General features: G+C 49.2%; 1 protein-coding gene and 1 long non-coding RNA gene across 2 annotated transcripts; both read right to left on the minus strand.

The window, feature by feature from the left end:
* Nucleotides 1-30,236: 30,236 nt before the first annotated feature.
* BMP7 (bone morphogenetic protein 7) lies at nt 30,237-115,467 on the minus strand. The gene is made up of 7 exons (XM_006049008.3): nt 114,484-115,467; nt 82,250-82,442; nt 58,356-58,504; nt 39,946-40,143; nt 34,545-34,621; nt 32,590-32,700; nt 30,237-30,871 (listed from the first exon to the last, which is right to left on the minus strand). Exons 1-7 carry the CDS (start codon nt 114,899-114,901, stop codon nt 30,722-30,724), a joined length of 1,296 nt encoding a protein of 431 aa, XP_006049070.1. The 5' UTR covers nt 114,902-115,467; the 3' UTR covers nt 30,237-30,721.
* On the minus strand, nt 50,085-55,267 carry LOC123329189. Its single transcript, XR_006544485.1, has 2 exons — nt 52,351-55,267; nt 50,085-50,318 (listed from the first exon to the last, which is right to left on the minus strand). It is a non-coding gene; the product is annotated as an uncharacterized LOC123329189 (long non-coding RNA).
* Nucleotides 115,468-144,179: the final 28,712 nt, after the last annotated feature.

The following is a 144,179-nucleotide window of genomic DNA, read 5'->3' on the forward strand; positions in this document are numbered from 1 at the left end:
TTAGGGGGCAGAGATCACATCCTATAAAATGCTGGGCCATGGAGTAGATAGAGCTGCTGGACAGGGGCTACTCACTAGAGAGACTGTGCTGTGTCCTCCTCATGGAGGCCGAGGGTCATACCTGGATAGTTTGCTTGGCCGCCCTGGACGTGGGACAGAGAAATGCCATCTGTGTATTTTCTCTATTGTTCCCCAAACAAATTCACGCCAACTGAACGATGACAACAACATCAGTTCCTGCTGATAAGCTGCTGTTCTTCAGCAGGTTAGGTGTCAGGCAGGCGCTGGTCCTCCACTCAGGTCTCAAAGGCCGAAATCCAGGCAGCAGCTGGGTGGGGCTGAGCGTTGTCCTAGAGGCTCTGGGGGAGAATCTGCTTCCGGCTCATCAGGTTGTTGCCCAGATTCAGCTCCTGGTGGCTGTCAGGCTGCAGTCCCCACTCCTACGTGGCTGACAGTAGGGGGCAGGGGTTTTCTCCTCAAGGCTCCTCATGTTCCTTCTCGTGCTTTCTAGGTGGCCCCTCCAGCAGCAGTGGGTCAAGTTCCTCTCCTGCCTCAAATCTTTGGCTTCCCACCTGCCACACCTCTGACTCTGGCCAGAGAAAGTTCTCTGCTTTTAAGGGCTCATGGGATTAGAGTGAGCCTCCCAGAGAAGCCAGCATAATCCTCTGTCTTAACATTTGTAAGCTTGTCATGGAGCATACCACCCTCACAGGTTCTGGGGCATTGGCATCTCTGGGACGTTGGCATCCACAATGCTCTATCACAAACAAATGCTGATACAATTCCTGGTCTCCTCTCTCATCTCAAATGGTTCTTTACTCACAGACTTTGTAACTGTAAACCTGAGACAAAGGGCCTCAGGGGGCAGGGGAGTCAGGGCTGCTTGGAACTGAGAGCAAAGGTGAAACTTTCTGATAAAAGCAAGGTGCACGGGAAAAGAGCTTGCCTTGTTCTCCTGCTCAGAATGCCATCATGCTAGGATGCTTGACTTGGAAGCTCAGCAGCCATTTTGCCACCATGAGACAGCACCAAGCATGGGGATTGCAGGCCAGATGGAGGCCAGGCTGAGGCTGTTGCTGAAGAAAAGGAATCAAACCAATCTTGGAAGCTTCTATCTCCACACAATTGGTGGGGTTACTAAATCTTTTATTTAAGGTACATTGAGGTGTGTTCTAGTCTTTGCTGATAAAAACATTTCTAACAGATATGAGTGATGGTTGCGATCATTTGGAGTATTGCTCAGCATCAATCACTCCTCTCTCCTGCACTCTAGGGGCAGAGTATCCCTCCTAACTTGGTTGACCATGGACCTGGCCATGTAATTTGCTTTGGCCAACGAACATTTGTGCATGTGACATAAGCAGTGGCCTCCAAAATGTGTGCAGGCTTTGGCTAGCACTTGTGCTCCAGTGACCCACCTGGAGAAGACTAACCTCAGGATCAGCTGCTGCCCCTTCAGTTTGAGCCTCAGAGCAAACATACATGGAGCTGAGTGAGCCCAGTTTGAGATCTGCAACCCAGCCCAGCAGACCCCCAGACTGAAGCAGACCCCAACAGAGCCCAGCCAAGGTCAGCTGAGCTATATTCAACCCATCTTTGTGCTGCAACCCACTGAGTTTAGGGATTGTGTGTTACACAGCATTGTGGCATCAATAGCTGACTAACACAAAGGGCTGTCCCCTCCCCTTCCCTAGGACTCCCAATATTAGGTAGAGGTGAGTGATAGAACCTCCTTTTACTTTGAGGATCTGAGAACACAGAAAAACCTATGCCAATCATTTGTAGAAGAGGATTCAGGGAACAGCCAGCTCCTGGCATCCTGAGACACACAAGGGGAAGCTGCCTCAGCAACCTCTGTTTGGTGTGCACGGGAGCTTCACAGAGTTCCTTTAGCTCCAAACCCCACAGCATCCAAAGAAAGCTTGCTGTGGGTCCTCGGGCTGCTCTGCTGATGTGGCCCAGGGACCCAGGACCCTGGAGAGGCTTTGCTCTCAAGATGCAGACTGCACAGGTGTGGCCATTGAGAGCAGAGCCCAGGGCGGAGGGGAAGGGGGCAGGCTCAGCAAGTGCCCAGGACAAGCAGGATCAGATCCTACTCACTCACTTGGGGCTAGATGGTCCCCCTCAGCTCTGCTCCAGGGAAAGGAGGAGCCCAAACCCCTCAAGTTAGGTTTCTGCTCCCTGGAACAGGGGGCTTAAAAGAGAAATTAACTTCAACCAGAGTTATCGTCCTTGCACATCATAGACAGTAGACTCAAATTCACATTCATTATAGACAGAGAGGGGCTCCAAAACCACTGCAGATGGTGATTGCAGCCATGAAATTAAAAGATACTTGCTCCTTGGGAGAAAAGCTATAACAACCTAGACAGCATATTAAAAAGCAGAGACATTATTTTGCCAACAAAGGTCCATCTAGTCAAAGCTATGGTTTTTCCAGTAGTCATGTATGGATGTGAGAGTTGAACTATAAAGAAAGCTGAGTGCCGAAGAATTGATGCTTTTGAACTGTGGTGTTGGAGAAGACTCTTGAGAGTCCCTTGGACTGCAAGGAGATCCAACCAGTCAATCCTAAAGGAAATCAATCCTGAATATTAATTGGAAGGACTGATGCTAAAGCTGAAGCTCCAATACTTTGGCCACCTGATACAGAGAACTTAATCATTAGAAAATATCCTGATGCTGGGAAAGATTGAAGACAGGAGGAGAAGGAGATGACAGGAGAAGGATGAATGAGATGGTTGGATGGCATCACCAACTCAATGGACATGAGTTTGAGCAAGCTCTGGGAGTTGATGATAGACAGGGAAGCCCAGTGTGCTGCAGTCCATGGGATCGCAAAGAGTTGGACACTACTGAGCAACTGAAATGAACCGACTGATAGAGAATTTACTTAGTCCCTGGGTGAAGAGGTCAGCTTGCTTCAATTTGTGCATCTCAGTTCCTATTGGGCTAAACCAGGCTTGGCAAACTAGGGCTTGTGGGCCAACTCCACCCTGTCACCCGCTTTTGTAAATAAAGTTTTATTGGAACAGCATTACCCATTTATTTACATATTTTCCAGGGCTGCAAAAGCAGGTTGAGTAAATGCAAGATGGGCTGGCCTGCGAAGCTGGAAATGCTTATTATCTGGTACTTTGCAGAAAAAGCTTGTCCACCCCTGAACCAAACTGTCCCAGACTATCTTGCCAGCTCCAAATTCTAAATCCTCACCAACTGAACTTTGCTTCCATTAAAGTAATTCAACAGTGCACACAGCATTAACAGGAATAAAACTGGCTTTATGAAAGGAAACCAAACCCTTGAGTGGGCCAGGGAGCTATTTCCCACATACCACAAAATTCTGCAGACTTCCCCCTCCAATTAGCCGACGGGATGTGTCAGGGGCCTGCCTGGATCGCACGGCAGTGGGACCCCACTCCTATCCAAGAAAAATGACTTTTCCTCTTACAGTTCACATCCCCTCCCGTCCAGCACTTCTTTGATCCTCCCTCGGCCCCGGGTTCTGCAGGAGAGGCCAAAAGAAGAGGAGAAGTCTCTTTCTTGAGTTCCACACGGAAAGCTGCTCTGGCCAGACCCCACCCAGCGCTGCGGAGGCCAGCAGAAATCCGATGTTTGTGTCTATTAATCATAGGCAGAATCTGCAACTCGAGCCCGTGTACCAGAAATGAATGGAAAAAGTGCAACCTGACCACAAAAGTATTATTTTATAAATAAGGCCCTTCAGTAGTGGTTAATTGGACACACGTTTTGCAAGATTTGGGGAACGTTAAAACTATCATACTCACATTGACAGTCTGGGTTCGTGTTACAGCGGTGGCCATTTTCTGGGCCCTGGCAGGCCCCAGGTTGCAAATTCCAGCTCCAAGACTTATTTTCCCTGAAGGATGTCACTTCTCCACCCCCACCCTTAAGCAAAAAAAAAAAAAAAAAAAAAAGATCAAGATGGACTGAGTGTATGTTTAACAGCTCTGTAAATCACTTAACATACTTGAATCTCATCAAAATTCTGCCAGAAATGATTTTCATGAAAGCAGATGGCCTGATTCGGAAACTCATTTGGTACGCTTTATTTTCCACCAGATTTCGATGAGTTCCTACTGTGTGTCAGCCCACGCCATGCACTGGGAGTAAGTGAGGGAGTTGTGTCTAATACCTGGATCTACAGCCAAGAGAAAGAGAAAACTGCAGGGGTGGGAAATAGGAGAGAATGTCCAGGAATACAGAAAACCAGCTGCAAAGATCATGAGATGCAGATCAGGCCCCTGTGTGTTCTGGGGCCATTTAAAATTCACAAAAATCTCATGGAGACAGAAGATTGAATTCAAGACAAGTTCTGAGTACTGTCTCCCACTTTCCTCATGTTCTGTGGCTGATGTGGGAACAGTGCAGGGACTTGGCCACACTAGAGGGACAGCTAGAAGGTAGGATGACAGGTTGAGAGGCCAGAAACTTCATACACTTTATCACTGATTCCTCAAATGACTCCAAAAGGCAAGATCAATTATTATACCCAGTTGTCAGATGAGCAAACCAAGTCTCCTGAGTTTCTCAGTGCTGCCATCAAAATGTTCTTGGGTGGAGAAGAAAATGGCAACCCCCTCCAGTACTCTTGCCTGGAAAATTCCATGGATGGAAGAGTCTGGTGGGCTATAGTCCATGGGGTCGCAAAGATTTGGACATGACTGAGCAACTTCAGTAGTTCCCTGGTAGAAGAAAATAGCACGTAAGTTGGGGACTTGGAAGGTCTTTCCATATCCACCTGCTGCAAAAGCAAAATTGCTTTGAAACCTGAGTTTTTTACAGAAGAATTTTATTTATTTATTTTTAGCTGTGCTGAGTCTTCGTTTCCGTGCTCAGACTTTTTCTAATTGCAGTGAGTGAGGGCGGCTCTCTAGCTGTGATGTGGGGGCTTCTCATTGCAGTGGCTTATCTTGTTGCCGAGCACAAGCTCTAGGGCGTGAGGGCTTTAGTAGTTGTAGTACACGGGCTCAGTAGTTATAGTTCCTGGGCTCTAGAGCACAGTAGTTGTGCTCAGTTAGTTGTAGCACACAGGCTTAGGTGCTCCTTGGCATGTGGGATCTTCCAGGACCAGGAATCGAACCCATTGTCTCCTGCATTGGCCAGGCGGATTCTTTACCACTGAGCCACCAGGGAAGCTCTGAAGTCTGATTTTTAGTGAGTTGTTTTTTTGTATTCTTCTCTATAGTGTTCTTGCCTGGAGAATCCCAGGGACAGGGGAGCCTGGTGGGCTGCCGTTCATGGGGTCACACAGAGTCGGACAGGACTGAAGTGACTTAGCAGCAGCTGTAACATTTCTCAGTCTGTTTTTGCATAAAAACAATGTTTTAATGGTCTATCAGTAATTCCAGAAATTTCCCCTGAAGCAAAATTTTAATAAAATTAACTTTCCCAGAGGACGTGCCTCATTTCTTCAGGGGCTTTTCCAAATCCTTCACTGCTGACTTAATCTGGAGAGCAAACATGCTCCCCCCTAAGAAGCTTGGTTAGAGAGCAGGACTTGTAAACCAATGGCCACTGGCCCTCTAGTTTTGTTTGGCTTGTGTGGTAGTTTTAAGTTTTCACACACATATACATGCACATCCAGATTTCCAGGGGCTCTTGAAAAATAGCTCTTATGTGTCTCTGAGTAGTGGCAGTCCCTTCGGGCTGGGCATGAGTTCTGCAGTTTACCCAGTCCCCACCGCTCCCTTAGTGTCCTGTACCCAGACAACGTCACTGACTTATATACTTGTTTGGACTCTGGAGACATTGGATACAGGTTCTTGTCTTGGAACTATTGGCATTTAGGGTTCAAAGAGCTAAAGAGCCACTAGGTCCTCCTTGGAAGGAAGAAAGAAAAGTCCATCACAAAAGAGCCCTGTAGGGCCATGCCAGGCAACATGGAGGAAGGAAAATAGCCTCCGTGATGCTCAAAGAAGTCGTTTTATTTTCCACTCTACTTCTGATGCTGCTCGGGGTGATGGATTAGAGAAGCTCGTTTCCTTTGGTTGGGGGGAAAAAAAAAACCAGAATGCAAAAGAAAAAGCCAGTGTTCGATAAAACGTGGCAGCATGACGCAATAGTGTTTGGAACCCGTGGAGTGGAGCTGTTAATTGCTTCCTTCCCAGGGACGGGATGCTGGTTTGCCCCCTCTCATGCACTGGGATGTGTTTGTCAAAGAAAGTATCAGCCTCCCATAACTCTCTGAAATGATACAATACATCACTTGAAAGTAAGCTAGGATCAACACGTTGTTAACCATTTGATCTCGCAAGTCAGAATTAATGATAGGTATTTTGCACAAAGAGAATAAAATGAATGTTAAAAGCCTATTTATGTTAAGTAAAGACATTCCTGCTGCATCAGGGTTGAGTTGGAGGCGATTTCCTGCGGCACAGCTGTTCCACGTTTGTTAGTCTGCGGGTGGGTGGCAGCAGCCAGTAATCAGAGACAGACTGAGGGTGCGGGAGCTGGTCTGATGAGGGGACAGGAATCTTCCAGTAGAAGATCCCAGGGACCGCCTGGGAAAGGGGGGCCCCCAGGCCGTGCAGAACAAACTCCTTCAGAGCTTTGGGAAGAGTCGGGGATCAGTTTCTTCATCTGCAAAATGGACTTCATTCGTTCATTCTAAAAATACTCAGAAAGCCTGGGCTGGGCATGCGCGTTCTAGTGGGGAACAGAACCAGGTTCCTACCTTTATGGATCTTACATTCTGAGCAAATCTATTTTAACAGGTAGAGAAACAAGAAGATTTAGAAATAATAATAATTTTAAAACTTCTAGGGGCAGGAGAGAGAAATTGGGAGATTGGGATTGACATATATGCGCTTTTTTGTTTTAGTCGCTGAGTCGTGTCTGACTCTTTGCAACCCCATGGACTGTAGCCCTCGAGGCTCCTCTGTCCATAGAATTTCACAGGCAAGCATACTGGAATGGATTGCCATTTCCTTCTCCAGAGGATCTTCCTGACCCAGGGACTGAACCCATGTCTCCTGTATTGACAGGCAGGCTCTTTACCACTGAGCCACCAGGGAAGCCCATATATAAAACAGATAACTAGTAAGAACCTATTGTACAATAGGAACTCTACTCAATACTCTGTAATGACCTATATGAGAATAGAATCTAAAGGAGAGTGGAGATATATATATATATATATATATATATATATATATGTTTATGTGTCACTAATTTTGCTGTACTGCAGAAACTAACACAATATAAATCAACTATACTCCAATAAAAATTAATTTAAAAAAACCCTCTAGGTCATGATGATGCTAATAAGAGAACAAACGGAATGAGATATTCCCTAAAAGAACCAAGATTGGTGGTCAGGGACTGAGGAGGTGATGCTGGAGTTGAGCCCTTAATTCGTGTAGGTAGAGTAGCCAGGCAAACACTCAGCGGCAGAATGTTCCATCCGCTACTGAAGCCCATGCAAAGGCCCTGAGGCAGGACAGGGCTTGGGGATGTTCAAGCTACAGCAAGATGCTGGAAGGTGCTGGAAGCAAGGAAGGGAACAGAGTGGAGGGAGAAGATGCTGGAGAAGCAGGGACAGTAATGTGGAAGGCTCTGGACACCAAGAGCCTGGCTGCTGTGTCAAGTGCTGTGGAGACTCCACTAGAAGAATTTCAATGGGAGCATAAGGAGATTTGATTTTCATTTAAAAAGTTCTTTGACCCTGGTTGGAGACAGGGCGGGCAGTGGAATCAGGAGAGCAGGTTCAGGTTATTGGCAGGGACACTCCAAATAACTGTTTTTTTGTTTGTTTGTTTGTTTGTTTTTGCAACAGCATTCAGTGCTTCTAGGGAGTTAGAGGTTAGGATTTAGGAAATGTTTAGAAAAATCCCATAGCATGGGGGCGAAGGCTCACACAGGAGAGGCTCAGTACACACAGAGTTGACTTCCTGCACAAGCAAGCCTGCTTCTTGAGCTCCTTTCTCCCTCTGACCACGACAGACCTTGCACGGAGACCCTTTAATTTCTCAGATTCATCAATTTGCTGTAACTGCCCAGACAAATGAGAGGTTTTCTGGAGAGGATCAGGGACCATCAGGGAGGGCTTCAAATCTGGCTCAGCTCCTCTGCATGGACTGAGTTTCTTGTCCATTGGACAGCTCCTGGGGTGTGAAGGCCAGGGAAGGGGAATCACTGAGGTCCTAGACAGACACCCCATCAGAGATCCATCCCCTAGTGGGAGCAAGGAATGGCCACCGAGCAGCAAAGAAAGCAACTGGTCTCATTTCAAATGTTCCAAGTTAGTTTTTTCATCAAATATCGATTTGAATTAAGTTCTATTTTCCATTAAAAATAAGATCTTTATATTGCAAAGAATTTTCACCTGTTCAAGTGAATCCTGAATCCATATTCAACGAACGCTGTTCTGAACACACCTGCTGGTGAGAACGTTTTAGGTAGGGCACAGACCTTTCAGATTTTTTGTGTTTACTTTTAACTGTATTGGAGAAAATATAACAAGCACATCAAACACATGACTTAAAATTGCTTATGTGTGTGTGTTAAGTCACTTCAGTTGTGTCCGACTCTGTGCAACCATATGGACTGTAGCCCACCAGACTCCTCTGTCCATGGGATTCTTCAGGCAAGAATACTGGAGTGGATTGCCATGCCCTCCTCCAGGGGATCTTCTTAACCCAGGGATCAAACCTGAATCTCATGCATTGGCAGGTGGGTTCTTTACCACTAGCGCCACCTGGGAAGCCCTGGAATTGCTAAAGTCAAGGCTAAAGTGGGTATTTAAGTGAGGAAAAAGAAAGCAGGGTTACAGTTGATTTATATAAAATGCCGAATAATAATTTGGTTATTTTATGGGTACAAGTAAAAATCATGGAGTGACTGAGCCTGGGGAACTCTTGCTCAGCAGATGGTTGCAAATCTAGAGAACACACTTGACACGTGCTATTGTCCCCAGGTGATAGGTGACAAAACAGGTGATAAATACATATCTCAAGTCATATATCTGGTTACATGCCAGGGACCAGATGATAGATTTTTTTTTAACCCTTGGTTCAAGGGTTAAGCCTCTACTGGGCTAAGAAGTCACCTGTTACAACATGTGATTTTTGCAAACTCACCCCAATATAGCATTTCTCAAGATGGTGACTGCAGCCATGAAATTAAAAGACGCTTATTCCTTGGAAGGAAAGTTATGACCAACCTAGATAGCATATTCAAAAGCAGAGATATTACTTTGCCAACAAAGGTTCGTCTAGTCAAGGCTATGGTTTTTCCTGTGGTCATGTATGGATGTGAGAGTTGGACTGTGAAGAAGGCTGAGTGCCGAAGAATTGATGCTTTTGAACTGTGGTGTTGGAGAAGACTCTTGAGAGTCCCTTGGCTTGCAAGGAGATCCAACCAGTCCATTGTGAAGATCAGCCCCGGGATTTCTTTGGAAGGAATGATGCTGAAGCTGAAACTCCAGTACTTTGGCTACCTCATGCGAAGAGTTGACTCATTGGAAAAGACTCTGATGCTGGGAGGGATTGGAGGCAGGAGGAGAAGGGGACGACAGAGGATGAGATGGCTGGATGGCATCACTGACTCAATGGACGTGAGTCTCAGTGAACTCCGGGAGTTGGTGATGGACAGGGAGGCCTGGCGTGCTGTGATTCATGGGGTTGCAAAGAGTCGGACATGACTGAGCGACTGATCTGATCTGATCTGAAGGCTTCTCTAGAAGCAGAGAAAAACATGATAAAATGTGATAAATACCACTTTGTTCTTATTTTGCCTTCAATAGCAAGTGACTCTCAACCAAGGGTGACTTAGCTTCCAGGGGACGTGACAATGTCTGGAGACGTTTTGGGGTCACAGACGGGGGTGAGGATGCGGTGGATGGAGGCCAAAGTGATGTTTACCATCCTCCCAGGCCCAACTCAGCCCCCATGGCAAGGAAGGAGTCACTCCAAATGTTAGTCATGTTCAGGCTGAGAAACACTCTAGGTCCTAATGAGGACCCATCTTACTTATTTCATGAAATCAAATCTCAGACTGAAGGACTGGAAATTCATCTCTCTATTGCATTACTAACAATTACCCAGAAATTAACATTTTGTTGGCTAAAACATGGGGACTGTTTTCTCATGAATAGCTCTCATATAATAATATGACTAATAAGAGCAAATGTTTATAGAGTCTTCATGTCATACCAGACATGGGCCTGAGGACTTTGCATGTAATCATCACCACCATCCAATCAGGCACGGATAGAAGAGGACTCTGAGGCACAGAGAGGTCAAGCCACTTGCCTGAGTCTCCATAGCTTCTGCCTCAGAGGCAGGATTTGACCTCAGTCATTATGGTTCCCAAAAATGGCGTGACTATGCTGTTGTTCAAAACAGTATTGAACATATAGCCTAGCATGTTAGAGTAAGTATTTTCTATGGGATGTACTTTTAAAATGTTGATTATTAGATGGGGGGAAGTGCCACACAGAAGACTTCTGTTTTTCCTGAGTTGGTCTTCATGAAGGAGAACGCACCGCTATTCCAAGTTATTCCCTTCTATTGTAGTTGCTGTTGTTCAGTCCTTAAGTTGTGTCCAACTTATTGTGACCCCTTGGACTGCAGCTCACCAGGCTTCCCTGTCCTTCACCATCTCCTGGAGCTTGCTCAAACTCATATGCATTGATTTGGTGATGCCATCCAATCATCTTGTCCTCTGTTGCCCCCTTCTCCTCCTGCCTTCAATCTTTCTCAACATCAGGGTGTTTTCCAATGAGTCAGCAATTGCCCTGTTTGGCCTTCATTCCTTTGGGTCCTCAGGTGCCATGTAAACTGAATGGGAGTGGTTCATGGAGACGGCTTTTGTTCAGCTTCCCAGACCCAGGACAGATCATCAGTTTGCTTGAGTGGGATATTCAGGCTGGATGGTGAGCGTAGAAGATTCTGGAACTGTGCAAGTCTTATCATTTCCTTCCAGGGAGCTAAGTTCATCTAGTTCTGGTTCTATTCCAGGCACTATGCAAATGCTTCCTGGCTGCTATTTCATCCCAGTCCCAGCTCTTTGGGGGTAAATATTGTTCATTTTTGTTTTTTTATTGGGTAGAGTACACTTAACAAAATTCAGAACTTTAACCATTTGAAAGCATGCAGTTCAGTGGCTTTTCATGCATTCACAATTTTGTGCAGCCATCACCACTGTCTAAAGCCAGACATCTTCATCTCTCTAAAAAGAGACCTCATACTCATGAAGAAGTCATTCCTTATTCCCCATCCCCCAGGCTTGACAACCACTAGTCTACTTTCTGCCTGTGTGGATTTGCCAGTTTTGGACAATTTCTATAAATAGGGTCATACAATATGTGACTTTTTGTGTCTAGGTTCTTTCAATTGGCATCTTGGCTCCAAGATTCATCCGTGTTGTAGCAGGTGTCAATGCTTCACTCATTCTCATCACTGAATAATATTCCACAGTATGGATATAGTGGAGTAGGCAATGGCACCCCACTCCAGTACTCTTGCCTGGAAAATCCCATGGATGGAGGGAGGAGCCTGGAAGCCTGCAGTCCATGAGGTCACTGAGGGTCAGACATGACTGAGCGACTTCACTTTCATTTTTCACTTTTATGCATTGGAGAAGGAAATGGCAACCCCCTCCAGTGTTCTTGCCTGGAGAATCCCAGGGACGGGGGAGCCCGGTGGGCTGCCATCTATGGGGTCGCACAGAGTCGGACACGACTGAAGCGACTTCGCAGCAGCAGTATGGATACAGCACATTTTGTTCATCCATTCATCAGTTGATGAATGTTTGGGTAGTTTCCCCTTTTTGGCTCTTGTGAATAATGCTTCTATGAATACTCATGTACAAGTTTTTGTTTGAACACCTGCTTTCAATTCTCTTGGGTATGAAATTGAGGAGTGAAATTTCTGGGTCCTGTGCTAATACTATGCTAGATAAAGTCTTAAGCTCACTTGACAAATGGAAAATCTCATGGTGTAAACTTGCCCAAGATCACTCAGTAATAAGCATTAGGGTTGGGATTTGAATGCAGGCCATGAGGCCATAGCCACTGGGCTCCCCTGCCTGTCATAAAGGAGGCTTGGAAGAAATTGCACACAGATCAAATGACACAAATGCTCATTTATTTCTGTTAACTTTTATATCCTTTTGGTTTAATTTTATTTCATTATAAAAGTAATCTTTGCTCTTTGTGGCATGACAAATGATTTTTAAAAGCAAGTATATATTTTTAAAAGTCCACATGATTAATGGCCCATATGCTTTAACCCTTTAAGGTTATTTTTAACATAAGTAAACACAGTGATGGCATGATACCCTAACAGAGTGGTGCTCAGCTTTAATCAGTTTAACCCTGGGAGGGAAGGTTGAGCCTCAGTGGCCCTGGGCTGTGCCATCCCAGGAACCCGAGTGATGGGGACTCTGTGGGCCTCAGCTGAGCCATCCCAGGAAGCTGAGGACTGATGGCCAGTGACGGTGGCCCTGAACCAATAGCATCAGGAGCTGGGTAGTGCAGCACCGTCTGACTTACGTTCGTCCTCAGATAAGATGCTATCTTCTCTCACACTTTTTTCTTTTCTTCTTCCAAATGCCTATTTGAAAACTACTGGAGAATGTCCTCTCCCCAAAATGAGGTAGAGAACATTTGAATCAAATAAATACATACATGGGGTCCAAGAGTCAGAAGATTCAATACAAGACAGAATCAGAAAGAATCCTGAGGACACAGGGGACCCAGGCCAAGAGAACACTGAACCCATCTTGTCAGAGAAGTCTTCAGGAGTAATTTCTTCAAGAAGACAAGCTTAACAGAACACCCAATGTCCCTGAAGATTTTGAAAAGAGACTTAAATAAATAAGTGTTTGGATTCGAATTACTGTTATGTATATAGAAAATTCAACCAACATAAAACATTGAAAAATCATTTCAGTCCAGGAAAAACAAGATACACTGGAAAAGACAAAGTAATCATAATATACTACCTTTGAATATGGTTTACCTTTGAATAGACAGCATGCTCTTGTTTAGTTGATAAGTCATGTCTGACTCTTCACAATCCCTCGGACTATAGCCTACCAAGCTGCTCTGTCTGTGGGATTTTCCAGGCAAGAATGCTGGAGTGGGTTGCCCTGTCCTTCTCCATCCTTCATATTTTTTTTGATAAGGAAAGTGAGGCTCGGACAGGTGGGCTGACTTGGTGTAGGGAATTGGCTGGTCTGGGAGCCAATCCAGCTCTTTCTGACTATAAAGCCAGGGAGGTTTATTTATTATTTACTCTCTGCCTTTATATTCATCATTGCACTTGATTCACAGCAAACCTGTGAGTAGGTACTTTCATCATTTCGATTCCTGGTCAGGGAGCTAAGATCTCACATGCCTCATGGCAAATATATATGTGTATATATATATAAAGCAGAAGTAGTCTTGTAACAAATTGAATTAGGACTAAAAAATGGCCCACATCAAAACAAAACAAATCTAAAACCACAACAAAAAAGGAGGTCACACATAAGCACAGATACCTCTGTTTATTTTAAATTGGTATGTAATACTATGGTTTTTGAGCACTGATTCTATACTGAGTGCTAACAGAATATACTGTTTAGTTTAATCTTTCAAGCACCCCTGAGAGGAGAGTACTACCCATGAGCAGATTTAGATGCAAAATTGAAGACTTGGGGTTCTGTCACCAGCTATGGCCACACAGTCCTGAGAGTAGGAACTGGATTCAAACCCAGGCACCCACACCCAGAAGGCACCCACATGGAGGCGCTCCCTGGTCGATGGCCACAGAGCTCTAACTCCTCTACCACGGCCTGTGGCTGGTGGCTGGGGTCTGTGGGTGCATGGCGTGGCCCTGTATTGTCCCTAGAGACTCATGCCCTGCACCAGCACACCACCTCCACCTTTAAATGTTTTTCAAAATATTTAGCAACACACAGCCTGAGTGTGGTACTGGCTGTCCCATGGGCGAACGCTGTCCCTTTAGACGCTGGGCTGGGGGAAGTGCAAGAGGCACATTCAAATGGCTCCTTGCCAACTTGCAACTTTTGGCTGCAGCCAAAGTGAAGACCAGCTCAATTCTTCTTCTTCAAGAGCAGGCAGGTGCCAGGATTTCCTGTGTCTCCCCAGGTGCTGCCTGCAAGCCCTGACTCCCAAGCCTCTTCAAATGCAGAGCCCCAGGCGGGAGGACAGAATCTGGAAGATACTGGGATTGTGAACAGCTTTGGAGAAGTAGCCAAGGGGATATGGGTTGGGATGGGAGTAGGGGGTAGGCTCTGATGCCTGGCCCTCCATGTGCAGGGCAGATGCAGGACGGGAAACAGGAACCACATCAAAGTGGTGGGAGCCCAGGCCAGAGTGGGTGGGAGCTGAGGAAGTGTACAGCACGCTGATAAAAACTCAAGCCCCACAGAGCCACCTCCATCTGCAGGCATGGAGCCTGGACCAGAGGCGTGAGCAGCAGTGATGTCGGCAGGTCCAAGATGGCACTGAGAACTCAGGCTTGTTGGTCAGGGGGTCACCATTACCAGTAAAGGAGCCCGAGGGAGCATGTCCTGCAGGGGTTAGGATCACAGGCTGTGGATCCAGAGGGCCTGAGCGCAAACCATAGCTCAACCAATTGCTAGGATTGTGGTGATGATTGCAAAACTCTGTGAATATACTCAAAATATTGACTTGTGTGCTTTAAGTGGGTGAGTTGTATGGATGTTATGTTTAAAAGCATTAGTCACTCAGTCATGTCCGACTCTTTGTGACCCCATGGACTGTAGCCTGTCATGGTCCTCTGTCCATGGGATTCTCCAGGCAAGAATGGTGGAGTGGTTTGCCATTTCCTACTCCAGGAAATATTTAATTATACTTAAAAGGTGCTTTTTAAATTCCAAAGTGCTGGACAGTGGCTGTTATGATGATGATCACAGCACAGCACTCACATGCATGTGCTCACAAACTCACATTCACATCGGCACACACAGTCCTGGCTGCCTGAGTGCCAGATCTGTGCCACTCCCCTGCTGGATTCTCCCTGTTTATTCTTCATCTTTAGGAAAACACATCTGCTGCCAAGCCCTCCAGGGAGAAGCCCTGAATAAATACACCAACTAGGAGGAATCCTTCCTGCTGCAGAATTCATCCTGTGATCTGCAGCAGAAACTGGTCATCAGGAGTCTGGTGGGACACATGATACAGACACTCCAAACTCTCCCCAGGGCAGGGACAGCTTGCTGACCTTATCAGGAGGTGCCCAGCTTTCTTGCCTTGGTTCAGGCTGCAGATGACTGCTGGCTGAGGAGACTGGTGCCCAGATACGGGGCTCCCCAGAGGAGTCAACATTCAATTATGTTGTGGAGACTCAGTTGGGGGCATCTCTTCTTGTCCTCTCTCTTTCTCCCTCTTACCCCTCTCTCTTCCTTCAGTTTTTGTGTGTGTCCATCTCTGACCCTCGGATTCTCTTCCTATCTTTTCCCATTTCTCCTCTCATTAGCATGTTTGTAGCTACTTTCATAGCTACAAAATGGCTGCTGTACCTCCAGACATCACACCCACGTTCCAGGCAGGAAGAAAAGGCAAAAGGAACATTAAGCAATGCCTCAAAATATTTTGCAGGTATTTATGACAGAGACACAAATCAGTAAATGTTTGAATGCTCCTTCTTTTACCTAAGCACCCCAGAACCACCACCACTAAAGAAGATTTTTAAATTTCACTTGCTCAATATTTTCCTTCTTCTTTCCTGCTCTATAAAGTGCTCAGCCTATTCCGAGGCTTCTGTGAAATAGAAATGGGAGAATAGATAGAAGCAGAGGAACTGGCAAAGCAGGAGGCACAGGAGGGGGAGAGGGAGGGACTGACCCGGCTTGGGAAGTCTTGGCAGATGTGAGAGTTCTGGCACTTAAGCCCTGTGGGCTTCCACCAAGCCTGCACTTACCCCACCCACAACCGGCATTTTAGCTCATTCATTCATTCTTTCTTTCTCTCAATCCCCCATCGATCTCTCCCTTACTTCAACAAGAACTAAGGGGTTCCTCTCTCAGACGGTGATGTGATAACCTTGGACTTGTGAGCCTCCCCCAGAAGACTGTCGGCTCTTTTGGTTCCTTTGAGACTGGGAGTCCAGCATGCTGTCTGTTAGACAAATGAAGGAATGCAGGGATGTGCCACAATGCTTCTCAGAGAAGGACCCTGGGTGGAAAAAAAAAAAAAGCTCAAATAGTCAGAAATTTTCTCCATGTCCCCTTGATGTTGGAATCTTGCTGTGATACTCTGGTCTGGTTCTCCTCTATGGTCAGGACCCAGGAAGCCTGATGGGACCATCTTATAGCACCTGTTCTGTTACAAAGCCTGGAGCATCACCTTGAGGGGATGGAGGCAGGTAGACATGCCTCCACACTGGCCAGCCTCTTCCCTCCCACAGGACCTGCGGGGCAAGTCCTTGCTTGGTCCTCATTTGTTACTGGGTGTCAACGTGTCAGTGCTGGGGGAACCAGGATTCCAATTAACTGTGGTCTCACTTGGCTGAAGGTTGGCTAAAGACCTGCTCTTTCCTGTACCTCCCGTCTCAGGTGGTGGCAATCTACACCAGGGTGGGGATAATTTCCACCTTGAGCAGGTGGGTCCTCGAAGAATGATAAGCCTAATAACTGTAATAACAGCAATAATAACACCAGTCATCGTGTACTTATGATGTTCCATACTCCAATGTGCCAAGTGCATGATATTGATTTTTCTTTTTAATTTTCACACCAGCTCTATGATTATAATTATATCCATTTTGCAGATAAGGAAACTGAGGCTCGGGGAAGCCAGATAACACAGCCAATAAGTGGGTGGCGGTGGGACTTAATCGGAGGGGTATCCACCATCAAGGCACACATTTTGGTCCATGCTCCCCACCAGCCACCCTTCTGCCTGCCCTCTACCGACTGCCTGGTGTTGCACTTTCCTTGCTCTTCATGGGAGTTAACGTACTCTAAAGCTAAGCTCAGCTCATACAAATATTTACTTTTTAATTTTAAATGCTAGTTTATCCAAATGCATGTGTAGTTGGTAGAGTAGAGGGTGTGTACGTGTGTGGTCAGTCACTTCAATAATGTCGGACCCCTTATGACCCTGTAGCCTGCCAGGCTCTTCTGTCCATGGAACTCTCCAGGCAAGAATACTGGAGTGGGTTGCCATGCCCCTCTCCAGGGGATCTTCCCCACCCAGGGATTTAACCTATATCTCCTCATCTCCTGCATGGCAGGTGGATTCTTTATTGCTGAGCCACCAGGGAAGAAGCAACTTACAGAGTAGCAGTGACCAGGCAAAAAGTCACCTTCCCTGTGTCTGTGTCCAGGGATGAGACTGGGGTACAGAGGAAGACCTGCTGACTCCCCTTCCATCTACACAGGCTGTTGCTCTAGAGACAGTGAGAACATCACTTCCGGCTCTGCTAGGTTGTGAGTAAGCCCTTCCAAGCTCTTCCATGGAGACTGTTCATCTCTAGCCCTAATGACCAGCCTGCTCTCTGCATTTCCAGGTCTTGTTTGGACTGGAACAATTTAAAATGCTCTCTCGTAATTACAGAGGTTGTGCAGGCGGGGGCTGAGCCTCCGGGAGGCCACTGGACCTGCACGTCTCCGCCACAGCCAGCAATTTCAGTAATGATAGTCATGCCTGCCGTTTATCTTTGGGGTTTCCAGAAATACAGGGACTTCTCCAGACACTTGTGACTGTCTGTGATATGAGTGATTCAGTCTGCGTCATCCTCTGAGGCCGTGAAGACCACCGTCTGGACAAGCCAGAGCACTTTCAGTGGCCGTTCAGGGAACATCAAACTTAGATGAATTCAGACAATTGACAGGGTGAATAAGACTTCAAAGCTGCAGCTGGAGAAAGACAGTTTTTCCAGGATTCAGGGATTTCCTGGGATGTACAACTTCCAGTTTTAAAACCAAGAAAGTCCTGGCCAAAGCAGAATGATTTTGTCACCCTATTCCTGGTGAACCCAGGGAACTGAACATACATTTTTCTTTGCTCCGTCCATAAACTGTGTTAAAAAGGTAAAAATAAGTTTTAAATAAAGATATGACTCAGATGGTAAAAAATCTGCTTGTAATGTAGGAGACCCAGGTTTGAGCTCTGGGTTGGGAAGATCCCCTGGAGAAGGGAACGGCAACCCACTCCAGTTTTCTTGCCTGAGAATTCCATGGACAGAGAGAGGAGCCTTGGTGGGCTACAGTCCATGGGGTCGCAAAGAGTCAGACACAACTGAGTGACTGACACTTTCATTTTCACTTTCATATATGAGAAGAAAGAGCTGAAAGAGTAAAAAGAAAGAGTAGTTTCTTCTAGAAGGCACTAATGTCCAGATTTAAGGTGCCCATGTCCCCATAACAATAAAATTCAACGTGATGAGTATTCAATTCATCTGTATCCCCACTGCAGGTAAGAGCCAGTGCTGAAGAGGTGGGTAGGTCACAGCTGATCTTTATTATAAATCTGGTATTATAGTTTAGCTCTTTATTTACCTCTGCACAAACAGAAGCTAAATTTAATAAGTAATAAAAGGAGAGTTTTCTATGGGTAAGAAAAGGAAGAAAAGGAATTAATTTTGTATACATCTGCAAAACAGGGGGTGGTGGCGGGGTGGTCTACTTTCGAGCACAGCTGGATTCCGCAGCTCAAGTGATGTCACCAAGGGCTAGGATGGCTATGCAACACAATTTGGGACGTTTGCAGTTTTAGCCCAGAAGTATCCACACTCCAGGGAAAGCTGTCTGTCCCAGGCATGCTGGGCTGGTTGGTCACCCCTGCAAGAGCCCAGGTTTTTTGTCTCTCTGCCCTGTCCTCCTTGGGGTCAGCATCTCGCTCAGATCCCACAAGGCGGCCCCTCAAACGTTTGTGTCAGCCCATGCCGGGTGTCTGCCTCTGTTAATGTCACTACCTTTTTTTTTTAATATTAAAAAAACCCTCTTACTCCAATTTTATTTTAAATCTTCCTATTTTTTGTGCATTTAAGTTTTTTGTTAAGCTTCCCAGCAAACCTTTTTTTGGGAAGCAGTCCATCTATAAATCCTGTCAATAAATACATCACTCTCCTTCCCACAGCTGTCCTGGTGGAACCAGTGTTCACAACAGACCCGCCAGGATTCCCAATGGGATGGGACCCACTGAGCAAAGTGAACTCTAGCCTGAATGATTGCATTTGCTCCTTTAGAGCAGTCCGTGAGCAGGACATTAGATACTTGTGTGTGATTGTGAATCCCTCTCAAAAAAATTAATTAAAATTAATTTTGAATTAAATATTAGTTCAAATTAATTTTAAATTCATTCAAAATTAATTCAAAATACCAAATTCAAAATTCAATAGAATAGCTCATCAGCATATGTAAAAGGAAAAAAAAAGATATATCAAATATTGGTGAGGGTGTCCAAAAAATGGGCTTCTTACCCATTGGTGGGGAGAACGTAGCTTCAGTCACCTGGCAGAATCAGCCAGAGCAGAGGATTCACAGATCCCGTGACCCAGCTCTGCTAGTTTGTTCCTAGTGGGAGACCCACCAGAGTTAAGAGTGTTCACAGCAGCATTTTCTAATTAAACAGAAACTGGAAACTACCAAATGCCCATCAACAGTAGGATGGATGGTCACACAATTCAATATTATATAGCCACGAAAATGAAACAAACTGCTACTAAGCACAGCAAGATGGGTCATAATGTTGAGAAAAAGAGGCCAGTGTTGTGAAACAAGTATTATACTATTTTGTTTGAATAACTTTCCAAAACTGGCAAAACCAACCCATAGAGTGAGCATTTCAGGCAATGATTACTCTGCGAGGTGGGGTGATGATGTGAAGGGCGCCTCTAAGGATCATGATCCCATTGTTTGATTGATTTCGGGTGCAGAGACTCACTTTTGGTTCATATTGTGAATATCCTGCATAGCTATCATACTTTGGTAGAAAACTGAAAATAACTACATGTGCATAATCTTGATCATGTTTCCCTTGTTCAAGGGTTGTGGGGACCAGGCTGAGAGTGACCCCCCCCATTATCCCGTCTCAACTGAAATGTCACCATTCACAGCCCCATGAATTCTCTATGGACCCCGTCACTATCTCTCTGGGGGGTGCTTTCTCTGGCTGGTGGGTTGTCACTCGCTTGTCTGTTTCCATTGGTTATTGTGTTGTCACTGCTTTGCCTCCTCGCCTGTTGAGCATGGGAGAAGAGGAGGCTGTCTGTCTTCCTCCTGCTCTGGGCTCTGTTTCCAGAACAGTGTCTGGTGCAGAGGCAGAACTGAAGCTGAAGCAGTCCTTGTAAGGGCTGGATGTTGAAAGAACTGGTCAGGCATCTGTCCACAGAACAGAGGTATGGAAGTGTGTGCAGTGTTCACATCCAGGGAGAGAAGAGCATGGAATAGGTGGGTGATGTTTTACCTTTTCCCGTATGCAGTTCTTTATTTTCAAATCTGGGATCAGGAATAATCACTGTTAACCAAAGGAGCATTCTGAGGATGAGTCGTAGGCAGCCAGAGAAAGGCTTAAGGAATGACATTGATGGCGAGCACCCCATTACCAATGGTAGGGACGGGAGGTCACAGCTGAGCAAAGGCTGGGAAGAAATGCCACCTAGGTGAGTCCACCCTGCGTCCCTGGCACTCACAGGCCCTGTCTGGTTGAGGATATCTGGGCAGAAGCTGTGGCAGGTCTCTATACACATGTGACTCTCTGTGGGTGTCACAGACCAGGCACGACAGACTCTGCCGATGTCATGCCTGCACACGCAGGCCTCCAGCCTGCCGGACTATTTATACCCCTGGAATGTCACTGGGCCCCCAGGAAACAAAGACCCCATCAAGGTCACGGCCGCTGCCCTGTCTCGGCCCTGGGCATCCGAGAAGCCCCACTCAGGGTTATCACCAGGCCCCTCAAGATAAGGAGACTCCGCTTGGCCCCACTAATGGTATTATTTTAGGGACCACTCAGAAGGACAGGCTGGGATGGAGGCCCGGGTCATCTGTCATCCTTGCCTTCATCAACATGCAGAACAAGAATGGAACAAAGACCAGTGCTTGTTTGAAGGGCTGGAGAGGCTCCGCTGAGCTGGAAAGTCATTCTACCCAAAGACACTTGGGAAAGGCATTTGCTTAGAACAACTCTCCATCTGCCCCGGATGGCCCCAACCCCTACCCACAGGCCAAGTGGGTTGCCAGGTGGAGGGGCAAAGTCATTGCTTCCAAACTCAGGGCTGGACAAAAGGCCTAAGATGATTTTTGCTAAAACATCCTAAAGTTGATCAGATCTGGATTCAGTTAGAAGGGTCAGAGCTCAGATATGTAGTTTCTCTGTTGGCTTTAGCTATCCAAACCATTTTTATTCAGCATTTCTATAACTTCAATAAGTTGGACATGCACACGGAAGCGTCAAGGACAAGGACATGGGCCTCTGAGCAAGTTGTGACAACATCTCAACCCCACCTTCACCCCCCACTATCCCTCACTCCCACCCCACACACAGGCACAAGCTTTTCTTGGAAATTATTTAGTCTGTTAGTCAGCTCATGGCATTAAATAATGATGTGAGTTTGGAAGAAGACGGATCTGAGGTCAGAGTCATCCTTCTTAATCTCCCCCAGTCCCTTCCTTTCCCAGAGCAGGAAGAGAGGAAGAAACTTGAAAATCAGAGGGTCACTTTCAACGCTCCATTAACACATGCTCCTGGGTACTCCTGAGAAAACATCTCACAGATGATCCCAAATTGTGACCCAAACACCAAAGAGGACAATCAGGTAGAGCTGACAGACAGCCCCAAATCTAATCTTGATCTGAACTGCCAGGCCCCAGGGGCCAGGGTTAAAGCCCTCGCCTACCAGGAACAGAACCCAAGTCTCCTGATTCCCAGCCTGTTAACAACATTAAAGACATTTATTCACCAAACCACATCAAGGAAGCTCTGCTGTGTGTCAAACCTTGGGTTGGGCATGGGGGACACCGCAGCAACCTAGAGACCAAGATGGATAACAGCCACATAAATAAGGGAAGCATTCAGTTCGTCAGGTGGCAATGAGCTTTACAGAGAGAAAGCAAGCAGGAAAAAAGAGAGGGAGGGCCAGGGCAGAGACTGCAAGTCACCCACAGGCATGAAAGGAGGCTAGTAGGCAAGTTGATTTGGGACAAAGACCTGAAGGAGCTTAGGCAACCACCTGCAGCTGTCTGGAGGAACAGCTTTCATGGCTGGGTGGTGGGGTGGGGTCGGGGGTGGGTGGTGGGGAGCAGGCACAGCCAGTGCAAAGGCCCCGAGGCGGGAGTGCACACTTGGCATGTGGAGACTGGCAAGTGGGGTGGTGCAACTGCAGTGGAGTGTGTGAGGGGAGGGGCAGTTAGCAGGGGTTACAGGAGGCTGATGATACCCCCCAAAGACGGCCAGGCCCTAAGCCCTGGAAGCCGCAAATATATCACCTTACAGAAGGTGTGACATATGTTGGTTTGTATCAACTACTTTCCCTCACAATACTTCTGACACCAAATGTATGGAGGGCTGGGGTGGTTTCTCTCCACATCAACCAGTTCTCCAAATCTCTTGTTGTTCAGTCACTGTCATGTCCAACTCTTTGTGACCCCATGGACTGCAGCATGCCAGGCTTCCCTGTCCTTCACCATCTCCCGGAGTTTGCTCAAATTCATGTCCATTGAGCCAGTGATGCCATCCAACCATCTCATCCTCTGTTATCTCCCTCTCCTCCTGCCCTCAATCTTTCCCAGCATCAGTCTTTTCCAATGAGCTGGCTCTTCGCAACAGGTGGCCAAAATGTTGGAGCTTCAGTTTCAGCATCAGTCCTTCCAATGAATATTCAGGGTTGATTTCCTTTAGGATTGACTGATTTGATCTTCTTGCTCTCTAATTGTCTCTTGAGTCTTCTCCAGCACCACAATTCAAAAGCATCAATTCTTCAGCGCTCAGGCTTCTTTATTGTCCAAATCTCTGGATATCAACAATTCAATCCAATTCCAATACTATCTCCCCAGAGAGAGCACAGACCCCAGAGTTTAAAGATTCAGGCACCAGTTGGAAACTCCAGGTTGTCACCTGCACTTCTATAAACCAGGGGTTTCCACAGCCCCTCTTTGGGTTCAATAATTTGCTGGAATAGCTTTTGCAGGGGTCCCCAGTCTCTGGCCCACAGACTGGTACCTCCTGTCAGATCAGCGGCAGCATTAGATTAGAAATAAAGTCACAATAAATGTAATGTGGTCAAATCATCCTGAAACATCACACACCTCAGTCCATGGAAAAACTGTCTTCCATGAAGCTGGTCCCTAGCGCCAAAAAGTTTCGGGACCGCTGGGCTACAGCACTCAGCAAAGTGCTTTACTTACTATTACCAATTTATTATAAAGGATACAGCTCAGGGTCAGCCACTGGAAAGAGATGCTCAGGACAAGGAGATGGCGGGGAAGGAGCACGTGGCCCCCAGGCCTCCTGAGTTGCCACCTTTCCAGCACCCCCATGCACTCACTCACCTGAAAGCTCTCCAGCTCCTCCTCCAGGTCAGGGCCGGGGCTGAGAGTTCCAACCCCCCAATCCCAGGGTCCTTTCCTGTGCTCAGTCTAACTAGCTCATTTGCATAAACTCAGGTAGGGCTGAAAGGAGCCAGTTATGAAAAACCTAAACTTCCTATTCTTCCCATCACTCAGGAAATTCCAAGCCTCTTACAAGCTGTGTGCCAGGAACCAGAGACCAAATCCAAATATTTATCTTTTATTATGTCCTGCCTTGCAAAGGATTGAGGATGTTGAGATGGGGAGATTTCCTAGGTTGTGTGGGTGAGCCCCGACGTCACCACAGGGTCCCTGGAAGAGGGAAGGAGGGGGGCTGGAGAGAGTTGTCAAGAGATGCATAGATGTCCCAAACGTCTTCGTTGAACAATGACAGTGGCAGAGGGTGAATCAGACCCTGGGTAGTACTCCTAAGGTCTCGTTCCGTCCACTGGACGCAGGGCCAGCTATGGAAGCCTGGGGACCCCGAGCAACATGGAAGCACTCAGAGGCCGGGCTGCCACCCGGGCCACATGCCCTCCCTGGGGGCAGCTGATCGAGTCTTACAGCACTGGCCATAGGACATGACCGTGGCCACGCTGCCATTCTCGCAGCCCTGAGGCAGGGCCAGCCCCGGGCCCGCATGCCATGGAGTGGGGGGCTTGAGACCTGGCTCCACTCAGCTACCTCCTCTGCCACCAGAGAGCCGTGGCCAAGATGGGGCGGGTGGAAGGACCCAGCGCCAGGGAATAAGGCACTGCCCGCCTGGCCCAGGTGCACTTCGCCTCTGTCCAAACAGCTGTCATGACTCCAGAGACTTTGGAGAGCTCTGTGTTTTTCCCCTTCTATTTTTATTTCCTCAAATCTAAGCCCAAGAGAGGCCGGTGCCAGAATCCTGGAGGGATGTGAGCCAGGAGGACCCGATCCACAGGCAGAGGACACCGTGTCTGGAAGAGGTCACTGTGAACATCCCTGGAAAAGATGGATGGCCTCCAATCTGGGGCTCCGAGAAGGCCTGGGTCCTGGGAGAGGGCAGGGGAGGTTGCCCGAGGGGGAAGACCCTGCAGCTGATTAAATAAGGGAGCTGGACTTTGAGCTGGCGCTGACTCCAGGCCCCTCTGCCCAGCACACACGCCCTCTGTGTAATGAGAATTCACCCCTTCTCAAATAAACATTGGTAAGAAGGCAGCCAAGGTCTTCTCCCAGGGGTGGTGAGAGAGCCTGTTCTCAGCTGCCTCTGTGTGTCACCTTGACCAGGTGCTACTTCCATCTCAAAAGTAAGATAGAGAGGTCTGAGTGCTCACCCCACTTCCACCTCTGCATATGAGGAGCAGAAGAGGCTCACCTGGGGCAGGAAAGATTCAAATGCCACTTTCTCCTGGAAGCCCTCCTGTATTGCTTCATCCAAGCCCCTGCCCCGGTCTTCCTATTGCGTCCTCTCTTGCTCTCAGCACGTTTCATGACCCTGTCGCAAGGCCTGTTTGCAGCTTGATCTTGCTGCCTTCATTGCTGCCTGACACTCTGCTCTGGCTTCCTGGCTGTTCCTCTAGCCTGGCAAACAAGTCTTTCCTCAGGACATTTGCACAGGTTAATTCTTCAGGCAAAAATGCTCTTCCCCATGGTGACCCCATCGCCTTTCCCTGACCACCCTTTCCGAGAGCCTGGCCGCCGACACCACCCTCCCTTCCCTTGCTCATCATTGTTGATTTTAGTTGCTGAGTCCTGTCTGACTCTTTGTGACCCCATGGACTGCAGCCCGCCAGGCTCCTCTGTCCATAGGATTTCCCAGGCAAGAATACTGGAGTGGTTTGCCATTTCCTTCTCCAGGGGATCTTCCCGACTCAGGGATCGAACATGCATCTCCTGCATTGCAGGCGGGCTCTTTACCACTGAGCCACCAGGAAGCTGCTGCTCATTATTACTCACCACTAAATGGGAGGCACACCAGACACTATGCTCGCTACCCACGGTACTCTTAGGAGCCTACAAAAATATTTTAATACTTTTTTAAGGAGAAGATAAAAATATGATGCAGCCTGATTTATATTCATCTTGATACCAACACAGTCATGACGGAAAACCTGTGTTATTTTGTTTGGAGGAAGAAGCCCAGGTGGCCACGCTGCGGTGCCAGACACTATTGGTTTCCTGTGCCCCGGGAGGACACATGCTTCCCTAAGCAGAGGCTGTGCTTTGCTCTTGTAACTCCAGAGGACACACAAGAAACTAGTGAGTGAGTAAATGAAGGCTTCTGGCCAAAAAGGATGCCTGTGCTGACCTCAGAGACACCTTTGTGCCTGCAAAGGGAACTGTGGTGTGGCCATTTTTGTTTATAGTCTTCCCTCCGCTCCACAGCTGACCAGCCTTTCCCCTGTGCTGCATCTGGGTCCAGCATGCCTTGGTGAAGGCTTGGAATGGGTGGGGGAAGCTGGGCTGGGCTCCGACAACCCCCTTCCAGTTGTGGGGCAAGGAACGAGCTGCAGGGCTCACACAGCAGCACTCACGGCAGCTGGGGGCACAGTGAGGACCACGGAGGTTGGCCAGGATGCCCAAATTCTGCAGCAGGAAAGCAGGTCAAGGTCTCAGGAGAGGGACAGGCAGCTTCATGATGAGGGCTGAATGGTGGTCCCCTCAAAAGACACATCTGCATCCCAATCCCTAGGATGTTGGAATGTGACCTGACTTGGAAGAAAGGTCTTTGCAGACGTAACTAAGGATCTCAAGGCGAGATCATCCTGGATTATGTGGGTGAATCCTAAACCCAGTGACGTGTCCTTCTAAGAGACACACAGAGGAAGGAAGGACACAGAAACTTGGAGAAGCCATGTGAAGACAGTGGCAGAGACTGGAGAGGTGCAGCCATGAGCCGAGGATGTCAGCAGCCACCGAAGCTGCAAGAAACACAGCAGGTGCCTTCCCTGAAGCATCTGCAGGGAGTGCGGCCCTGCTGACACCTGGCTGACACTTACAACCTTTCAGAACAGTGAGGACACATTTCAGAACGGTGAGGACACATCTCTATCATCCTTTGTGACGGCAGCCTTGGGAAACGGATACATTCAACTTCTCCAAAAGACACGAACAGAGGGAAGGACTCAACATGTACAAGTGAGAATTTTCTGAGCACATGGCCCCACAACCACTGCTAACCCTCCCAGCCTCCCAGCGAGGTCCACACATTGTCATCATCAGGTAACAAAGTAGAAATCAGGTCAGGTAAGCTATACTGTATAGCAGGTGGGGCTATTGGGCCCAGCCAGGGGGGAAGCTAAAGGTTCATCATCATATTCACAGATGAAGTCCCTCAAACCACTTGGAAGTGAAAAGGAGACGCAAAACCTGAGCTTGTGGTCCAGGAACTCAGCGTGCATTCAGGGACAGATGCAGGGAACGGGGGAACGTCATTTGGAGAGTCAGGGCTGGGGGCCAGGCTTCCCCACATTTCACAAACAGACCTAGGAGGCTCTAAGATAAACATAGGGTCGAGCCTAAGTGTTGGGTCCCAGGTCCAGCAATTATTAGCTGGTGACATTGAGTAAACACCTTCACCTCTTTGTGCCCTCTTAGAATGGACACTGACAACATCACGCCAAGTGGTGGTAGCCGTGGTCCCTGACACAGGTGCTCAGTGAGTGGGACGAGGAGATGAGGCTTCAAGGTGACAAAGAGCAAGAGAGGTGGGAACCAGGAGGGAGTAAGGTGCAGGCCAAAGATGATGTCACCTGCGGCGCTTCAGCCAGACACACCTGCCTGTAGGGATCCAACTGGCAGTCTATGGGGAAAGTGAGCCAGAGAGGAGCAAAGGCTTGTCCTCTTCCCCGTGAAGTGTGGCTCATTCAGTCCAGCTTTTTAAAAAATTACTTATTGATTTAATTTCGGCTGCACTGAGTCTTTCTTGCTGCGCAGGCTTTCTCTAGTTGCAGCAAGTGAGGGCTACTCTCCAGTTGCAGTGCGAGGGCTTCTCACTGAGGTGGCTTCATTTGCAAAGCAGGGGCTCCAGGGTGCACGGGCTTCAGTAGTTGTGGCCCAAAGTCTTAGTAGTTGCAGTACCTGGGTTGTGGGGCACGGGCTTAGTTGCCCCATGACATATGGAATCTTCTTGGACAGGGGATCAAATCGATGTCCTCAGCATTGGCAGGCAGATTCTTAACCACTGGACCATCAGAGAAGCCCTCAGTCCAGCTTTTACTTTCCTACTCTTAATAGAGACATGGGCACACATCAACAGATAACGTACACTTTTAAAAACAGCAGCTGACATTTGCACCTTCCTGAGCTAGACAACAGGGAGCAGTGAAGACTGCGGCTATAACTGCACTTGGGCTCCAGCCGGAGCCGCCACGCAAGAACGGGGCCTGGGAGAGGCCAGGTCTGCCAACTGCTCAGGAGAAGCCAGAATTTGAGATTTTTTTTCACCCCAGCCTTCTGATTTTCAAAAACGTGTTGGCAACAAATTCACTTTTTAAAAATGTATAAACACCATGCACGCAGGAGGAATAAGACACGTCTGCAGGCCGCATCTGGCCCTCTGGTGTGCGGCTCTGGTCTCCAGCCTGGAAGCAGAACAAAAGCTGGATCATGCATCGGGACAATGACAAGAGGGTTTGGAAACCAGGGGCTGGAACTTGTTAGGAGCGGCTGCTTCATTTGAGGCAACAGGGAAAGAGCAGGCAGCCGGGCCAGGGAATGAGCCCAGATTCTAACATCCATCAGGTGACCTCAACATGCACTTCAAAGCGGAAAGGGACCCGAGCGACTGCTCCACACTGCATGGCTGCGGGCTGCTGCGTGCGCAGCAGGCCCCTGGCTGCCTTCGCCAGGCCCGTTGGGGGCCATCCATGGCTCAAGCCGGGAGCCAACAGCAGCCCCCAAACCGCTGAAATAATTTGCACTGGACAGTGCTGGGCTCTGGGGCCTGCGCCGCTTTAAAGTTTTGGGTGTACACTCCCCCTACCCCCATTACTAGTTCTTTTTCTTTCTTGTGCCTCTGTTTTATTGGGATGACTAAATCTTTCAACTATGTTAGCAGTAAACACAGCTAATTTACCCCCTGCCTCTTTGAAACAGCTGCTGACAGCTGCACTGTACTTCAATCAAGGACCTTTGTAGCCAAGCCTACCAAGTTCTCATTCGTTGTTTGGTTCCATCTCTCCCGCCCGGAGCCCCGCACAGCTGTACCGAATACTGATGAGCGTCCCTTTCTCCCCCAGGCCTGGATGATACACAGCGTGTTAATGGTGGAGGCTAAGGCAAAGAGTTCTCAGCAGACCAAGAGAACTCCAATATCCAGGCATTCAAAGAAAAAACAACACAGACATACACAGGCCCAAAACCAGAACCAAATGTCTCCTTTTATTGCAAAGTCAAAACCCTTTTTATTTTGTCTATATACAGCATTTTCTCTGAGGACTGCTCTATGCAATGGCTGAAGGTACATCAGTCTGACCATTTAATAAATAGTCTTAAATAAGAAAATAAACAGGTTGGAGGAAAGCAAGCTTGTTGTCCTGAACAAGGGATTGGAGAGGGTCTAAAATGAGCTTCAGATGACATAAATAATTTCTTTGTTTTGTAACAGCTATTTACAGGTTTCAGTGTACAAATGATGCTAGGGGTGTACGTGGTGTGAAAGCTTGCAGCAAGAGGGAATCTCACCAAATCCCCAGATCTGTCAACAGACAAAACAAAATGTAACAAAAACAGCGACTCTTCCCCATTGACCAGGCAGAGTGAAGGCTGCAGCCCAAGCTACTGAAGAAGAAAAAATAAAAGAAAATTAAAACAGGGCCCCGTGTTTCCAGGAACTAACTTAATCAACATGGAGAGACAGTTCTGCACTAGACCAGATCCAAGGGGCTGCAGCTGTCACCTGGATAACCCTGGTTTTTGTTCACAGACAGCCTGGTGGTCTCCAGGGCCCATGGTGCAGCTGGAGGCTGGGGACCTTCTGGCCAAGGTGAGGGAGGCATGTGCCAAGGGCCATGTCAGAAACGGTACCTTCCAGTCAGGACACTCTCAAGACAGCTTCCTCAGCCTTCCATTTGAGATGCATATCTGCACATCCTGCTCCCAGCAGACCTCCCACTGTGTCACCTTTCCCTTGCTTCCAGGGGCTGATTCTTTTGCAGGGTCCTCCCGTAGGGGTCTGCGAATGAAAATCGGTGACTACAGAGGCCCTCATCAGAGCCCAGACTCTAGGATGCTGCTATCAACAGCCAATAGAGGAGTCTGCTTGGGGGATGGATGACCCTCCTGCCCATCCACCCCTGTTAAGAGCTAGTGTGCTTCTTAAAATAGGGCTATGGTGGCCCTAACTCAGGATTGAGCTGCAAGTTTTGTCCTGACTGCTTTTCTCCTCCAACTGCCACCTCTCACTGACTTCCTACTGGGGGGAGAGCTGGAAAACCAATTCCAAGTGTCTGCCAGTACTCTACACACTTATCTTAATTTCTGCCACCAGGCACCTGGCTGAACGATGGAACCTATTTATCCTTCAAGTTCAACACACTCCCAACTCCAAGGATAAATTTTCCCTCTCCTTCACTGGACAAATCTTGGCATTGGGGTGAGTCTACATAAACAGTGGGCCTGGGCAAGCCTCAGAATGAAACTGGAATGGCACAGAAAGGGGGCCTCCACTCCCTCTGCCAGCTACAGCTTCTGTTTATGAAATCAGAGTAAACCAAGAAATGGGGATAAATTGTTTAGGAAAATATATCTGTACCATCCTAACCATTTTCATTCATTCGTTTTATTGTGACATTTATTACAGGGACTTCTGCATTCATCTTCCTCTCACATAAACAAGAGCGTGCCCACCCTTGGCCACACCCCCTTCCTCCCGCTGCTGGTGGCTGGGCTGAAGGGTGTCGTAATTACCCCTGGGAACGAGTTGGTGCACGGCTGAGACTTCACAGCCAGTGATCGGGGCCCAGCAATTTTTCTTGATATATATATATTTTTCCTGTTAGGTTTTGCCTGCAGCAGCTTGTAGGATCTTGTCTGTAGGATGCTGATGAAAATCGGATCAAAAGCCATCTGCCTCTCAAATTCCTTAACACTCCTACAGCATTATAGTTGGGGAGAGGGAATGGGAAGGCCTCACAAAATGCAGATGGTCTGCTGGCTCCTCGCCGAGGAGGTGGGAGGTGCTGGACGGTGAGAGACCCAGGATCCAGAAAAACGTGTCTCGAAAGCGTGTGACTTCCGGGAAGCGCTAGTGGCAGCCACAAGCCCGGACAACCATGTTTCTGTATTTCTTCAGGATGACGTTGGAGCTGTCATCGAAGTAGAGCACAGAGATGGCATTGAGCTGAGTCGGAGCACAGCAAGGCTTGGGCACTGTTTCCGGGTTGATGAAGTGCACCTGAAACACACCCCAAAACGGTGGTTGTGGTGAGACCTGGAGAGTCACTCCTCCCTGGCCTCCATATTCCTGTAAGGAACAGGTACTGCTTGGACAGAATCCCCACTGCTGACACTCACTGGGCACTCCTAGTTCTAAGCACTTGATGGCTAACTAACTCAGTTCTGGGGTTATCCTGGACTTACAGATGAGAGAACCAGAGCATACTGGGTCACATGGCATACAGCTAGGAAGATACTGGGGGCCGGGTCATTCTCCCTCATGAGGCTGTCCTCTTTGACATTCCAGGATGTTTGACAGCATCCCTGGGCTCCACTTCTAGAAGTCAAAGGCACTCCACCCCCACCCCTCAACTGTGACAACTAAAAATGTCTCTGGACTTGCATGCCAAGTCGCTTCAGTCGCCTCTGACTCTTTGCGACCCTTGGACTGTAGCCCACCAGGCTCTTCTGTCCATGGGATTCTCCAGGCATGAATACTGGAGTGGGTTGCTGTGCCCTCCTGCAGGGGATCTTCCTGACCCAAGGATCAAACCCATGTCTCCTGCAGCTCTTGCATTGCAGGTGGATTCTTTACTGCTGAGCCACAGAGGAAGCCAGACATTGTCAAATATTCCCTGGGAGGCAAAACTGCCCCAAGTTGAGAACCCCTGGGCCAGACAAGGGTCGGCCTGCAGGTCAAACCCTGCTCTGCCACATGTTTTTATAAATAAAGTTTTGTTGGCACGCAGCCACACCCATTCATCGCACAGCGTTTGTGGCTGCTTCTGCATTATAACAGCAGAGGTGAATAGCTGCAACAGAAACTTATGACTCTTAAAGTTAAAAATATTTACTATCTGGCTGTTTTCAGAAAAAGATTGCTGGCCTCTGGATCAGGCCTGTCCTGTCCAAGAAAAACAAATGCAAATCACAAGTGTAATTTAAAATGTTCTAGTAGCTATACTCTACAAAATGAAAAAGAAACAAGTGAAATAAATTTAAATAATATACTTTAACCCTGCATTTCAAAGCTATTATCACTTCAATATATACTTAACATAAGTCATGAATGAGATATTTTACATTTTTTTATACTAAGGCTTCAAAACTCAGTGTGTATTTTATAGTTGCAAAACATCTCAGTTGAGATTGGCCACATTCAAGTATTCAAGAGCCACATATAAAAGTGGGTACCATATTGGATGGTCCGAGTCTAGGCTATATTAGATGATTCTGCCTCAATAAACACCCTTGAATGGCTGAGCCACGAAATCAAGGCTAGGAGGCAAAGATGTGAACTCTAGGAAGGGACCAACTCTCAAGGCCGCCTCACCTGTAGGAAGCCCAGACATCGTGGAGTAGGGGATGGGGGAAGCCTAAAGAGGTGGATGCTGACTACCAGGAACAACGCAGACTGAGGCAAGGCCAGGACAACTGCCCTTAGGCACAGTGATGTTTATTTATGATACTTTTAGGAACTGTTCTAGCTGCTTTTAAAACTAGGAGAAATAAATGCACTTCAGGGTTGAAGATCATACACAATGATTATACTTATATGCTGTTAAACATACTTTTTATGGAGGAAGGGCCCAGGAAAGCAATAGGGCCCAGGGCTCCAGAAACTCATGACATGTTAGAGACCTGCTGTGGCCCCAGCTTGGAGGGACATGAGGCTGGATCTGGTGGCCCTGCTGCAGCAGCGGGCCACACCCCGGACGGTACGCAGGCCACACTCACCAGCGTCTGCACGATGGCGTGGTTGGTGGCGTTCATGTAGGAATTCAGAGGGAAGGCGCACTCCCCCTCACAGTAGTAGGCGGCATAGCCTTCGGGTGCGATGATCCAGTCCTGCGGGGAGAGATCAGAGAGCGTGAAGGGGCGTGGTCAGGTGAGGGGCGTGGTTAGAACAAAGTGAGAACTGCAGGGTCCCACCCTCCAGGCCGAAACCCTCCTCCTGTGGGCCAGATTCCGAAGCTCCCAGAGGTCAAAGGCATAGCCCACCTCCTTCTGGGCGGCTGGGGCTCCTGCAGAGGCAGAAGAGACAGGAGGCAGCCTTTCTTGGTCCAGTGCGTGAGCGCTCAATCGCTTCAGACTCTGAGACACTATGGACTGCAGCCCGCCAGGCTCCTCTGTCTATGGGACTCTCCAGACAAGAATACTGGAGTGGGTTTCCCTGCCCTCCTCCAGGGGACCTTCCCAACCTGGGGATCGAACCCGCGTCTCCTGCATCTCCTGCACTGCAGGCAGATTCTTTACCTACCCACTGAGCCAGCTGTGAAGCCCTTGTCCCAACAGACAGTAAAAATAAGGGAAAAACCAGGGGGCTGGGCTGAGCCCAGAATGGACACTGGGTCTTCACTGGAAGGTGGCACAGACAGAGGTGACCGAGGGTATCAGTCTTACCCCTGCTATGTGGTAGCACATGGGCGGTCTGTTAACAAAGCCTTCAGACCTCTCTTCACCCAGCACAGTGCCTGATACATTGTGCGACTCAACAAAGGATGCTTTGTGGTCAGGTCAACACAGAAATGGCACTCTAGCAATAACTACACCCCTCAGGGACTCAAGTGCACCTGGGGGCTCCATTCCACACTAGAACGTGAGCAACCCCTTAGACTGTGGATGGTATCCTAAGACTGAAGACAGAATCCCAGGAGGGTTCCAAGCTGTCTGTGTGCACAAGAGCCCTGAGAGCGTATCTGGGAACACTATCCTCTGGGAAGAATCTGGACCCTCCTACGGAAATACAGGCTCTGTGAGGGGAGAACAACAAAACCAATGGCCCTGGTAATTTCATGACAACACCCTTTCCAGGGATATTTGGGCTTCATGAAGGCAGGCACCTTGCTATGCCCAAAGCTGCATCTCCAATGCCTAGAAAAGGGCCCAGGAGGTCATAGAAACTCATCAACAGTTGAGATACTCTTTTTCTAGAATTCATCCCTTGCCCTTTGCCCTGCTTCAGCTAAATGGTTCCAGAGGGGGTCAGCCATGGTCCTAGGACATGATCCCAGTCCTACAATACCTGATTGGTTCAGGAACAAGCACCTAGCCTAAGCTGGGCCAATCAGCCCCTTCCCTGGGAATCTGAAGCACAGATGGGGGAAGGAGGGGCAGACAGATACCACAGAGGGTGGGGGCCCGCCCTCCAGGTGGCTGGATTCCAGCACATGGACTTGGCCATATCTGAGGGAAGCAGCCAGTGCAGGGTGCCAATGGGGTTCACGTGGAGAATGAGGTTCACAGTCCACAGTGTTTGGGCTTCTGGTTCTAGCCTGAGTCTCTAGCAGAAACCAGGTTTCTGCTCCTGGGTTTCATGAGGCATCCCTGCAGCCTCTAGTTAGGACATGAGGCTTCCCAGGTGGCTCAGTGGTAAAGAATCAACCTGTCAATGCAGGAGACGCAGGTTCGATCCCTGGTCAGGAAGATCCCCTGGAGGAGGAAATGGCAACCCACTCCAGTATTCTTGCGTGGGAAATCCCATGGACAGAGGAGCCTGAAGGGCTACAATTCCATGGGGGTTCAAAAGAGTTGGACACGACTTAACCACTAAACAGCTGGAATCTCAAGAGATGAGAACCACGGCTCACTGCACATAGGGGACCCAGTCCCACCGCCATGGTGGGGAGCACAGGGAAGCCCATCCCAGAGGTTCCCGACACCGAGGCAGACCCAGCCACCCTCCCCCTTACCTGCCAGCCCAGGTCCCGGAAGCTGACGTATAGCTCGTGCTTCTTACATGCCTGCCTCTGGTCGCTGCTGCTGTTTTCTGCAGTGATGGGGAGCAGAGGTGAAGTACCATGGGGAGGAAGAGGAAACACACACATTAATGCTTCCTCAGTCTAAGGCAATGGCACCCCACTCCGGTACTCTTGCCTGGAAAATCTCACAGATGGAGGAGCCTGGTAGGCTGCAGTCCATGGGGTTGCTAAGAGTCGGACACGACTGAGTAACTTCACTTTCACTTTTCACTTTCATGCATTGGAGAAGGAAATGGCAACCCACTCCAGTGTTCTTGCCTGGAGAATCCCAGGGATGGGGGAACCTGATGGGCTGCTGTCTATTGGGTTGCACAGAGTCAGACACGACTGAAGCGATTTAGCAGCAGCAGCAGCAGTCTAAGGCAGTGGTGTGACCCCAAGCAAACTTTGGGAGCTGGACACAAAAGGTCATTCAAGCATCTGTAGCCTCAAAACTCATTTCTACCCCCTGAAAATGGCCTCCATAGCCTCCATCTCTCACACAGTCTTAGTTCACAGCTATCCCTGGATCCTCCTGTGCACGCTGTTTTCTCTGGTTTGGTTGCTGATGTCTGCCCAGATTCCATGTGGGAATCCATGTCCATCTGCATCCCGTCATGCCTGAATGGGGGCATCATGCCTGAATGGGGGTGTCATGCCTGAATGGGGGCGGGGTAGGGGGTGTGCTGCTTCCGCTCAGCCTCACCTTGAGATGCTCAGCCCCATGGAGGGAGGCAGGAGGAGGCACAGACAGGGCCCGGGACAAAGCCCCCATCACCGAGAAGACATGAGAGGGCAAAAAGTCAAGTCCCATTGACCTTTCAGAAAAACACAACACTGAGGTTTCTCTGCGGAACGAAAATTATGCACTGGGGTTTTCCAGAAGTATGTAGAGTTGGTAGGAATTTGGGGTTTGGAACTGAGCACTTGTAAACATGCAGGAATATCTGTTTCTCTGTCTCTCTCCTTTTGTCTATCTCTTTCTCTGTCTCCCTTTCTCTCTGACACAAACACACACTCTGCTGCCGCTGCACAATCTTCCCTGTACCCAGGAGCAAGAGGGATTCATTTTTTTTTTCTTAACCACAATCTCTCTCTCTTCCATCTAAAATTTCCCATGGGCTTTCTATTGGCTTTTTTGAATATTCCTAATTTTACACACACCTTTATATCTAGGGTTGAGAGAAGACATTTTCAAAAATGTACAAACCAGTGAGGAAATGACAATTGATTATGACAGAATGGCCTATAAGTTTCTAGGAGGGAGGGATCCTGGTCCCTAGGAAACACTCAGAACCAGCGAGATGATCCCAATGAGGGGGGCAGGGAGCACCGGCCTTCGGGTGTCTCAGGCCCTTATTACTTGGTGCCCAGTATGTCATTCATTCATTCATTTGTTTGTTTGTTCATTCACACAAATTGTTACCGAGCATCTATGGGTTTGCAGATACTGGTTTGGGCACTGGAGCTTCAAGTGTGAATGAAGCATCGAGGGGCTTATCTTCCAGCAAGGGAGGCAGACGATAACCAAATGAGTAAACACCGATTACGTTGCATCTAGACGAGCATCAAGGAGGAACTAAGGGAGGAGAGGAGGACAGGAGCAATGTGCCGGGGGCTCTGTGCTGTGGGTGCTAACCAAGGGCCTTCAGAGAAAGTGGTGCTTGTGTAAGAACCAAAGGAAGTGAGATGGTGGGCCGGGTAGGAATTCCAGGATAAGGACAGGGTGGGATGGAGAGGAGGGTTAGAAGTCAGCAATAACCAGGACAGAAGTGGTGGTGGGCAGAAGGACGGGAATGAGGCGGCGATGCTGGGGTCGGTGGTTGGCGGCGAGGAGGGGAAAGGTCTGCACTGAGCTCCATCGCTGGGGGTGAGGGAGGTTAGGGAGGATGGAGCAGGAATGGGAGTCCTGGGCTCCTCTTCCTCACCTCAGGACCTAACCTGAGGGCTGAAAGAGAGTGAGAACACCAGCTATGAGGGTAGCAGGGCTGCTGAGGGCCTGGTGGTCATTCATATGCAAAGATCAAGGCCAAGGGACCCCTCAGAGGGGAACCGAGCAACCTCCTGGACCATTCGCACTGTGCCATCTGGAAGGCACAGACACAGTGGAAATCCAGGAAGGCCTCCATCACTGTGACCACGCCTGTAACCCCAGGCAGCAACTTCACAAGGCTTCTTCCCCTCCTTCCCTGTAGACAGGTGGAAGGGAGAGGGGAGAGACAGGAGCAACCTCAGCTGTGATGCTGTGTGAAGGAGCCTGAACAAGACAAAGGTCTGAGCACGTTAGCCTGGGCCAGGGGTGTGGCAAAGAAGCTGTGTGTTGAGAACTAACATTGCTGGTTGTTTGGTGCCCTGAGTAAAGAAGAATCTGAAGGTACGTGCAGGCTCACTGAGAAGAAAGTGCCTTAATTGATTAGCAATGTCTAATCAATTACGAGTAGGGGCCTCAGTGCCAGTTTCCCCAACCCTGAAAACAAGGCAATGATATTTGGCTTAATGTTGAAGCCCAAGGCCCCACACGCCAAGGCCAAGAGCAGCTCCTGAAGCTAGCTGTGGGCATGTCAGTATGGGCTGGGCCCTGACTCTGCCCTCAGGGACCCCAGACACCTGGCTCCTCCAGGCTCCCCTGGAACACAGCTGCCCTGGGAGGAAGTGGTCAGAGCTATTTCACTCTGACCTCTTCTTAACAGAAAGACAAGGAAAAGGAGAAGAGATGCTCAAAAAGTGGACTCCCAGCTGGCCTGCCCTCCTGCCCTGCCCCACCCGCCCCCAGCAGAAGCGGGCAGGCAAGCAGGAGCTGCTTCATCCACCTCCGCAAGCCCCGCCTGAGCAGCTGCCTGGACTCAGCTCCCACCCCCACGGGTCATCTGGTGAAGATGGCTAATGACCAGGGGAGGGTCCAAATGGGGGTGGGAGAAGGAAGCGGAAGGGAAGTGAGGATCCCAGCTTCTCACCCCAAACCACACAGTCTGAAGAGCAGTTGAAGGCCTTTGGGGGGCAAGGCATGTCGGCAGAACATGTCCAGTCCCTCCAGCACACACAGGGCTCCCATGGGAGAGAGGCTTCTACTCGTGTGCCCCTGCGGCAGGATTCTTAGCCCATCACGGGAGGTGTGTGTGTGCTCAGGTGGTCGGTCGTGTCTGACTCTTTGTGATCCCATGGACGCAGGCCCACCATGCTCCTCTGTCCATGGGAATTTTCCAGGCAAGAATACTGGAAGGGGTTGTCATTTCCTCCTCCAGGGGATCTTCCTGACCCAGGGATTGAACCCATGTCTCCTGCATTGGCAGGCAGATTCCTTACCACTGTACCATCTGGGAAGCCATTATGGGAGGAGGTAAAGCACTTTCAATGGGCATGTGCAGGCAAACACGCCCTCTGAGATTCTGGTTTTTTAAGACTGTGGTGGGGCCCAGGCTTTGGTATTTTTTTTTTTTTAATTAAACTTCCAGGCAGGATTTAAGTGAACTTCAAACAGGACCAGGAAGTAGAACTCTAGAGCAAGAAAGCAGATCCTAGCCAAGGTAGAAAAGCTGTCATGTGTGGTAGTGAGGGCCCCGTCCTGGGGGTTATGTAAGTGGAGACGATGGCGGTTTGGTAAGGATGTGGTGGGGGAAGCTGGGTGTGCAATTCTAAGACTTTGAGGGCAGTCCCTCCCCTTTCATTGCGTTGGTTAGACCATTACACCTGTACATGGGAGACATGGGAGATTTTGCAAGGCTGACATTTGCCAGCACTTCCTGCCTGCCTGACATGGAAAAGCCTCTAACAAGTCTCCCTACGCTGATCCTCCCCAAGTGCCCCACCCTGCTCCCCACCATTCTCAGAGCAGCCAGAATGAGCTGCTTATCAACCCCACCCCACATCACAGCTTGAAACCCTGCAAAGGCCTCCAAATTTGCTTTGGATGAAATTCAAACTCACGATGTGGCTCCCAAGAGGACACTTGACTCTGCTTACTCCCCAGCCGCACCCTCCCTGTCCCAGCCACGTGGCCTGCCCTCCACTGCCCGCCAAAGCTGTCATGAAATCTCCCTTCACTTGTGCGTCCCACTGTCTGGAGTGCTGGTCTCCAGCCCACCCAGCCTCACCTTGGGGGCACCAGCTTGCCCCTGAAGAAGTCTCCTCTGAACCATCCCCTAAAGGGTCCCTCGTCACCATCTCCTGGCTCCCAGGGCTGTGATCAGTATGCCTGTAAGTGACAGCCCCCTTTTGCCCACCTTGCATGAACTGTGGGCCATGGCTGGGCTTTCGCTGTTGAACCCCAACCCCCAAGAACCTGGCATAGAGCATGCTTAAAATACAAATGAAGAGATTTTGTTGCTTTTTTAATTTGGGGGATCAGATTTCACTTGAGCAGCCTAAAAAAGAGTGGATGCACCTGCCAGAAAAGAATTCTTACAAAATCTCTGCACACAAACTCTGGAACCACACAAACTCACTGGAGTCCATCTGGCAGGGCGCCCTGCTCTTAAAAAACATCACCAATCACAGTAACTGTATTTTTGCTTTTCCCTGAAAAGGAAAATGAACAGCAATTTCAAAATTCTGGAAATGACCTTCCAGGTAAGGCAGAAGAAGCTATTGACAATATATGTGGATCTGAGGGTGGGGGCTGCTCTGCCACAGCCCCTCACCCTTCTAAACACCCCCACGCTCCTTTCCACATTTCCTCCCACCAACCCCAGGCCTTTTCCAGCTCATGATGAATCCAGAGCTGGGAAGGCTCTACAAGAAAATCTTACCACCCATGTTCTGCTGCTGCTGCTAAGTCGCTTCAGTCGTGTCCGACTCTGTGCGACCCCATAGACTAGCAGCCCACGAGGCTCCCCCGTCCCTGGGATTCTCTAGGCAAGAACACTGGAGTGGGTTGCCATTTCCTTCTCCAATGCACAAACCCATGTTCAGCAAGTGTTAAAGTTTGCCATGAGTTTCAAATGCATTTCACTTGAAGAAATAAAATGAAAGATACAGCAACTTCCCTTCACTTTTTCTCCCTGCCTTCCTCAGGACAATGGGGTGAAGTCTTCCCTCTGTGTATGTTTTCATAGTTCTCCTTTATTTATTTGTAGCTCTTGTTTTGTTTGTTTAGAAATTTCACATGATTTGGCATCCTGTGATACTCATGTTCTGCTACTTGCATTTGAAATGAATTTATGAGACAATTTACACAATGAAGATGGTGAGCTCTGGACAGGAAGGGATTCTGTGGGTGGTGCTTCCTGCTGCATGGGTTCCAGAACCATCTGTGGAGCACATGCATGGATGTTGAGCCACCCCCAGCTGAAGTCCTGCAGGGGGCTCCCTGTGGGCTCTTGGGGGTCCGTGGAGTAAATCCCCCACCCCGGTGTACCTGCGACATTGGCCACCCGCAGGGCTTCCTGGTTCTTGGGCGTCTTGGAGCGATTCTGGCTGCGCTGCTTGCCCCCCGTGGAGCGGGTGCTGCGGAGGTGGACTTCGGTGGCCTTGAAGAAGGCCACCATGAAGGGCTGCTTGTTCTGGGGCCCCTGCCGCCCGATCAGGCCCGCCAACTTGGGGTTGATGCTCTGTCCTATATGGGAAGCAGTCAAATGCACAGAACAGGTGGTTAGTGGGAAGGGCTGAACAGATATCACGTTAGCGAACCTCACAATGTCCATCCATGTACTTGCCACTCCTCCATCACCAGCATGGCCTCAGCTCTGACTCTACACCGGGTTGTCCTAGGAACTTGGAACACAGTGGGAACACACAGAGAGAACTCCCTGGCCTCTGGGCGTGCAAACTGGTGGGGAAGGCAGACAGGAATCATGCAGGGCAGGGAGCCTGTGGTGATGTGTGCGCGGAGACAAACGGAGCCGGGAGGGGTGTGACACAGTGTGACTCAGCGGCTCCTGACTGAAACCCCCACCTGACGCCCAAGGGAAGAGGGGAGGGGTAGGTGGGCAGGCAGTGGAACCTCTGAGTCCTAGTCTGACACCCCATCCCTCTTCACCTGGGCCCAGCCACATCTGGAATCAACTTCACCAGCAGGACAGACAGCCTTGGAGGCAGGACAGGCTCTGGCCCTAGGCCTACCTTCCTGGGTTCACATTCGGCATCTGCCATTCGACACACAGATGCTCCCAGCAGACCTCTGCACACTGGAAGTGCTCATTAGATTAGATGCTAGCTCAGGACAGTGGTCTAGGAGATCAGACAAGCGACATGAGGGCAGAGCCCAGGGGCCCTGTCTCCATCTGAGAGGTCTGGGGAATGCAACAGAGGCTGTGCACAAGCACTGCTCGGTGGCAAAGAATCTGAAGGAAGCCAGAACAAGAGGAAGAGGGATGCCAAGAGAATTGGCAACCCCGGATACTGGGTGAGAAGGCGGGTGAGGCAGTCAGGGTGTTCTGTGCTCTGAGGGTGGGTCCAGTGTGATGGGGGCTAAGAACAGGCTACCAGCTGCAGCAACAATGAAGACATTGGTCAATACATATTTAACTCATTATTGAGACGTATTAAAACGTGTTGTTACTCCAATGTTAACTGATCAGAGACATCTCAGTATTCACTTACATAACAAATTGCCAGTCACAAGTGTTAATTTCTGCAGAAGTTTCCCCCGGTCAATAACTACTACCATGCCCAGTGGTGATAAGTATTCCAAAGGAAGATAAAACAAGAAGACAAAACAGCTCAGAGAGGCTGAAAACTTGCCCAAGGACAATGAGCTTAGAAGTGAGGGAGCTGAATTTGAAACCAGGGCAGGCTGCTTAATCATGACAGATATGGTCCCTGCAAGTTTGGTGAAAGGGGTTGGAGGCCAGTGAAGGCACTGGGCCCAGTCACTCTGGAATCAACGTTCCTTGGTGCTCTCCAGACAGGCCAGATGTCCACAAACCCAGACGCCCAAGGACCAGCTCAGCATCAGGGGCATTTGCTTTAGCTGTATTACAGCAAATGTTCAAAACAGCTCCCCCACCCACCACTACTTCACCTTAGTCCCTCTTAACGCCAGCTTTCCTGCATTCTTTAGCAGGGTTTCCTCGAGTTCACGCATCTATAATTTGAATGATTCTATAAAAGAAACCATTAAAGTCGAGCCCCTAGGAACTGTGCACCACCCCCCTCCCCCTGGAAGGCTGTTAGGGCAAAATAAAAATGCCTCCCTGAAAACCTGATGCTGTTTCAGATCCACTAAATGCAGCCACTGTACCTCTGAGGGAGGGTGTCTGGCTCGCTTTGGCCACTGGCAGTACAGCCAGGTCCAGGGTCCCACAGCCTCAGCTGAGAAATGGGCAGACAGAGGGAAGACGGTCTCCAGGTGGCTGAAACCTACATCTGCTGGTGACCAGCCCATGAGGAAGCTGCATGCTGGGGCCTCTATTTCCTCATCTGTGAAACAGGGGCAATGCCAATTGTCTCATCCATGCCCTCTCTCCCCACCCCATTTCTTGCTACTCAACTCAATTTTTATTTAGGCAGCTGTGCCTTAAACTCACTCCAGCCTGGCCATAGCGGGCGGGGCCTGTATTCTAATACTCAGCAACCAACCCTCCAACTATAGTGATTGATTCAAGTGAACCCATTGAGCCAATGAATGGAAGTTTCCAAGTGTAGGGTTCAGAGCAACCTTCTCTGTCCCTGGACAGCATTGAGGGAGGAAGGAGAGCCCAGAAACAGCCACCATCTGGCAACCATAGGTGGACTACATCACCAAATGGGGCTGGGCTGGTGGAAGGAAGAGCAGAGAGAACAACAGACACGTGATTTCTGGTGCTATCACTGAGCCACTGGATCAAACCAGTTTTAAAGCTGGCCGGATTCTTGCCCCAATCACCCAAATGAATAAACCTCTTTGTTTAGTCCGAGTTGCCATCTTAGGGTTTTTCTTAGCCCCTTTACTTAGAGGCTTGGGAACTAGAGAATGGGGTAGCAAGTTATCTTGGGCCTGGCGGACCACAGGCACTCAGAGGGTGGGTATGGACTATTCCCCTTCTGTCACCAAATATGAGAAAAGATTAAGGCTTGAAAGGTAGAAACTGTGTCACCACAAAAGACATTCAGCTTTAAAAGCAGGAGTATGGAAAACCACAGTGAAATGTCACTTTGCTCCCACTAAGATGGCTAAATAAAGGCAGACAAAAAACAAATACTGGTGAGGATGTGGAGAGAGTAGAACCTTCCTATGCTGCTGTTGGGGTTATAAAAATGTTGCAGGTATTTCTGAAAAACAGTTTGGCAGTTCCTCAAAAAGTTATACACAGAGTTCTCATATAACCCAGCAATTCCACCCCTAAGTATACACCCAAGAGAACTAAAGACATAGGTTCACAAGTGTTCACAGCAGCATTATTCATAACAGCCAGAATGTGGAAACAACCCAAATGTCCATTAGCTAATGAATGGATAAATAAAAGGTGGTGTATCCATACAAAGGAATATTATTCTCCATTAAAAAAAATGAAGTACGGATCCATGTTACAGCATGGATGACCTTTGAAAACGCTGTGCTACATGAAAGAAACCAGTCACTAAACATCACATACTATATGGTTTCATTCATATGAAACGTCCAGAATAGGTAAATCCATAGAAACAGAAAGTAAATTTATGGTTTCCAGGAGCCTGGGGAAGGAAGGGCATGCAGTGAGTGCTAATGGACAGGAAGTCACTTCTGGGGAAGACCACCAGACAGCAATGACTATACGAGAAGGTGAGTGTACTAAAAACCACTAGATGGTGAATTCCACGTTCTGTGAGTTATAAGTTAGTTTTTTAAAGTACAAAAAAGAAAAAAAAAGGACAAGGACTTCCCTGGTGGTCCAGTGGTAAAGAACCCGCCTGCCAATGCAGGGGAAACTGGTTTGATCCTTGGTCCGGGAATATCTCACACCCCTCAGAGCAGCTAAGCCCATGTCACAACTACCGAAGCCACCTTGCTCTATAGCCCGTGCTCTGCAACAAGAAAAGCCACTGCAATGAGAAGCCCCGGCACCAAAACGAACAGTAGCCCCCACTTGCCACAACTCGAGAAAGCCTGCACGCAGCAGGTCAAAAATAAAGAATACATAAATTAATTCTTTAATTTAAAAAAAAAAACAGGGGTAGGAATGATCCATCCACTGAATGCTGGGAGACAGTTTTTGTTAATAAATAGTATAAGGATGCCTATCACAGTGCCTGACACTCATGGATTTAATGACCATTTATTAAATGAACAAATAAATGCCTTCCATGCCAACAGCGGATGGAGCACTCAGAGTCCATCCAACCCTCTACTTGGGCCCACAGAACAGATACCATGATGTCACTTTATAAAGAGAAGAAAGGTTACACTATGAAGGCCTTGCAACAGGTCAGTGGTGGAGTCAGGATTTGAACCCTGTTCTGTTGGAGCCAAAGGTCAAGTTCTCAGCTGTGACATCAGCATGTCAAATACAGAGCTGCAGATACCCCAGTCTCCCTCCCGGGCTGCCCTGTGTGCTAAAAAGACGTCAAGGTTCCCTAACACAGGGTGGAGGCTGACGTGAGCTTAGAGGCCCCCTTCACTCAGGGCCACACCTCAAAGAGCCACCCAGGGGTGGGGGAGGAGACAGCTCTCTCCCAGACTCGTCTTCTCCCTGGTGTTCCTTGAAACATCAACTATGTGACCCTGGTAATTGGGAAGAATGTGGAATGAAGGACTCCGAACTGGGTCCGTCCCCTGGCTTCCTCTTGGGGTTGTCGTTGTTCAGTCGCTAAGTCAATGTCTGACTCTTTGTGACCCCATGGTCTGCAGCATGCCAGACTCCCCTGTCCTTCACTATCTTTTGGAGTTTGATCTATCTATTGAGTCAGTGATGCTGCCTAACCATCTTATTCTCTGTCACACCCTTCTGGTTTTGCCTTCAATCTTTCCCAGCATCAGGGTCTTTTCCAATGAGTCAGCTCTTCACCTCAGGTAGCCAAAGTATTGGAGCTTCAGTATCTGGCCTTCCAATAAATATTCAGGGTTGATTTCCTTTAGGAGTGACTGTTTTGATCTCTTTCTTGTTTAAGCAACTCTCAAGAGTCTTCTCCAGCACTGTGGTTCAAAAGTACCAATTCTTCAGCACTCAGCCTTCTTTATGGTCCAACTCTCACACTGGGACATGATTACTAGAAAAACCGAACATTTGACTATATGGATCTTTGTCGTCAAAGTGGTGTCTCTGCTTCTTAATATGCTGTCTAGGTTTGTCATAGCTTTTCTTCCTGTTAGGGTGGGAGGTTATGAAAACACTACCTAGTGATATGCTGTCCTTGCTGTTTCACAAAAAAACTGGTTTGGGGGCAACGTACTGTGGACATCTTTCCTTGTAAATGAAATGCATGTTGACCTCATCTCTTGTGGCTGCTGAGGGGTCCTGCATCTGCAAATCCCTTTGCCTTGTCCTCTTCTGTCCCAGGTTTGAACAAACAACTTGCTTATTCATTTAGTGGTTCAATCAACGATTCATGGAGCCCCCACTGTGTGCCAGGTACTGTGCTGTGCTGATGCTGGGCATAGCACCAAGCAAGGTGGCAGCCCCCACGAGCTGAGCAGAGAGGGAAATGCGCTCAGGGACGAGCGGGGACTGGTCAGCGGTGAGTCACATGAGGTCTTAGTGGGGGCTTGGGATCATGTTCTAGGTGTGACAGCAGCCCCAGAGGATGTGGCAGGGCCAGAGTTCTGGGGCAAGAGGCCCACTGGGGCTGGTGTGTGGGGAGCAGATAGAGTGGGGAGAGGGGAAGCCAAGTGGGGGTCCAGAAACAAGCCCCCACCCACCATGCCCTCCCCTGGACCCCCATAGTGCTCAGGGAAGCCTCTCTGGGCCCTGAACACAGATTGTCCTCCTACAAATAATCAATAACTCAGGGCAGGGATGGTCCTCTGCACCCACTGTTCCCACACAGGCCAGAGCTCTCAGACAGGACCCAAAGCACGTTTCACCAAAACTCTGGCCCACAGGCAGGAGAGATCAGAGGCAGGACTGGTCACCAGCCCTCAGGCTGCCTGTCTGCAGGCAGCTAGATCCTGACCAGTAGGCCACCTGTGGTGGTGTCATACTTAAGCACGTCGTACTGAGCCCACCCAGCATTTACATGTTGAAACTTTTACCTTTTACTGCATTTTACAGTGTGTGAAAAAACCCTAGTCCAGTTAAAGGGATTTTCCAAAATTCATACCCCAAAGTTTGCTAAGTCTGTAATTCCGTAAATAGTTTGAGCCTTTCCTTCTAGTCTTTTCTCTTGTTACCCATGCACATATTTGATAAAGTTGGAATCATACTTTGGGGGAAAAAAAGCATGTTCACCAAGAAGGTGATCACAAATACAGCCGCCTCTCTATCCAGCACTGGGCATTTGGGCTGATGGTTCTCTGGGGCACTGTGGTGGGCATTGTAGGCTGTGTTAGCAGCATACTTGGCTGTTCCCAAAATGCATCCCCGACATGTTTGCAGACCTGGCCACGTGTCCCCTGGGAGGCAAAATGTCCCAGATTGAGAGCCAGCAGTTATGTATACCCTCCCAAAAGTAAGTCAGGCAACACAGACATGCCAGAGGGAAGTCACTGTGGTCAAATTTTTTGATGTGAAACCCAGAGACGATGTGATGCTTTGTTAAAGCAGGACAACTGGATGAGGGGGTACAGCAAGGAGTGCCAACCAGCCACCTAAACAATCCACTCATCTATTTACAAATATCCCTGGCGCCCACATGTCCCGAGCCCAGCACGGCTCTGTGCCCGGGGGTGGAGGGGTGTTCCGACAGGGACAAGACAGGTCTAGGCTCTCATGAGGCCGACAGAAGGAAGGGCTGCCAAGTGACAGGCAGAACATGATACGGTGTGATTCCACAAGGGAGCAAAGAAAGTTAAAGCATATACCAACATATGTGGATATGTACATACATAAAGTTTATTTTTGTTTTAATATCCCCACAAAGGGCAGAGAAAGGTTATATTGGGGGAGAGGACGCGTGGGTTGGCTGGGAGAGGAATTCCTTTTCATTTTATGATGTTACAATATATGGGCTTCACTTAGCACTTGCAAGTATTTGTTTTATTTGTCTCTAAATATCCAGGGCAAACCACACTGAATAGAGAGCCAAGCCAAACGTATTAGGCAGAGGGATTGAGCTGGGTGACATTCATCTAGGCAAAAGAGACACGTCTGATTTTAACATAGGTCTGTATCTTTGGGAAAGATGAAAAGGATTTATATTCTAGACAAGTGTTAGTGCTCGTGCTCCATCACACAGGGGTGTCCAACTCTTTGGACCCCAGAGACTGTAGCCTGCCAGGCTCTTCTGCCCATGGGATTTTTCAGGCAAGAATACTGGACTGGGTTGCCACTTCCTCCTCCAGAGGATCTTCCCGACCCAGGGATCAAATCTATGTTTGCTGCATCGACAGGTGAATTCTTTACTACTGAGCCACCTAGTAAGCCCTAGATAAGAGTTAATAGGTTTAAAAAAAAAAAAAAATCCTGAAGATTTGCCCAAGGATGGGGGTTATCAGATTTTGCAAATAAAAGTACAAGATGCTCAGTTAAATTTGAATTTCAGATAAATGAATAATGTTTGCAATACATGGGACATACTTATATTATGCAGTGATTTGTTGTTTATCTGAAATTCACATTCAACCAGGCCATTCACATTGAACAACCATCTGTGTTTTATCCGCCAAGACATGCTCCTTTAGTCAAGATAGAAAGCCTTTCCCGGCATGTGATAGTGACTGACTCCGCCACAGACTATAACAACCACAGTGGGGAGGCCTCCCACCCACCCAACAGGTAGGTAACAACTCTGCCGATTGCTGATTTCTTCATCCTTAGAAGAATTCATGGCTTGCCTGTCTATGGGGTATTCTGTTTCTCCCTCTTGACTTTTCTTAAATTTTTGTTTTCAAATTAATGTATAGGCTCCAACATTTTGGCCACCTGATGTGAAGAGCCAACTCATTGGAAAAGACCCTGATGCTGGGAAAGGTTGAGGGCAGGAGGAGAAGGGGGCAACAGAGGGTGAGATAGTTGGATGGCATCACCGACTCAATGGACATGAGTTTGAGCAAATGCTGGGAGATGGTAAAGGACAGGGAAGGCTGATGTACTACAGTCCATGGGGTTGCAAAGAGTCGGACGTGACTGAGTGACTGAACAACAAAAATCGACCTTCTTTTGGTAAACAGATCTGTTTTAATGTGTGTATGGGTTCATCTCAGCATCACTTCTATCAGGATACAGGGCACTGCCCACACCCCAAAGAATCCCCTTGTGCTGCTTAATCTCAGGGCATCCAACCAGGGTTGAGCCTGCCCCGTCCAGGGGACAGTGGCAGTTCTTACAACTTGGGGCAAAGGATGCTGCTGGCATGGAGTGGGTGGAGGCCAGAGATGCTGCTAAACATCCGACAGCACAGAGGACAGCCCCACCCCAAAAAACACACAGAAAATGCCAACAGTGCCAAGGAGGAGAAAGCCTGCTTTCTTGTCACTCCCTTCCCTGACTCCCAGACTCTAGCGATGACTGACCTTTTTGCATCCTTACAGGTTTGCACTTTCTAGACATTTCATATACAGGCACACCTAGTTTTCTGTGTCAGCTTATTTCAACCCACGTGTCTCTGAGATGCTCTCATGGTGCCATGAGTTTCACGGTCCATAGTGTGGATGTATGAAGTCTGGTGATGCATCAGCAGCTGAAGGACACGTAGGCTGTTTCCAGCGTGGGCGAGCATAAGCGTCATGAGATGTTTCCGGACAGGTTTTGTGTGGACCTACATTTTCATTTCTGTGATGTGAAGCAGAGGTGCAATCCTTCGTGTTGCCCATTCCCCACACTCTTTGCACACTCTCAGAGTCCATCAGGGCTGGCATCATCCCGCCTGCCATCTGGAGAGGCCAGGGAGGCTACAGAGCGGCTCTGCTTCCCTGGCAGGGCTGGGTCCACTGCTAACACTAACCAGGGATGGCCAACTAAAGTCCATGGGCCAAATCCAGCCCTCTGCATCTTTTTGCAAATACAGTTTTGTTGGAACAAAGCCTTGCACATCCATGCACACATTTACCATCTGCTTTAGTGCATATATTTACTACCACTCTAATGACCAAGTTGAGGAACCTCACAGAGAGCGTCTGACCCACAAAACCAAAACATTTATCATCTGGCACTTTACAGAAAGAGTTTGCTGATCTCTGGACTAAATGACCCAGATCCATATAATTCTAGACTTGAAAAGAAAACCATAAAATGTCCCCATGAGATAAGATGCCTTTACTGTCTATTATCTGCCAAGGAAAGGGTTCCTGGAAGAGTGGGCTCTACCCATTGCTGGTTCACAGCAGATTATTGAGTATGTGCTTCATGCCAGGCACCGTGTGGAGCCCATTCTGTGTACAGCTCCTCAGGCAGGACTACTGACTACTGTGCTATGTGCTGTGCTCAGTCGCTCAGTTGTGTCCGACTCTTTTCAATCCCATGGACCGTAGCCTGCCAGGCTCCTCTGTCCATGGGGATTCTCCAGGCAAGAATACTGGAGTGGGTTGCCATACTAGGGGATCTTCCCAACCCAGGGATTGAACCTGGGTCTCCCGCATTGCAGGCTGATTCTTTACTGTCTGAGCCAACAGGGAAGCTCACTGACTACTAGCTATTCCATTTACAGATGGAGAAAGATGACTGGAGGCTACAGACTTGACCACTGAGCCTTCGCTGAGCGCAAGTGGCTGGAAAAGCAGAAAGGAGAGATTGCCCAGGCACGGACACAGACCACTTCTGGGGCCTCCAGGAGTTGGAGGGATCCATGGAGGCTCGAAGGGGAGATCCTTACAAGAGGTGGGCCAGGTGGGCAAGGGTGTGGATGTTGGACTCTGGGAAGTGATTTGAGGACCAGGGATGAGCCAGTGCATCAGGCCACGGCTGGCAGGTCCCAGTGGCCTGAGCAGAAATGGCATGCCCAGCCCAGAAGAGCCCAGGAGCAGACAAGAAGCACAAGATGGGCCTCCCAGGAGAGGAGGGAGCACAGCTCAACTGCAGAGAGTGGTGGCATTTTGGTTTTCTTGTGGCTTCTTTGTTTTCCAGGCCTATAGCTATTGGGTGCCCTTCAGAGTCCCAGAGCATTAAGAATGCTCCTCCTTCATTGTGCAAAACACATTAATTCCAGCCACTCCTCTTGATGGACCAAGGCCTAAGTGACCAGTGAGAACACAGTTAATGTTTGTGACATCTCCTTACCCCAATTTCCCAAGGCCACCCCAGCTGCCATTGCCCACCAGCCCTGGAAGGACCCACCCCAGCCTCCCAGTCATCAAGGCCTCTTCCTTGGTTCTCTCGCTCTGGCTTCTGAACAAACAGGATGTGAAGCAATCGCAAGGACAAAGGCACCTGGGAGCCAGCTGTGCCTCGGGTGGACTGCTCGCCAACCTCAGCTTGACGGGGCTTAGTCTCCTCGGCCTCCGTGGGCGATTGGCTCACTCCTGGGGCTGTCCCCAGCTGCTGCGGCCGGCGCCACACTTGCACAGCATATGCCCTCAATCAATCCTTTAAGTGCCTCGCAATCCCATTTGATCCCATCTGGGATGATCAAGAATAGGGATATGTACTCTTGCGGCCCTGGAGAGAAGCCCGAGGCCCTTTATGTACATAGAAGTCCAGCACGAGCCCGAGTCTGCCTCCAGAAGGCAGAGGTGGGTGGGTGGGTGAAGAAGGGGCCCTTCTGGTCTTGGAGCTCTGGGGCGGTCAGGAAGCTGGAGGTCCCCTACGAGAGAGTATGAGAGGGGAACTGAGACCCTCAGATTATATTCTTGGGTCAGGGATCCAGGGCTGAACAGTGCTGCCCTCCCGAGCTGTCAGTGATTTCTTAAGCAGACAAGGGAAAGAAGGAGGATCCTGTAAGTAAGGACAAGAGGTTGGAACAGATGTCTTGGGAACAAGAGTAGGTGCTTCTGTGTCTGCAAAGATGTAAAAGTCTCCAGCCCAAATCAGTATTCACTTCGCCGTTGCTTGGCGATGGGAGGCAGTATCAGGAATGCCATGTGCAGGAACCCCCCCGAGCTGTCCTCAGGATGGGAGAAGCCTTGTCTTGTTCAAGCTGGAGCAGAGTCTGCAATAGCCCCCTGGCCCATCAGAGCTCTACACAGATGTTTGTTGAGTGAATAAATGTGCTTTCAACGTAGGCCAAAAGGCCCTTGATGGTAGGAAGCTGGTTCTCACCACCAGGTGCTGGGGCTCAGAGGGTTCATCATCACTCCCAGGCTGGCATGCAGGCCCAGGGCTGACTTGACCATCAGGCCCTGTGGTCAGGCCCATGGTATTTTTAGGGGCCCAGGAAAACATCCTAACGTCTCTTAAAATCAGAACACAAAACATGGGGTTTTTAGGGCTGGACACAATGTTTTCATTTTTAATCCAGCTAGGATATATTCATCGTTATACCCAGATGGTTATAAACATAATTTTTAATATTTTTGCATGGAGGGAGGAGCCCTGGCCACTTCAGTGACGCTGGCTCCTCTAGTTAGTCCTGTGGGAAACCCACTGTCTTCTGGGTCCTTTTTCAAACTCTCTTCTCAGGAAAGGGGATTTGGAGAGAACAGCCAGGCAGAAACCAAGACGCTTTAGGGTCCTGGGTTCTGTCTGGATGGCCAGCTGTGCATCCAGCAGGAGCTTGTTAATGACACACTGCCCCCAGGTGTGGCTGCTGGTGACGTCATTCCATGGACAGGGTGCTGGCCCAGGGCTCAGCATTTTACATGAATTCACTCTTTTCTTCCTCCTAGCCATAATCATGCCCAAGGAACAAGGGACATGGATGGCATCAGGAGGTTGGACTGAACTCCCAAAATCACATGAGGCCTCCCTGTGGAGCACCAGGCTCCTGGGCCCTGGAGTGAATGTAGGAGCCGCAGGCCTAAACCCGCTCTGTTCCTGCATGAGATCCCCTGGTCCAGGCAGGCTGTGAGGGTTCAGCTCTCAGCAGCACCTCCTGGATAGCCCCCTTGCCAGCTGGCAGGCCCTCCACTCTAGTGTCAGGGTCTCTTCTGCTCAGGGGGCCTCTTCTCCCCTCTCCCACCACCCCTGGGGGGTGGGGGACCTGCCCAGCCTTTGTGGCTGTGGTGGGGGAGGGGCTTCCTGTCCTCGTCTGTGCAAGGAGGGACAGCAGACACCAGCCCTCCTTCCTGCAGCATCCCATCCTCAGAGATGAGATGAGGCTCCCCACTTGGTTCCTGATGAGCCCCAGGTGCCCGAGGGGTTTATGGGCTTCTCCCACAGGGGCTTGCTGGCTGGCGGAGGCCCCAGCTGTGCACACTCTCCGACAGGAGGGCTGCAGCTGGAGGAAGAGGAAACAGATACACGCTTCCTGGGTGGTCTCAGGCGGCATTTGGAGACCCGGGCTCACCTCACCTCGCACCAAACATCAGGAAAGGAGGTCTGTAATCCCTGTACTTCACAAGGATGAAAGTGAGCTCGCCGTAAGACGCTGCACGCCTAGCTCAGGGCCCCATCCCCTCTCCTCCCAGATGGGGCACTGGGAGTTGGGCACGGGTGCCACGCCCTGGAACTCATCCCCTCCAGGTGCTGTCCAAGGCAGCGACCCTCACTGAGTTCATGTTACAGCTAGTGGTCCCAGGGCAGGGACCAGGCTGTTTCCACAGGCCATGCAGGGCTGGCACACCTTATTTGCCCACTAATCTGCCCATCACGTGGACCCCAGCATTCATGGACTCCCCAGCAGGCCCCGCTGATCTTTCACCTGTGTAGGCATCCAACATGAAAAGGTTTGAACTCACGTTTAGATGTGGCCAGCCTGAGCACCATCTTATAAACAGCGTACCCCAAAACACAGGGCATGACTTCACCAGAATCTTATCACTGGGCCAGATTCCAAGTTACTGAGGAGCTTGTGAGAAAAGGCAGATTCCTGGGCCCATCTTCGGGGACTCGCCATCAGAGGGTCTGGGGATGGAGCCTGGGAATCTGTATGTTCAATGTGCCTGCCACCCTGAGGATTCTGATACAGAAGGAACCCCGTGGAGGAAAAGTTTCCCAGCCAGGAGCCTGTGGTCTCAGAAATGCTGGGCTCTCTCGCTTCTTATCTCATCCCCCCTTCAAAGATCCAAAAACTCACATGCCCAGCTGCCCACTGAATATTCTGCCCCTCCCAGATGGTGTGGGTGGGTGGGCCTTCTCTGACTCGGGCAACCAGACCAAACTTGCTGCCTCAGTGTGCACAGCACCTGGACAAGTCAGGTCCCAGGGCGGCAGCATCCATGCCCGGCCCCAGGGCCCCATTAGGAGGGGAGGAGGTGAGGCGCCAAGTCAGGGGCCCGGCATCAGACCCTTACCCTAACTCTAGACAGCATCTTGCGGCCACTAGGCTATACTCCTCCTGCATGGAGGCAGCTGATGGAATATAGAGACTCAACACCCCTCAGGGGCCTCAGTTCCCTCGCCTGTCCCATGGAGATGTTAATAATAGCATCCACCCAACTGGTAATGGTGAGGATTATAGGAGACAATGGCAGAAAGCACTTACTTTGTGCTTAGCAGCTACCACATGTTAAGCAATTAAGCTTTTCACTGGCATGAGCTCATCTAATCCTTCACAACCACCCTGAGAGGTGGAAGCTATTATTAACCCCATTTTCCAGATGAGGGACATTAAGTGACTCACCCTGTGTCATGTGGCTAGAAACAGCAGAGCTGGGACTCAAACCTGAGGAGTTAGCCAGCTCCTGAGCCCAGGCTCTAACCATCGGGCTATGACACCTCAATAAATGCCAAGCCTCAGCAAAAGGTGGGGGACAAAGACCCTGGGTGTGGGGGAGAAAGGGGTTGGCAGGCTTGACACTGGGTTGAGTGTCCCTTAAGAGAAAAACCAAACCTAAGCCATCCTGAGCCAGAAGGGTAGGCAGGACAGAGGAGCACCAGACCCACTGAGGTCAAATTAGCAGGTCAAACCCGTATCCACAAGTTCAGGGAAAAGGTCACTCTGAAGAAAGCAATCAAGTCTCCCTCAGCCTCATTTGTGCCCCATACCCAATATGTTCCACAGGGACTTTTAAGAACAAAGAAGACCTGAATGAACCTATTGCCAAATAAGTTTGGAATTCATCTACGCTGTTGACCCTATCAGGAGATTCACAATGGGCATTGGCAAAATAAAGGCTCTGATAAGTCCTGCAGTGAAACCTGCTTAGTTCATCCAGCCTAGCCTTTCTTGCACGTAACTGGTCATGATTCCTCACAGAACACGGTTTGAGAAATTCTGGTAGTGGCAAACTCCTTCTATAAACAGCATTTCTGCAAATAGTATTTCCAGATTTCTGGGCCACAGCGTCACTGTGTTGTTACAGCACGAAAGCAGGCTCGGGTGATGGCATAAACCAGTTAGTATGACTGTGGAATACTAAAACTTTATTTATGGACACCAAAATGTAGATCTCATATACTTTTATGTCACAAAATAGTCTTTAAAAATTTTTTCTCAGCCATTTAAAAATTTGAAAACTATTCTTAGCTCACAGGCACCCCAAAACAGCTTGGAGGCTGAATTTGGTCCACCATGCATAGCTTGCCAATCAGGTATAGAACAACAGGAAACTACAGTACCTTCTAGGACCCCACTATAAAGTGTTAGGGGCACGGAAAGGGGAAGGAAAGTTTAGGGTGGGAGGGAAGCTTGGGAAAACCGTCAGTAGGAAGAAGACTAGACTGGAAAGAAGACAGGCGTGGCCCTAAACTCTGTGACCATTCCCATATAGCATGTGGCCATAGATAATTCTGGAGAAAAAATGATAAAATGTATCTATGCTGTCTAAATCTACTTGGCAAAACCCAGCATTAACCACAGTAAAAGAAAAAGTAAAAACTGGAACAATATTTACAGCTCAATCACAAAGGACCAAATGTCCCTAAAATGTAAAGCAGAAAAAGCCCAACACCCTCTGCAAGCAATGGACAGAGGAGACAGACAAGGAGGAAATGGCAAATTTAGAGGAAGGGCTCAGCCTCACTCAGAGGAGAGAAAAGCAAAGCAAAACTATGAGATCCCATGTGTCATCTATCGGATTAGCCAAGACAGGTAGGTTTGAAAGCTGATGAAGAATACGCCTGCCGCTGCGGAGGATGCATGTTTGATCCCTGGGTCAGGAAGATCCCCTGGAGGAGGAAACACCACACCAGTATTCTTGCCTGTAAAATTCCAAGGGCAGAGGAGCCTGGCAGGCTACAGTCCATGGGGCCACACAGAGTTGGATACGACTGAACAACTGAGCATCTTCCTTCCAACAAAGAAGGGGCACCGGTGCCCTTGTACAAATGGAATGACCTCTCAGGAGGGCAAATTGACAATACTGATCAAAACTACAAACAGACAATGTCACTTTTAGGAACTGTTTCTAGAGTTACACTCACTCAAGGGTCCAAGGACATATGCACTGCAGCCCTGTTTGTAAGAGTGAAAGACGGGAAACTCTAGACATTCATCACAGGGGGACTGGATGAGTCACTTTTGGTGGTAGTAACAACTTCTAGGACATGTGTATTACGAGTCGAGTCCTCTTCTCAGCCCTTGCTACTCAAAGCACAGTCTGGGGACCAGCAGCTTCTGCATCACTTGGGGGGGCTGGTGTTTGGACCACAGCCTCCTTTTGCCCCAGACCTGCTGAATCAGGACCTGCATTTTCACAAGAAGCCCAAGGGATTCCTGTGTACCTCAGGACATGATTTTTATTTATTTTTTTCTCTGGTATTTTCTTTTTTTTAATATAAATTTATTTATTTTAATTGGAGGTTAATTACTTTACAATATTGTATTGGTTTTGCCATACATCAACATGAATCTGCCACGGGTGTACATGTGTTCCCCATCCTGAACTCCCCTCCCACCTCCCGCCCCGCACCATCCCTCTGGGTCATCCCAGTGCTCCAGCCCCAAGCATCCAGTATCATGCATCTAACCTGGACTGGAGATTCGTTTCATATATGATATTATACATGTTTTAATGCCATTCTCCCAAATCATCCCACCCTCTCCCTCTCCCACAGAGTCCAAAAGACTGTTCTATACATCTGTGTCTCTTCCTGTCTCACATACAAGGTTATCGTTACCATCTTTCTAAATTCCATATATAAGCGTTATTATACTGTATTGGTGTTTTTCTTTCTGGCTTACTTCACTCTGTATAATAGGCTCCAGTTTCATCCACCTCATTAGAACTGATTCAAATGTTTTCTTTTTAATGGCTGAGTAATACTCCATTGTGTATATGTACAACAGCTTTCTTATCCATTCATCTGCTGATGGACATCTAGGTTGCTTCCATGTCCTGGCTATTATAAACAGTGCTGCGATGAACACTGGGCTACACGTGTCTCTTTCAATTCTGGTTTCCTTGGTATGTATGCCCAGCAGTGGGATTTCTGGGTCATAAGGCAGTTCTATATCCAGTTTTTTAAGGAATCTCCACACTGTTCTCCATAGTGGCTGTACTAGTTTGCATGGGACCTAATTAAAATTAAAAGCTTCTGCACAACAAAGGAAACTATAAGCAAGGTGAAAAGACAGGCTTCAGAATGGGAGAAAATAATAGCAAATGAAGCAACTGACAAACAACTAATCTCAAAAATATACAAGCAACTCCTGCAGCTCAATTCCAGAAAAATAAATGACCCAATCAAAAAATGGGCCAAAGAACTAAATAGACATTTCTCCAAAGAAGACATACAGATGGCTATCAAACACATGAAAAGATGCTCAACATCACTCATTATCAGAGAAGTGCAAATCAAAACCACAATGAGGTACCATTTCACGCCAGTCAGAATGGCTGCGATCCAAAAGTCTACAAGCAGTAAATGCTGGAGAGGGTGTGGAGAAAAGGGAACCCTCTTACACTGTTGGTGGGAATGCAAACTAGTACAGGACATGATTTTTAAAAGTCTTCTGTATTAACTCACTCAACCTCAGAACAACCCAATGGCCCAGGCCCTCTCATTACCTGAGTGCTGGAGATGAGGAACGGAGGCTCTGGGACATGAGGGAAATTGTCCAGTCACACAGTGAGAGAGCAGTAGGGCTGCATTCACTCCACATGCACACAGACACACAAGAGCCTTTAAAGAACGGGAAGCACTTTAACGGCAGAAAAAGACCAGCCTCCGAGATACATTGTCAGGTGAAAAAAGCAAGGTGAAGGACACTGTGTAGACTATGCCAGTATTGTGGGGGGAGGAAAAAGCAGACTCTATACATTTAATAGCTTAGATGCCCAGAAGGCATCCTTGAAGTGAAAGTAGCTCAGTCGTGTCCAACTCCTTGCGACCCCATGGACTATACAGTCCCTGGAATTCTCCAGGCCAGAATACTGGAGTGGGTAGCCTTTCCTTTCTCCAGGGGATCTTCCCAACCCAGGGATCGAACCCAGGTCTCCCGCATTGCAGCTGAGTCACAAGGGAAGTACCCAATAACTCGGACATAGCTGCCTCTGGGGGGCGGAACGCAGCAGCTGGAGGAAGGATGTCAGAGGGAAACTATTCAGTGTTGCACACATCTGGAACTTAAATTTTGAGCCTAGAACATGTATTGTTAATACCTATACTAAAATATGGGCTTCCCCTAGTGATGCTCGCACATGCAACATCTGAGCCGTGCTGACGCAGGCCCCTCAAACTCAGGACACAGGACATCCTGGGGTGTCTCGGGCTTTGTAGGATGTTTCATGGTATCCCTGGCCTCTGGGGGGCGGAACACAGCAGCTGGAGGAAGGATGTCAGAGGGATGTCAGTAAAGAATCCTCCTGCAATGCAGGAGACCCAGGTTCGATTCCTGGATTGGGAAGATCCCCTGGAGAAGGAAATGGCAACCTACTCCAGCATTCTTGCCTGGAGAATCCCATGGACAGAGGAGCCTGGTGGGCTACAGTCCATGGGGGTCATAAAAGAGTTGGACACAACTGAGTAACTAACACAACATAACACACTAAAATATAAATTTTTTAAAACTGGTATAAGAAAGATGTTGCACATCCTAAAACCACCCCCACTTCATAAGAAATAGACTTTGTGGAAGGAAAAACTGGCACAGCCAGGGCCACCCTACTGCTCCACTTGCCTTCTTGTCTGCCCTTCTCAGAAAACACGGCCATGGCATGTGGGAGAGATGCTGGGGGAGGGCAAACAGTAGCTTCTCCAAGTATTCGGGAGTCAGCACTACATTCAGTCTCTTGGAAGGGGGTTCATGCCTCACACCTGTGCAATGTCCTTCACTGGGGTGATTTTGCCCTGCAGCGGACATCTGACAATGTCTAGAGACATTTTTGGTGTCACAAGTGGGAGAGGCTATTGGCTTCAAGTGGGGAGAGGCCAGGGATACCATGAAACATCCTACAAAGCCCAAGACACCCCAGGATGTCCTGTGTCCTGAGTTTGAGGGGCCTGCGTCAGCACGGCTCAGATGTTGCATGTGCGAGCATCACTAGGGGCTCAGCTGCAGTGCAGGTCAGATAGGGCAGGCCTGGGATGGGCCAGAGAGTCTGCATTTCTAACGGTGGGGCCACCTGTGCTGCTTTGGAACCACACTTGGAGCAATGAGGCCTTACCAACCCAGCTTTGGCCAACAGTATAAATGCCATATGAAAAAGGGCTTTCATTTGGATTAGAATGCTCGATAGGAAGTGCTGATGGGGTAGGGAGCAGAGGAAACCTGGTCCTAATAGACATGAGTTGAGGTCCCCCCGGGGTCTACAGTTGCGGGCTGCATCAGCACGAGCTGGGGTGCTGGCCGGGGACTTACCATCCAGAGTCTCCACCGACAACTGCAGGCCCAGGTTGTGCCGCGGGTTGACCACCCAGTGGTTGCTGGTGGCTGTGATATCAAAAACGAGCCAGCCCTCCTCTGAGGCCCAGAGGGTGCGGCTGTCGAGCAGGAACAGGTCGGACTCCCTGCAAGAGAGGAGAGAGACGCAGGCTCCAGGTCAGCAGGTTGTGGCTCGGTCACCCCGGTCAGCCAGTCAGCCACTGGTGCATGGGAGGACTTTGTGAGTGGGGGAGCTGGCAGGAGGTCCGCCAGCCCCTCCCCCAACAAAGTGCATTCATCAGACCAAGATCCAGCCATGGAGACCCCTGATGGGAGACAGAGTGCAGAACGGGGCTAAAGAGATACACACAGGAGACAAGGAGCTGCTATGAGACAGACGTGCCCTTCAGATTTGTTGGGGGTGACAAAGGATGCGATGGTTGGATGGCATCACTGACTCAATGGACGTGGGTTTGAGCAAGCTCCGGGAGATGGTGAAAGACAGGGAAGCCTGGTGTGCTGCAGTCCATGGGGTTGCAGAGAGTCAGACACGACTGAGTGAATGAACAACAACAATGTTGAGGGGATACTAGTGGGACAGAGCACAGGAAGGCAGGAATCCCACCATCTTCATGAGGCTAGAAGTCTCAGGGAACAGAAGTTCACCCTTGTTCACTTATACACCACTTGCCAGGCACTGTCCCAAGAGCTCTACACATGTTGTCTCATTCAGTTCTTACAACACTAAATTGTGGGGGTATTACCATCTCTGATGGATCCACGATAAAACCATGACTTGCCCAAGGTCACTTAGCCAGGAAGATGCTAGACTGGGGCTTCAGCCTGGCATCTGAGCACCAGTGCAGAGATGCTCCTTATTTCCACACTATATAATTTCTTCATGGGGCCACCAAGCATTAGGAAGTGGACCCCCAGCAAACATCATTATAAGGATGGAGGGTGAATGGATGAAGATGGATGGATGGATGGACGGATGGATGGATGGAAGACGGATGGAAGGATGGATGGATGGTGAATGATAGATGAATGGAAGAAAGATGGATGGATGGATGAATGAATTTTTACACTCCTAGATAGTAGAATTCTAGTATATAAGATATCATAATGTCCCTTTTGCAACTTTTAATTATAAGAATTCAAAACAAAAATTTTGAGTCCTTTGATAGCCAGTTAATATATTTGAGCTTCTATACTGTACCAGGCAGTGGGTACAGTGATGAACAGCATCCAACCAGTTCCTGCTCCAAGGTACTGACAATCTTTTTCATGTTGGGGGGAATCTAATTTTCCTGGGAAATTACATGGCTCAGTCAGTAAAGAATCTGCCTGCAATGGAGGAGACCCAGGTTCAATCCCTGGGTCAGGAAGATTCCCCGGAGAATGAAATGGCAACCCACTCCAGTATTCTTGCCTGGGAAATGCCACGGACAGAGGAGCCTGGCAGGCTACCATCCATGGGGTCGCAAAGAGTCATACACGACTGAGCACTAAACCACCACCACCATGCACGTGATTGAGATACGACTTCTGAGCTTACGGACAACAAGCGGAGCCACAATACAAGACAGTGACTTGTCTCTTAGCCAACCAAACCACAGTCTCTTGTGACTGTAGGACACTCACTGCCTCTGTAATACAGAGAGATCAGACTAGCAAGCAAGACTTTTTAGAGCCACAGAACATTTTGAGGATGCTGTTCAACTTTCACGGCCAAACCGAATTAAGATAAGGAAACAATCTTCCGTGACCCATTTACTTCTATTTTTTCTCGGGGCCCTTTCAGATGTAGCTTCAAAAAACTGACTTGCAGAAGGATGTTCACCCAGATCCCAAATGAGAATTTCCACTCTCTTCATCTCCAATTTGCCTTGATGGCTTTCCTAGCTATGGAGAGTTACCAAGACTGTCAACGAACCAGCCTGCTGCTCTCAACAATTAACAGATGAGAGAAGAAACACACTCCGAAACAATCCCCTCACTCGCTCAGGCTCCCAGGGCCCCAGCAGGAAACCGCCACACTGCAGCACAGAAGTCATCAACCTGGGTGGCGACTCTGCCAGAAAATTGTTATTTGCAGGAAAATGTGACCAGATATCCGGATAGGCCCTGATGGACAGTAAAACAATGAATAGTAACTCAGGGAACAGAATCAGGCCTTTGGAGAGAGAACGCTTTGCCAAACGATACTAAACATTCTCTTATTACAGCCGGGACATCGAGGGCCAGATGTTACAGGCGAGCGTTGACTCATTGTGAATCAACGTGCATGCGAGCGCAGTCTCCCTCCCCTGAGTCCTGGTTCGCAGTGTGTTCCAGCCTTGCTGAGAAGAGCCAAGCCTTAGTGGAAGGCATTGGAACAGGACAGCCCTGTAGAGGTGGGGGAGTGGGATGCTCACACAGGCTCCGCTTTGAGACGGAGGGCTCAGCCCCAGGTTGGCCCCATGAACGGGACAGGCGAGAAATTACTCAGCAGCCACATCCAGACAGATGGCTGGGAAAGTGCGAATTTCTCGACACCACCTGGAGCATCTCATTAGAAATCAATGGCTCTTACACCAGGAGGAATGAACAAGCCCTTTATGACATGTGTATTCACCACGAACACACCGACCTTCCTGACTCAGCCCAGGTGACAGCAGAAGCTGGACATGTCAGGGTGGGGACCCCGTGTGTGCCAAGTCACTTCAGTCATGTCCGACACTTTGCGACCCTGTAGATGGTAGCCCATCAGGCTCCTCTGTCCATGGAATTCTCCAAGCAAGAATACTGGAGTGGGTTGCCATGCCCTTCTCCAAGAGATCTTCCCTGCACAAGGGCTGAATCCATGTCTTTCACAGCTCCTCAACTGGCAGATTCTTTGCCGCTAATGTCACCTGGGCTTCAGGGAACCTAAATGCCCTCTCTCCCCTTTGCCACTGCTGACAATCTAGGTGCTTTCTGTGTACCAGCTCCCTGATCTCCAACAATCAGGTTACTGTTCCCATTTTATACACAAGTAGAGTGAGGTTTCGGAGAAGGTAATGGTACCCTACTCCAGTACTCTTGCCTGGAAAATCCCATGGACAGAGGAGTCTGGTAGGCTGCAGTCCATGGGGTCACTAAGAGTCGGACATGACTAAACAACTTCCCTTTCACTTTTCACTTTCATGCATTGGAGCAGGAAATGGCAGCCCACTCCAGTGTTCTTGCCTGGAGAATCCCAGGGACAGGGGAGCCTGGTGGGCTTCCGTCTATGGGGTCGCAGAGTCGGACACGACTGAAGCGACTTAGCAGCAGCAGCAGAGTGAGGTTTAGAGAGGGGAGGACAAAAGTCCACATTGATAAACCTTGAAAGTGAGAGAACCAGGACACAGTGCTGGAAGCGTGACCTGAGGACTTGGGCACTTGAGCCTCGTCACCTCCTTAACGCACCCTCTCACCAAGGGGCAAGAGATCAGGAGCGTGTTCAGTCCTGCATGATGCATGTTATTGTCACAACATTGTGGGGAGCAGAGAAAATATTAAAGAAGGGGCGTGGGATCAAATCCAGGCAGCAGGGAAGGAAGGAAGCAAATAGGGCAAGCCAGCTGATTGCAGAGCCTCAGTTTCCTTCTCTGTAAAATGGCCAGAATGTCCTCTCCTGCAGCAGGTGAGGGAGCTGAGGGAAGACTACTCTAAGGATAAACTCCCAAGGCTCTTGGAGCATTTCTATAGTTACTCCAAGTCATGCCAGTGTTGGTGCACAGTCCCTGCTAGACAGCAAGAAATTCTAGGATGGGGACTTTATCCTGGTTCCAGTCCTTATGTGATTTCCTAAGATCCTCAGAACAATAGACCACATGTCCACTCAAACAACGTTCACCTTTGACACCAACATTCATCAAAGTGTATCAGGATGTTCACAGTCATGCATTGTCTGCAAACGTGACATCAACAATTCCTCCTCTCCCTCCCTATGCGCAGCACTCTCATAAATCAGGAAGTCTGCTCACACCTCTCACATCTGCAGTGACCATCTGACTTGCTGCGGACCAGTGGGAAGGAGGCCCTGCCATGTCCAGGGCAAGAACGCAACAGGCTTCTCGGATCTGCTCTGCTGCCCACTGGACTGGCAACCCTGACTCATCTACTGGAGAGAAGGCACGGAAGGGGAACAGGGCAGCAGCTGTGGAGGAGGAGGGTCTATGAGGGGAGAAAGAGACAGAAACCAAATCAGCCCTCACGGGAGGTGCATCTAGGGTGTTCTGGCCCCAGCCAAGCTCCCAGCTTCATTGGGGACTACAACAGACACTACCAATAGAAGAAAAACTGCCCGGCTGAGCCCTGCCCAAATTCCTGAGCAATTAAACGATTGTTGTTCTAGCCACCGCATTGTGGGTGGCTTGTTCACCACAGAGATAGAACCCAAACAACAGTCACACTGTTCAGAACAGAAAAATGGACAACTAACCTTAATCTATTGAGAGGGACAGACGAGTGAAAACAGAGAGCACACCCCACTGCTTCACAGCTCCATCAAAGCATGTACTTGTTGACAATGGGGATATATGGTATTAAGTAAGAAGGTGTCATAAACAGGATGTGTAATTTGCAAATTTCTGGGAAAATATAATATGCTAACATTGGTTAAGAAAAAAGAAATAGAAAATTTGAGTCAAGTTACTAAATATGTACTAGTGAATTGAAATAGGAGTAAAACACCTTCCCCAATCCACACCCAGGTGCTTTGATACTGTATTTTTACCAAGTTCACCAAATTATTAAGAGAAAATTGCTTCTTATAAAAACTGGTCAAGAAAACACAAGAGGCAAATTGAGAAGCTATACTGTAAAGCTAGCATGATTCCAAAGGTGGAGAAGGCCAATTTGAACAGACATTTCTTTAAAGAGACACAAATGGCCAGGGAACACACAGACAGAGGGTCAACATCATTAGCCATTGCTGCTGTTGTTTAGTCGCTAAGTCCTGTCCAGCTCTTTGCAACCCCATGGGCTGTAGCCCGCCAGGTTCCTCTGTCCAAGAATTCTGCAGGCAAGAACACTGGAGTGGGTTGCCATTTCCTACTCCGGGGAATCTTCCTGACCCAGGGATCGAACTAGCGTCACCTGTGTCTCCGGCATTGGCAGGTGAATTCTTTATTACTGAACCACCAGGAAAGCCCCTTAAACAGCACAACTCTGAATATACTAAAAACTAATGAATAGTACGTTTTACAAGGTTGACTGGATGATGGTATGTGAATTATATCTCAGTGAAGCCATATTTTAAAAAGTGAATAAAGCCAACCTAAGTTCAAAATATAGAGCACAGTGTCACAATGCTAACAGCTTTTTCTAAGCTGGCACACCTATACGCGGGGAACCTAAACACAAATACTCCGGAGCTGCAGCAACAGTTCCTTCTGAAGGGTGTTTCTCTCCTCTACACACACATCAACGTTGGCTCAAGTCAGCAAGCACCATCTGTTTCTGAAAGAAGTGAGACAGTACGAGTTTGAATATTTCCATGTTTTACTGGGTCAGCGGAGCAAACCCCGGCACGGTGGCTGGCCTGGCTTCACCTCCTCTTCGGTGTGGGGACAGTTCTGCCCACTCCTCCAGGCTCATAGAGGCAGCCGGGCTGGTGAACAAACTTAACCTTCCAATGAAAGAAACACCAGAAGACCCCAAAAGCAGATTTCTCCCCTCCCGAAACCCAGGCTCCCCCAAATCCTTGTTCTGTGTGAGGCACAAACCACCAGTGATCCCAACTCTGTGGCAGGGAGGGGTGTCAATATTTAACCACTGGCCTGGGGACAGAGTGGGCTTCCCTGGTGGCTCAGATGGCAAAGAGTCTGCTTGTCATACAGGAGATCTGAGTTCGATTCCTGGGTCAGGTAGATCCCCTGGAGAAGAGAATGGCAATCCACTCCAGTATTCTTGCCTGGAGAATTCCATGGACAGAGGAGCCTGGTGGGCTATGGTCCCTGGGGTCATAAAGAGTCTGAAACAACTGCGTACCTAACACTTTCACTTTTCACTGGGGTCAGAGTACTGCTGGGGCTTGCAGGCTCCCCCTCCCAGGGACACCCAGGAGAGCACCTGAAATCTAGCCCACAGTGGGAAGCAGGAGGAAGCCCATGCCATCACCTGACCCAGTTTCCAGCATCTCAACCCACCTCCCTCTGGAAAGTCCTACTATGACAGAAAAGTGGATATTTTAAAATCTCCAGCGTAGGAAGGTGGAAAGTCCTTTCCTTTCCGCCCCTTCCCTGCCTTTTTTTTTTTTTTTTTTTTTTCCGGCCCTGTGGTTCCTTAGAGACTATTTAGAGACTGTGATCTCAAGGAGGGCCTTTGCCCACAACCCATTCCTGGGGCAGTGGAGCCCCACGCAGGATGCAAGATGCCAACCACTCCACCCAGGGCCTCGGAGAAATCATTAACACTTTGCGCACACTTAGCTCCTGGGAACACAAGCCTGAAAGTGGCAGGATGGGAAGCCTGAGGATTCCTCTGGCCCCTGGGCTCTGCAGGGAGGAGAGAGAGCTATGGTCCAGGGGCTGTGAGTGCATCTCACCTGAGGACAAGTAAACCCTGAGGAAGGACCCTCAGGGTGAGCAAGACAAAGGAAAGCATCAGATTCGAGGGGTGAGGCTGTCCAGGGAGGTCATTCCTTGAAAAGTGTCTCCTGAGGGAGGCCAGAAAGGTGAGCAGGGCTGATGAAGCTCAGGGAAGGAAGCGTGTTCCAACAGAGGGAACAGAATGTGCAAAATCTCATGAGAGAGGCAACCGTGGAGGGGCTGTGGGAGCTCGGTGAGCACAAGGGCGGGTGGTGGCACGAACCTGCAGGGCAGCCTCCAACCACGGGAAGGTTCCGATGCTGGGAGAGCTGGGTGGCTGGCAAGTTTTAAGCAGGGAATGGAAATAATTGGCTTTGGGTAGACTCTCCGTAGGGCTTCCCAGGTGGCTCAGTGGTAAAGAATCCACCTGCCGATGCAGGAAACTCAGGTTTGATCCCTGGGTTGGGAAGATCCCCACTCCAGTATTCTTGTCTGGAGAACCCCAAGGACAGAGGAGCCTGGCAGGCTACAGTCCATAGGGTTCACAAAGAGTCAGACACGGCTGAGCAACTAAGCACAGCACACAGACTCTCCCTCAGCCCTGTTCTGACCCTCACCCTCACCCTATGGCTCTTTGGGAAACTGCAGGGCTGGACATTTTACTTTTAAAACCCTACATGTTGTAAACGGTTTCTGGGCCTCGCGAACACTCCTCAGAAGGCAGTAAGCGATGGAGAGGCCAGAGCTTTCCCAGACTAATTCGATGTCACGGAGGGGGAGCAGGCGATGGCGCTGCTAAGGATGAGTCAGGCTGGGAAGGCAGCAGCCCCGCCACCATGCACCTGGAGTCGGCCCAGCCGGCAAACATCAGCCCTGCAGGGAAGCGGGGAAGGAGATCAAAGAAGCCCACAGAGGAAGTGGGGCGTGGCTGCCCTGAGGCTCTCGGTCCTGGGAGTGCCCCTCTGGGCAGGGGAGGACCCAGCCCAGATCCCAGCACCCCACTGGGCTTCAGGGAATGCCCCATCTCTCTTCCAAGTCACCCAGACAGTCCCTGGTGACCCCAGGACGGGAATATGAAGTCAGGGAGGTCCAAGGCTTTTTTTAAACATTTTTTTTTCTTAAGGCTGTGCCTATCCAGGAAGCCTAAAATTAAGTCATTTGGGGGAGAAAGGTGGAAAAATACACACACTAAAGCACAATATCCTCCCGCAGCCAGAGCACGAGTCACCAGCCCACAGCTTCCTCACCGCCAGGACTGTCTGTCTATCTGTCTCTGTCTGTCTCCCTCTTCTCTTCCCTTCCCCATCCACCTACCAGGGCATTCACAGGAGGGTCAAGGACACTCCTTCCCAGAGCCCACGAGGCCTATGTTATCAAAGTCAGGACACAGATCAGCAGCCATTAAGGTCTGGGTCTCTGTTGCCCCGTTTGCAAGAGGAAGGGTTGCAGTTTGCCAAGCTCTTAGAAACAGTCTCCCACAAATAAAGTATTAAGAGAGGAAAATGAACAGGTTGAAGACCACAAAGTTCTGTATTCAAATAAGACCAGAAAGCACCAAGAGCAAGCACCAGAAGGCACTAAGAGATTTCACGATGCACATCAGCTCTTGAGAGGCTCTGAGAGATCCTGGACTATAAAGAAACTGTATATAGTTCTTTGGACTATAAAGAAAGCTGATCACTGAAGAATTGATGGTTTTGAACTGTGGTGTTGGAGGAGACTCTTGAGAGTCCCTTGGACTGCAAGGAGATCAAACCAGTCCATCCTAAAGGAAACCAGTCCTGAACATTCATTGGAAGGACTGATGCTGAAGCTGAAACTCCAATACTTTGGCAACCTGATGGGAAGAACTGAGTCATTGGAAAAGACCCTGATGCTGGGAAAGATTGAAGGCGGGAGGAGAAGGGGATGACAGAGGATGAGACGGTTGGATGGCATCATCGACTCAATGAACATGAGTTTGAAAAAGCTCTGGGATTTGGTGATGGACAGGGAAGCCTGGCACACTACAGTCCATGGGGTGGCAAAGAGTTGGACATGACTGAGCGACTGAACTGAGAGATCCTGCTGCAAAGCACTGTCTCCTCTGGCCATGAAGAGTGATTACAGAGGCTCTGAACTTAGGTACACATGCAGATCATGGGGGCCGGCAGTGGAGAGCGATGAGGACTGGAACTAAAAATGGGATGCAGCTACCAGCTGGAGAAAACAGCCAGGAGGTCTAAGTGGAGCTCAAGATTCCCCCCAGGGTAGATCATACTCTGAGGAGGTCAGGGATGTAGGATTGTGAAGTAGGGCTTTGGATCCTAGGAAAGTTGAAATCAAATCATAGCAGAGTGATCCTGGGAAGGCTCTTTTGTTTGTAAAGTGGGGATAGCAATGAGCACTATTCTAAGGATGCATTAACTGAGTACAGTTGAGATGCCTGCATGGAGCTGAAGGCTCAAGGCTCCAGGATACAGCAGAGCTCACTCACAACCACATCGTTCTGCCCCTCCGAGAGGCAGCAGTCTTAGAACAGGCCTGGCATGGAAACGGCCCATTGAACCCCATGATACCTAAGAGGCAAGTCCTGTTGTCCCTTTCACAGGAAGGAGAGTGAGGCTCAGGGGAGCTTACAGAGCTCCTGGGGTGGAGGGAGAGCAGCCACCTAGAGGAAGCTCAGCATCTTCTTTCCACCCTTCTGGCCCCTCCCTGATTCCATCCCCAGCAGCCCTGCTGGGCCTTCAGAACCTCCATTCTGAACAGATCACCGCCCTGCTCTAAGCCCTTTATTAGCTCTTAGAATAAGAAAGCCAAATTCCCCAGTGTTTCATGAAAAAGGAGAAGCTGTAACTGCTGGTCCAAACTGGAAACACTGGGGAGAAAAAGGAGGCACTGTTGACTCCAGGGGGGCATTCTGTCACCCTTCCTATAGGCTCTGGGGGGGTCTGGTCCCCCTCCCTCTCCAACACCTTCTGCCACCCCACTGTTCTTCTGTCTGCCCCCCCAGGGCTCCAGCCACCCCAGCCTCCTTTCAAACTTTCATCTGGGCCAGATTCCGCCCACTCCAGGCCATGGTCCATGCTGTTCCCACTGCCTGGAACACTGTTCCCTGTCCTTTTTCCCCTGTCACACCTGGACACCCTGCAACCCCCCAGGGAAGCCCCTGCCTGATGGGCGCATCCTCTTCCAGCCTCACGGCCTCTCCTTTGCAGCACTCAGGTTGGAGCTGAAATGTGCTCGTATGGTTCTCAGGTTTTCCTCTCACTCCAACACACTGTAAGCTCCTCGGCGGCAGGAACCAGTCCTGCTTTGCTCACCTCTGTTGGAGTCCCAGGATCTAGCAACCAACACAGCACACAGTAGGTTTCAAAGACCTTTGAATGAAGGTGCTGCTAACTGGAGTTTCGTTTCAGGCAGGGAGGTTTTCTGGTGTCACTTTCTGTAGTTTTATGTTACTCAAAAAAAGGAAGAGTGAGTGTTGTTTCTAATGATTCAAGTGCCTCTGGGCTTCTCTGGTGGCAAAGAGGTAAAGAATCCGCCTGCAGTGAAGGAGACATGGGTTTGATTCCTGGGTCGGGAAGATCCCCTGAAGGAGGAAATGGCAACTCACTCCAGTATTCTTGTGTCGGAAATTCCATGGACAGAGGAGCCTGGTGGGCTATAGTCCATGGGGTCGCAAAGAGTCAGACACGACTGAGCAACCGAGCGCACACCCACACAGGTGTCTCCAGAGATGGATTTACCTCCACCTCCCTGGGCCTCAGGCCACCATCCACTCCATACCCACCGGGAGTCTTCTTCCAGCTCAGGGGCACCAGGCTGCCTGGTAACACAGGCTGGTCCATGCCCAGGCACCTCCACGTCCCCCACCTTGCACAGGGCCTGCCTGGGTAGTCACAGGGTGGCCAAACCGCCCCCAGCCCATCCCAGTTGGAGGCTGCCTGGCCGCCTAGGCTTCACCTCCTCCACTTCTGTGTCCTCAGCCCTCAGTCAAGATTAGCTCCTTGATCTGCATGGTGTCAGGAGAAAGCCAGAGGACACAGACGGGCAGGGGACCTCGACTAGGAAGAAAGTCAACCTCCAGTTTATTTTGGGACCCAACTCTTGTTCCTGCTTACTTAAGATTCCAGGGTTTGGGCCACAGAATTCCCAGAAAACTGGTGGTCTGGAATTCTGTTCACCCTGGGTATGATCCCTACAGAAACCAAACACTGAGAAGTGAGCCATGCTGGGGATTTCAGAGCTCAGAGGTGAGATATAAAGGCCCCTGGGTGCTCCCAGAACAACCAGGCCTTGTGGGGCACGTTGTGGAGCTCTGAGACGGGAAATCCCACGCGCCAGGCAGCTGCCTGCGTCTGGCATCCTGGGGGCGGGTGGGCGAGACGCCGAGCATGGGAGACTCATCTTTCGAGACTTTCCCCAGTTGCTCCATTTCCTCCAGCCTCCAGTTCCAGCCCGAAATAGCACAAGGTAAATTCAGCCTCCTTCACGCACACACTCAAGGAATAAACAAACACACTCATGTTGGGTCATCTTTCCTACCTTTTTTTTTTTCCCAAAAAAAAAAAAGAACCACAGGCTGTTTTAAGATTCCAAACCCAGACGCAAAAAAAGTTAAGTGAAGCTGGGAAAAAGGAAATGAACTCAGCAATGGAGTTTGCAGACAGAGCAAGTGCTGTGAGGACCACAGTCCAGGTTTTCAAAAACAAAGACCAGATCGCGATGCAGAGCAGGGAGGGGTGCTAAGAGGTGACAGGGAGCGGGCAGGCTGAGGACACACCCCTGTGCCAGGCATCACACGTGCCTTATGCCACTGTACCCCTGCCAGCCCTACCAGGTGGGCACACTTGTCCTCTGTTACATTTTGTCCCTCCCCTAGGAGAAGATAAACGGTAAAGTATCTGCCTGCAATGGGGGAGATTCAGGTTCGATCCCTGGGTTGGGAAGATCCCTTGGAGAAGGAAATGGCAACCCACTCCAGTATGCTTGTCTGGAAAATCCCATGGACAGAGGAGCCTGGTAGGCTATAATCCTTGGGGTCACAAAGAGTCAGACACGACAGAGCAACTTCACTTTCTTTCTTTCAGGAGAAGATCCTGAGTCAAAGGCTTGAATGCAAGTGGTTTCTCTGAGAAGTGACCCCAGGAACCACCAGGAAGGGGGCGGGAAGTGAGGCAGGGATGGAAAGAGGTCAAAACATGGAACTGTGGGCATCTGGGGCTCACACCTGCCAGGCGCCCCCGGACACTGTCTGAACACAGCTCTGCATGGTACTTCCTGGGGCATGAGGAGGCTGGAGTTAACATCCACTTGCCCTTGCCCACCTGCGGCGGAAGGATGCTCCGAGGGCTTGACTCTGCAGTGGGTAGCCTGCATCCTGGGGTCAGAGAAAGCCCCGGGGCAGGAGAGGGCAGTGCCGAGCAGAAGCATCTAGACTGCGGCTCCAGCCAGCCATCACAGGGAGGAGGCCTTGTCCCAGGTCACAGCTGGCGAGGTCAACACAGCAGGAGTGCCCATCCTGGGCAGCCAGGGACTCCGTCCCCGTGATGATCTATAGCGGGCACCTGTGGGCACGGGACCTTGGAGAGAAGACCCAGGGATGAAGGGGAAGCTGGTGGGCGGTCCCTCTTACAGGAATCAAGACTACAGACCTCATGGATTCTTCTCCTAGGAAGAAGGAGGGATGTGCCCCGAGCCCTGCACGTGTGAAAGTCACTCAGTCGTGTCCGACTCTTTGTGACCCCATGGACTGTACAGTCCATGAAATTCTCCAGGCCAGAATACTGCAGTGGGTAGCCTTTCCCTTCTCCAAGGTATCTTCCCAACCCAGGGATCGAACCCAGGTCCTCCCGCATTGCAGACAGATTCTTTACCAGCTGCGCTACAAGGGGAAGCCCAAGAATACTGGAGTGGGTAGCCTTTCCCTTCTCCAGGGGATCTTCCCAACCCAGGAATTGCACCGAGGTCTCCTGCATGGCAGGTGGATTCTTTACCAGCTGAGCTGTGAGGGAAGCCCGCCCTGCATGTGTAATGCTGGGAGACGTTTTCCAGGGGCTCTGCTGGAAGACGCTCTCCAAGGAGACACCCCATTCTTCTTCCTTCGACAAGGACTGGCTTCTCTGGGAGCTGCTCCTTCGAACGCTTGTCCCACCTGAAAACCTGACTCACAAACCACCCCGCACCCCTATTCCCCTGGCCTGTGGACCCAACCCTGGAGGCAAAGGTTGAGCCCAAATCCCTCACCCACAGCATCAAGGGGAAATGAGACATCTGCTTTTGGACCCAAGTGTCATCTTTAAAAGTCCCTAACTAGGCTCTGAGGAAGAGCCGACAAAATTTAAAATCCTACCCCCTTTTAGGCTCTCATCATCTAGTTTTCACTCAAGAAGAGTAACCACAGGATGTGTGTCAGGCACCAGGGGTGCAATGGTCGAAGGCCCCAGAGGCCACAGGCTGAGGACCCGGCGATCTTGACCACCTGCGTGCAGATTTGGAGGATGTGGGTGTCAAGTTGGATTTTGAAAGAGGTCAGGTTGAGACAGATGAGCAACAGTAGCAGAGGATTATGACTAAGTGCTCTGTCTAAAGCTGGTTGATTGTCAAGGTCACCAGGAAAAAGCAAGGCATAAGAAACCCACAGGCAAGAGGTGCCCAAGGAGACGTGACGACCAAATGTCACGTGATGTCGTAGAGCAGAAGACGACACTGAGAAAAAAACAGGAAAACCTGGGTCAATTATTGACTTCAGTTCATAATAATAATGCGTCAACATTGGTTCCTTAAATATAGCAAATGCACCAAACTCATGAATGTCATTGGGCTTCCCAGGTGGCACAGTGGTGAAGAATCCATCTGCCAGTGCAGGAGACACAGGAGACACAGGAGCAGTCCTTGATGGGGAAGATCCCCTGAAGGGGGACATGGCAACCCACTCCAGTATCCTTGACTGGGAAATTCAGGACAAAGGAGCCTGTCAGGCTGCAGTCCCCCGGGTCACAAAGAGTCACACATGACTGAAGCAACTTAGCACACATGCATACACATGGGGGATCTTAGCTCCCTGACCAGGGATCGAACCATACCCCTGCAGTGGAGGGCAAAGTCTTAACCACTGGACCACCAGGGAAGATCCACTCCTCCACTTGCCTCCAAATGCCCAAAGCCCTGGGCACTATCGAGGGCAAAGAAGAAAATGGTGCTGTTGTAGGCTGGCAATTGGAAGACAAAGGAGGAGCCAATGTTTGGAAGCATGCTGAGCATTTACCCAAGTGCCAACTTCCACCCTGAACTTGAAATAACCAAGGGCTTCCTTAGTCACGGTTGACTCCTTTAAAACATCCCCTTCCTGGTGAGCCTGCATTTCCCATCCTTACTGAGTTCACATCTGAACAGGCACTTTTCTTCCCAGCTACAGATGACCGCTCATGACCAAATTGAAAAATATTAATTCTCTCTGTCTCCTGCCAAAAAGGCTAAAGCAATTACAGGCCCTGATATGAAACACAGATGTTAATACATTTGGAAAAACAGACTCCTATGGACGAGCAGAGGTCCAAGTATGAAGTGCTTTTGGAATTAAAGCGCCGGGATCAAGTTATACAGCCAGCCCCCAATACTGAAGCCCATTCTTCCAAAATTCATTCCAGCATAGGGAACCCGGGGCCAGGGCATACAGGCTGACATGTCCCCTAGTTGCAAACAAGAACCAACCCACCCTTGGGTACCCACTGGCACACAAACTCAAAATAATATAATTATAATCATCAGAGGGAAACTTCCCTGGGATCGAAAAGTATTATAATTATGGGCAATTTTCACTTTTTGGAAATTGGGCTCAGATGCTGAAGAAAGATTGCAAGAGAGGTGTTCTCAGGTTTCAGTTCTGGAAGAAAGAACACATTGGAAGGTTTGCGAGGATGGACGGGCCCAAGGCTGGATGCTCGGGAAGCGAGAGAGGGGCACCAGCAGGTACCTGTTTCACATAGCCTTGTGCCAGCCGCTGCGCCTGGTGCTAAGACTCCTCGTGAAAGACGCTGCTACCGTCAGTCCATTCAGGAAGCCCACGGCTAGGAGGCTAGATCCCTCTAGCTCCATTCATGCTTATGTGTGTTGCTGAGCACCTACTGTATGCCAGGTTCCAGGCACACAAGATGGAACAGTGAGCAAAGCACACCAGACGCCTGTCCTCATGGAGAGTTCGTCCCTGGCTCTGCTTCTGGGTCACCGTGATGGTCTCCACACTCCCACTCAGATCTTCGCTGATGAGGCTCATGGGGGCTCACGAGCCGCCCGAGTCCATGCGGATCCCAAACCCTTGGTCTTTACTGACTGTCCCCACAGCATTTCTGAGACAAGCAGGGCAGCTCTTCTGTCCTCTCAACCTCAGTTCCCTTGTGCAGAAAATGTTACTCTCCCATTACCCAATTCCTAGGACTGCCATGAAGAGAAAGGGGTGTGTGTATCCACCAGCCGAGGAGGAAAAACAGATATGATTGGGGACAGATACAAACGTCCTTTCCTTAACCCCTGACCCACTACTGTGCCTCCGTTCCCTTGCCTGCAAAATGGGGTGAATGGTGGTACCCCCCTCGGGGGCTTGGGATGGGAAGGACAGTGACACTGCACTGTGTGCTCTGAGCAGTCAGCTTTGTCATCGTCACCGTTGGGCAAAGACAGACAACTCTTCCCTCAGTTCGGAGAGGCGTTACCCAAACCGGAGCGTGTAGATTACATCGCGAATTCGGAAGACATCGGCCAAACGAACAAGATGTAAAGAAGTGGCCCTTTCTATGAGGTGGGTCTGCAAGGGGCTGCCTCATGGGACACTTGATCACCTTGACCTTCGCATTCATTAAGCATTCAATCCATGCAGTGACAGGAACAGGGCAGAGAAGCAACTCCTTATAAAGGCTCCTCAGCATCTCTATTTGGAATCTCCTCTCCCAGAAAGGTGTCTCAGCTGCCACCTGCTCACTCTGGGGAATCCGACACCAGCAAAGCATTGTCCAGGGAGAGGAGGCAGGGCAGAAGTCTCCACCCTCACTGAATGGATGACAGGGCTCCCACAAGGTCCCTCAGATCCTCAAAGAAGCAGGAAAGAACAAGGACCAAGTCCACTCTGGGGATACTCAGACTTGTTACATCAGAATTCTGAGGGGGGTGGAGGGCGTTGGGGGAAGGAGGTGGACCCAGCACGTGAAATTTTACTTGATGCCTGGTTTTGAATTCCACCTTTAATGTGTGGCCTCAGGAAGGTCATCTGACCTCTCTGTGCCCCAGTGACCCCATCCACAAAATGGGAAAATAAGACATCCTGAGGATGTCATGAGGACTTAGAGAGGGCAACTTGGAAGCACTCGACGCAGAGAATTTGCCACCACTGACTTGTGTCTTGCCCTGTGAAGCCAGTTTGGGGATGAGTTACAAAAGGAAATGGAAGGCACAAAGGCTTTAAAAGGCACCAAGGCCCACACTGGCCCTGGTCCACAGGACAGGGGGCCAACAGACAAGTGGTCCTGGGCTGCAGAGCAAGGCAGGCCAACTGCGACTTGACCAGCACAACTTGAGCCAGACACAGCTTGTTCCACTCAGTGGGGGGACCGCTGGATGCAGGTTTTTTTCCAGTGCGATCCCTTTGGGCACGTGAGTAGACCCCAAGAGCCCCTGAGTCCTGCTGAAGCTGCTCTGAGCTGGGATTCGGAGGAGGCCCTGGAGGAAGGTGGCCAGGAGTGCCTGGGTGCCCTGGACCAGGCTGCTGTCCCCTGACTTTCTAGGACATTTCAGCCATGCCTGGATAGCCAGTGCTCCCTCTTTGCCGTCTGGGAAGCTGAACCAGCAACTCCCAAGAAAACAGCTCAAAAACCAGAGCTCACACCCTGGGGCGGAGGTGCTGTGGTGCGAGGTGAAAGCCAGGAGACGCAGAACCAGGCACGTAGGCCCTCTGTGGGGGCAAGAAAACTTCAGGAGCTCCCGGAAACCTCTACAAGCAGCGCCCGGCAGGACCTCTCCATTCAGTCTGCCCCTGCCCCTGTGCCACGGAGCAGTCAGTCAGTCAGGGCCTGGGCCACACTTGGGCTCAGTCCTCTGGGAAGGAGACAGTCTTCTCTGAGAGACCGAGCCAAGAGGAGTCCAGGGGCCTGGGCTAGAGGAAATCTCTCCCCCTTGCTCTCCTGGGCGTGTGTGGCGGCCCACAGAGGAGGGAGAAGAGAGAGCTCAGACAACTGTTCTCAGTTTGGGCTACACAGTGAATCACCTGGGAGTTTAAAAAATCCTAATGCCCAGCCGTATCCCAAACCTCAATCGTGTACTGAGTATGTACATACTTTGCGACCCCTTGGACAGGGCTCCTCTGTTCATGGAATTTTCCAGGCAAAAATACTGGATTGAGTTGCCATTTCCTCCTCCAGGGGATCTTCCTCACCCAGGGATTGAACCTGCGTCTCCTGCATCGGCAGGCGGATTCTTTACCATTGAGCCGCCTGGGAGGCCTGGTTATAAAGGTGATTCTAATGAACAGCCAAGGGTCAGGACCACAGCCGGGAACTGGGAGTCACCCTGTTTGAGCCTCTTTCCTCCAAGGTGCTGCTGTGACCAAGAACGCAAGCCCTGGAATCCAAGAGGCCTGAGGCTGAGTCCCAGCTCTGCCCTGTTGGAACTGTGGGGTCTCAGGTAAATAACCTCCCCTCTCTAAGCCAGTCGCTACACCTGGGAAATGGGGATATCAAGTCTCTGCAGGGTCATCTCCAAGGTCCTCAATGAAGGTGAAGTGCCCTGCGATGCGACCATGTCCCTCTGTCCACTGCTCACAGTGACTGAAGTCAGATAAGAAGATAATGAGCAGTCTCATTACCAAGTCCTGACACGACAGACTTGGGAAGGGTCTGATGACCCACTGCCCTAGGGCTGCCCCAGGGCATGGAGACTGCAGTGCTCTGCCCACAACACCCCCCGCCCCCAGCTCCCCATAGTAGGACGTCCTCTCCCCCAGCAGTTCCTCTCCCAGTTCTGTGCATCGCTTCCCCGGGAGCTTGTCAGACACACAGAAGCTCAGGCCGCACTCCAGCCATCTGACTTGGAACCTGCATTTTCACCGTGTCCCTCTGAGGTCACCCTCCCGGCAGCCAAAGTCCCTGAGACACACTGAGGGACATTTTTTATCCTGCTGCCAGCTTCATCTTGACTTTGGCAGTGATGGAGTCCCCACGAGGGGGTTCTGCTGGCCGGCTGCCGCCAGGGTGTCTCACTGACCAGCTGCATCTCCTACAGGTGGGGCAGGTCTGCAGGGACAAAGCGTGGACCCACAAGGAGAGGGGAGGGGAAGGGGGAGGCTGGAAAATGTCCAAGTTCCACAAATGAAACCCATGAGCTTTCGGGACCAACACCTTCACCCTGAGTTGGAACCAAAGCTAGAGCCAAAAGGGACAGAAGTGGCACCAGCTCCTGAAAGCCGAGCCCTACTGCCCAGCCCCTGGTCCAGGGTTCAGAAAAGGAGGGCAAGACTAATCCCTTAGCACCTCCCGCCACACCTCTTCCCCAGCAAGGCCACTGAAGCCAAGGCCACCTTCCCCAGACCTGCTTCTCAGCCCCCACTCCCCCTACAGCAGGCCAAGGGCGGCCCCAACACGCTTCTCCAGCTGCAAGCTGAGCCCGAGGGCCATGGAAGGCCTCCAACTCGGCTCATTATCGGAATTTAATCTGGATTCCAAGAGATCAAGAGGACTCTGTGGAAAGTGGCTGCCACAGGGGGAGAGACGCTGAGGCCGACCCAAAGCCGGCTAATCCCCAGCACCCCAAGGGCTTTCCTGGAGCTCAGGCAGAGCCTCGCCAGATGTCCCAGCTCCAAGCTCCGCGCAGCTGGGCGGTCGGTGTCGGGGAGGCCACGACTCCCTTAGCAGAGGGAGCAGACAGCTACACAGCGAGGCGGTGGGGGTGGGAAGAGGGCTTCTCTCAGGGTCAGATCAGCCAAAGGCCTTCAGCTTGAAGAGGATGCATGACCCAGGCTGGGGAAATGCAAACTAGGGCTCCACCTCCAAGCAAGCTCAGGCCTACATCCCTATCAGATACTGCAGAATTAAGGGATTTAGCATAGATGGTAAAGGCAGTCCCACCCCCAAAACCCAGAGTCCTTCATTTTCCAAAGCAGGTCTCTGCATTCCCGGCGATGAAGGTGAGGATGGTAGTGGTGATGGTGAGGATGGTGATGGTGGTGAGGATGGTGATGGTGGTGAGGATGGTAGAGGTGATGGTGAGGACGGTGATGGTGGTGAGGATGGTGATGGTGGTGAGGATGGTGATGGTGGTGAGGATGGTAGAGGTGATGGTGAGGATGGTGATGGTGGTGAGGATGGTGATGTGGTGAGGATGGTGATGTGGTGAGGATGGTAGAGGCGATGGTGAGGATGGTGATGGTGGTGAGGATGGTGATGTGGTGAGGATGGTAGAGGCGATGGTGAGGATGGTGATGGTGGTGAGGACGGTGATGGTGATGCTTCTAATATCTGCTAAACCTTCACTGAGCACTTACTGTGTTCAAAGTAAATTTGTCAACTCCCTTTATCCTCACCACAAGCCTGGGAGGTAGGTTCAGTTATTATCCCCACTGTACAGAGGAGGAGGCTGAGCCTCTGAGGGGTTACTGCTTCCCAAGGCCACACTGGTACAGAGTGTCGGGATTTGAATCTATACTCTGGTTGTTTTTTTTTCTTTGTTTGGCCATGCCTTGCAGCATGCAGGATCTTAGTTCCCCAATCAGGGCTGGAACCCACGCTGCACAGTGGGTGTGGAAGCACAGACTGTGTGGAAGCACAGTCTTAACCACTGGACTGCCAGGGAAGTCCCCAAATCTACACTTTAAAGAGCTGGACTGTCCTAGCTGAGGAATTTATGTCATAGGATCATTTTGATTCTGGATTCAAAAACAAAACCCACCCAGAAAAAAAGAATCAATAATTTTTTGAAAAAATTGTTTAACCTTTTAACTTTTGAAGAATGAGGGCCTTGCTTCTTTCTTTCAAGTACTATGGATAAGAAGTTTGGAAGTCTAAAGCAAGCAGCCCCTCCTGCCCACTGGCTGCCTCTGTCCACTCCCTGCTCTACATTATGCTTTGCACCTGCTGTATCATCCTATGTCGCCTCCTCTGTCTGAATCTCACCTCCTCGAGGGGCAGGGACTGGGGTCCGGTCACATCCACCACTACCCAACACACAGCAGGTGCTCAAACGCCTGCTGATGGAGAACTCGGTCTCCCAGCAAAGCCCTGAGGCCCCTGAGGCAGGAACGCAGAGCTGGGCTGAGTGTCCCCAGAGATGGCCTATGGCTAAGCTGCTCATCAAGACGACCTGCCACGCTGGCCACAGAGCCACTGACAGCTGTCCTGCCCATTCCTCTGCCAACCACAGTGACTCAGGCCTTCTCTCTTTCCTGGGCCTCCGGATTCACCCCACGGATCTCAGGCAGGCGTGAGGAGGTGGCCATTTCAAACTACGACGGAAACAGGTGCCCACGAAGACAGCAGGTTGACACAGGCAGAAAGACGAGGAGCTGCCGGCAACCACCGCAGAAGCCAGAGGCTGGTGTTTCATCTAAGCGAGGACCTGGCGGCCCGCCCCACCCCGGCATCACTGCCTCCCTTGTGTCCTTCCAACACCCCATGCTTGCTAGTCTCTACCTCAAGACAGTGGCTCCTACAGTTCCCTGAGACACCCTCTCCTCACCCCATTTCAGATCCTTCTAGTCATTCAAACATCCCCAGCTCAGCAAGCCGTCTAGGAACACCAATCGCCTTATCAGGCCAGTGGGTCTACTTATTTGCTAAGTTGTTGACTGCCCATCTTCTTCACCCTATTATGGATGGAACTGTATCTCCTACAAACATACACTCCAGTCCTACTGCGGGCACCTCTGATTGGGACCTTCTTTGGAACTAGGGTCTTTACGAATGTAATTAGGTAAGTAATGAAGTCGTGCTGGAGCAGGGCAGCCCCTAAGCCAAGATGACTAGTCTCTTTATCAGAGGAGGAGAGGCATGCAGAGAGCACACAGAGCTGTGTGACAACAGAGGCAGAGACCAGAGCAGTGCGACTGAGAGCCAGGGATGCAGTCAAGGGCCAGCCTCTTCCAGAAGCTGGAAGAGAAAGGAAGGATCCGTTCCTGCATATGTTAGAGGAAGCACGGCCCTGCTGCCACCCGGATTTCAGACTTCCGGCCCCCAGCTCTGTGAGAGAGCACATTTCTATTGTTCCCAGCCACCCCATGTGTGGCGCTTTGGGAGGGCATTTAAAAATGCCCGATGGGAACTTCCCTGGTGGTCCAGTGGCTAAGACTTCGCCTTCCAACGCAGAGGGTGACAGTTCAGTCCCTGCTCTGGGAGTTAAGATCCCACATGACTCATAGCCAAAACAAAACAAAGCATACAACAGAATTAATATTGTAACAAGTTCAATAAAGACTTAAAAAAATCATCCACATCAAAAAAAGAATTGAAAATAAAAAATTGCCCAGCTTTGAGACAAGGTCCCTGCCCCCATGAGCTGGGCTGGTTTATCCTAGTGGTTTAACAGAGGTGGTTGAATAAGTGAATGGCTGGACTCCCATGGATCTCTCCAAACGCATTGGCCTCTGTGTCCTGTGGGGGAAGCTCGTGCCCACCAGCCCCCTCTTGCCATCACTGAGTCTCTGCTGCTCTTCCCAGCACATGGACGGGAGGGAGAAAGCCCCGCAGGTGCTTGGGGCACTAGTTGGGGTGCTCCTCACATCAGGGGCAGTGCCTGAGGACGCTCCAGTCCTGAAACAAGCTCCACCCACATCAGCAGCATCCCAGCTGACCCCAACGACCCGGCCAGGGAGGGGGAGCACATTCCTGCCTGGAGATCTTGGAGGAAGAGCCACCCAGGCGACACCAATCAACCATCTCAGCCCCGCTCAGCCAAACCCAGTTGGGGCAGCCACATTCCTGAGGTTAAACCTCTTGATGGAGGTTTCTGAGGCAGGTTTGGGGAGCCTGCCAGAAAGCCCAGAGCGTGAGCTGGGCTCGAAGTTTGCACAAGTGGACCAATCAAGTGCCATTAACCAATAGCCTCTGGGTACCTGCCTCACCCCCAGTATATCAGCCTTCACTAAAAAAAAAGTCAAACATATGCTCTTGTTCAAGAGCCCCAGGAGCTTTGTGAGAGTATGGAGCAGACATATGTCACCCTTGGGGAAAGAACTCAATGTTTCTTGTTGTAATTGGGTCTGGGAGCCAGGGTCCAGCCTGCCAGGGTTAACTGGGGCTTCTGAGGGCCTTCAGCAAGATTTCGAGGTGAATGACAAGGCTGTCACTGCCTGCCCAGAACCACACCCACATTCCCTCCCCGCCAGAAGGGTCTGTCATCGTCTCCAGCAGGGGGGCAGTATAGGAAAGTGCAGACAAGTGGGGACCCTAAAATGCAGATATAGTCCACACTGAGCTGCCATTTGTCACCCATCAGACAGAGTGACAAAGATCAGAACGGTTTGATAAGACCACGTTCGGGAGCCCATAAGGGCCATAGGCTTCCTCTATGCGGCTGGTGGGAGTATAAACTGACATAACCTCCAAAGAGAACAGTTCAGCCAAATCTATCAGAGTTACTGACGTGTGGGCCCTCAACCCCACAATTCTGTTTCTAGAACTGTATCTGACTGATAGGCAAGTGTTGGCCGCACAGCCCATGCTGTTTATAATTCATAAAAATTGAGAGCTCAGCGTGTGCACACAGACAATTGGCTAAATACCTTCCAGCACAGCCCGCACGATGGGAGATGCATGGTGATGAGAAGAACAAGGATACCCCCGGGTAGTGATGTGAAAGGATTGACAAGGTTCACTGTCAAGATCATCAAGGTTTAGCAACAGACGTAGGTGCAGGAGACACTGCATGATGAGATACCATTTGTAAAAATATTTAAATGCACAAATATACTTGCTGATTTGAAAGAACTCAAGAAACTGGGGGCAGAGACAGTTAACTAAGGCAAAACACTGGAAACACTCAAGAAAAACTTGGTTTTCTAGTATTTAAGATGACCCCACCAAGTGACAGGGCTTGCCAAGCCAAATGTGCTAACAGGTTCCCTTTCCCACTGAAGAGGCCAGGACAGTCCAGCAGAAAGGAGGCACCCACACTGTCTTCCTTCCATTTATTACGATGAGTGGTAGGGAGGGGGAGGTCTGACATCCCAAGATGTCCAACACTCAGCCACTGGGTAGCACGACCTAGGTCGCGTCTACCTCCGGACTTCAGAATGTCCCTGTTAGGGAAATGTTCCAGCTCATTCTCTTAACCTTCTCACCCCTTGGAGGACTTTGAAACAAAACTAAAAGGTCTCAAGAAATTAAAGTCTTTCAACAGAAGCTTCCGGTCCCTGACCTCAAGATTCTTGGAAGGCTAAGAGTTCTCTGTCTGTTTATTTTTCATTTGTGGATTTTTATCCCCTAAACATTTCATTACAAACAGCCACTTTCATTGGTGGCGTTACATCACATGTTGGGTTTCAGTGATGTGTGGGAGATAGGCAGACTGTCAAAAATGCTTCTTCCTCCTCTTCATCCCCCTAAAGACACACTGACCCAGACAGACGACCCATAAATATCCATAGGGGGCCACGCAACCACAGGCTATTCCTAACCCAACCTGCTGATGGTGATAGTTTTAAGAAATAGCGACATACACCATTGTTGTTGTTTAGGCACTAAGTTGTGTCTGATTCTTTGTAATCCCATGGACTGTAGCCTGCCAGGCTCCTCTGTCCATGGGATTTCCCAGGAAAGAACACTGGAGTGGGTTGCCATTTCCTTCTCCAGGGGATCTTCCTGACCCAGGGACTGAACCCACATCTCCTGCATTGGCAGGTGGATTCTTTACCACTGAGCCACCAGGGATGCCCAACCTACACCATACACTTTCTCTAAAAAAGATAAACAGCCTGGCATGTGGTTGGTGCTCCCCCAGTCAATCCAAAAGGAAATCAATCCTGAATATCCCTTGGAAGAACTGATGCTGAAGCTCTAATACTTTGGCCACCTGATGTGAAGAGTTGACGCATTAGAAAAGACCTTGATGGTGGGGAAGATCAAGGGCAGGAGGAGAAGGGGGCAAGAGAGGACAAGATGGTTGGATGGCATCACGGACTCAACGGATATGAGTCTGAGCAATCTCCAAGAGATAGTAAAGGGCAGAGAAGCCTGATGTGCTGCAGGCCATGGAGTCACAAAGAGTCAGACACGACTGAGTGACTGAATAACAATAACATGGGAAGTAGCCACGACAGACCGTGCCTCATCCTCTGCCGCTGCCTCCTCTCAGGAGGAGCTCAGGACCCCGCCCAGGCCCCGGGATGGTACCCACCTGCCCAGGTGCTCTTGCAACACCTGGTAGACACTGATCCGGAATGTCTCATTGTGGAAGTGTTCCCGGATGTAGTCCTTGTAAATGCGGAACTCAGCTGCAGTCACAGCCTCCCCTTCTGGGATCTTGGAGAGATCAAACCGGAACTCCCGGTGGTGGTAGCGCGGGTGGAAGAACTCTTTGTCATGTTCCACTGGGAAGGGAAGGAAACACACATGGGTACCAAGAGCTCATTAGTGACTGGGTTTCACTCTCCAGCTCAGAGTCCAAGCATCATGCCTATGCTTGATAGAGACCTGCCCATAACTGGCAACCCCTGGTGATGACTGCCTGTTCCAGGCCAGGCCAAGCCGAGAGTGGGGGTGTGGACCCCCAGTTTACAAATGAAGACAGCTAAAGAACCCAGAAGTACAAAAATGTATGTTTGCCCATCGTGTGCTCTGTGATGGGTCTCACACTGAGCACTCTTGGCCATCACGTGATAGAACATGAAGGTAGGATCTAGCCCCATTTTACAGATGAGGAAACTGAGGCTCAAGGAGGCCAGGTAACTTGCCCAAGATCACAAGTTAGGTGAGTGGCTGAACTCTGAAACCCACACTCTTAACCTTTATACTCCCAGGAGCCAGGTGGCCTGAGACTAAGTATCAGTTGTGCCAGTTGAGGTCTTAGCCAAGTTACTTGACCAGTGTGTGTACCCCTTCCTCCAGGGTTAACACTGGCCTTTTCTCATAGGGAAGATCACAGGAGGCGGCATTTAGGACAGAGCCAGCCAAATGGAAAATAACTGCATTTGTCATAGTTACAGAGCCTCTCAAATGAGCGCTGAGAGAAACAATCACATAAGAGAAATAAACTGTGCATGCAAGTATTTACATAGTTCAGCTACGATAGCATTATTTGAAAAAAATTACAATAGATCAAATGGAAAAGAAATGTTTGAATAAGCATGATATTAACACAGGTACAATCACTTAAATCACAGGCAATGAAGAAAGAAACATAGACATATAATCACAAATACAGTTTGCTGCAACAGGTGTATATACAACTTTTTTAATGTGCAAAATAAAACGTATTTTAACTGCTAAGACAGTTAAGATATCAGGGTTGTAAGACTTCTTTTTTAAAAAGATAAATGAATAAATTGTCCAACTAAACTTCTTTAGGATCCTTGGGATGACTTTCTAAGTGAATTTTTTTCATTAATTATTTTAAGACAATGAGAGGCATGAACCATGACATTATTCTGTTCTTCCTGAAACCCATAGAATCTGGTGATTTATCAAAGTCAGAATAGTCATTTCTTAAAAGAAGAGCAGTGACTAATTCAAAGTTCAAACCAAATCCCAAATCTTACCTTCTCAAGCTTTCCATTTTATATAGAAACCACTCCACAGTGTGAAATCTACACAATTTCAACCTCAGGGATCAAGACAGTTTAACAGTCACCACTAAACTATTAAGGAGGGAGAAACTTTTAGGGAGAAAATTGTGTCTTTACACTCTGTTGTTAAATTACTGTAGTTGATGACCCAAGACTTGAGTTAAAATAAATGTCCAGAGTTGATATGTCCCTGAGTTCATTAAGAAAAGCTACCTAAGGAGACCCAGAACCGAATCCAGTTTTTTTTCTCCCACAGCCCCTTGTATTCCAAAACACCACTGACTGAGAGAGCTCACACCCATGAACATAAAACTGTAATCTTCAAAAGATTAAAAGGATCCAAATCCCTGAGACCAAAAGATAAGTCCAAAGAAAGTGGATTATGGAAAAACCATCCTGACAGTAACCAGCCTCATGACGGTCCCCAAAGCCAATTAATTCTACTGTCCTTCTTTGATAAAAGCCTGAAATAATTACCCCAAAATTGGCCCTGGGAGGGGAAATTCTGAGCTGGAGGGTGTCAATAAAGGGTAGAACAACAGGAGGCCCCTCAGCTGGGTGTCTCCTCTCTTAACCTTCTGCCACGTCAGCCAAGACCTCTGCCCCACATTCAGGTCAAGCCTGATCCCCAAGCATCAGTCAGGAGTGTCTTGCCTCCTCTCCACGCCTGGGGTTCCTCCTCTCAGCACCTGGGGTGCCACCTCTTAGCATCTGGGGTTCCTCCTCTCAGCACCTGGGGTTCCTCCTCTCAGCACCTGGGGTGCCACCTCTCAGCATCTGGGGTTCCTCCTCTCAGCACCTGGGGTGCCACCTCTCAGCATCTGGGGTTCCTCCTCTCAGTACCTGGGGTGCCACCTCTCAGCATCTGGGGTGCCTCCTCTCAGCACCTGGGGTTCCTCCTCTCAGTATCTGGGGTGCCTCCTCTCAGCATCCTCCCATTACAGTCACACAAAACATACAAGTGTGCCCCTTGCTAAATTAGTGTGCTCTGCACACGTGGATTATGATAAACAAATGCAGTTCACATTGCTGACTTGCAGAGGGCAGCAACATTTACAGGGTACCTAAGTGGAAGTATTCAGAGTAGAACAGACCTGGGTTTGATCCCTGGGTCAGGAAGATCCCCTGGAGGAGAAAATGGCAACCCGCTCCAGTACTCTTGCCTGAAGAATCCCATGGACAGAGGAGCCTGGCGGGCTACAGTCCCTGGGGTCACAAAGAGTCAGACACAACTGAGCGACCAAGCACACCACGCATGGTCAATACATAATAATACACAAAGATAAACAGATACCATACATCCTTATGGGGCTTCCCTCATAGCTCAGTTGGTAAAGAATCCGCCTGCAATGCAGGAAACCCCGGTTTGATTCCTGGGTCAGGAAGATCTGCTGAAGAAGGGACAGAATGTGTAGACATCCTTATACACATGAGAAAAAATATAGAACATACAGTATTTCTCCTGCTCCCTAGGGGATCATTTCGTGCTGGGACACAGCTCACTGTGATGTCACCGGAAGGTGCCACATCCACACCATCTCTTTCTCTTGGAGAGCCTCTTCATGGCTCTTCCAATCAAGCCATATGGTCCCAAGGGAGCCGCCATCTTGTCCCATGACCCCCTTCTCCAGAGTTGGGGGATGGGAGAGAATGAGCCCTTCACTGGGCCAAACACAGGATTTCTTTTATTTACTGGTACCTGGTGGGAAAGAGTCCTGTTTGTTTTCTCTGCCTTGAACCCTAAGGATGCAATGTCCTGGGCAGACACTCATCAACACTGCCTCACAGAGAAAGCTGATCTGTGAGAAAGAAGATTCTGGATGGGGAGGACAGAGCTCAGAATTGAGGGGTATGCCTTCCAGGTTCAATCCCCTGGCCTAGTGGTCCCCACACTTCCTGAAATTCAAGGTTTCAGTCCTAATTTGTGAGTCCCATGGAGATCCTTCCAACAAGACTCTTGTAAATTAATTAGAGTCAGGTGGCTGTCCTTTGTAACCAAGGCAGTTCTGAGCAAAACAACCGAGCCCAATTATATATAGTATAGCGTTAGCCACTCAGTCATGTCCGACTCTTCGCGACCCCATGGACTATAGCCTCCAGACTCCTCTGTCCATGGGATTCTCCAGGCAAGAATACTGGAGTGGGTTGCCATTTTCTCCTCCAGGGGATCTTCCTGACCCAGGGATCTAACCAGGGTCTCCTGCATTGCAGGCAGATTCTTTACCATCTGAGCCACCTGCAAAACCTGCCCAATTATATACACAGCTGGAAATGGATGGGCAAGAAACATGTCCAGGTAACAGTGGGGGTGTCCAGGTGGCCATCCACTGTGAAAGCTGCTTTCTTCAGACGCGGATAATGTACAAGTACAAGCTGACCCCCTGACCAGCTCTGGGGCCAGGGGCAGTGACTGTCTCGATCCTGAACCTCCACTGTTCCGCACAGCCTGAGGCCTAGTAGGGCTCCATTAGTCTACTGGATTCAATATATTAATCTTCGTGTGCATATAATAATTCCCGGCTAGTCTTAGTCAACAATTTTTTAAAATAGCATACATACAGTAAAGCACACAGACCCTAAGTGTTCATGAAGTTCTTTGAATTTTCTCAACGCAAACGCCCCCCAGAGCACAACATAGCACATTCATGACTAGCACCGAAGACACCCCTGCAGGGCCCCTCCCTAATACCAGACCCTCACTTGTCCCCAAAGGTGATCGCCATGCAAATACCCGACAATACAGACTCACTTTTCCCACTTGGGGTTTCCCCACCAGCATCCTCGTCCTTCGATCAACCATGTGTGCCCCCCACCCACTTTGTGGCTATGTGGAGCAGCAAGTCACTCGTTCAGCGGCTACACTGGATGTCACTGAATGCACAGGCCACAGCTGACTCTTCGATAGGCATCTGGGTAGTTTCCACTTTGGGACCATCACAACTGGGGCCATGATGAACATTCTTGCTTTTTGGTGAACACAGTTCTATGGGGTAAACACCTTGAAGCAGGGCTGGGAATGCACAGAAATCAAAGATTTGTCAAAGGTAAGCATTTTGAAGAAAGGGGCATGAAGAAGGGTCCCCGCGTGTTAGCCTAGAGTGCCTGGAGTGCAGTAATGCCAGAAGTGGATGTAACCGGGAGGAAGAACCCCACAGGTGAAGCAGGAAAGAAGAAAACACATGTGGAGGCAGACAGGTTAAACTCGAGGTGACCTGCAGGAAATCCAAGTGGGAAAGTTGACTGGAGTTTTGAGAGTCCAACTGGGGACTACTGAATTGCATTTATGGATCACATTTTGTGGGAGAAAGGCACACACAAGAGAAAGATGTAGTGGCCTCGGACCACTACAGCATGAGAGATGGAGAACATAGCTATGAGAAGAACTCAGTCCAGGGGAAGAAACAAGACTAGAGACAGGCAAGATAAGACAACCAGCCTGTGGCCAGACTCAGATAACAGGGGCAGGGTGACCATTCACGGGATTTGGTCATCAGCTGCTCAGAGACACCAGGCAATGGTCATGGTCAAGACAGCCATGCAGAAAAGGCAAAAAGAGCAAGACTGTGGCCAGCTGCACACGAGAGACATTTGCATCGTGGAGCGGGGAGGCGGGACGGTCCGCCCATACAAGGCTGCCTCCACTCCCTCCTCGAGCAGCTCTCCCAGCCAGGGCTAGGAAGACTTGATAAACAGTAGTAATCATGTTAATGGCCCAGCTGCTCCTTCCAAAAACTTTATGGTTTTTAGAAAAAGCTTAGTTAACTTTCCAGACTATGCGATCCTTTCACTGTTCCCTAAGATGCTGCTAATCTATGAGAGGGGACCCAGAACTGTACAAGCAAAGGAACACTTTCCAAGTAAAAACTGTAAGTCCAGCATCAGAAGTCTGTTCCTCCCTCAGGAGCTCGGTCTGGACCACACAGTTCCAGTTATGGGCCGGGGGCAGACCCTTGAACCCCTTTCAAGAGGCTCTGAGAACCAGCAGAACCAACCAAAGTCCACAATATAATCAGAAACTAGAGCTGAGTTTTCAAAGACTCCTGACTGCTGAGGATCCCCTGGCCCAGTATCCCCACCCCCCAAGCCGATTTCACTCTGAAGCTTTCAACCCCATCTCCTTCCTGTCCTAGGGGGATATGATCCATTCGGAAGATTCTGGCACACGCCAGAATTCACTGGAGCTGATGTTACCAAGGCTGCTGTCACCTGGTGATTTACGGCCCTGCAGCTTCAAGGATGTGAAATTCGATGATGGCTCTTCATTCATTCCAAGATTTACATGGCAAGATTAAGGAGCTTGAAAAAGCCGCCAGAGGCATACCATAAATTGGGAGTTCTAGAGAAGTGAACAGGCATAGCAACGAACATTACAGGAAAATGCTCTCTAATAACATGAGCGTTAATACACTCTGCTGCTCTTACAGAAGAAGAGAGGAGATGGTCCTAAACATAGTGAAAAGCAATATCGTGTAAAAGTCTAAAATGATAAACCCTGCCACGAAAATATTTCAATGTCTCCTTACCCCACAGTGTACTCATTCTACAAGAACTTCTTGACTGCCCAATATGAGGGAGAGAGCCCTGTTGAGAGAGAGGAGAGAGACTAGAGAGAGCTAGAGGAGAGAAACTGATAGAAGCTCACTTGGATTGTAACTCTGACACCCACTCAAACCCCAAGCTAGGTAAGAGCCATCATTTTTTAATTTTTATTTTTAATTGTGGTAAAAATGCAGGGCTTCCCCCGTGGCTCAGCAGTAAAGAATCCATCTGCAACACAGGAGACGTAGGAGACATCAATTCGATCCCTGGGTCAGGAAGATCCCCCCAGTGGAGGAAATGGCAACCCACTCCAGTATTCTTGCCTGAGGAATCCCATGGATGGAGCAGCCCAGTGGGCTACAGTCTACACGTCGCAGAGTAGGACACGACTCAGTGATTGAGCACTCTTGCAGGCACCAACAGCACGCAAGTGTTCTAATTTTTCCACATTCTCTCACCAACACTTATTTTCTAATGATCTGTTTTGATAGTAGCCATCTTAATGATGGGAGGTAGATGGTCACCAGTCTCAAAGCCCTCCCACTGGCCTGAATGCAACATCACATGTTACACATACACATTTCCTCAAATTCTTATAAAACCCCTGCTCAGAAATAAGCACATGCATCGTGTCCATTTTACAGAGGAGGTCACTGAGGCTCAGAGTGGTAAAGTTGCTTGTCTATGGCCACACAGCTGGTCTGAATACTTCACCACTCAGCCACACTCTCTTCCCTCATGCCAGGAACCACTGCCAACCTCTTAGCCGGGGAGACACCCCTAGGACTCCCCTGGCAGTCCAGTGGTTAAGAATCCATGCTTCCGTTGCAGGGGGCGCAGGTTCGATCTTTGGTTGGGGAACTGAGATCCTTCATGCTGTACAGTATGACCATAAAATTAAAATTAAGAAAAAAGACCTCCCTAAAGTATACTTCAGGCTCTCAACACACATGACATGATCACAACAGTAATCTCCTTAAAAGCTAAATTCAGAGTGAAGACTGCATCCTGCTCAGGTCCCTCTTTGTAAATTTCGCTCGTGCCAGAGTCACCCCAAGGGAGGCTGACAGCTTGAAGGTAGGGTAGCATTTCCCTGTATCCCCATCATCCTTCCCCAGCCCCCCAAATCAGGGGGTGGGCCCCGCCTGGCAGAGGGCACACAAGCAGCATTGTCTCCCCTGAACCGCCTCTTCAACTCTCGAACTTTCCACCAAATGCTTTGGCTGCCAATAGGACCACCTGGAGCCCCAGCGCCGGGCGCTCCGAGAGGGTCTTCAGAGACACTGCCTCCTTGTTAGATGCCGGGGGCTGCATCCCAGGATGGGGGGCGCAGAGGCGAGCCCACTGGCAGCCAGGCTTTTTGTCATAAGCGTGGCAGCCGCACAGATGTGGGGTGGGGGTGGGGCAGGGAATTACTGTACCGCAAGATTAAACACTCCGGTGTCAACATGTGTGCAGTGTTGCTCGAACAATGTTATCATTGTGAATTGAAAGGACCAAAGGGTTTAGGGGATGGGGTGGGGAGAAGGAGAAAAGATGGGTTTAATTATCTCTAGGGCTGAAGCCAGTTGTTTGCCTAAAAAGACCCAGACGCTGCTAGAGCTGCAGAGAAAAAAAGGGCTATAAGCTTCTATCGACTTTTCCACCATAAGCTAAGGCAGACACCCTTCCCCCATGAGTACCCCATCTCCCCAGGGGGGAACCCACCCCCAGGGATCTCTAGGTCCCCACTCCCTCTCCATCCTTGGCTAATTGAAAATGAAGGGAAAGAATGGAAACTAGTTACTATTTCGACTAAACTAGTGATTCTCAGCCTGGGGCAATTTTGTCCTGCCCTTACCCTCCTCGAGGGCTATTGGGCAATGAATGCCTGCATTTTTCCCCCTACTCATCCCCTGTAACAATTTAGGGAGTGTGTGCTACTGGCATCTGGTAGGTAGTGGCCAGGGACAGGTAGTGGCCAGGGACATTGTTAAACATCCTCTGAACTACAGGGGATGGTCCAGCCCCAACTGTCAACCAGACAGAGTTGAGAATCCTGGAGCTAACAGACACACAAGCCTCATGAAATCTTGGTTTCAGTCCCAACTGGGCTCTCATCTGTCTAGGTGGAACCTCAGGCTCAGTGGGCCTCCATTCTTCCCTCTGTAACAAAGGAATGGATTTAATTGTTCTGAAGTCCCATTTCACTTCTGTTGTGTGTATGTATGTGTCAATTACCCAGTCATGTCCACCTCTTTGCAACCCCATGGACTGTAGCCCGCCAGGCTCCTCTGTCCACGGAATTCTCCAGGCAAGAATACTGGAGTGGGTTGCCATTCCCTTCTCCAGGGGATCTTCCCAACCAGGGGACTGAACCCAGGTCTCCCCCACTGCAGGCAGTCTTTACCCTCTGAGCCACCAGGGAAATCCTCACTTCTATTAGGTTGTACCATAAAGAGTTGGGAACTTTCTATCGATTTTGACCTATATGTGGTTCAACCTAAACTTTAATTTTACACCTTCACTGTCCAGTAGGGTAGCCACCAACTACATGTATACACTGGGCACTTGCAATGTGGCTGGTGTGGCAGTGTTTATATCTCTTTCAGAGTAATTGGTTTAAATTGAAACAGCCCCATGTGCCCAGGGGCACCCATACTGGACAGCAGATACAGAAAAGCTCAATCATGGTGGAACTTACAGAAAAATTCAACCATGGTGGAACTTTCAATTGGACAGCATGGCTCTGCAGCATCAGTGGGCTGGCTTCTGATAGTGACATGATGATATAGAGCTTATCGCTAATAAGGGTCAAATACATGTTCTCAGAGATACACCAGAGGTTGCTCCTCAGAAAGTTCCCAGGGTGAGAAATTGCATGGATGGGGTCGCAAAGAGTCGGACACGACTAAGCGACTGAACTGAACTGAGGGAGAGCTTGGACTTCCCCCGTGGCTCAGCAGTAAAGAATCCGCCTGCAATGCAGAAGATGCAAGAGATGAGGGTTCCATTACTGGGTCAGGAAGATCCCCTGGAGAAGGGCACAGCAACCCACTCCAGTATTCTTGCCTGGAGAATCCCATGGACACACTCTTCATTTTCATGCATTGGAGAAGGAAATGGCAACCCACTCCAGTGTTCTTGCCTGGAGAATCCCAGGGAGAGGGGAGCCTGGTGGGCTGCCATCTATGGGATCGCACAGAGTCAGACATGACTAAAGTGACTTAGCAGCAGTAGCAGCATGGGGGAACTTAATTCCAGAGCTGTGGGAGAGGCCTGGAGTGCACACAGATGGGTCCCAGGCTCTCAGTTCTGTCTATAAAAACAGGCATGATGACGCCTGCCCCAGTCACAGGGCCACCTGGGAGCTTGTCCCTTGGTGAGTGACTTCAGGCTGGATAATCATCAGACCCACCAAGTTCAGGGGCGCGGGGGCAGGGGCACGGCACCAAGATCCCCTCCCCTCCACTGTGCGGGCCATTTACCCTCCCTGAACACCTCCTCCCCTCCCATCCTGTTCATTTCCTTCCTAGGAATTCATGCTCTGCATTCGTGATTGATTGGCCTGTTGACCTGTTTGTTAACCGTCTTCTAGCTTTTAATTTCTAGAGTAAGACCTGGGAGAGGGCACAGGGCATATGAGGCTTGAACATGGAGCCAGGATGGGGTTTGAATCCAGGCTCTGTCACCCATGGGGCCCTTGGGCAAGTTACTCTTTGTCTGTCAAATGCGAGGATGAGGAGAGAAACCCTGACTTCACTAGGTTGGCATAGGATTAAAACAGACCACGGATCCTCAAGCTTCAGTGTGTTCCAGAATCGCCGGGGAGCTTGTTAAAACACAGACCACTGGACCGACTCCCAGTCTTTCTAAGATGGGAGATCTGGGGTGGGGCCCAAGAACCTGCATTTCTAACAGGCTCTCAGGAGACACTCATGCTGCCAATCCTCTGCCTATGCGATTTCCCAGACAAGAATAGTGGAGTGGGTTGCTGTTTCCTTCTCCAGGGTATCTTTCCGACCCAGGGATCGAACCCATGTCTTCCTGCATCTCCTGCACTGGCAGGCAGACTCTTTACCACTAAGCCACCAGGGAAGCTGGGCTCCCTTAATGGGGTAGAAAAGCCCCTCGCGGCCTTGCTCCGCTGGAGAAGCAGCAAAGAGTTTGGGCTGAGATGGGGCCTGACAGCTTGGGTTGACTTGGGTTCTGCCAGCAGTGACTTGGGACCTGCGAACCCATCTCCGTGAGGCTTAGCTTCCCCTTCGATAAGATGGGGACACAAAGAGGCCCCCAGTTATGGGGCCGTGGTGAGAATTCGAGGAGACAGAGGCCAGCAATCATGGGACATGGCAGGGACACATGCCAGACTAGAGCAGGCCCCAGGAGTGGCTGGGGTGGGAGAGGCACCACGAGAGCCCGCGCCCCCCTCCCCCAGGACAGGAGGGTGCCTGCCCAGACCTTCCTCCAAAGCAGGCAGAGACTCCTGGGTCAGCTGGGCAGGCACAGCTGGTTTAAGGTATTTTAGAGGCAAATCAAATCAAATGAGAATTTATAATCCTTCCTGAGGTCTGGGTTCCATCAACCTAAACTCATTAGGCCCGAGCAGCGCAGGTGCAGCTAAGGAAGAGATTGTTCCGCGTTTCCTTCACGCTGGGCGCCCATCTCCCTTTCAAAATAAGAGTCTTCTCTAAAACCCCACATACTTGGAGCAAAACTCTCATTACAGAGGCATCAGCTTCCATTTCTGCAAATAGGATAATCAAGAGACCTGCATAAGCCAGTCCAGGGGACTGGCAGGTGGAGTCTGGCAGAAACCAGCAAACCAAAACCCCCATTGAGAGGACTTCCTTGGTGATCCAGTGGTTAAGACTTCGCCTTCCCGTGTAGGGGTTATGGGTTCGATCCCTGGTCAGGGAGCTAAGCTCCCACATGCCTCATGGCCAGAAAACCAAAACATAAAAAACAGACACAATATTGTAACAAATTCAATAACGACTTTAAAAATGGTTCACATTTTTAAAAATCTTAAAAAAAAAAAAAAAAAAGACCCTCATTCATTTCATGCTCACATTTTAACAAACTGAACTTGCCTTCCCAAGCTGAACTATCAAAACATCCTGAAAACTGCATTGCTGTCCCTTGAAACTATTTCTGGTAAGTGAGGGAAAATCAGAGATCAAACCAAACAATGGTTCTGAAATTACAGTGTCAGTCCTCTGGTGAATGTAACTGCAAACAGATTTCCAATGTGAGTGTCCAGTTTACATGAATCAGGTCTGAATAGGGGTCATCTTTCCAACTCATTGGAAATGATTAGTAGGATTTAAGAAGTACGAAAGGGCTTCCCTGGTGGCTCAGAGGGTAAAGAATCCGCCTGCAATGCAGGAGATCTGGGTTCGATCCCTGGGTCAGGAAGATCCACTGGAGAAGGGAATGGCAACCCACTCCAGTCCCATGGACACAGGAGCCTGGTGGGCTACAGTCTATGGGATCACAAAAAGTTGGACAAGACTGATTGACTACTGTGCAATCAAATGGATAAAGATTTAAAACAGGCAAAACTAGTCTATGTCATTAGAGGATGGGACAGCAGCTGCCCGTGAGTGAGGGTGCCACAGGGCTCCTGGCAGCTAGTCATGTTCTGTTTCTTGCATCTGGGCACTAGTACTCAGATACCTGAGTGTCTGAAAGTGTCTCACTTTGTGAAAATTCCTAACTCCTCTAGATTTGTGCACTTCTGTACACATGCTACACTTCAACAAAATTTTGTTAATAATATCTATCAGCTGGCTATATCCATCTCCAGTTCTACTCAAGAAGTATTTGTCACCATAGTTCCCCTATTTTAGGAGGTGTGATTAATTTAATACCAACTCTTTGGGGAAAAGATACTAATATTTTTATCGATTTTTTTTATTTGGCTATGCCAGGTCTCAGTTGCAGCTTAGGATCTTTAGTTATGGCATTTGAACTCTTAGTTCCAGCATGTGGAATCTAGTTTCCTGATCAGGGATTGAATCTAGGTTCCCTGCATTAGAAGCATGGAGTCTCAGCCATTGGACCACCAGGGAAGCCCCCACCCTTATCAGTTTTAAGACTTCTTGGTTTCAGAAACATCAATAATCAAAGAAATGGAAGATTTTACCTAAAGCAAATAATTGGGAAACGCTTGCGTGGCGTCTACTGCCCTGACCTATGACCCTATGACAGCAAAGCTTTATTCACTTGTTCTAAACCCATCCTTGAAGCCTGAGGTGCAGCTCGGGATCAAGATTAAGTAACTGGACTCCCAAATTCAAATACACTTTCTGGGCCAGCTGATGCTTCTCTGTGCTCAGTTTTCTAGTCTCCAAAATAGGGGGGACCACCTGAAATGGCTCCTATGGGAATTAAATAAGCAATAAAGGCCAAGAGGAAAACGGGTGCTTAGCACCCTTGACAAATGTTAGCTACTAGGATTATTACTATTTTTATGACTAACTTAGCAATAATTGGATAGTATACACGCCTCCAACTCCCCAATCTAGCCACAAAGGCTAACTCTCAGAAACCTTATTTATGTAGCATGGTCTACCTCCTAGACCTGACTGATTCATGAGTGAACATGTAATTCAAGCTGTCTAAGAGTCCCTAACCAGGAACTTTAGTTGGGTGCAGTAGCTCAATTGAGTCCTCAGGAACTCAAGTTTCTTCTATCTTTTTGCCCTGCCGTTGTCTGCATGTTGACATTTAGTCCTTAGGCTTGTTGCCTAAGGGTCACAAGATGGCTGCCATGGCTCCAAACATCCCGTCTTCACAGGACCACATTCAAGGTAAGAAAAGGATAGCGTGTTCTCTTTGTTTATCTGTCACTCACCAGGAAGCAAAATATTTTTCAAAACCACCTCCCACCCCTTTCTACTCCCAGCAGATTTCCTCTTATATCTCACTGGTTAGACCAGCATCTCATGGCCATTCCAACCCACTAGGGAAGCTGGTAAGGCAAATATGTGGCTAGCCAGAGAGCCATAAATACAAGTTGGTGTGGGTGGCATCTTTCTCCCAATAGGCAGGGTGCCAGAGGAATATAGTGAGGCAGAGATGACAGACATAGAGTGAATAACCCTTGGGCTCTCTAAGGACCTGTTGCTGTTATGTCCTTTCCAAAGTCTTGTTGTTGTTCAGCCATGAAGTCTGACTCTTTGCAGCCCCATGGACTGCAGCACACCAGGCTTCCCTGTCCTTCACTGTCTCCTGGAGCTTGATCAAACTCATGTTCATTGCCTCAGTGATGTTATCCAACAATCTCATCCTCTGTCTCCCCCTTCTCGTCATGCCCTCAATCTTTTCCGGCATCAAGGTCTTTTCTAGCGAGTCAGCTTTTTGCATCAGATTGTCAAAGTATTGGAGCTTCACCTTCAGCATCAGTCATCCCAAGTCTTAGGCATGCATTGATTTTCTTTTTACTCTCCTTAAGCTAGTTTGAAGATACATTTTTTGTCTGCAACCAAAGAATTCTGTTACATATAATGTTATTCACAGCAAACACATACTCTGCCCAGAAAAAATTTCTTAAAATACCTCTACATCCTTTCCCCCTGATCATCTCTTCCAACCAGAAGCCTCTCGTGTCCATCTCTCTTGGAAACAAGCAGAAGTAACCCATGTGCCCGGAACCCACATATGGGAAAAAGTTCTTACAGGCTTTCAGGATACAAACAGGGTTTCGACCAGGATGGGCAGGCCTTGGGTCCGAGCAGCTCTCTACCCTCGGCTCATAAACAATGACACAGATTCTTAAAATGTCTTAAGTCTCTTGATCTGCTCTTCCTCTTCCCAGAGGGAGATAGGAGCCTCCTATCCCACAAGCAGAACTCAGTCCAAACCCTACCTGGCCTCTGCTTCCTTCCAGGGGACAATGATGCTGACCATCTCAGATCACTTTTAAGACCCTTGCTACAAGTCTAAGGAGATGGTGATAAAGTAGTTTTCAGCAAACAACTGGCTGTTGGCCAGAATCCCACGGAGTCTTCAAAATCAGGGTGAGATGTGCACCTATTTACAGGTTTGAGTTTAAAGAGAAACTGAAGTCTCTCCAGAGGCTACAGAGGGTCTGGTTGAATTAATGCCAACATGCAATCCACTTTCTGTATATATTCACTGTGGCACAGTATTATATGGAGACTTTGCAACTAATTTGTTAAATATGGAAGCAATATATTGAGCATGTGCTCAGTCGTGTCTGACTCTTTGCGACCCTCTGGACTGTAGCCTGCCAGGTTCCTCTGTCCATGGAATTTTTGAGGCAAAAATACTGGAGTGGTTGCCATTTCTTTCTCCAGGGGATCTTCCTGACCCAGGGATTGAATCCCTATCTCTTGAGTCTCCTGCATTGGCAGGCAGATTTCTGACCACTGCGCCACTTGGGAAGCAACCAGTTTAGGGTTCCAATTTTTCTGGGCATAGTGCAGAGTTGAGTCAAATCATGTGCAAATAACCTGTGTAAATCCAACTATACATCACATAGAAAAAACAAAGAGGGAGAGAGAAACAACTTAGATTATTAATATTTGAATGTGGTTACCCAATGACCACTTCCAACACACTTTCCATCCCCACACTTTCCCTCTTACTGTGTGGGCCAGAAGCCACTTTCATACCTTTCCATCCTTCCTTGCAGCAAGATCAGGTCTTGTGAACCAGTTTGGGCCAGGGGACTTAAAGAGACACCTTCTAGGGAAAGCCAGGAGACAGGCAAGCAAGGAGAGCTCTTTGGGCCCTTCCCCTTTCTCTTGCCTTGAATGTGGGAGTATATGAAGATGTGATGTCTGGGGCTGCAGCAGCCATCTTGTAACTGTGAGGTTAGCAATAAGGCATCTGAGGATGGTGAAGGCAAGGAAGAAAGTTCATGGATTCCTGGATTATATCACTGAGCTGCTACCCCAAACTTGGAATCATGTCACTGAAGACTTGCTGTTATGGGAGATACTGATATGCTTTTGGAGCCGAAGCCACTGTTAAGCAGGTGTATTGTGACTTAGAACAAGTCCTAAAAGAGACATCATTCCTGTCCACAGAAGCAAGGAGTAGCCTTTGGGAGGCATATATCTTGCAGTACTTCCTATTCATGAAAGTGGTGCGAGAGGTGCTAGTGTTTACAAATAAGTGTGTTGGTAAAATACGGCACTAAACTAAAGCTACTTGTGTCATGTCATGTGTCATGGAAGAAGCACAATCTATCCCAACGCTGGGAGAAAATCCAGCAGTAGGGACTTAACATACAGAGTGTGTCTGTCTCCAAAGTGGCATCTTCCTAAGGAATTCCAAGGGTAATTTTCACTCTGCCCAATTTCTGTCTGACCCACTACCTTTAGCCTAGCCCCTACAAAAGGGCAAATGCAGCCTCACACTTTCAAAATGTCTAGGCCTCGTCAAAATCTATAATGGGAGATGAATAAATAATATAAATATAGTTTTTCAAATGTAAAACTACTTAGGTGAATGTACTCAGTCGCTCAGTCCTGTCCAACTCTTTGGGATCCCTGGACTGTAGCCCACCAGACTCCTAAGTCCATGGGAGTTTTCAAGCAAGAATACTGGAGTGGGTTGCCATTTCCTCCTCCAGGGCATCTTCCCAACCCAGGGACTGAACCCACATCTCCTGCACTGGTAGGCAGATTCTTTATCACAGAGCCACCAGGGAAGCCCACTTAGGAAAATGCAGAGTCTTCAGTGTGAGGACTAAGTTGGACCTGGAGAGGAACTGACAGGCATCCGCAATGAGGACAAATCAGGACAAAAGGCCATCACAGAAGGACCATGAAGAGACTCTGCAGCCAGTCTGGGCTCCAGAGGCAGTCCCAGGAGCAGCCCCCATTTACTGAGAGATCATTGCTTTCATCCCATTTAATCCTTGCTGCCCTGGGCCCTAAGCCATCCATGTATGAGAGAAACTGCTATGAACTAAATTGGCTTGCGTGCATACATGTTCAGTTGTGTCCAACTCTTTGCGACCCTATGGACTGTATGTAGCTCACCAGGGCTCCTCTGTCCATGGAATCTTCCAGGCAAGAATACTGGAGTGGGTTGCTGTTTCCTCCTCCAGAGGATCTTCCCAACCCAGGGATTGAACGTGGGTCTCCTGTATTTCCAGCATTGGCAGGAAGATTCTTTACCACTAGCACCCTACAGGAAGCTCTGGGCCCCCCTAAATTCATATGTGGAACCCCAACCTTCAACAGAAGAGTATTAGGAGGTGGGGTCTTTGGGACATGATGAGGTTTAGCCGAGGTCATGAAGGGCTGGGAAGGCAGGCAAGCGGCATCACTACCAGCCGCTAATGTTACGTGTGGGGCACCTGCTGCCATGTGGGCACCATGCTCAGCTCTCTTCCCAGATCCTCACAACAGCCCTTATAGAAAAAGGAAGAGGCCTGAGCTCTCTCTCCATCTTGGGAGGACACAGCCAGAGGGCAGCCATCTCCTTCTACAAGCCAGAGACAGAAGAGAACCCAGCCAAGCAGGCACCCTGATCTTGGACCTCCAAAACTGTGAGAAATAAGAATGTGATGCTTCAGCTCCCCAGGCAGCGCTGTTCTGTTCTGAGAGCCCAAGGCAACTAAGACAGAAGCTGGGGCCTGGAGCATCTGAGTGCTTCAGTCACTCGCATGAGGTCACACACCTTTCCCTGGGACTCCAAGCCAGGCAGACCTGCTGTCCCCAAAGCTGAGCAAGTGACTTGTCACCCCCAAGCTCCGGTTTCCTCACACATAAGAATAAATGTGGAAATCGTGCTTTTTGATGAGTGACTGGTATATGGGTAGGTCCTCACTTCAGGGGGAGAAATGTCAATCACCTCAAAAAATGAGGTGAGACAAGGAAATGCTGGGCTTCCCAGGTGGAGCTAGTAGTCAAGAACTCGCCTGCCAATTTAGGATGCATAAGAGATGCGGGTTTGATCACTGGGTCGGGAAGATCCCCTGGAGGAGAAAACGGGAACCCACTCCAGTATTCCTGCCTGGAGAATTCCATGGACAAAGGAGCCTGGCGGGCTACAATCCATGGGGTTGCAAAGAGTCAAACACGACTAAAGCAACTTAGCACACACACACAGGAAATGCCACCAAGTCTGACATGGACAGAGTTCAGAAAAAAAGGTATAATTTTACTGTAAAAGCCTTATTCATTTTTAAAAATAGGCCAGTCCATAGTCGTGTTTGTGTCGTAAGCTGGAGGGCTTACCATCCAGCTAGTCCTGACCATCGGGTGTTTCCTTCAAACTCCGCATCGATAAACACAGATTACCATCAGCAAGAAGCAACTTTCTAGTATAACAGGATCCATAATAAGAAGGGCAGATTCCTGGTTTGCCTCATGCTCAGTCAACAGAGACCAGCTTTGCACTTCACCACAGTGCATCCAGCCAAGGGGAGGACCACCTGACCCCGGGTCCCACAGCACTCAGCAGGTGGGATATGTGTCTACACAGCTCCCACCCTCAGAAGGAGGCAGCGGTGCATCCCACTGCCCCACATGCCAGGCAGAGGAGCAGGAGGACCTGCATGGGCCGGCCAGCTCCAGAGCGGTCCGAGTTTTGGCCGGGCAAGTAACAGCATCACTACCAGCTGCTAATGTTACATATGGGGCGCCTGCTGCCCTGTGGGCACTGTGCTCAGCTCTCCACCGCCACCCCCCACCCCCAACCTTGGAGGGGACAGATCCTCCCAGCAGCCCAGGAGGCAGGCGCCAACATGAATTCAGAGGAGGAAATGGGGACCTAGAGTCTAGTAACCTGCCCAAGGTCATAGAGCTAACAAGTAGCAGAGGTGGGATTTAACTCATGTCCGACCCCAGAGCCAGTCTTAGCTACCACCCGAGGTGTTTTAGGAGATTAAAAAAAAAAAGATGATGGGGAGGGGGCTGCTGGGATGAAGTAAATTTAGGAAAAGCTGTGCAGTCTATTTGATCTCCTTGATGGGAATTCATGATGCCCGCCCCACACGAGGGGCTTCCCAGGTGGCGCTAGTGGTAAAGAACCTGCCTGCCAACGCAGGAGATGTAAGAGATAAGAGTTCAATTCCTCGGTCAGGAAGATTCCCCTGGGGGAGGGCATGGCAATCCACTCCAGTATTATTGCCTGGAGAATCCCATGGACAGAGGAGCCTGGCAAGCTACAGTCTATAGGGTTGCAAAGAGTCGGACACAACTGAAGCATGTATGCATGCACACCCCACATGAGAGATGCCAGAAAGTGCTCAAATCTGTTTAACTAAGAGTTTGTTCAAACTCAGAGGAGCCCCTCCAACATTCTGGAAGAGAAAGCGTATCTGTGCGTCACTGGATGTCCACAGAAAACAAAGGAGGCAGATAAAACTGGGTTTTTCCTTTTTTACTATTTACCTTTCCCCAGGAAAAGGGTTATTGATGTTCTAAAGCAGGAGTCAGTAAACTTCTATAATGGGCCAGATAAAAAATATTCTAGGCTTTGGAGACTGTGCCATCTCTGTAGCAACCACTCAACTCCGTGGATGGAGTATGAAAACAGCCACAGACAAGACACAAACAAAAAGAGTCCCAATTAAGCTTTATAGATACTGGAGCCTGAATTTCATCTCATTTCCACATCATGGAATATTCTTCTTTTACCACTCTTTTTTAAAAAATGAGCAAGTCATTTTTGCTCACAGCCTGCACAAAAATTAGCGGGTTTCCCTGCTTTATTTACTACAGCTCTGAGCTGCCTTGAGAAATAGAAACTGCTGCTTCTGTGCTCCCAGCACCCCCTTGCCCCTGGCAAGTTACCTGCTGGAGGGAAACAAGGTAAGAGAGAGTAGTGAATAGTGAAAGTCACTCAGTCATGTCTGACTCTTTGCGACCCCATGGACTGTAGTCTGTCAGGCTCCTCTGTCCATGGGATTCTCCAGGCAAGAATACTGATGTGGGTTGCCATGCCCTCCTGCAGGGGATCTTCCCAACCCAGGGATCGAACCCAGGTCTCTGGTACTGGTAAGGCAGATGGTAAGGCAGATTCCTTACCCATCTGAGCCACCAGGGAAGCTGCAAGAGAGTTTTGCCCTGTTTCCTCCAGAGCAAAGTTTGGGGAAGGAAACAAAGAGACCAGTTCTAAGTGTGTATTCAATCATTTTTTAGTATCACTGGGCAGAAGGTGCTGTAAAAATATTTTGGCTCCCAGGAGACTTTAGAGATCTGACCTCCTTTTCATCTCCAGGGTGTTTCAAATCCAGGCAGAGCTGGGATCCCAGGACAGGGCTCACATTTTGATTGCAATCTGTCTTCCTTTCAACTGGAAAATGATCCATCAGTCTTGCCCCAACTCATCACCATGGGCAGATGGGTTTGAAGCAAAAGTTCTCAAGTCAATTTCCAAGTTTGAGGAAAGGTACCCTAAACCAGGGCTTCCCTGGTTGGTTCAGTGGTAAAGAATCTGCCTGCCAATGCAGGAAACAAAGGTTCGATCCCTGAGTCAGGAAGATCTACTGGAGGAGGAAATGGTAACCCACTCCAGTATACTTGCCTGGGAAATCCCAAGGACAGAGGATCCTGGTGGGCTACAGTCCAGAGGGTCGCAAAAGAGTCGGACACGACTTAGCGACTGAAACAACGACATCAAGCCTAAACCAGTGGTTCTCAGTCAGGGGCCATTCCCCGCAGGGCACCTCTGATAGATGTTTGGAAACATGCTGTTTGTCACAGCTTCTGGCAGCTCACGTGTAGGGCTCAGCGATGCTTCTCAACATTCTACTACAGCACACAGGATGCCCTCCCCCACAACAGAGAAGAGTGAGCTGAAAACGTCAGCAGTGCTGAGGCTGGAAACTCAGCTCTAAAGCTACCTGAAAAGGCTGCTTCCAAGTTCCTAGGGTGTTTGAGGCACATGAGACCCAGAGATTTCTGGATTCCCTTCCCCATCCCCCGACCAGTATATTAAGACAATTAAGAGCTCAGAGGTAAGTAGGTATAAGGCAAGTAGCTTCATTTATTGTTTCCTCCTAAAGGAAATGACCAACCAGTGCCTCCACCCTATAAACATTTACTAGCCCTGGAAGGTTCTGAGGCCCCCACTGCCATTTTTAAGGGCTTCTCCCTCGTCAAATGTTAGGTCAAGTCAGTCAGAAAAAGGAACCTGAGAAGGGAAGATGCGGGGGGAGCGTGGGGGGTGCATTTCACAAAGTTCAGGACCAAGAAGAAAATTGAAAGACCTGATACGACCCACCCACCCGCTGCCTTTCTTGCTTATAAACAGAGGACTGCTTTACACAGGGCATCTCTTGAAGGGAGGCAGAGAGAGTTTTAGAGGTCTCAGGACACTGCCACGTGGGGCTTTCATTTGCTGGCTGAGGCCCCGTTGGGTTAATGGCTCTGTGGATTGATGAGTTGTTGGTCTTCGGGGCATGATATCCTGAGCACACTCTAAGACAGCTCCCCAGGTCCACACCGCCAAGAGGCACCTCAGGGCTGAGCTTCCAGCGAGGACTTTTCTATATCCAGTGGGAGAGCTTTCTGGTTCACTGGGGCTTGGAGAAATGTAATCACAGAGAAGAATGCAGAGGGTGGTGGTGGTTTAGTCACTAAGTTGTGCCTGACTCTTTGTGAAACCATGGACTGTAGCCCGCCAAGCTCCTCTGTCCATGGAATTATCCAGGCAAGAATACTGGAGTGGGTTGTCAGTATCCCCTTCTCCAGGGGATTTTCCTGATCCATGTATCAAACCCATGTCTCCTGTATTGCAGGCAGATTCTTTACCGTCTGAACCACCAAGGAAGCCCCGAATGCAGAGGAAAACGTAACTAATATCTAGGTACCCACAACTAAAAACTTGCTGTTCAGTCACTAAGCTGTCTCCAACTCTTTGCAACCCCATGGACTGCAGCGCACCAGGCTTCCCTGTCCTTCCCCGAAACTCCACTTTCTCCCGGAGTTTGCTCAAGCTCATGTCCACTGTGTCTGTGATGCCATCCAACCATCTCATCCTCTGTTGCCCCCTTCTCCTCCTGCCTTCAAACAACTAAGAATTAGCAGGAGTCAATACCATGGTTGCTTCCTTCCCCCCCCCCCCCATAAAGTTCTTGTTTTAGAAAAACTTTAGATTTATAGAAAACTTGCAAAGACAGTATAAAGTTCTCGTGTATACTCAATCAGCTTCCCTCAAGATTCACATCTTCCATAACTGTGGGACACTTGTCAAACCTAAGAATTTAACATGGATGGATGACTATTAACTAGACTCCCAATTTTTTTCAGATTGCATCAGCTTTTCCATTATTGTCCTTGTTCTGTTCCAAGATCCAACCCAGAATAGCACACTGCACTTTCCAATGATTTCTTATTATTAAAACACATTAAAAAAATTGCTTCTAAAAATTATTCATTTACTTATTTTTGGCCACATTGGGTCTTTGTGGCTGGGCACAGTCTTTCTCTAGTTGTGGGGAGCAGGGGTTACTCTCTAGCTGAGGTGTATGGGCTTCTCATAGTGGCGGCTTTTCCTGCTGCAGAGCACAGGCTCTACAGTGTGAAGGCATGGTTGTGGCTTGTGGGCTCAGTAGTTACGGCATGTGGGCCCTAGAGTGCTGGCTCAGTAGTTGTGGGGCACGGGCTTAGTTGCCCTGCAGCATGTAGAATCTTCCCAGACATGGGATCGAACCCATGTCCCCTGCATTGGCAGGTGGATTCTTAACCACTGGACACCAGGGAAGTCCAATATTACTTTTCTTTTTTTTTGGCAGGGGGAGTCCAGTCTTATTATTAAAATAATGGAAACAACCAGAATAGTTGAAGTTTATTTAAAATTTCTCCCCAATCCCATCCCTTTCCTGCCTCCCTAAAGGCAGCTGGTGTGAGTTCTGTGGCGTTGTTTCCATAATATGTATTCGCCCAACGATAGATGGTATTATCTGGTGATCTTGTGTGTGTCTATTGTGACACCATGAGGAATGCTTACACCCTAAACATCCTCCTATACAACTGGCCTTCTCTCTCTTGACACTGTTTTGAGTCTAAGTTGATACATAAAAAAATAAGTTCTTGCATTTCCCTTCTGTTTCATTACACACGTATAAATAAATTTATCACAAATTTATTTCTCCAGTCCCCCACTCATGGACATTTAGACTGATGGTGATTTGATGTTATTACAATCAGTATGCAATATTTATTTCCATACATGTGGTAAAAACTACTCCTCCTTTCCATAAGGTGTCTTGAGGTATTGCTATTAAAATATCAGTCCCTAGCTGCCTCTGGAATTTTCCCATCAGTGGGGTGTGGGGTGCACATAGGAACCCCAGTACATAGGCACTCAGGGCCCTTGACCCTGTCAATAATTCTTAATGCACAGAGACAGAACAGAGGGGAGTTTCCACAGCAGGGTGGAGAGTGAAGGGGAAGGTGTGAGTTGCTTATCTTTATTTTCCTCTTCAGAGCACAGAGCCACAAAGGCAAGGTCAAGGGCTGAGAGGCTGTTCTGGTGGTCTCATCACCACTGCCCGTGTGCTCCATCTCCACCCTTCACACACCTCCACTGGGCCCCCGGAGGAAAGCGTGAATAGGTTTACATTCAGCAAGAGCTGGATTCAAAGGCCAACCTCACCACTTCCTAGCTCTGTAAATTCGGGGCCCTTTAGCCTCTTCCTCCTTAAAATGGGAATGATACGACTTGTTATGCAGAACCAGAGAGAGTGGAACCAGATAAGGGAGGCTGTTATAAATCCATTAGTGCTACAGAAAGATCTCAACCCTCCCACATTATCACTATGATTTATTTCAGTGATGCATTTAGATAATGAAGGAGTCCCTGACATTTAGTTTCTAGATTCAGCTTTGCAAGACCCTGCCTGGAGACCCTGCCTGGACAAGGAGGTGCCTCTGAAGGAAAAGCTGGACCTCATGATAAGGCAGTCACCTGCACATCCCGGACAAACACCAACCAGGAGGGCAAGAACCTCTTGAGCCAAGATGAGTGTCAGGCTCCTTGATTCTCTGGCTACTGAACCCGAGGGCAGCTGAAGCATGCTTTTGCTGAAAGACAGGTCCTAAAGAGGCGAGTCATTTTACAAGGGAAGCGAGAGAAGCGGTTATTCTTGTCCAACCACGTGAATACTTCAGTGATTGGGACACTTCCAGAAACACTGTTCTCCAAAATGGGGTGCAAGGATTTAGGGTAGGCAAGAGGGATGCAGTGGGACACAGGGCGGGAAACAACATACTCTCAACTAAGTTTCAAGAACTGATGAACGTCAGGGAAGATGGAGATTCAAAAAATCTCTGCATAACTAAGTGGATGAGATTGAAAAATACAGACCTTATTACAGTAAGGCGGCCAACAGTTCACCTGCTCCATTCCCATAATTTCATCTGGTGAGAGCACCTTCGCTTACATCAGTGTGCTCATCATGAGTGCCATTTCCCAGTTGTCTCTTTCCAAGCTTGGGGTGAGACTGTCATCTCCTGCCACTTTGGGTCAGGTCTGGCCATGTGACAGGCTCTGACCAATGAAATGTGGGCAGAAGCACCCATGTTGCTTCCAGCTGGAATGAGGAAAAGCCCATGGACAAGCCATGCTGTCTTTCCTTTTGGTACTGTAACTGGTGACATTCAAGAGGGTGGCAGCTCTATCAGCCTGGAGTCCTGAGCACCCTCCCTCCTGGCGGAAGTGCAGAGCACCCTGCCAACCCACAACGCACCCATAACAAGAGAACAACAAGGCCCTGTGATTTCAAACTACTGAGATTCGTGGGGTTCTTTGTGAACTCTTGATGCTGACTAGACCAAGGATCAAAATAATCAAAATTTAGGACCAGACCTTTAGCTCGCTGCCTCCAAACTGCTGAACTGCAAGTTTTGAAAGACTAAACTCCATCAAGTTGAAAATTTTAGTGGTAGCAAAAATTACATTTGTCTGGCTAATGAATTAAACTTGCAATCTTTGCACTAATTACTAATGATGCATTAGTTAAAATGTGTATTAGTGAACATAAGAATTTTGTATTTTTTTATCTTTAGTGCCTCCTACTTAGATTTCTCTTTTAGTCTTTGTTTTATAGAGTACAAACCTAAAACAGGAGTAATTATATGATCTATTTCTTCTTTGGGTGCATACTCAAAGATTTATTAGTAGGGATTCAGTATTAAAAAACACTCAGGGGGACTTCCCTGGTGGTCCAGTGGGTAAGACTCTGCACTCGCAATGCAGGAGGCCTGGGTTTGATCCCTGGTCAGAGAATTAGATCCCACATGCTGCACTAAGACCCATCGCAGCCAAATAAATAAATATGAAAAAAAAACACACACACTCAGAAGACACTGCCTTAGAACAGCTCTACGTCTTTCAGGCATACAAACTGCCAATGTCTGAACGCTTTCTGTGCTGTAAGAATTCTGCAGGGCAGGGCAAGAGTAGGCTAGGAAGAATGCCTGAGAAAGCAGTCAAGAGGAGACTCCTTTATTGAAGGCCAGAACACAAGTCATCGAAACTACAGAATAACCTGCCTGCCTTTGAGTGCGTGGTTAAACCACTGGGCAGACGAGCGCAGGGACCATTCTAGGTGGATGGCCATGCTAAGTGCTTGGGTTCTTTTTTTCCTCCAAACTACGTGAAAGCAGGAGAGAGGCTGGCATTACAAGATGGTACAGGCCTAACTTCAATGTTTAAAAACGTGCAAGTCCGCAGTTTTGGAAACACTGCAAGTTTTTATTCACAGCCAAATTTAATTAAGCCAGACAACAGAAGATTGAAACTTGAAAGCTACTCTGGGGAGGTAAAGAAGTGAAAGAATAACACGTGACCTCAAAGATGTGGGGAACCTTAATACTCGCTAAGTCAAGAGTTTTCAAATGGTGTCAAAGGAGCTGAAGAGAATTTATGGGAAAAGTTGGGTGAGAAAGCCCACCCTGCGTCTCAGGCCCTGGAGACGCCCGCCGTCCACTGATCTCCAGAGGCTTCCAAACACACTGAATCCACTCAGGGATGTGTTATCCCAACCCTAGCTGGGGGAATGCAGCGGGGCGGGGGTGGGGGGCAGCCTTGCACCTGCTCCCATAAAAAGTGGGGAAGTTGTACCGGTCTGTTAATGAATGCTTTGGGCTTGTCACTCCCTCTAAGGAAAAGACAATTTGTACTTTGACCGCTTTCCAGGAAGGGATGGGAAGAAATATGTCAGTAATATGAGTTTTTGAAATAAAAAAGTTTTTATTTTGGAATAATTTTTGATTTACAGGAATGTTGCGTGGACAGTACAGACAGTTCCTGTGCAGCCCTCATTCAAGTTTCAGGTGCCCGAGGAAGAAAATTTTTAAATAGCCATTGATGCTAAAATCGAGAGCAAGTCAGCATTAGGCTCTGTGTGTGTGCTCAGTCACTCAGTCGTGTCCGGCTCTTTGTAACCTCATGGACTGTAGCCTGCCAGGTTCCTCTGTCCATGGGATTTCACAGGCAAGAATACTGGAGTGAGTTGCCATTTCCTTCTCCTAGGGATCTTTCCAACCCAGGGATCAAACCAGGGTCTCCTGCATTGGCAGTTGGATTCTTTACCACTGAGCTGCCTGGGAAGCCCCAGCATTAGACTCTATCTATCCTCAGGTAAGTTTGATGTGCTCTAACTTCACTGATCTCTAAAGAAGAAAATGAATGTGTGAGGGGTATATGGGTGTACACAAAGATGTACATCTTTAGGGCCATTTTCTTCATATCCCTAAAACAACATGGGTGGTTTAATCTTGGTATTTTAAGATCAAGTACTTAAAAACTGAAATTTGGACTATTATACCAACGTGAATGGTGATCTGGCCACCAAAACAGAAACAAGGTTCACCATTTATTGTGCATCTACTGTGTACCAGACTCTACCCACACGAGATTTGATTTCGTCTTTATGAGGGTCTGTGGAGGAGGAGATGCCTATCCAGCTTTCTAAAATGAAGAAACAAACTCAGAGACATTAAGTAACTTGCTCAAGGTCACACAGCTAAAATGCAACCATAGTGGAAACAGACACAGGGGTTTAAGCCGTGTCTAAAGAGAATCAGTGTGGATGCCGTGCCGTTCTCTCTCGCCAAGTCACACCCTCTGCTGTCACCAGGAACTTCCGCTACACGGCAGTGAAGCCCCCAACCCCCCACTCCATATATCACCCAGAATTAGCTGCAAAGTGTCAGGAAACTTGGCCAGGCAGCCCCAAGCATCAGTGAGGGCTGGAAGCCTTCACCGTGAAGCCCTTTATAGAAAGCCGCAGTTGGCAGCCCCTGCTCCTGCATGGGAACAAATTAACATTGGCATTCCAAACACAGGAAAGGAAGGAAATTGGAAACACAGTTTATACTTGGCCAGCTCTTTGAAATACTGTACCATGCTACCGACATCAATTAATGAAAAGCAGGGTTGTGCTGAGAGGCTCTGGTTTGCAAATGCATTAACACACGTTAAACATGTTTGTACAGGAACCAGATTATAAGCACCCTGGCTCCAAAACAATAAAGCAATTACCCTAAAACTGGTGCTCTCAGAGTTGTCATTAATTCAATCCACTCCACTCGGATCAGCTAAGGCTTTTCTCGGCTCCCAGCAATGCCTCCCGACACAAATGTTGAAAGGACAGCATCGCACATGCTACTCTGAGTTTCACATAAGTAAGTGTCAAGCTTCATGCACTGCTAATATCCCCCCAAATCATAAACACTCCACTTTGGGAGGGGGGAGGTAAAACACAGAGGCAGCCCTGGTATTCATCCACATTGCCATTTCACGTCAGGTTTGGGCAACTTTTCCCCGCAGAAGGTTAACTGGGAAGTATCTGTTCCACATTAAGAAATATCGAGTCACATTTTTTGTCAAATAATATTTGTCAAATGCCATTTGCTGCAAAACCCAGAATTCAACTGCAGCTGAACACACAACTAATACTGAATGGTTCACATAATAGCTGTGGTTGTACATGGGATCATTTGAGCGAAAGCACCCCCCTTCCTCTATAAACTGTTTCAGGAATTGGAAAGAAAAGCCTCTGAAGCTCTGGAATAAATAAAGTACTGTGCCTTGAGCCGCCCGGTACAAAGGACCCAGCAGGCCGGGAGAACAGACTCAAAACAACCAGGAAGGCAGAGAAAAGATTTTAGATGACGGGGGCAGGGGTGAATCGCGGCAGGTCTGGCTTGCAGAGTCAGCCTCGGCTAGTTTCTTGAAAGACTTGCACCTTCACACACTGCGCTTGTGGGTCCAGGCACCTGTGAGCACATCCTGGAGCCAGGCAGCAAACATCCCTGATGTGGCCGGTGCCTCACCCAGGTGACATCGCCGCTCACCGCCATGCCGATCTGGTATCCTTCACATTGTCGGAGCAATTTGGGTGTGCAAAGCTAAATGCATTCTCCTTTGCACCACAAATTAACAGTTTCTATGTAAATATTGGTATTTCCTCACCCCAGGAAGGCGAGAGGAGGCAAAATGACACCGGCGCATTTGATTGAAACTAATTAAAAGCAGAGGGTCAAGCAATTCAATATATTGATTTTACCAGTGGGACTTAAATCTTCTATAATAAGTGTACACAGCTGCAGTGTTCTCCCACCGCCACGTTTTAAAGGCTAATCCTCGCATTCCTTCTGACAATAACATGACAGGTCCCACACATCCCTGCCTGTGCCCTAACCCCAGTGACACTGCCAGAGCGAATTAAAGCAAAGCACTCCAGCATCCCCCGCCACAAACCAGCCATGCTGACAGCCCCCAGCAAGGTATGAAGAGGTGGTCACCAAAAAATGAACGGGGTCAGCCGCCTGGTCCAGAGGGCTCTCCATTCAAAATCTGCAGCTGGTTAAATGGGCGGGCAGGCTGGGGAAGGGTGGAGACAGGGAGAGTGTTAGGACACTCTGATTCTCACAATGGGCCAAATATGACCTTACCCAATGGGGGAGGGGGGGCGGGGGATGATATTAAAGCGATACGGGTGATCAATCAATTTAGATGAGGCTCTCCCTGGAATGAAGTCATCACTCTCTCCAAGTTCAGCAGACATGTGATATTCGCTCACATCGCAGGCACGCCGGTGGTCAAGGGATCGCGGGCCAGCTGTGTTTATCTCGGCAGAGGCTTGACAGGCAGCGACGCGATGGAAGGCCCCAACCCAGAGCTCACAGGAGCTGCATCTCAGAAGCTGTTTCCTCTCTCTGTGCATGCAGAGAACCCCTCTCTGCTTCTCCAGGTCTCGTCTCTCACCCTCTTCAAGGGCCACCCCGTAACCGAGTGACAACTCTGGAATCAACCACTCTGGAATCAAAACCACAAACAGCCATGCGAGCTGGCATCCAGGGCTTGGCCTTAACCTGCTCTGATTCCAGAAGGGAACTACAAAGACGATCCAAAAAGTTCAAATCTGGGTCACATATATCCTTGGGAGGAGGGTGGGGGAGAAGATCTTTGATTTATATAAGCAGGAAAATGAGGTTTAAAAGAAGTGATGTTGAAAGGGTTACTGAAAACACAGCTGTTGGTACGCTCCTATAGCAAAGGCACTCTGCAGAAAAGAGAGAAAGAAAGAGAGAAGGAGGGAAGGCTGGGTGACATCTATATTAACCTCTGGCTGCTCACCAGTGAAGGCCGGCGCTTGAGCGCTGGAATGCGGGACAGCCCTTTCCAAATTTTAACACAAGCCAGGTTACAGCTGCGAGTGCCTGCAGCCCGTGCTCCCTCGGCAAGCACTCCCTGAAGGAAATTTTTAAACTGTAACTGAATCTTTTTCTAATACTCTACAGTGGTAGGGCCTGTTCTGAAGGGGCAAAAGGAGAGATCTTAATGCCAAACACTTGTCAACAAAAAGGATCACCAGATGGTATAAAATAAAAGTAAAACGGAACGGCCTTCTCCCTGTGCCTCCTCCCTGTGCCTCGGCTACATTAACAAAAGCCACTTCTAGACCCTGAGCCCAATAAGGACAGGTTTCTAACTTCCTTTTTTTTTTTTAACCTTAACTTCAAAGATGAAACAAATTTTGTTCCTTCATAACCTGGACCAGAGACAGACGTGTACCACACACCCCCAGTGCCACGGTTTCTTTAGAAGATTCCAGAAAGAGTTGCTGAATTTCTCCAAAGAAAGAGGGTGGGGGGCAGCTATAGCCAGATTCGGTTTGCAGAACTCACATTGCCTGGGGACAATTTAAGAGTGGGTAGCCTGTTTTGAATTCCAAAATTAAGTCTACACAGAGGAGTTGGGGGCTTGTTAATCCAAACCAGTTTACAAATCTCGCCATTGAACTTAAGAGGCCCAGGCTGGGAAGATGCGAGTCTCCGTCTGGCAGTTCAGCTAGCGTCACACGGGCTTTATTGTACAGGCTGGTCTTTGTCACAAGGTGCGGTCTGAGGTCCTCATTCTCAGCACCTGGTTTTGTCATAAATCCTCCTCTAGTTCCCTCTCTGTTTAGATCCCACTCCAGCCTGGCAAAAAGCTTGAATTCTGAGGAGAATGACTTGCAGGAACAAAAACCAGTCTGGCTGCAGACAGAGGGAAGAAGAAATGTACCAGGTCTGCAAAAGCCTTCAGAATTCAGGCTGAAGTCCCCCAAGCACTGCAGGACAGCAGGGGTATGCAGTGATGGAGAAGAGGGTGGTGGAAGGAGGAGGGGGCTTTGGGGCAAGGATCGGGTGGTGGAGGTCAGTCTGCCTTCAAGGTCTCTGTCGACAATCCCCAACAGACCCCTTGGGTCCCCTGCATGATAACAAGAGGTAGCTGCATATGAATAAATGACATTTTCTCACTTTTAGGTAAAGTGTGAGACTAAACACACTCCTTTAGAAAACTTTGTATGTTACAAGTCAATATGAACTGCAATCCAAGGAAAAGCTGTGTGTTTTCTCTCAGCCTCCAAGCAAATCTCCTACATGCCTCCCTCCAACCCCACTGCTACCCCCAGCCCCTCCTGAGCAAAATCTCGGAACCCCTACAGAACAGAAGAGATCGGACGTTAGTTCCCATACGCTGCGGAGCAGAAATTAAAGGGCAACCATAGAAACATCTACAGGAAGCGTCTTGCCCAAATGCAGTCCAGGTCTTCACCCAACTAATTACCTCGAGTTTTAGGGGCCGAGAAAGAAAGAAAACAAGGTCAGGGCACTCTGTTAAAAGCCACTCTGCCATCTAATTTGGAGTGATGTTCCAGAAAGCAAGACCTGAGAAAGTCAGGACTATCCCACAAAGCCCAAAGCCAGCCCGACTGATTAAGAGGCTCAGACAAGCCAGTCTTTGTCCTTTCAAGATGAAAGAAATGTGGCTAACGGGTTGAAAGGTGTGTGTACAGCCAGAGAAGGAAAACCACCCAGCTGTGGCCTTCCCAAACAAGTTCCAGCTTGCTCCCCACTGCCATGGGGGAGCAAACAGCCCTGCCCCAAGTTTCCCAGAGGTGCCCAGTTGGCAACCTGGTCCTTTTCTGGCATGCGGGGAGCCCGGGTCTGGCCAGGCTGCTGGTCCGTAAATCGTAGGGTCCTTTCCAAAGCTCTGGGTTTGCAGAGCCCTCCACAGAAGCCAGGGCTTACAAATACCTTTCGAATGACCTCAGCCAGGCTCTGAAGGCCACCACCGGGACCTGCTGCCTTCACCGAGAGTCGCTGGTACCCAACAGAACAGAAAAGATACCATAAATCCCCAGCCTGAGAAAGGGCCCTGGTTAACCCCTGGCTTCAGGATGGCTACAGAACTCTGCTTTAACTGATGTATTTATATGTACATATTTGGGATTTTTCTTTAGTTTCTGGTATAGGTCACAAATACACGTTGGGGGGGGGAAAAGTCACACAGACAGAAGTGCAGACAATGAAAAAATCTGGCCTTAACTCCCAATCCCTAAGGCCCCAACCCAGTTCTGCCCTGCCGCACCCCCCCCACCCCAAACCCCAGTGAAATCTATTTCCAGTCCATGGTGTCTTTCCCAGTGGGAAAGGCTGATATACCACATGTATGTAACCTCACTGATCTGCACCTTGCTTTTTTCCACCTCATACATCTTGGAGATTGTTCTAAATCAGGACATATGGGGTTGCCTCATTCTAACAAGCTGCCTAGTATAATTTAAACTTTCTTGAAGTCATTTTGGCATCTAAACCTCCCACCCCTTGCTCTCGTTGGAACTCGTTTCACTATTTGATTTGGGGCTATTATTAAGGACAGACAATGGCGTCCGGGGAACTCCAGGGACCTTATCTGGTGCAAGAAGCGCTAAGGTTGATCCGCGCTTCCCGCCACCCTCCATCCACGCCCCGGGTGCCCCGCGAGGGGCTTTAGGACCATTATTTCCCTGTTGACACAGCGCCGGTGGGCGTGAGTTTGCTGTCTTGACTTCGTACGTATTTTCGCAGCAAGTTACACATGTAGAATGAAAGCGGCTCAGGAAACAGCGCTATCGGGGCGTGTTATCTCAGAAACCAAATATTTGATCATCAGCCCTACAGCGCGCAGTTGGGGGTTAGTTTGAGCAAGCCTGGTGAGTGTGCGTGCACAGATGGAAGGGGAGCACCGCGCCCCCGCCGCAGCGCCAGCCTCGAGGTCCCCGGGGTCGTCGGGGCTCTGGTCAGAAGCCGGGTCCCCTAGCCTACCCCGGCGGCGTCTGCTGGGAGATCCCTTGCCACCCATTAGCCGAAAGCCATGGTTTGCGCGCCACACGTGATAAACGCTGAAAACGGATTCTGCCGGTCCGGGACCTATCATTAAATATTTAAAATAGAAAGCTCGCAATGGCCATGTTTCTTCCCCAGCTCCAGCCAGGAGAGCTGAGAGCGAGGGGGGCGCCCAGCGGTCAGGAACGGGGCCCCCGCGGCGCCCGGGGCGCGCTGCACGCTATGGCGGGCGCACCGGGAGGAGACAGGTAGGGCTAGCCAGGGCCGGGATGGGAGGCAACGCCCGAGATGCCAGGGCCGGGCAGAGCAGAGAGGGGCTCAGAAAGGGCGGGAAGGCAGCTTCGCGGAGCAGGGCCCTTTAAATCCAGGTAGCGCGGGCCGAGCCGGCCGGGCACAGCTCACATGACCGAGCCCCGCGCTTTGAACTGAGCCGCGGCCCGCCCGGCGCCTCCTGCCCCAGAGGTGCGGCCACCGATTTAACCCAGAGAGGGCTTCAGACCGGTCCTCACTCCCCCCAAACTCCCACAGGCCAGATGAGCCCGGCTCGCCCTACCTGCGGGGCGCGCGGCTAGGGTCCACTAAGGCAGGGGGGTGGGAGACCCTTGGCTGCAGTTTTGCTAACGACCAAAAGTGGAGAGATGGGCGGGCTGGATGTTAAGAAGCGTCCCCCTCCCTGTCCCAAAGCGACTCCTGACCCAGAGGCGCACCCCCTCCCTCCCGCCTCCACTCACCGAGGTTGACGAAGCTCATGACCATGTCGGCGTCGGTGAGGAAGTGGCTATCTTGCAGGCTGGCCAGAGGGGGGCCTTGGGTACTGAAGACGGCCTTGTAGGGGTAGGAAAAGCCCTGGCCGTCGGGCCCGCCGCCCTCCTCCACCGCCATGGCATTGTACAGGTCCAGCATGAACATGGGCGCCGAGTTGTGCTTGCCCTGGAGGTGGGGGCGCGGGCGATGGGGCAAGCCCAAGATGGAGAGGATCTCGCGCTGCATCTCTCGGCGCTCCTGACTGCGGAGGCGCCGGTGGATGAAGCTCGAGTGCACCTCGTTGTCCAGGCTGAAATCGGCCAGGGCGGAGCGCAGCAGGAACAGCGGCGCCCAGAGCGCCACGAAGCTGTGCGGCGCCGCGGCGCGCAGCGAGCGCATGTGCATCGCGCCGGCTCTACGCGCGACCCGGGCTCCGGGCACCCGGCACCGGGGCCCCGCGCCGCCCCAGGTGGCAGAGGGGGGCAGGCGGCCGTCCAGGCCGCTCGGTCACTTGCTGCAGATGGGTCCCGCTGCGCCCGCGCCGGACATGGCCCCTCCCCGACCCGCTGCGCTCTGCCTGGACCCCCGCCCCCGGCTCGGCGCTGGCCCCGGGGCCCCTCGCCCCGCACTCGCCCGGGCGCACCGCGGGGCTGGAAAGCCGGCTCGAGCGAGCGAGAGAGCGAACGAGGAGGCGGGCGCGGGTGGGAGGAGCAGCTAGCAAACCCAGGAGCCGGGAGAGCGAGTGCCGGGGAGGCGGCGAGGCGGCTGGCGAGCGGGCGCTCCTTCCTCTGGCTCCTCTCGCGCTCTTGCTCTCGAGCGGCAGGGACCCACCCTCTTCCTAACTCCGGCGCTCAGAGCAGGGGCCTCAGGTCGCTCACCCAGCCCCGCGCGCCCTTGATCGCACGAGAGGCCGCCTCAGGAGCCTTAGAGTGGTACGCGCTGGGGCCTGGGAGGAGGAGGAGGAGGGGGAGGAGGACGGGCTTCCAAGGGCCCCTCCCGCGCCCGCGGCCTCCCACCTGCCCTCGGCCCCGCCCTCCCCCCAGCGGCGCCCAATGGGTTCATTCATTCCTTCTAGTGCGCTCTACAAATATTTACTGAGTGCGCGCTGGGTGCCCAGCGCCCGGCTGGGCGCCGCGGGGATGCGGAGAGGGGAATCCGAGCCGGCCCTGCCTTCTCCGGACTCGCTGTCCGGACAGGGTAGGAGGCCTGAGCGGGACCCGTGGGATTCGCGCTGCGGTGGAACAAGCTGGAGGAGATCGGAGGAAGCTCGGGGATACGGAAGGCTTCCTGGAGGAGGTGGCACTCGAGCCCTTCACCTTTCTTGCCCCTTCCATTTACTCCAGACACGCAGATCCCTCCCTGAACTTGTTGCCAGTTTGCCTTTGTACTTGCCAGTCTTTCTGCCTGAACTCTCTTCCTTACTTGTCTCTGTCCCCACCCCAGCCATCTGGCCAGCCCTCCACCTCCAGGTGCCACTCAGGTGCCACTTCCTCCCAGACTAGCGCAGATAAGGTTCGTTCCCCTCCTCATCCCCACACACCTGTTTTCTTTAACCCCTCCTCCCTCCCCTGTCTGGAATGACTGTTTGAGTTATTTGTCCTGTTTTTATTGTCCTGTCTCCCCACTAGCCAGGGAGCTCCCTGGGGGCCCAGGCCTGTGCTCTCTCAGATGCCCCTGAATCCAGGGCCTGGAAGCCACTGTTGCTACACAGTCATGATTGTTGAGTGATTGAAATTTTGTGGGCTAAAGAATTCCTCCCCACCTCTGAGACTAGATAGCCTGGCCCGCTGGCCTTGCATGCAGTTCACGTCTGAGCCATAGACCTTGTCACACGCTCCTGGCCTTCTTTCTTCTCTCCCCTCATTCATTCATTCCACAGATGACACTGAGTTGCCCACTTGGGGCCCAGCTCACACTGAGCACGGCATACTGGCACCCCACACAACTCAGAACTGTGGTGGGACCTTGAGTGAACTACTGCTCTTTGGAGCCTCAGTTTCTTTACCTGTAAAACCAGGAGCAAAATCACACTTGACCCAGAATGGCAGCACCATGGGTCAAGTTCAATCTCACCTCCTTCCTTTCCTGCCCCAAAGAGTGTGTCAGTCTCTGAGTTGTGTCGGAATCTTTGTGATCCCATGGACTGTAGCCCACCAGACTCCTCTGTCCATGGGATTCTCCAGGCAAGAATACTGGAGTGGGTAGCCATTCCCTTCTCCAGGGGATCTTCCCAACCCAGGGATCGAACCCGGGTCTCCCGCATTGCAGTCAGATTCTTTACCATCTGAGTGACCAGGGCAAACCCACAAATCAGTGGTTCCCAGATGATGGGCTAGGTGAAGGGTGACCACAGGGAGTCTGGGATGAAAGGTCAAGGGCTAAGTTTGGGGACAGTGGTTTCCTTTGAGGGGAGGGGTCTGGCTAAGCCTCACTTCAGAGAGGCAGAAAGCTCCAAGGCTGATCAAAAGGAACCTGATCTTCTGAGTTTTCTGAAGGAAAGGTGGTTCTGCCATGCAGCCCTCTTTGGGGGCTTTTGGACAAGATGGCAGTGTGAGGGGCCACATGGGTGGAGGTAGGCAAGGCAGAGTCCAGGTAAGGAGAAGAGAAACACAAGGCTGCAGGTCCTAGCCATTCAAGGGGCATCCTGGCCTTGTTACCCAGGCCCCAGGCTGTGAGATGGAATAGGTCCTGGGCCTCCTGGCCCAGGGCTGTGCCTCTGTCCTGTCAGTAAGGTGCTATGAAAACCCCCTCCACCTGCATTTGTCCATCGACTTGTTTTTTCAACAAATGTTTGTTGAGTACTTCCTGGGAGTCAGGCAGGGTGGGCTTCATGGGCATGTGACCTGGTAGGAAGGGTCTCACACTTGGCTTAAAGCTCTCCCGTTGCCATATTGCAGCTCTTCATGATACATGAACAAAGGGGCCCTGATTTCATTTCGTGCTGGGCCCTGTGAGTTATGAGGCCCATCCCAGTGCCTGCACAGCGCTGGGCTGGAGGGGACAGGAGAGAGCAAGCTCACATGGTGGCCTCCACCACCTTCCAGGCCAGGGGAGACAAAGCAGGAACCTTACATGTGGTTTGGGGGTGGGAGAGGAAGCAGTGCTCGGCCATGGATTCTCTCAGGCAGGACACAGCATGCTCCCACAGGGCATGTGGGAGGGTCTGGGGGAGTGTCCTAGATGGGCACAGTGGAGGGTGAGAAACAACACAGGGACCAGCCGATACAGTTGGAGCAGCACTGGCTGGTCCAGTGTCCACTTGGAGCATGTGCGGCCCAGCTCACAGTGGCCTGTGATAAGTGGCAGGAGTGAACAAGTAGGGAGAGGTGGAGGCAGGTGGGAAGGGGATCTCCCAGGGGAGATGCCTTTGACCTGAGTCCTGGAAAGATGAGAAAGAGAGGGCTTTCCCAGGGAGGACCAGGAAGCTCAGCACAGGCCCTGCAGAAAGAGGAGCGGCCAGCAGTTTCTGTCTCCCCAGGGCTGCCTGTCCCCTCTGCTTAACCTGGAGCTGGCTTTCCAGGGACAAAGACACTGCAGCGGCTGTGCCACCTCCAATACCAGCTGAGATAAAGGAGGTTGTTTTCTTCTAAAAGCTGAAATACTACTCCTTTGCAGCAGCTCTCTCTGCTTTAAATCTGCTGACAAATCTTTTTGGGGTGAGGGATTTTAACAAGCAAGTGAGGCTAGGGGTGGGGACCCCAGGTATTGGTGCCAAGAGTCTAAATCTGAAAACAACTGATTGGTCAGCATCTACCCTGTCCCCCAAGGAAAGGCCCTGAGGCCCTGAAGCAAGGCAAATAGATGGGGAAAAAGTGGAAGCAGTGACAGATTTTGCTTTCTTGGACTCCAAAATCTCTGCAGACGGTGACTGCAACCATTAAATTAAAAGATGCTTGCCCCTTGAAAGCTATGACAAACCTAGACAGCATATTAAAAAGCAGAGACATCACTAGGTCGACAAAAGTCCATCTAGTCAAAGCTATGGTTTTTCCAGTAGTCATGTATGGATGTGAGAGTTTGACCATAAAAAAGGCTGAGCACCGAAGAATTGGTGCTTTTGAACTGTGGTGCTGGAGAAGACTCTTGAGAGTCTTTTGGACTGCAAGGAGATCAAACAAGTCAATCCTAAAGGAAATCAGTCCTGAATATTCATCAGAAGGACTAATGCAGAAGCCAAAGCTCTGATTCTTTGGCCACCTGATGCGAAGGGCCGACTTATTGGAAAAGACCCTGATGCTGGGAAAGACTGAAGGCAGGAGGAGAAGAGGGAGGCAGAGATGGTTAGATAGCGTCACCCATTCAATGGACATCAACCTGAGCAAACTCCAGGAGTTAGTGAAGGACAGGGAATCCTGGTGTGCAGCAGTCCATGGGGTCACAGAGTCACATTTGACTTAGCTTCTGAACAACAGTGACAATCCCACTGAGCCTGGCACACAGCAAGTGCTCAGTAAGTATCTGCTGAATGAATAGCAGTAGGCATCACCATTACCTGAAGGGTAATGGTGGACCTAGGGCTGAGTGTGCAGGCACCAGGCTATGACATCTCACAGAGCCCTCACCCTGCCCTTGCTCTGGATGCCATCTTTTCTCATCCAAGACAGAGACAATATGCTTTTCATACCTGAGACCCAGAAAAGACCAGATTTCCTCTGAATTCCCCCCACCTCCTATTTAGCCATCTATTTCCAGTGATCCATGCTGGGAGTAGTGGGAGGTGGCTCTTTATCTTTCCTGCTTCCTCCCTTAAAGGAGTCCTTAAGACTGCACCAGGCCCCCAGTGAATGCCTGCTGGATTGCTCAATGAATGAATGAATGCACACCACGCAAACAAGAATATCTGACTAGGAGTACATGAGATGCCAGTTTGAAAGTCGAGGCCACCAGCAAAGGCTTCAGGATTGTTTGGAGAAAGTCTTGGGTAGGGGAGCTGGCAGTCTGGTTTCACACCTCCAACCTGCCACTTGCAGCCCCATACCAGGGATTTGCCATCTCTGTGCCTTAGTCCCCACATCTATATAAGGGGGGAGAACTAAGACCGCCTGTCTTCTAGGGTTACTGGGAGGATTCGGAAGTTAATTCAATTCATGTAGCTGACTTCACAAGGTGGCTGGGGCACAGAGAAAGCATTTGATAGATGTTAGTTACCATCTGGATGAAAAGGAAACTATGTTAACAGGAAAGCCTCCTAAGCTTAAAAATAACAACACAACTTTTCAGGAGGGTCTGCTTTTTGGCGAAGCACTGAAAGCAAATGTATCCTGACTAGCAGTGGATCCAGAGCAGGGGTGAGAACAAGCCGAGAGGACTAGCCGAGAGAACAGGGCAGAAGGGGAGAGCGGAGCAGAGATGAAAGGGTAATTCGTGCATTCCAATCCTCTCATTGTCCCCCAGCCGCTTCCCCCATGCCATCCAGGGCCCAGGAACTTCCCTGGGGCCTATCTCATTTCCCCAGCAGACAGCCCCCAGCCACCCACCCCCAGTTGAGGTTCCCCCAAGCTGGGGCACCCAGCTCGGGGCTCCTGGGCCCGTAACCCGATCTCCCCGGTCTGCTCCACATGGGATGAAAGATGGCCTGGAAATCTGAGGGGTGTTATTGTCTGGCCAGCCCCAGCTGAGTGTCCACACACTTGCTCACCGGCCCCCCGGCTCTGGGTAAGGAGTTTTCATTTCATACATCATCAGTCACATCTTGCAGAAGTGATTTTGACCAAGTCAGCATATGTCTCTAAAGCAATAAAAAGAAGAAAAGAATCCCGCTGACACACACATTCAGTGGGAGGTCGGGACCTCATCCTCAAGGGCAGGACTCTGCTACCATCTGCCCTGGAGGAAGCATAGCAGGCCTGGGGGCTCCCTGGGGCCCCAGAACAGCCAAGGGAACCTGGGGCCGCCCCCTCTGTCCACCCACCTGGCCAAGGCCTGGTGACCTGGGCCTCAGAGCCCAGTAGGGAATAGGGGGCCAAAGCCTCCTCATACATGGGCTTTAAAATCCTTGTGTGCAAAGAGATCTACGTTAGAGAGGAAATGATTTTAGCACGCCTGTAATTCAATGTTACTTTCCATGCACGGCTCTCATTGCGCTGGAGATGGAGACACATGCCTGCTCACGCTGGGACTTTCTCTGCGCAATTTTTTAAACAGAGAAGTAAGATACTAAACAGTTTCTATCAGTGTTAAATACATGTGGCAGTAGCCACCGCTCCAAATGGAAAACATCAACATCAGAAAGACACACACACACATACCCCTCCAGAAAAAGCTGATGCCCCAGGTGAGATTTCCAGGGTCTCCCAAACAACTAATGGCAAGATGTGGTTTTATCACTAGCTCGACTGTGATTTCTTCCTTGACTGGGAGGCGATCTGAATGGGTTTTGAGAACTAACTAGTCTCAGCTCAGCTTTAGAGGGAGCCCTTTCTCCCTCCCAGACATGACTAAGAGCTCCGACTAGTCCAGAGCTTTCTATTCCACTGGGCACCTGCTAAGCCCTGCACTGCCTTAGCCCATGTCACCCTCTGACACAGAGGGGTTATATTCTACTTCTCAGACCACAGGAAGGAGACCGGGACTCTGAGAGTACCTTGCCCAAAGTCACTCAGCTCACTCAAAACCACATCCATCTACACAGCCCAGGCTCCTCACCTTCTAGTGGTTTAATGGTCTGGGAGGAGATCTTTTCTCCTCTGCTTGATTCTAAAGTGACACTTCTCCATTGCCACTATGCACACATCCCTGGGGAGCTGTCAAAATGCAGATTCCCACACAGCTGGTCTCACTGGGGCCTGAGATTCTGCTCTTTGACCCAGTACCCAGAGGGGTGCGATGCTGCTGGTTCAAGGACCCCCAATGTCTGAAGTTACAACTAGCTTTCCCCTTAATTCCACTAAAGGGGACCATGAACATGGACATGATGACTGCTAGTAAGGAACCCCAGGCCCAGATACAACAGGGGAAGGGTGGGAACCAGAGTGAACCATGGCTGATACCTTCTGGGAATTTGATTCCAATGTTACCAGGTAGTTCTAATTTTCAAGAGAAGCTGGGAATTCAGGTTTGCATGTGACCACTCTCAATGAGCATCTGTTGGCAAAGACTTCCATTTGTTTTTGAATTGTGAGACTAAAGAAAACCCCCTCTACCAGTCAGATTCGGAAGGCTGCTTGCCTCTGGCCTTATAAAAAGCTCTACTTGTTTGGGAGGACTAAAGCAGCCTTCCCCTAACCCCAAGCCAACGGAGCACCATGGCTAGGGAATTTCTAAGCAGATTCCTTTAATCCACTGTTCCAGGAAGAGGCAGAAAAGATAGGACCTGCCACTTCCTCACTCCCAGGCAGAGTTCAGCTCCCTCTCCAACTGCTTTTCTGATAAATTCACCCTCCCCCTCACCCTGGGTCAGAAATCACCTAGAAACTTCAAAACCCAGAATTCTTTCTTTAGGAGCAAGAATATTGGTCTTCTAAGCATCACCCTCCTTCCCAAACCCTTTCTTAGGTTTGGGAATTTCCCATCTTGGAAAGCAGACCCTGCCCTCCATTCCCCCCACCCCCAAGGAGGAGCTGAACATCCCGAGATGCACTGTCCCAGCCTGCTTTGCAGCCAGAGCATTGGCATGTGACCAAGTCTCAGCCAATCAGAGGCATCCACCCCAGAAGCTATTATTCTGCAGAGCAATTTGGGGCCATGTTCCCAGCTGCAGAGCCCCCAAGCCCTCAAGGTTCTCCGGCCTTCCTGGGAGTTCTGCAAGCCTCCCAAGATCCTCTGATGAACACTTTTTCTGCACCAGTTAGCCCCAGATGGTTTCTGTTGCCCACAGCTGTGAACCCTGCAGGATACAGCATCAGGGAGCTAAAAGGGGCCATGGCTATCACGTGATCTAAAGTTTACAGACCTCTTTTTTTTCAGCAGCTGAAAATTTTAGTCAAGAAGCTTTCCACAGATGGCCAACACAGAAAATAGAAGCATAGCTTCTCTGATTCAGTAGAGCAAGAAAGCAGGTAGGGTTGTTACACTTAGCAAATAAAAACATAGGATGCCCAGTTAAATTTGAATTCCAGATAAACAAAGAATAATTTTTAGTATGCTGTTGTTGTGTCCGACTCTTTGCGACACCATGGACTGCAGCACTTTAGGTTTCCCTGTCCTTCACTATCTCCTGGAGTTTGCTCAAACTCATGTCCATTGAGTCAGGGATGCCATTCAACCATCTCATCCTCTGTTTCCCCTTTCTCCTCCTGCCCTAAATCTTTCCCAGCATCAGGGTATTTTCCAATGAGTCAACTCTTAGAATCAGGCAGTCAAAGTATTAGAACTTCAGCTTCAGCATCAATCCTTCAATATCCAATGAACATTCAGAGTTGATTTCCTTTAGGATTGACTGATTTGATCTCCTTGCCGCCCAAGGGACTCTCAAGAGTCTTCTCCAGCATCACGACTTGAAAGCATCAGCTTTTAGTATAAGTATGTCCTATGTGTTACTTGGGACATATTTATGCTGAAAGTTTCTTTGTTTATTGAAAAACATTTTTGATGACTTAAACCCAATTACAACCCAGAGGAAAACTGTGGAGCCTGATGTTGTACAGTGAGTCAGGGCAGAGCTTGGATTCCAATTCAGGCTCCTGGCTCCCAGAGTCCCAGGAGATCTTCACAGCTCTGCACCATGCTTCTCTCCATCTCTCCTTCTTCTTCCTTCTCTTCCCTTCCTCCCTGTGTTTCTGACCTTTTTTTTTTTTAAGAAAAATTATTCTTTCCTGTACTTTGGGTTTTAACTTTACACAACAAGCATCAGTTGTGTCCTCTGTGCAGCAGGCATACCCTCACTCTAAGTAGGTTAGCCCTGACTCATGTGAAAAGATAAGTTGGAAAGATGAACAGATCTGAGCTCATCTTTTGCATGATGTGAAGACTAATGAGAGTTAACATTAATGACACTGCTGCTTGGTGTTGAGCACATTACAGATTATCTTTTTTTTTTTTTTTGACTGTGTCATGCAGCATGTGGGATCTTAGTTCCCCGAATGGTGGGATTGAACCTGTATCCGCTGCAGTGAGTGCCAGGTCTTAACCACTGGACCGCCAGGGAAGGCCTATTACAGATTATCTTGAATCTTCTAATAACCCTGAAATCAAGTGCTGTGTCTCCCATGTCACAGATGAAGACATGGAGACACAAACATCAAAAATCTTGGTCAAGACCAGTTGGCTAAATGAAGGCCAAAGCCAGTATTCAAATCCTGGGCAACCGGACTCTGACTCGCTTATTCCCTCCAGCCACACCTCTGCATTAAATCCAGCTCACAACTTTTACTTCCATAGCTTACATGATGACTGACTGCTGAGTAAGGCTGCCAGATTTAGCAAATAAAAATATAGGTCACCTAGTTAGATTTGAATTTCAGATATACATGATTAATTTTAAAATATTATGGCCCAAATGGTGTGGGACATATCCTAAAACTTAGTCATTGTGTATCTGAAATTCAAATTCAGTTTGAGTATCCCGTATTTTATATTTGGCAATTCTACACTAAGGGGCTCTTCTGAGTAAAGCAAGAAGCATCAGTTGTGTCCTAGGTTCTGCCTTGTGGTAAAAAGTGTACCTCAGGACCTTTGCACCTGTTGCACCATCTTCCTGGAAGGCTCATCTGCCAATATTCTCATGGCTCCCTCCTTCACCTCCTTTAATCCTCTGCTCAAATGTCATTTAACCATTGAAGCCTTCCTCACCCACCCTACCAGAAATCACACTGTCTCCACACTCCTGTCTTCCTACCTTCCTCTCCATGTTTTTTTCTCTACAATACTTGCATACATTTGTACTCAGTCGTGTCCGACTCTTTGTGACCCCATGGATTGTAGCCCACCAGGCTCCTCTGTCCATGGGATTTCCCAGGCAAGAATACTGGAGTGGGCTGCCATTTCCTTCTCCAGGGGATCTTCCTGACACAGGGATTGAACCCGCACCTTTTGCATCTCCTGCATTAGCAGGTGGAATCTTAACAATTGTGCCAGCTGGGAAGCCCTCTACAATACTTACTATCCCCTGAAATATCATACAGTTACATGTTTAATGTTTCCCACCCTGCACAGATTTGGGGCTGATTTGTTCACTAGAGCCCACAAGAGTGTCTCATGTACAGTTGATGCTCACACATACTTGTTGAGTAAATGAATCCATTCCCTGAGCGCAAGTCTTGGTTTCTGTCTGGACACTGCCTGACTCAGAATCAGGAGCTGGCAGCCTGTCCCCAAGGCAACATCCCTAATGTCACCTTTTAGTCCAGCATCGTGGCTGACCAAAGAACCTCCACGATGGCTACAGATTAGAAAAGCCATGTATTCAAGTGTTCAAGTGTGGTTTCCCCTTCTCATCCAAGGACTTATGCCCCCAGACAACTGAGTCCCGGGAATACAAACCCTAAAAGTCAACTTTTCCCATTTTTAAAAATGTTTTAATTAAAAAAACTTTTTTTTAACTTTTTTTTTACCCAGTATTTAGAGTGTGTGCAGGCTGCCTGCCCCCAGGAACACTGTAGACAACGATGAAGGAAAACACTGACATACATTCTTATCAACAATGAGCTAAATAGTCTGGGTTTCCAGGCACATTACCTGCATGACTACATCTAATCATCAAAGCTCTTTTGAAATCAGTATTTCGAAACCAGCCTTTTTTACACATGAGGAAACTGAGGTTCAGCGAGAGTAAGCAATTTTCCCAGAAAGCAATGGAACCAAATATGAACTCAGAGAGCCTGATATCAGGCTCTGATCCCATGTTCTTATCTGTAAAACAAATGTAATAACAGTTCCTCCAGGCTGGGATGTTGTGTGAAGTATCTGCATGGGTCTCAGTGCCCACCACAAGCAACTCTGCCCCTTTTCCAATCAGAGATGATTATGCTAGAGGTGGCCACCAAAGGGCCACCATTCCAGGCTGGCCAGAGTGATCAATGGCATGGCTTAGAGCAAGACTTATCAGACCAGAGCAAGGTTTATCAGATTCACTCTCTTTCGTATTCAGTAAAAAATTCCTGAAAAATGAGGCTTATCATGAGAAAACGGTAGTGAGTCCAGGCCAGGAGAGAGAAAGTGAAGAGAGCATAGCTATGATGGGCTGTGGGCAAGCCGGCATCACAAAGCTCAAGGCCACGGTGTCCAGAGGCACAGGTTGTACGCTGCATTCCCCTGGATCCCCAACCCCATCCTTGTCTGAGAGTGCTGACCTCTAGTCTTCTGCAGTGCACACCCTGAGTGACTGTCTCTGGCAGCCCTGGGGTTTTATTTATTCATGATTTGTTCACATTTATATACTGGCCAGTCTCTATACAAGCCCTGCAGTAGCAGCAGTGGAAAAACATTCAAAATTTCTTATATTCTAGTTGGAGGAGACAGACAAGAAATAAGAGTGAGTGACAAGTTCCAAAGAGGAAAATAGAATCAAGACAGAGCTCAGAGCACCAGGAGGGGGAGGCCTCTCTGGAAAGGAGATGTCTGAGAACAAACCAGGTGTGACCAAGTGCTCCTGGTGGAGGAAACAGCAAGTGCAAAAGCCCCAAAGTGAGTCTCGAGAGCATCCTGGCCGCTTGACTCCAGAAATCATTTCTAACTCCACATTTTCCTGGGGTGTGATGGTTCCCTGTGCCCAGATCCCCAGACACTAGTGTCTTTAAGATCCTCACGTATTCCTTGGGTTGGATTAAGCGGGTGCCTAGTTCTTAGAGCTGAAAGAACTCAGCCTGAATCAGCCTGGATCCCTGTCCCCAAGCAGAGTTCAGACACTGTGTTGCTGGGTACTCATCCATCTCTCCTGGTCTGAAGCTTACCAACCTCATCAGCCAGACTCATCCCCAGATGCCTGTACAGCTCGTGTTCCCAGTACACTATCTGCAGCTGGAAAACCAGGAAGCATGATGTTCCCGGACATCAAAGAGGTTACAAAGATTGCAGTCACCCCAGAGCCAGACCTTTTCCTGCAGCTGCTGTTTAGATACTGAATCTGACGTTTTTTCTCCAGGGCTCTAATGAAGGCTAGAAGCTACCAATGTCCCCAGCTGCCACTCCCACCCCCGCCATAATCTGGGGCTCCCATGTCCCTCCACATCTCTGACACTGTGGCCCTGCTTTTGGTTTTATGGGGTAATATTCTTTGATTCCCAAATGCCTTGTGGGAATTTGCTGGGGCTGGGAGGTGGGAACCTGAGAAACAAAAGGATGATTTACAGTCGTTCAAAAGCACCATTCTAACCAGAAAATTTAATTTACAGAATTTCGGTTCTTTCATTTCCATTTTTGAAAGAGAAAAAAGAAAATCAATTGAGGCACACTGAGTCCCTCTTGCTTAGAGGTTAGTTCAAGGCATCTGCATCTTCAGAAAGCCTTCTTGGCATTAAGCAATAAACAGGCCAAGCAGATAAAACCACCCTGTGTTTAAAAAGCTGGTCTGTCTCCGAGGCAGAATTTTTATAGATAAAACAACGGAATGTGACTCAGAGAAGTCATCTTGTAAAAACGGTCCCACGTCGACACAGAGCTCCTCACTCAGGAAGTGAACCCTATAAGAGACAGGAAGGTTTGGGGGGATTTAGATAATTCTTGACTTTTGGCTTCAAAAGACTACCTTAAAGCCCTGTGTCGCCTAGATGCATTTTTATGTTGCAAATATTTCCTCCACACCTCTGCTGTCTCATCACTTGAAATGCCCCCGCCTGTCTCTCGGATCATCAAAATGACCCAATGGGTCCTGCAGAAAAAGGAATGTCTGGTAAGGAAGGTTTAAGAAATGATGAGTTCAGAAAGCATCAGCAGGCTTCTTCACTGCTGGTCCTTCACTGCTGGCTCCTCAGTCTTTAATTAGAGTGCATGGTTTCCCTAAGCTGTGATGGCAAGTCAGGAGGCTGGCGGGGGCCAGTGCTACGAATGCAAATCCAAGTGGTGCTGCTAAAAGGGAGCTCCGTCCAGGACGTGCTGGGCCAGGGGCTCGTGGTGATTTCTTCTCTGTGCCTTTGTTTCTCTCTCTCTCTTCTGCTTCAGCATCTGTCTAAATGTCCATTATTTCCTACCACAGACAGGCTTCATTTGCATGGCAGGAGGTCTCAGCCACGGATGCCTCCAGTGCTGGCTGGTAATCCTGGGTAGGGTTGGGGTGGGAGTGGCATCCCACTCCCAGGAGAGGATATCCAGGTCTTGGTCACCTTGTGGACCAGGAAATGATCACCTGACTGCCCCTGGGTCAGGGTAGGGGTCACGATAGGGGACCATATGCTTACCAGACTTCAAAAAGTACTGCATAGGGACTTCCCTGGCGGTCCAGTGGTTAAGACTCCATGCTTCCACTACAGGGGGCTCAGGTTCTATCTCTGGTCAGGGAACTAAGATCCCACATGTCCACATGTGGCCAAAAATGAAGAAGAAGGGTTAGGGTTTGGACTAGAAGGTGATGTAAGTTGGGATGTGTTTGGCTGCAGGGAAACTCTGGCTGGTGTCTTAAATAATATGATCTTAATCATTATACTATTCAAATACTCAGATACTATCAGCTATTTCAAACCTAAAAGATGATGCTATGACAGTGCTGCACTCAAATATGCCAGCAAATTCCAATATGCTGGAAAACTCAGCAGTGGCCATGGGACTGGAAAAGGTCAGTTTTCATTCCAATTCCAAAGAAAGGCAATGCCAAAGAATGCTCAAACTACTCTACAATTGCACTCATTTCACATGCTAGTAAAGTAATGCTCAAAATTCTCCAAGCCAGGCTTCAACAGTATGTGAACAGTGAACTTCCAGATGTTCAAACTGGATTTTAAAAAGGCAGAGGAACCACAGATCAAATTGCCAACATCCGCTGGATCATAGAAAAAGAAAGAGTTCCAGAAAAACATCTATTTCTGTTTTATTGACTATGCCAAAGCCTTTGACTGTGTGGATCACCACAAACTGGAAAATTCTGAAAGAGATGGGAATACCAGACCACCTGACCTGCCTCTTGAGAAATCTGTATGCAGATCAGAAAGCAACAGTTAGAACTGGACGTGGAACAACAGACTGGTTCCAAATAGGGAAAGGAGTACGTCAAGGCTATATATTGTCACCCTGCTTATTTAACTTATATGCAGAGTACATAGTGAGAAACGCTGGGCTGGATGAAGCACAAGCTGGAATCTAGATTGCCAGGAGAAATATTAATAACCTCAGATATGCAGATGACACCACCCTTATGGCAGAAAGCAAAGAGGAACTAAAGAACCTCTTGATGAAAGTGAAAGAAGAGAGTGAAAAAGTTGGCTTAAAACTCAACATTCAGAAAACTAGTATCATGGCATCCAATCCCATCACTTCAGGGCAAATAGATGGGGAAACAGTGGAAACAGTGACAGACTTTATTTTGGGGGGCTCCAAAATCACTGCAGATGGTGACTGCAGCCATGAAATTAAAAGACACTTACTCCTTGGAAGAAAAGTTATGACCAACCTAGATAGCATATAAAAAGCAGAAACATTACTCTGCCAACAAACGTCCATCTAGTCAAAGCTGTGGTTTTTCCAGTAGTCATGTATGGATGTGAGAGTTAGACTATAAAGAAAGCTGAGCCCCAGAGAATTGATACTTTTGAACTGTGGTGTTGGAGAAGACTCTTGAGAGTCCCTTGGACCGCAAGGAGATCCAAGCAGTGCATCCTAAAGGAAATCAGTCCTGAATATTCATTGGAAAGACTGATGCTGAAGCCAAAACTCTAATACTTTGGCCACCTGATGTGAAGAACTGACTCATTGGAAAAGACCCTGATGCTGGGAAAGATTGAAGGCAGGAGGAGAAGGGGATGACAGAGGATGAAATGGTTGGATGGCATCACCGACTCAGTGGACATGAGTTTGAGTAAACTCTGGGAGTTGGTGATGGACAGGGAGGCCTGGCGTGCTGCAGTCCATGGAGTCGCAAAGATTCAGACACAATTGAGCGAATGAATTGAATCGAAACATCATACTATTGTATGTGTATGTCTGCATGCTCAGTCGTGTCTGACTCTTCACAATCCCTTGAACTGTAGCCCACCAGGCTCCTCTGTCCATGGGATTTCACAGGTGAGAATACCGGAGTGGGTTGCCATTCTTTTCTCCAGGAAATCTTCCTGGACCAGGGATCAAACCCCCATCTCTTGCATTGGCAGGAGGATTCTTTACCACTGAGCCACCTGTGAAGATCATACTATTACATGATCTCAAATATCAACAGGTAAAAAGGTAAATGGTTTTAGAATCGGCTCAGAAATTCAACAGAGTCACTAAAGACTCAGGCTGTCTCCATTTCCCTTCTCTGCCTTCCTCACTGGGTTGGCTTTTCTTTCTCTGCTTTGTTAACTTAAGGTCACAAAGGGCTGCCACAGCTCCAAGTACTATGCTGTCACACAACCTGCTCCAAAGATAGAAGGGAGTGGGCATGGAAACCACTCTTCTGCCTCTCTTTTTATTGGGGATGAAAATTTTCCCAGAAGTCCCTAGTGAACTTCCCTTTTATCCCATTGGTCAGAGCAGATCACATTGCCATGCCTCGTTGCAAGGGAGGCTGGGAAACTAAGTACCTTGTTTATCTTCTCTGTTGTAAGAAGCAGGTAGAGAAGCCCTGCCAGATGGATAAACAACAGTGATGCCATGGGAATGTATTAGTCAGGGTTCTCCAAAGAAAGAGCACCAATATTTATTGAGATTTATGATAGGAATTGGCTCATGAGATGAGGTGGTACAGTGGTAAAGAATTCATCTGCCAATGCAGGAGTCACAGGAGATGAGGGTTTGATATCTTCGGTAGGGAAGATCCTCTGGAGAAGGAAATGGCAACCCACTCCAGTATTCTTGCCTGGGAAAGTACATGGACACAGAAGCCTGGCGGGTTGCAGTCCATGGGGTCTCAGAGTCAGAGATGACTGAGCGACAAAGCACACACACACATGATGCAGGTTAAAAGCCCCACAGCCTACCCTCTATAAGCTAGAGAAACAGAAACACTGGGGGTGTAATTCAGTCTGAGTCTGAAGGTCTGAGAACCAGGAGTGTGAATGTCCAAGAGAGCAAACGTTTTCTCCCAAGTTGAGTCCCAAACAGTAAGCCTTGTTCCTTTGGCTCTTTTTGTTCTGATCTACTCACGAGCTGGAAGGAACATGGTTCTGAGCCGCATCAAGCTCCCCACAGCAAGAAGAGCTCACAGCCCCATGAGCTGCCTATCCAAGAAACACCCAGACAAGGAGTCTTGAGGTCGAACAAGATGAGCTTCTGAACCTAGCATCCCTAGAAATTTCATTTTTTCCAATACAGAAAAAAATAGAATTAAAAACTAATTTTGTTGTTATTCAGCCTCCAAGTCATGTCCGACTCTCTGTGACTCAATGGACTGCAGCACACCAGACTTCCTTATCCTACTCTATCTCCCAGAGTTTGCTCAGCTTCATGTCCATTTACTCGATGATGCCATCCAACCATCTCATCCTCCATCACCCTCTTCTCCTCCTGCCTTCAATATTTCCCAGTATTAGGATCTTTCCTGATGAGTTGGCTCTTTGCATCAGGTAGCCAAAGTATTGGAGCTTCAGCTTCAGCATCAGTCTTTCCAATGAATTGTTGTGTCCAGCTCTCTGTGACCCCATGGACTGCTGCATGCCAGACTTCCCTTTCCTTCACTATCTCCCTGAGTTTGCTCAAACTCATGTCCATTGAGTTGGTAATGCCATCCAACCAACTCATCCTCTGTCACCCTTTCTCCTCTGCTGCTGCTGCTGCTGCTGCTAAGTCGCTTCAGTCGTGTCCGACTCCGTGCGACCCCATAGACGGCAGCCCACCAGGCTCCCCCGTCCCTGGGATTCTCCAGGCAAGAACACTGGAGTGGGTTGCCATTTCCTTCTCCAATGCATGAAAGTGAAAAGTGAAAGTGAAGTCGCTCAGTCGTGTCCGACTCTTTGCGACCCCATGGACTGCAGCCTACCAGGCTCCTCCGTCCATGGAATTTTCCAGGCAAGAGTACTGGAGTGGGGTGCCATTGCCAGGGTCTTTTTACAAAACCCAAATTTTTTAAATAACCTCTTTCAGGTGGTCTGCTACAAAGGATAGGTGGCACTGAGCTCTTCTCATGTCCCAGAAAGCTGGCCACAAAAATGCCCATCCACCACGACACACAAGCAGCTCCATTTTGGGGCAATTTTCTCCACTTCTGGAAGGTTCTGGAGGCTTACCACAATTGCCCCTATCTGTTTGAATCTTCTTGGCGGCAGAAAATCACTGACCACAAAGCTTCCAGGGCAGGCATTTAAAATCAACCCAAAGACACTCCATTTCACATGCTTCTGCCTCCGTGTACTTATTTTCACAGTTGAGCTCCACACCGTTCCTTGCAGACAGGACTGGCATCCAAGCCAGGAATTCTTTCAAGGTACTCTGTATGCATGAATATGATCACCTTGAGCTTGGGCAGGAAAAGGAGCGCTCCAGTTACCAGGGGCTTGGGAAGGCTTTTAATAGGAAACATTTGTGCCAAATAAAAAGCCTTCTCCTCGTGTTTTGCTTTCGTTGTAAATTATCTGCTCCAAGGATCCATCCTGAAGTCCCTGTGGAGGGCAGACTCCAAGGCATGGCTGAGTCCAGATTTGTGGCTTCATGCAGATAGATTTTCAGCTGTTGCGTCCAAACTGCAACCAGGGGACAATACGAACAGAACTGCTTTTGTTCTGATTAAACTGTTTTTAATGGTCCCTTCTCAGCCAGGCCTCAGTGGAAGTCTCAACAAGGCCACTCATTGAGCCGTCCTTGAAAGAGCCAAGTGGGGCAGAGCACGCGGGAACCGGTGGGAGGGGCTGGCGGCCCTTTACTCAGCCCTGGTGGTCCTGCCGCAGAGGAGGACTGGGCTGTTTTATTTGTCTAAAATGGAAAAGGGAAGGGGGCTGATGTGAGGGGGACTGTCCCACAAATTTCCATAATTAGTGCCATACTCAAACACACACACACATGCACACGCATGCACACACACACACAAACAAACACAGTAACGTCAAATATCCCAGACGGACAACTGCTACAACTGCGTGCATGCTCCATCATGTCCAACTCTTTGCAACTCCATGGACTGTAGCCCACCGTGCTCCTCTGTCCATGGGATTTTCCAGTCTAGAATACTGGAGTGGGTAGTCATTTCCTTCTCCAGGGGATCTTCCCAACTCAGGGGTCAAACTCTCATCTCCTGTGTCTCCTGCACTGCAGGTGGATGCTTTACCACTGAGCCACTGGGAAACCCCTCCCAGAGGGACAGGGTTCCCAAAAGCTGAAAACCCAGGATTTGGTAGAACCAATTCAGAACCGGAACATGTGTTCCCCTGGCTGAAGACCTCGAACTATGTCGGGGAGCCACATTCTAACCACTGTGTTTTCATCTGGAGGTCTCAGAAGTCCCTTTGGTTCCTGCAGGATCCAGAACGCAGAAGGGAAGAAACAGGCTGAAACGTAGTAGCTGCTTACAGGGCACAGCATGATGCCTGCTCAACACCCCTATTAAAACCCAGGATCCGTGGAGGGTTGTTGCTGTCTCCGTAACAACAAGGACCAGAGAGACAAGAAACAAAAGCTATGATTTCTCCCTCTGAGGAAGTTTCCCCCTTTTTAACTGTACATGTGCAAGTGAGACTTTAAATGTGCTTATTTGTTCTTTTCTAAAGAACACATGTTGATTTCCCCCACATCAGTGAAGTCCAGATGAGTTGTTCTCAGCCTGGGGTGAAGATTCTGCCCGTCAGTGTCTGGGGACTTTGTTAGTTATTCACAACTGCAGGGGGTGCTACTGACATCTGGTGGGTGAAGATCATGGGTGCTGCTCACTCCCGTAGGGCATGGAACAGCCCTGCAGCAGAGAAGCGTCTGATCCAAATGTCCACAGTACCAAGGCAGAGGAACCCTGGGCTAGAATAAAGTGACCCAGACTCATGGCCAAGACTGGAAGGGCCCAGAGCCTCGCTTAGTTAAAAGTTAGGAAAGATGGAATTGCTCTCTGACGGGCGGGGGCACAATTCCTCCCTTCCAAATGTGTCAGAACAGAAAGGGAAGGGGACTGCTGCTCTTTGAAGCAAGGGCTTTGGGGTTAGCCTTTATTTGGCACTAAATCATCTTAAATTGCATGGGGAAATGGAATACAATTCAAGTTATATTACTAATCAATCTTTCAGTGGAATAAATCACGTGGGACGAGATTCTATTAAATCTGTAAGTAATTAAAGGTCACTGTGGACTTTGTGGGAGAAACTCTGGACTTTCATCAACCTTCGCTCATGCTCACCCCCACCCCAGAAAACACACCTGCTTCTATCACAGGGGACTGTCGGGAGGTAAACCGCGCTTCTTATGTGACATATTGATTTATTAATCACATCCCTTTTTCTCCAAGAAGTAATGGGAAGGGGCTAATAGCAGAGAACTTTGAACAGAGAAGAGGGAGAAGCTTAGGATCAAATCCTGAGGTTTGAGTCTCAGCCCAACCAGCTGCGTAATCTTGAGCTACCTGCCCACCCCCAACCCCACACAGGCCCCGAAACTTTGGGTTTTCTCATCTATAAAAAGGGAATAAAAATAATCCCTTTCTCCTAGGGTTCTTACCAAGATTAAAACGAGATCAGGGATTTAAGCAGCTTAGAATACTCCCCAGCCCTGGGAAGAGTTCAGGAGATGCTGGTTATCTTTCTGGTCCGGCTTTGTCCTTCTGCAGATACAACAAAGTCTGGAGTAATGAGGTCCCCTCTGTATTCCTGGGGCACCCCGCTTTTCTACATCCACTTAATCATATTGGCCCTGAGGACACGTGTGACTTGGAATCTCCTTTCTCCTCAAAAACGTAAGCTGTATGAGAGCAGACCAGGTCTGCCGTAGTGCTAAGCACAAGAACACAGTAAGCACTAGGTAAATGCTTGTGAAATGAATGAACAGTGAAGAGAACATCTGAGCAGTATCAAGAGCCTGGATCACAAGTCTTTTCTCTCCAAGTTACTAGCTGTGGACTTGGAATTTCAAAGACCACAGCCTTCTCTTTATCTCTCGAATACCGAGTACATCAGGAGGTGCTGCCCCCTCTACCTTCAAGGTAGGTTCTGACTCTACCTACTTCCCCCACCGGTACCTGGACTCCGACCACCATCACCTCTGCCTGGAGAGCATCCTGCAGGAGCCCAGGTCACACTTCGCAGTTGCTCCACCCTTCTGGCTGCCCTTCTTTACTGCCCTTGCTCCATTCCAGATGTCCCAGCCATCCTGGCCTCCCCCAGTATCAGCACCCAGACCACCCATCAAACACAGCCTCTTCTACTCTGCAGTTTACACACTAATGGTACTGCCCCTGAGTTAGTCACTCTCAAAATTCCTTCTATTTAGGTTCTTCAGGAATTGGATGACATTGATCCACAAGACAACTCCTTTCACGCTATCCCCCTTGTTTTCAAATGTTTCTTGGTTTTCCCCTCCCCTCACAATGGACTAGTTTCTTGGTGGCTAGAGGTCTTGAGGGGGGTACTTTCTGTGGTGCTCACATAATTTTTCCTTTTATGGGTGGCTTTGAGGGTGGCAACCAAGGGCAGACTGACTGAAATCTGAGCTTTGTCTCATGTCAAGGTCCAACGCAGTGTTCTAATTTCATTTTAGCTATTACAGACAACAAAAACCAAAGCATTATATATCTTGCTTTTTTTTCTTGAAAGTGAAAGTGTTAGTTTCTCAATCATGTCCAATTCTTTGTGACCCCATGGACTGTAGTCTGCCAGGCTCCTCTGTCCATGGGATTCTCCAGGCAAGAACACTGGAATGGGTAGCCATTCCTTTCTCCAGGAGATCTTCCCAACCCAGGGATCAAACTCAGGTCTCCTGCACTGGCAGGTGGATTCTTTAACATTTGAGCCACCAGAAAAGACAATTTCCTGATGCATACAGTAAGCTAACCTCCCAGGAGTTAGATCCAACTTTGAATTCCATTAGCAACCTTTATCTTGCTGCACTCTTGCTGTTCTACACCATAGGTGACCACGTGGTCATCCAGGAATCAAAATTTCCTCATCCCACACCCTTTCATCTTCCTTCTCAAGCCACATGCTTCCATGAGCCAGTGCTGGGCTAATTAATACCACTTCTGACACCAACTATATGCTCTGTTTGTACTCTCAGCACTTCTAATACCAAATGTGTGTGGGGGTTTTTTCCTATACCAACTAATTCTGCAACTCTCTGGATACCAATTGGGTATCCTACAGTTCAGTTCAATCCTGATACTAACACCTGAAATTAGACCCCATATATTAAGGGCTCAGTCCCAAAAGACTAACCTGACATTAGATGTCAATCACAAGTCCTGGACCTCCTGCACGTCTGACCAACCAGCTTTAAATTGGGGGTTCCCATGACCCCCGGGCTCAATAATTTGCTGTACCTGCTCACAGAACTCAGAAACACATTACTTACATTTACTGGTTTATTACAAAGAATAAAAATGAACACCCAGCTGATGAGGTGCACAGGGCAAGGTTGGGAATGGTCAAACTAGGAGCTTCTGTTCCTGTGGAGCTGGAGTGCTCCCCCATCCCAGCATGTGAATGCATTTGAGAACCTGGACATTTCCTGGACATCATCATTTAGGGTTTTTTAATGGAAATTCCAGTCTTCCCTGGTGGCTCAGTGGTAAAGAATCCACCTGCTAACACAACAGACACAATTCTATCACTGGTCAGGGAAGATTCCCCTGAAGAAGGAAATGGCAACCCACTCCAGTATTTTTGTCTGGAAAATCCCACAGACAGAGGAGCCCGGTGGGCTACAATCCATGGAGTCATAAAGAGTCGGAAATGACATAGCAATTGAACAACAACAGCCATGGAAGTTTCATCACATAAGCATGATCAGTTATTAACTCATTCCCCAGCCCCTCACCCTTCCCCTGAGATTGAGGGGATATGGCTAATAGCCCTAAGCTTCTAACCAAAATCAAGTCTTTCCAGTGACCAGCCCCCATCATGAAGCTACTTAGGAATCTACCAAGGGATGCCTCATCAGAGCAAAAGATGTTCCTATCACAAAATTCCAAAGGATTTAGGAGCTCTGTGTCAGGAACTGGAGTCAAAGGCCCGATAGTAGGAAAAAAAGATGCTCCTATCATCCCTATTACTCAGAAAATTCCAAAGGCTTTAAAAGTTTCCCGTTATATGGAAGCCTCTCCACTCCACTCCTTATCTTCCTTCCTGTTCCTACCAGTATCTGTAATGGTTTGTACTCATCTGCTGGATGTTGTCTTTCTCCCTCATGGGAGCAGGGACTTTATCTTCCTTATCACTCTATTCCCAATGCCTAGACATTGGGACCATTTTTTAAAATCAAGAAATACTTATTGAATGAATACAAAGATTTTAAAAAAAAATAACTGATGATTGATTATTTAATGATGAAGAGCTTAATTTAGGTTTGGAAGCCAGACCGCTTGAGTTCAAATTCTGGCTACTCTACATCTCATTGAATGTCCCAGGGTATGTGATTCTAGCCACAAGAACCTTGGTCTCCTCAGCCATAAAATGAGGAACAATAGCATCCATCCCTGAGGTTGTTGCAAGGATTAAGCAGTGTCCCCAGTACATGCTGACAACGCAGTACCAGCATGTTGGACACATTCAGGGAATCCCTGTGGAATAAGTTAATGTCTGTGGTGCTGGAGAAGGCTCTTGAGAGTCCCTTAGACATCAAGAAGATCAAACCAGTCAGTCCTAAAGAAAATCAAACTGAATATTCACTGGAAGGACTGATGCTGAAGTTGAATCTCCAATACTTTGGCCACCTGATGTGAACAGCCGATTTATTGGAAAAGACCCTGATGATGGGAAAGATGGAAGGCAAAAGGAGAAGAAGGTGGCAGAGGATGAGATGGTTAGATGGTTATCACCAACTCAGTGGACGCAAGTCTGAGCAAACTCCGGGAGATAGTGAAGGACAAAGAAGCCTGATGTGCTACAATCCGTGGGGTCACAAAGAGTTGGACATGACTTAGCGACTGAAAAACAATAACAAAATCAGTACAACCCTTAACCACTTTCAAAATACTCCTGTTGCAAGAAGGGGGACCCCTTCCAGGGCCTGAAACTGGGCTCTTGTCTAACACTCAGAAATGAATTTTCTGAGGAGACACATGTAATGATAAAGCAAGAGATTTTATTGGGAAAGGGTGTCTGGGCAGAGAGCAGTAGGGTAAGGGAACCCAGGAGAACTGCTCTGCCATGTGGCTTGCAGTCTCAGGTTTTATGGTGATGGGATTAGTTTCCGGGTTGTCTTTAGCCAATCATTCTGACTCAAAGTCCTTTCTAGTGGTGCATGCCTTGTTCAGCCAAGATGGATGCCAGAGAGGAGGATTCTGGGAGGTGGTTGGACGTGTGGTGTCTCCTTTTTACTTTTCCCGAACTCTTCCGGTTGGTGGTGGCTTATTAGTTCCGTGTTCCTTGCCAGGACCTCCTGTCGTAAAACAGCTCATGCAAATAGTTACCATGGTGCCTGGCGAGGGTGGGTGGTTTCAGTCAGTGCGCTTCCCCTAACACTGTTCCCTTTTTAACCGATTCAGGTGTTAGTCGCTCAGTTGTGTCCGACTCTTTGCGACTCCATGGACTGCAGCCCAGTAGGCTCCTCTGTCCATGGAATTCTCCAGGCAAGAATACTGCAGTGGGTTGCCAGGGATCTTCCTGACCCTGGAACCTGGGTCGATGGAACCTGGGTCTCCTGCATTGCAGGAGGATTCTTTACCGACTGAGCCACCAGGGAAGCCCCAGATTCAGGTAGAACCTTATGGAATTACTGATATTTGGCCATTTTTGACCTACACAAAGTTCAGCCTAAATATGTAAGCAGAATAAATACATTACTGATCCTGTTTTGCACATAAGTAAGCGTTCCTGGTGGCTCAAACAGTAAGGCATCTGCCTGCAATGTAGGAGACCTGGGTTCGATTCCTGGGTGGGGAAGATCCCCTGGAGAAGGGAATGGCAAACCACTCTAGTATTCTTGCCTGGAGAATTCCATGGACAGAGGAGCCTGGTGTGCAGTCCATGGACACACAAAGAGTCGGACACGACTGAGTGACTAATACACACACAAAGTCACAGTCAAGCAAAAGCCAGGGACCTTTCCAGGCCATGCAACTGGGAAACACTGGAGTCAGTCTGAATCTAGAACTTCTGCTCTGTGTTCTAATTTGGATCTTTGTGCCTTTAGGAGAAACTGGCATAAGGTGCCAAGAGAACTTCAGAATCCCTTTGTTCCCTCCTGGGTGCAGGAAAGAGACAACTGCCCAAACAGAGGTGCCGGCAAGGGGTGGGGGCAGCTGGAGGAGGGCCTGGCAGGGACCACTTTCCAGCTGAGTGGGAAATGAACTCATTCTGTGATAAGCAGAGATATCCCCCCAACCCCACTCCAGCCCCCAGGAGAACCCCAGCAGCATCTAAGCACATCACAGGGCTTCCTTTCTTCCCGTCCCCTCCCTCCCCCATCTCTCCTTCCTCTCTCTTTCTTTCCTTCCTTCCTCCACTTCTTTCCTTCCTTCTTTCCCTTCTTCATTTTTAAATTAAACAATGACAGAATTCCTTTCTAGCGGTTTCACAAGAGGGGAAATCACTTAGCAACCTTCATTATTTTCAACTTAATAACTTCCTGGGGAGGTGGAGGGGGAGAGGCCAAGCCCCCGGTGGGTGAAATGCCTTGCTGGGTAAGCGGCTCAGGGGCCGGCTCTGCAGCAAATGAAGCATTTGACCAAATACTTCTCATATTTTCCCTCTCCCCGGTAAGCGGCTTTGTTTGGAGTGAACGTTTTTTTTCCCTCCGTGATAAACATGAGTGACTACAGTTGACTGCAATTTTTTTCAGCTGGCTGCAGCTTCAAAGGTTTTTGGGTTTTGAATTCCAGGCTTTTTTTAATTACTTTTTTTTTTTTTTGCTCTCAGACACACCTATAGTAGATAGTAGAAATATGAATTTCATCTGCAAATAAAAGAGAAATAGGGAGGTGTGTTTTGGGGAAGTTGTTATTGGTGGGGTCAGATTGGCATGAATAGTTTCTAGTGATGAAAACCCTGTAGATCATTATAACCCACTGAGCAATGTATGGTGCCGGGGGTGGGGGTAGGGGTGTGCCAGAGTCTAGCCCAAGGCTGCCAAATAATAACAGAAAACAAGTACTGAGCTCCGACCATGAGCCCCTCATGGAGATATAAAGTCATGGATCCTCAAATCACCTAGGAGGTAGGTGCCAAGATTATCCATCAGAAGCTGAAGCACAGAGAAGTTAAGCAACTTATCCTGGGTCACACAGCTCTATAGTTGAAGCTGAAGCTGAAAGTGGTTTACTCCAAAGCTGGGCTACCTCCCCAAAGTCACTCCTTGTACTGAAGGACTAACACTCTATGAGCAAGCAGCTATAAATCAAGACTATTAAAATACCTACTTTGAAGTGCTGCCATGGTGATTCAATGAGATAAAGGCATGAAAGATTCTGGTACGTGATTCCTTGAGAAACATTTGCCCATTTCCTGCCTCTCCCAGCTGGCAGGACACATTTTTAAATACCAAAGATTCAGACAGATTAGGGTTCAAACTGGGCACTCATCCTTTCCTGGCCATGTGATCCTGGGTGAGTCACTTAACCCTTTCTGAGCCTCAATGATCCTCATCTGCAAAATGGAGCTAATGACAGTGCAGACCTCATGGGGCTGGGGTGAGAATCAAGGCAGAGAGATGAGATAAAGGCCATTGGTATTTTTTTTAAAAAATCATTAACAAGCTGGCAAAACTCCAGAATAGGGCTAAGAGCACAGGTGTCAGGTTTGATGAACCAGAAATCTCATAAAGCAGCCTGGAGATCCCCCAAAGTTCCTATATTCAGCATCCACTTGTGCCAGCCACTGTGCTATGCTCTGCCTATGAATTGACCCAAGAGATTTGCTATGATTCTCTCACTGAACCCCGGTAACAAGTCTGGAACCACGTCCAGGTTTTAGCTCCACATTACAGACAAGGAGACTGAGGCTCAGGGAGAAGTAAGTTCTGATCACACAATGAGGGGGAGTGAAGTGAGAGTTTAAACCCAGACCAGTCCACTGCCCACCCCCTAGCTTTTGGACACTCCACTATATCACTGTCTGCCACATTTCTGTTCATGAAAGGCTCAGTATCCACTGTTCTCTGTTGGTTGCTGAGTGACCAGACACCAGCGTCAGACAACACAGTCATGACATCCTTAGCTGATCCCTTTGCTATTTTCAATAAGGAGCAGATTTGGGGGAAGACCTCTGAGGTTTTTTTCATAGCTAAGTGAAGTGAGTCAAAGTCGCTCAGTTGTGTCTGACTCTTTGCGACCCCATGGACTACACTGTCCATGGAATTCTCCAGGCCAGAAAACTGGAGTGGGTAGCCTTTTCCTTCTCCAGGGTATCTTCCCAACCCAGGGATCACACTCCCTTCCTAATACAGCTTGTAGCTGTCAGAGGTGAATGTGGGTCAGGATTCTTAAAAAAGACCTGAATCCCACAAAGCAGACTTGTGCAGATATGCCCTCACCCCCAACCCCAAGCAGAGTAAAAGAAAATCCCTGAATTCTTACAGTTCCCTACAACCTCCCCAAGAGCAGGTCTGGTGGGATATTCCAACCTCCTTGCTGGCGTGGGGAGACCAGGCCGTTCTTTGTCATGTTAATGAATCATGTTAACAGGGTGTTTTAACAGAAACATTCATCACCTTTTGTGCAACAAGACTTTCCCTTTTTGTTCGACTTAAATGGTTAAGTAGGTAATAAACGCCTATCAGCTCCACCACTACAGGCTGGTAATCCCTCCAAACCATAAATCTTCCCGAAGATTATTACTGTCTTGATAAATTAACACTTGGAGGAAACTGGTAAGCCAGGGTTTGGGGCTGCCTGTCCAAAGGAGCAAGGAAGAAAAGCTGGGTTCTCTCTGAGAGGTAGATCTGCTGACCAGTGCGGGTCTGGGAAGAGAAGGTGCCCCTCCTGCCCACCTAGGCTGGGATGCCAGCCCAGCGGTGGTCACCACTCTCTCCCTGCAAACTCCGACCCCTTCTGTCAGTTACAAAAGGCCCTACAGTGTGCTGGGCACTTTGCTAGGCCTGAGACAACAGAGAGAAGGAACCAGATGGCACACTCCTCTGCCAGAGAGAATGGGTTCCAGGGGAGACTGGAAATGATGCCCAGTGACTCGATGCTACTTAATCATGCATGGTTGACCCCAGGAAGGAGCTGGGCAAGGGGCCCACCTCCTTGAGGTGGGGACAGTCATCTAAGAGGCTGGGTGGCTCAGATCTGCTGGTGTGGCTAGGTCAGGACCTATCTCCTGGAACTCTCTTCTCTGCAGTGGCTGGATGGGAGGGGAGGTGGGGGTGGGGGGATACATTCATTTCCTGCAGCTGCTATAATAAAGCACCCAAAACGCAGATGGCCTACAATGACAGGAACTTATTTCCTCGCAGTCCTGGACACTAGACGTCCAAAATCAAGGTATTGGCAGGACCAGCACTCTTAAGGGAGGATCCTTCCTGGCCTCTCCCAGCCTCTGGTGGCTTGGGTATTCTTGGCTTACAGCTACATCTCTCTGATCTCTGCCTCCATCTTCACATCATCCTCCTTTACACATCTGTGTCCAACTGCCCCTCTCCTCTTAAAACACCAATTCTACTGGATTAGGAGCCCACCCTCCTCCAAATGTGACTTCATCTTATTACCACAATCTGCATCAACCCCCTCTCCAAATGAGGTCATGCACTGAGATCCTGGGGGTTAGAGCTTCAGCATACCTTTTGGGGGGACACAATTCAACCCATAATGAGAGGTTGCCATCAGCCCCCTTCTCCTGCCTCTTCCTTCAACTCCTCCAACTCCCAGACCAGGCATGGGTTCAGCTCCCTGGTGAAGGTCTTGGCTGTGGCAGGACCCCATCACCATGGTCAGAAGGGACAAGAACCAACACGAGTTCCAATCTGTCCCTGTGGGTGCCAGCTTGTGCCTGTGGGTTCTAGCATGTTCCCCCTGCTTCCAGTGCAACATTCACTTTGCCTTCCTAACCATCCATCCTGCAGAGCCAAGTGCCAGCATCTGCCCAGGCCTCCTCCGATCCCCTTTTCAGCTCCGTGCTCTCCTCCTGTCTCCCCGAGGCCCCAGACCTGCCGCTGTTTTCAGAGCAAGGCACCTGGGCCGCTGTTTCTGCGCTGCCTGCAGGCACAGTGAGCTGGAGACACCTGGTTTGTGCTGTCCCAGTGGCCCTGAACTAATGATCAAAAGTCCAGCTCCCTGCCTTCAGGCAGGCTGGGATCTGAGGGTCACTCACACTCCAGAGCTCCCTGTAGGCGGGGTCCTGAGCTTAACATGGTGTGTGCCTGAAACCACTTCATGCTTGATACCTTCCCACTCCTGTCCAGCTGCCCCTGGACATACATCCTCTGGAAATCATGGGCACATGAATCCATGTCTCAGGTTTTGCTTCAGGGGGACATGACCTAATGCAGTGACATTTAGCCAAGTGGTTTCAAGCTGCAAGTTACAGGTCACACTGGTGGTGTTAAAGTTTTTTTCCAATTATTTATTAATTTTTGGCTGTGCTGGGTCTTTGTTGATGCATGGATTACTCTCTAATGGTAGCACACATAGGCTTCTCGTTGTGGTGGCTTCTCTTCTTGCAGAGCATAGGTTCTAGGGCATGAGGGCTTCAGTAGTTGCTGCAAGTCGGGCTCAGGAGCTGCAGTTCCCAGGCTCTAGAGCACAGGCTCAGTAGTTGTGGTGCAGGGGCTTTGTTGCTCCACAGCATGTGAGATCTTCTTGGAGTAGAGATCAAATCTGTGTCCCCTGCATTTGCAGGTGGATTCTTTATCACTGAGCCACTTGGGGAGTCCCTGGGGTTAGGGAGTAGGTATTCTGGGAAGACAGACCAACTTGTGCAAAGGTACAGAGGAGAAAGCATAGAGTCAGCTGGGTGCAGCTGAAGGTTGTATTTATGAGGGGGAGGTTCAAAGATGCTCAAGGTGGGAAGGATTGTAGCCCCAAGTCCACTGTACTGAGCAGTCTGGACTTTATGGTAGACGGGGAACACCTGGCGGCCTCTCACACCCAGAGAGAGAGAGGAAAGAAGATATGCCAAAGAGGAGACACAAAGAATCCACAGAGAAGCTGGGCCCACAGGACCCCTGCATGGGGTGGGGTCACATCCTAACTGGGGTGGCCAGGGGCCTTCCTGACCAGTGCGAGCAGTCACCTCGCCTCCCCGAGGACTTTGCAGTCACCCAAGGGTCCAAGCCATCCCGAGGCCTCCACCTTCTTGGGTAAACTCCACTCCAACCTTCTTCCGGAAGTGGTCAGAAAACAGCCCTGTCTCTTCCCTCCAAAACAGCCCTGCCTCTTTCCTCCTTCCTCCACTATCCACCACTTGGTCTCCACTGCTTAGCCGTGGGCTATCTTCCCTCAGACATAAGTCTGTCTCCTCTCAGATAAGCCCTTGGGAGGCTTGGGCATCCAGGAGGCAAGGTGCTGATCTAATTAGCCAAGTAAGGCAATTGACACTCAGGTGTGAGCACCTGCAGGCCACAGAGGGACATCTAGCGGAGAGGAGTCCAGGCCAGTGTGTGTGCAGCAGAGGGACAGGGGAGG

This window comes from Bubalus bubalis, chromosome 14, assembly GCF_019923935.1.
Source record: "Bubalus bubalis isolate 160015118507 breed Murrah chromosome 14, NDDB_SH_1, whole genome shotgun sequence".
NCBI lineage: Eukaryota > Metazoa > Chordata > Mammalia > Artiodactyla > Bovidae > Bubalus > Bubalus bubalis.

Bases quoted from the DNA above. Each gene is read 5' to 3' on its own strand.
- BMP7 (XM_006049008.3), bottom strand. From the start codon at position 114,901: ATGCACATGCGCTCGCTGCGCGCCGCGGCGCCGCACAGCTTCGTGGCG. The intron at 58,505-82,249 runs GTGGGTACCATC...CCTCTCTTGCAG, and splicing joins TTGCAAGAGCACCTGGGCAG to GGAGTCCGACCTGTTCCTGC. The intron at 40,144-58,355 runs GTAAGTCCCCGG...CTTCCCATATAG, and splicing joins GTCGGTGGAGACTCTGGATG to GACAGAGCATCAACCCCAAG.